Source organism: Podarcis gaigeae, assembly GCF_964106915.1.
Source record: "Podarcis gaigeae genome assembly, chromosome: 5".
Classification (NCBI taxonomy): domain Eukaryota; kingdom Metazoa; phylum Chordata; class Lepidosauria; order Squamata; family Lacertidae; genus Podarcis; species Podarcis gaigeae.
In genome coordinates this window covers 77,269,391-77,411,884 of record NC_139681.1, presented here as the reverse complement: position 1 = coordinate 77,411,884, position 142,494 = coordinate 77,269,391, and the positions used below count along the sequence as shown (strand labels likewise).

At 44.1% G+C, this 142,494-nt stretch overlaps 7 protein-coding genes across 14 annotated transcripts in view; 4 read left to right on the top strand and 3 right to left on the bottom strand.

The window, feature by feature from the left end:
* The window catches only part of MINDY4B (MINDY family member 4B), a 30,182-nt gene extending 19,501 nt beyond the window's left edge, over window positions 1-10,681 (top strand). Inside the window, exons 9-13 of the mRNA XM_083739732.1 lie at window positions 4,618-4,690; window positions 6,578-6,751; window positions 7,172-7,352; window positions 8,894-10,221; window positions 10,445-10,681. Coding sequence (XP_083595858.1) covers window positions 4,618-4,690; window positions 6,578-6,751; window positions 7,172-7,352; window positions 8,894-9,036 — 571 coding nt within the window. The 3' untranslated portion in view covers window positions 9,037-10,221; window positions 10,445-10,681. The remainder of the gene's footprint in view (window positions 1-4,617; window positions 4,691-6,577; window positions 6,752-7,171; window positions 7,353-8,893; window positions 10,222-10,444) is intronic.
* Window positions 10,682-23,492: 12,811 nt separating this feature from the next.
* Window positions 23,493-48,310, top strand: SIAH2 (siah E3 ubiquitin protein ligase 2). Its single transcript, XM_083739895.1, has 2 exons — window positions 23,493-24,702; window positions 46,324-48,310. Exons 1-2 carry the CDS (start codon window positions 24,280-24,282, stop codon window positions 46,879-46,881), a joined length of 981 nt encoding a protein of 326 aa, XP_083596021.1. The 5' UTR covers window positions 23,493-24,279; the 3' UTR covers window positions 46,882-48,310.
* A 2,523-nt stretch (window positions 48,311-50,833) lies between these two features.
* On the top strand, window positions 50,834-89,390 carry ERICH6 (glutamate rich 6). 6 transcript variants are annotated; one of them, XM_083739456.1, is made up of 18 exons: window positions 50,834-51,134; window positions 56,807-56,861; window positions 60,038-60,126; window positions 62,563-62,617; window positions 65,430-65,551; window positions 66,757-66,826; window positions 67,514-67,620; window positions 68,012-68,044; window positions 70,678-70,736; window positions 70,955-71,071; window positions 76,894-76,992; window positions 77,081-77,238; window positions 78,608-78,702; window positions 79,894-80,057; window positions 81,090-81,175; window positions 85,472-85,630; window positions 87,302-87,533; window positions 89,124-89,390. In XM_083739456.1, exons 1-18 carry the CDS (start codon window positions 50,906-50,908, stop codon window positions 89,382-89,384), a joined length of 2,190 nt encoding a protein of 729 aa, XP_083595582.1. In that variant the 5' UTR covers window positions 50,834-50,905; the 3' UTR covers window positions 89,385-89,390. The 6 variants fall into 6 exon arrangements, with proteins under 6 accessions (XP_083595582.1, XP_083595581.1, XP_083595584.1 ...); XM_083739455.1 differs by having other exon boundaries at window positions 66,754-66,826; XM_083739458.1 differs by lacking the exon at window positions 50,834-51,134 and adding an exon at window positions 54,352-54,515.
* A 12-nt stretch (window positions 89,391-89,402) lies between these two features.
* LOC310845011 (glucose-dependent insulinotropic receptor-like) lies at window positions 89,403-92,704 on the bottom strand. The gene has a single exon (XM_083739879.1). The coding sequence runs from the start codon at window positions 91,630-91,632 to the stop codon at window positions 90,598-90,600; it is 1,035 nt and encodes a 344-aa protein (XP_083596005.1). The 5' UTR covers window positions 91,633-92,704; the 3' UTR covers window positions 89,403-90,597.
* A 6,860-nt stretch (window positions 92,705-99,564) lies between these two features.
* On the bottom strand, window positions 99,565-110,699 carry SELENOT (selenoprotein T). Of its 2 annotated transcripts, none has more exons than XM_083739965.1 (6): window positions 110,320-110,699; window positions 104,465-104,575; window positions 103,567-103,693; window positions 101,843-101,930; window positions 101,088-101,240; window positions 99,565-100,476 (listed from the first exon to the last, which is right to left on the bottom strand). In XM_083739965.1, exons 1-5 carry the CDS (start codon window positions 110,454-110,456, stop codon window positions 101,116-101,118), a joined length of 588 nt encoding a protein of 195 aa, XP_083596091.1. In that variant the 5' UTR covers window positions 110,457-110,699; the 3' UTR covers window positions 99,565-100,476; window positions 101,088-101,115. The 2 variants fall into 2 exon arrangements, 1 of the variants encoding a protein (XP_083596091.1); XR_014564440.1 differs by having other exon boundaries at window positions 100,411-100,992; window positions 101,028-101,240; window positions 110,320-110,589.
* Window positions 110,700-117,944: 7,245 nt separating this feature from the next.
* On the bottom strand, window positions 117,945-137,180 carry EIF2A (eukaryotic translation initiation factor 2A). 2 transcript variants are annotated; one of them, XM_083739590.1, is made up of 14 exons: window positions 137,044-137,180; window positions 135,640-135,709; window positions 135,144-135,218; window positions 133,961-134,079; window positions 132,026-132,125; window positions 131,484-131,566; window positions 129,601-129,674; window positions 129,316-129,460; window positions 128,073-128,189; window positions 126,018-126,586; window positions 121,395-121,505; window positions 121,065-121,193; window positions 119,568-119,633; window positions 117,945-118,332 (listed from the first exon to the last, which is right to left on the bottom strand). In XM_083739590.1, the coding sequence occupies exons 1-14, from the start codon at window positions 137,069-137,071 to the stop codon at window positions 118,267-118,269; spliced, it is 1,752 nt and encodes a 583-aa protein (XP_083595716.1). In that variant the 5' UTR covers window positions 137,072-137,180; the 3' UTR covers window positions 117,945-118,266. The 2 variants fall into 2 exon arrangements, 1 of the variants encoding a protein (XP_083595716.1); XR_014564369.1 differs by lacking the exons at window positions 117,945-118,332; window positions 119,568-119,633 and adding an exon at window positions 119,730-120,462 and having other exon boundaries at window positions 120,845-121,193.
* A 339-nt stretch (window positions 137,181-137,519) lies between these two features.
* On the top strand, window positions 137,520-141,278 carry SERP1 (stress associated endoplasmic reticulum protein 1). Its single transcript, XM_083739997.1, has 3 exons — window positions 137,520-137,650; window positions 138,027-138,102; window positions 139,900-141,278. Exons 1-3 carry the CDS (start codon window positions 137,567-137,569, stop codon window positions 139,938-139,940), a joined length of 201 nt encoding a protein of 66 aa, XP_083596123.1. The 5' UTR covers window positions 137,520-137,566; the 3' UTR covers window positions 139,941-141,278.
* Window positions 141,279-142,494: the final 1,216 nt, after the last annotated feature.

Below are 142,494 nucleotides of genomic sequence, written 5' to 3'. Positions count from 1 at the left end.
GATCCCTTGTTGCTCTTCCATTGGGTGGTCTTTAAAAGAGCCTTTCAGATTCTCCTCCTGGCCGCAGTTGTCTTTGGTTAAACCTTCTGATTCCGGCCAGCTGATCAAATCCTCTGAGGAGGGTTTGCTTAAGCTATTTTAAATTCTCATTATTGGTGTCCTGTTGTTGTTGTTGTTGTGATGGCCGGTTGCTTTGTTGTTGTTGTTGTTTAGTCGTTTAGTCGTGTCCGACTCTTCGTGACCCCATGGACCAGAGAACGCCAGGCATTCTATTAGCTAGCTTTAGGGCTAGCTAATAATGGCGATATAGTCAAATTTTTAGAAACTCATGTTGGACAAACTCCCTTAGCAGTCAAGATGGGCTTGGCATGTTGTAACATTGTTGGGATTCTGGGACTCCTGAAAGATAGTAAAACTTTCTGTGTTTGTTTGGGGAAGATCAGGGACTCCACATTAACCAGGTCTATATAACCGGCTTGCTCTCCTAATAAAGACCTCATGTGTCTTTTAGCTGATCGAAATGTAGACCAAGGCAGGAATGTGTCTTTATAGGTGCATTTCATAAGGCTGACTTTGTTTGCTTGCAGTACTAAATGTTGCTGCTCTTTCATTTCACTGCCAGACTTCTGGCTTGAGTTCTCTCGAGGTTTGGGACTCATTTTTTGGTTTATCTCTTTAGCTCATGGGTAGTTAGATAGAATAGGTACATACCTTTGAAATCCTGTGACTTCTTGAGTCGGATCTCCCCGCTGAGTGTCCTCATGACCTTACCAATCAAAATAAATTCAGCGTTTGACAAATAAAATAAATTGTTTGGTGGCGCTGTGGGTTAAAGCCTCAGCGCCTAGGACTTGCCGATCGAAAGGTCGGCGGTTCGAATCCCTGCGGCGGGGTGCGCTCCCGCTGCTCAGTCCCAGCGCCTGCCAACCTAGCAGTTCGAAAGCACCTCCGGGTGCAAGTAGATAAATAGGGACCGCTTACCAGCGGGAAGGTAAACGGCGTTTCCGTGTGCGGCTCTGGCTCGCCAGAGCAGCGATGTCACGCTGGCCACGTGACCCGGAAGTGTCTCCGGACAGCGCTGGCCCCTGGCCTCTTAAGTGAGATGGGCGCACAACCCCAGAGTCTGTCAAGACTGGCCTGTACGGGCAGGGGTACCTTTACCTTTACCTATAATCAGCTCATCCAGGTTCTCTGGGCTCGTCTCACCCTTTTGGGGTTCTGAATTTGCCTCATTACAATTGCTGTTGGGCTCCCCAATAATGCTAATTGGATCTTCATGTACTTCAGCTTGTACCACAAAGCGGTTATGAAGGGGGGACTTGTGCAGACTGTTTAGCTGCTGGGGGTGAGTAGTCCTCAATTTCTCTAAAACGTTTGCTGGGCCCCATGAGGCTCCTTCCCACCAGTTAGTGCACCAGACTGGTATAACAGAGGGTGAGATTGATTGCTTGTGAAATGGGGACCACTTATAAATGCCATCTCCAACTCCTCAAAATATTTCATCAACAGTGTCTCCAAAAAAATTTACACATCACTTGGGAAGACAGGCAAAACTAATGCCAGTGTACTGGAAGAAGCAAAGATCACCAGTGTTGAAACAATGATTCTTCAACATTAACTTCGTTGGACTGGTCACGTTGTTTGGATGCCTGATTATCGTCTTCCAGAGCAATTACTCTATTCTGAACTTAAAAATGGAAAGCATAATGCTGGTGGTCAACAAAAGAGGTTTAAAGACTCTCTCAAGGCAAATCTTTAAAAATGTAGTATAAACGCCAACAACTGGGAAACACTGGCCTGCGAGCACTCCAATTGGAGAACAGCCTTTGCCAAAGTTGTCATGGACTTTGAAGACACGCGAAGTCAGGACAAAAAGGGAGAAGCACGCTAAGAGGAAGGAACACTTGGCAAACCCTCACCATGATCAACTCCCGCCCGAAAACCTATGTCTCCACTGTGGAAGGATGTGTAGACCCAGAATTGCCTCCACAGTCACAGACTCACTGTTAAAACCGTGTTTATGGGAGACAACCTTACTCGGCTGTGAGTGATCGAAGAAGAAGAAGAAGAAGGAGGAGGAGGAGGAGGAGGAGGAGGAGGAGGAGAAGGAGGAGGAGGAGAAGAAGAAGAAGAAGAAGAAGAAGAAGAAGAAGAGAGGGTGACTGGAAATTACAGAGCAGCCAGCTTAATAAAGCATAGGGTTACTCTTGCAACATTATTGTTGTGTTTGAGTGGGCTGAACATCCTGCAATGTCTTATCAGCATTAGTAGTTGAAGAGCTGGGGTGTGTTTTGACTACAGTCGGCTTTATCGTCAAAGAATGCTGAATAAATTCCTTTTGACAGCCAAGGCCAGGGAGGCCTAAACTTTGGACAACTGTAAGTCTGAGTATAGACTGAGTGTAAGCTCCCCCCTCTGGATTATTCTGCAGTTACCATCTTCAGTTCAACTAATTATTAGCTTATTTAGCTTATGTAGGTAGCAACTTAAAATTTTAAAGATGTTTTCTCACCGCTGCTGTATTGCAGTCGCCATCTTTGTAGTGTTACTTCAAAAAAAAAAATTTGTCACCAGCGGCAGGGCAGCTGGACCCTTACAATGCTGGACTGGATGAATCCCAAGCAGGAATTAAGATTGCTGGAAGAAATATCAACAACCTCAGATATGCTGATGACACAACCTTGATGGCAGAAAGTGAGGATGAATTAAAGAACCTTTTAATGAGGGTGAAAGAGGAGAGCGCAAAATATGGTCTGAAGCTCAACATCAAAAAAAACGAAGATCATGGCCACTGGTCCCATCACCTCCTGGCAAATAGAAGGGGGAGAAATGGAGGCAGTGAGAGATTTTACTTTCTTGGGCTCCATGATCACTGCAGCTGGTGGCACCAGTCACAAAATTAAAAGACGCCTGCTTCTTGGGAGAAAAGCAATGACAAACCTAGACAGCATCTTAAAAAGTAGAGACATCACCTTGCCGACAAAGGTCCGTATAGTTAAAGCTATGGTTTTCCCAGTAGTGATGTATGGAAGTGAGAGCTGGACCATAAAGAAGGCTGATCGCCGAAGAATTGATGCTTTTGAATTATGGTGCTGCAGGAGACTCTTGAGAGTCCCATAGACTGCAAGAAGAGCAAACCTATCCATTCTGAAGGAAATCAACCCTGAGTGCTCACTGGAAGGACAGATCGTGAAGCTGAGGCTCCAATACTTTGGCCACCTCATGAGAAGAGAAGACTCCCTGGAAAAGACCCTGATGTTGGGAAAGATGGAGGACACAAGGAGATTGGGATGACAGAGAACGAGACGGTTGGACAGTGTTCTCAAAGCAACCAGCATGAGTTTGACCAAACTGCGGGAGGCAGTGAAAGACAGGAGTGCCTGGCGTGCTCTGGTCCATGGGGTCACGAAGAGTCAGACACGACTAAACAACAACAACCATAGCATAAAGTTTTAGAACGAAGTTGGTATAAGGCTCAAAACCTAAGGAGAACCACGGGGTGTTCAAAGCAACAAAGTGAACATTTTTTACAAAGCCTTATTTCTGGAGGAGATATTAGAAGTTAATAGGATTGGGACACAATGGAGGGAAGACTGACGGAACTGAGAGATATAAGCTCATTCATTTTGTGACCAGGCATGTTCGATCTACTGCAGGGAGTTGGGTTTGATGACTCTTTGCTTCCCTTCCAACTCTACAATTCTCCAATTGATATTTCTGTGCAACTCGCAAGCATTGGATCTGTCATTCTTACTGTGCAGCATACTCATGCAGTCTTTCATTTGGCAGTGGTTTTGGGGGGACCGCGTGTAAAATCATGCCTACTCAAGAGGATCTGCTTTAATAGTACTGGATATCATGTTGACCACAACTCTTGGTAAAGCAAAGTGTGCCTGCATGTCTTCTTTCTTGTTTTCTTCTGTCAGGCAGGTTGGAGACTAGCAAACAGACGGGCTGGTGCTGCCCACACCATTTAATTGAAGGTCCAAATTGGCCTATGGGCCCTGAAAAATATTTGTGGCCTCTGCTCTAACCACTACACCACACTGATTGTCAAACCCATCCTGTGCTGTGGGAACACTATGAGAACATCATCCATTGCTTCCCTGCCCTCCCACAACAGCTGGGTATAGCATATTCAAATGCATCCCTGTAGTCATCCTGGGATAGTTCAGTTGGTAGAGCATGAGGCTCTTAATCGCTGGATTGTGGGCTCGTGCTCCATGTTGGGTGAAAGATTCCTGCATTGCAGGGGGTTGGACTACATGACCCCTTGTAGCCCCATCCAACTCTACAATTCTATCATTCTATGATCCCTGCTCTTCCATCCCTGAGACTGTAAGGTTGTGTCCAAAGTTGTCCAAGCGGGTGGAAAGCTCATGCAGGATTCTCCCCCACCCGCACCTCAAAAAAGCCTCTCCAGATTTTCAGGGGAACCTACAAAACTTTTGGGCTGGTGTCTTACGGGGCTGCGGCAGGAGAGGGGAGTCCACCTGAAATCAGAGTCTGGCGTTCTGTTAGCAAAACTCTGGCAAGCAGGTTGACAGTGAAGAGTGACTCACAGCACCGAGCAACAATAGGGAACGCTAATTTTGTCTTTGTGCTTTGGTTGGGTAGGCTGCAAAAAGACCTTGACTGTACCACAACTCATCTGTTGCAATGCAGGCTTGGAAGCTTCATCTGCAGACAAGTAGGTGTATCGGGGAGGGGGCAGCTGTGGCTCGTGGGGGTGTGTGGGTGTGAGCTGCCGTGTTCTCCCAGCAGTGGCATTGTGCTCGTTGGGATGGAGATGGGCTCAGAGGGAGGCTGTGGTGGGGCAGTCAGGGTGGCAGCGGTCCTGCGAGGCTGCCACTGCTGCTAACCCAGGGCTCTGCCTTTTTTGTGTTGTTTTTTTAGAAAATCTTTATTAATTTTCACATAGACAAATATACACAAGTTACATAACATATAAAACAGAAAATGATACAAATGAATAGAAACGATGAAATAAGAAAAGATAAAGAAACAAACATAAACAAATACGATATACTACACTTACATGACAGATTAAAATGTATCACTTCCAATAATTCTCATTATACTACTTATATTATCTGTATTCCTTGCACAGATTCATATTATTATTATTATTATTATTTGTGTGTGTGTGTGTGTGTGTGTGTGTGTATATATATATATATATATATATATATATATATATATATATAATCCACTATTATATTTCATGTAATTCTTGGTTAACAGTATCACATTTCTGCAAGTATCTTATTGTTCGTACAATACGTTTTCTAAAATTATTTGAATATTTTCCATTCCCTATAAACCTTCTGGTTTGACACTCCTCTAATTTTTCCAGTCACCTTTGCTAGTTGCAGGTATTCTATCATAAGAATTTCCCACTCTGTAATCGTTGGTAAGATTTCGTTCTTCCAATTTCTTGCCACTATTATTCAGGCCCTGCTAACCTTGCCACTGTCACTGTGGGAACGCCACGGGCTGCATCTCCCTGCACGAGGCATCACTACTGGGCTTTATTTTCTTTAAGTAATGTTGTGAAGGCTGCGTGCCACCCCCAGTCTCTGCCTAGCAGCAGAGGTGGAGCTAGCTGCTCTGGCACCCAGAGCAGCGTGACCTGGGGGCGGGGCTAGTGTCCCAGGGGGTGGGGCAAGCATCCCAGGGGTGTGCCGCCCACGGCGAGCGTCCCAGGGGGCGGCTGCAATGTCACCCCCCCCCCCAAGGATGACACCCGGGGCAGACTGCATCCACCGCACCCACTTTGCTCTGCCTCTGTCTATCAGTAGCAATATTCCAGGGGGTTCCAGGCACTTACCCAGGGTTCTGTTTCTGTTGGGGAAATCAAAGCACAATGGAAGCTAGTGTCCTTAAGACAGGCATCCCCAGCCTGCGGCCCTCCAGATGTTTTGGCCTACAACTCCCATGATCCCTAGCTAACAGGACCAGTGGTCAGGGATGATGGGAACTGTAGTCCAAAACATCTGGAGGGCTGAAGGCTGGGGGTGCCTGCTTTAAGATATATGGTTTATTGTATACGTGCTTACACCTTCAATGGAGGGAGTGCAGAACATTCCGACTAAACATCGGGAACAACTTTCCAACAGTAAGAGCTGTTCCACAGTGGAACCGTCTCCTTTGGGAGTTTGTGGGCTCTCCTTGTGGGTTTTTAAGCAGAGGTTGGATGGCCACCTGTCATGGATGCTTTAGCTGAGATTTCTGAAATGCAGGGAGTTCGGCTAGAAGACCATTTGGGGGGGGGGTCCCCTTCCAGCTCTGCCATTCTATGTTTCTATTATTATATCCCAAGAGTGTCTCCCATTGCCTCTCCTTCCCAGAATGGCTCAGTTGGTAGAGCATGAGATTCTTAACCTTAGGGTCACGGGTTCGAATCCCACGTTAGGCAAAACGTTTCCTGCATGGCAGGAGGTTGGACCAGATGACCCTCATGGTCCCTTCCAACTCTGCAATTCTATGATTGCTGAACACTGAGGAACAAGCCGCTCTTGAGGTCAGCTTCGGATTCCCCACCTGAAAGCATGATCTGGGTCGTTTTCTCCTTTAGGCCATTCTGAACATCATCTTAACAGGCAGAGCTTGTCCACATGTGTTTAATGGGTTCCAGAAACTTGAGGCCGAAGGCAATGTGCAGAAGCAGCTGCATGGCGTCTTGTCCCGCAGTGAGGTGGGCTATTTACACTGGAGCAAGGAGGAAGTGGAACATTACAGATTCCCACAGGTAAGGTAAACATGCAAATCAGTGCATAGGTCTTTTCAGTGCAGGTAAGCATTTGAGCTACAGGGCCAAACTACACGTAACATTAGCAATGTGTTTGAAGGAGCATGCTTTACCTGGGCTCCTTTGGGAGGAAGGGAGGGCTATAACACATAAGGATATGTTTGGGTCCCAGTGTGGTGTAGTGGTTAGAGAGTCAAGCTAGGACCTGGTATGTAGGGTTTTTGTGTGTCGCAAATTCCTAGCAGCCAGTCGTTTTCAGTTATCAGCTGGACCATGCTCTTATTTTTATTTGATGCTTACATGGGAGGAAGTTTTTTGAAACAGATGAAGATGTTGGTTTTGTTTGGGGGCTCTGTGTTTTCTTTTTAATGCCTTACCGCACCATGAGACTGTGAATGAACTATGCCCTCCCCTCCCTAGGTTGGCAGCATGCTGAAAACTCCTAAATTGCCTGTTTGGTTGTGCAACATCAGTGGAACATACAGCGTCCTTTTCAGCACTAACAGGCTGCTCTTGTCCGACTGGAAAATGGAACACCTCTTTGATTTGTATTTTTATAATGGACAGCCCTCGCAGAAGACAACAGTGCATCTAACAGTAGGTGGGCACTTACCTTTACTGAAAGAGAACTTTTCAAATGAACACTCCTGACATCTCTTCAATTTTATATGTCCATCAATGCCTTTCCCCCCCACAAGTGATACTTAAATCCATTTTGGTGTGTTTTGCATGGATCAAATATATATCTATCTTTAACAAAAAAAAAGTTATGTGGCCTTGCCTGCACCTTCTGAGTTTTAAACTGGCATACATTTGCATCCTGTGCTACATTAACAATATATTCGAAACTAACATGTGCTTTAGATAAGCCAACCTTATGAAAACACCCATACAAGCAACAGTAAACAGCACAATAAGAGAGAGGGGGCAACTCTGAGAGCAGATCTGAAAGGAGACTCCAGCAATTAGGAAAGAGGAGAAGTACAGTCCCTGGGGGAAATTCTGAAAGCATTCTCAGTAGGGGAGAAAATACCCCCAATCGTTTTTTTAAGCTGTATAATCCATTAAGAGCCCAGTTCTTCTTCTTCTTCTTCTTTTTACTAAGCACTCAGTGACCATTGAATGTCAAGAAAGCCTCTATGTTTTTAAGATGTTTTATCACTTGTGGTTTGCCACCCTGGGCTCCTTTGGGAGGAAGGGAGGGCTATAACACATAAGGATATGTTTTGAGTCCCAGTGTGGTGTAGTGGTTAGAGAGTCAAGCGAGGACCTGGTATGTAGGGTTTTTGTGTGTTTTTTTAAGCTGCAGGCCCTGATCCAGATTGGGTCTGTGGAACAGGGAAAGTGGGGTATAACCCTTTCCTCCTGCATCATTTCCCCCCACAAAAGCCCCCTCCCCAAAGCCATCTTTGGGCAATTTGCCCTTATTTTGAGGCTGTGTTTTTAACACCATTGTGTCCTAGAAAGAAAGATACAGGAGCATATGGGGCCTGATCCACAGGACGCTGCCATATATCAGTAATGTCTACACTGGAACGCAGGTGGCGCTGTGGTCTAAACCACAGAGCCTAGGGCTTGCCGATCAGAAGGTCGGCGGTGTGAATCCCTGCCACGGGGTGAGCTCCCGTTGCTCGGTCCCTGCTCCTGCCCACCTAGCAGTTCAAAAGCACGTCAAAGTGCAAGTAAATAAATAGGTACCATTCCAGCTGGAAGGTAAACAGCGTTTCCGTACACTGCTCTGGTTCACCAGAAGTGGCTTAGTCATGCTGGCCACATGACCTGGAAAAACTGTCTGCGGACAAATGTCGGCTCCCTCAGCCAGTAAAGCGAGATGAACACTGCAATCCCAGAGTCGTTTGCGACTGGACTCAACTGTCAGGGGTCCTTTAACTTTTTTAATGTCTACACTGACTGGCAGTGGGTCTCAGGGTTTCAGGCAGGAGTCTTTTCCAGTCCTGTGTGGAAACTCCGGGAATTGCATTTGGGGGCTTTTGAATGCAATGCATGTCCTCGGCTAACTGACCTAAAGGCAGACAGCTGAAGCACAGGAGAGGCTGAGAGGCGTGAGAAACACCAATGCCAGAAGCTTCCATTTTGCACGAAACAGCACACACACAAGCTTCTTTTCTTTTTTCCTTTCAGACACCCATTCTCATCACTGGGAGGAAAATCACCGTGAGGAGGACGGCGATGCAGAAAAGCGATTCCCTTCTGTAGAGATGGCCATCCGAACAAAGTGGGAGGGTGCTGCTATCAATTGGAACGGCGTGGTCCCCTTCTTCTGAAGATTACGGGTGCGGGCACAGAGCTGGTCCCCAGGCTCTCTTGCACGGATCCTGCTGCCCAGGCCTGGAGGAGAAAGAAAGGAAACTGCTACCAATGGACAGCTCAATGGGCCTGCCAGTTTGGACGTCCAATCTGCATTCGGTGAATAAATTAGCTGTGCTTATGGGATAAGCAAAAGACCAACTGTGCAACATGTGGACACACAGAGAGAGAACGCTGCAAGCTAAACACAAAACTGAGATAAAATCGGAGTATAGCAAGACAGTTTTACACACACACACACACACACACACACACACACACACACACTGCTGTGAACTTTTGCTTCTCCCACCAGCCGGGCCTCATGGAAGGGTGCTGCCTGTCATGGAAATATAATTGGTGTGAAATGACTGAGGACCTAAAGTCAATTAGGAATGTTGGAAGCGACAGAATGAAGTCATGACCCCACCGTTTCATATCTTCACGATGATTTCTCCCTGTTGTTGAAAATTATTACTGTTTCTGTTGTTGAATTTTTCCGCTGCCAGGATGCACAGTCTGTAGCGTACAGAAGTCCCAGCCCAGAGTTCTTTGAGTCAGAATGTCTGCAGTCCATTCCTAAGAAGCATATACATTTGGAATTCAATTTAATTAAGTGGCAATTACTGTGGCTGAGCATGGGTGAAAGGGCACTTTAAACATGACAAATATGTGAATCGACATAGAGAGAGTGATGAGGTTTAACAGATTATGTGAGTCTAGCAGTTCAACATGTGCTTTGAAAGGGGGGGAAATTACTTTTTTTAAACTTTTGGAGGAAAGGGAGGTGATTCAGTGGGTTGGACACGGGAGGAAAAATGGATAGGATAATTTAGGCAAAAAAGATAGAGGTGTCCTTTTTCCTACATCAAATAAAATCTAAGTAGCTAAAAGCTTGGATACAAATGTTTTTTTAAAAAAGAAAAAGGTTTGTGAGAAACTTGCAAGAGAAACATAATACAAATTAAGGGTGTGTCTAAGCAGTATTTAAAACAATTTGCACACATGGAGGAAAAACTGGATAGCAAACCTTTTAAAGAAGTAAAAAGAACTTAAATTGTTTTGTAAACTAGGGCAGAAAATCAGTAGTGGCTTTGAAAATCGCTAGATATGTTTTTCCCCTTTTGACCTCAATATATAACAAAGGCACTGTAAAAATAAATGTTGAAATATTTTTTTAAAAAATATAAAAATGTCCAGTAGCACCTTAGAGACTAACTATGTTTGTTCTTGGTATAAGCTTTTGTGTGTGCATGTACACAAAAGCTTATACCAAGAACAAACTTAGTTAGTCTCTAAGGTGCTACTGGACAATTCTTTTTATTTTTTAATATATTTTGACAGTGTCAGGCCAACATGGCTATCTAACTGAATGTAAAAATAAAGTATTGGTAATCTACTATCAGGAAATAATAATGGAAAATTTGGCATTACTGGGTGCCTAAGAAAATTAACTGAAAAGACCGAGATGGCTTTTGTAATTTGCTTGATCACGGCAGCTGAAATAAATGTAACCTAACTCTAGACAAAGTTGTATGCAACTAAAGCATGATTAATTAATAAGTATGTAAAACTTGATGACTTACGGATGTGTAAGAAACGGTAGATAACCTAATTTGTTGAAAATTGGTCATTCTTTATAGCACATAATTATATCATTGCCAAGCTTTTGGTTTGCTGCTGCTTCTTTTTCCAACTTAGTTGTATTGATAAAATAATGTTGAATATGGCTCTGCTTGAAACAGAGGGAAAGATGCAATATATAATCCTGCCACCCAGTTGCATTCCTCTCCTCCCTGCATCAGTCTATGAAATCTACACCGCCACAACCGGAGAGCAGGCGCGCCCCACTGAGTTGCTTGCAAGGCAAATACGATTCAAGCAAGCTACGTAATGTATGGTGTTACACAGAGGCAAGTCACCCACAAGGTGGCGCTCAGAACTGCAAATTTTTATCATTCAAGTCAACAACAGCAAACAAACCAAGGGCGCTCAGATGTTGTTGATTCTGCTTAATCCATACAGCGAGCTATCCACTCCCAACTGTTTTTGGTGTGGCATTGTTTCTGGGAGCACAGCATGGTTTTATTATTATTATTATTATTATTATTATTATTATTATTTATATTTATATTTATATTTATACCCTGCCCTCCCCAGCCAGAGCTGGGCTCGGGGCGGCTAACACCAATAAAATTTCAGTAAAAACATAATAAGGAAAAAAAAAACAATTTAAAATACAGGTAAAATTCAATTTAAAATGCAGCCTCATTTTAAAAGTCAAAACCATAAGAAAAGGGAAACATAATGGACAGACTGAGTCCAAACCAAAGGCCAGGCGGAACAGCTCTGTCTTGCAGGCCCTGCGGAAAGATGTCAAGTCCCGCAGGGCTCTAGTCTCTTGTGACAGAGCGTTCCACCAAGTCGGGGCCAGTACTGAAAAGGCCCTGGCCCTAGTTGAGACCAACCTAACCACCTTGCGACTTGGAACCTCCAAAATGTTGTTATTTGTGGACCTTAAGGTCCTCCGCAGGGCATATCAGGAGAGGCGGTCCCGTAGGTACATGGGTCCTAGGCCACATAGAGCTTTAAAGATCAAAACCAGCACCTTAAACCTGACCCTGTACTCCACCGGGAGCCAGTGCAGTTGGTAAAGCACTGGATGAATGTGATCCCACGGCAAGGACCCCATAAGGAGCCTCGCCACAGCATTCTGCACCCTCTGGAGTTTCTGGGTCAGCTTCAAGGGCAGCCCCACGTAGAGCGAGTTATAATAATCAAGCCTGGAGGTGACCATCGCATGGATCACTGTGGCCAAATCAGGGCGAGAAAGGTAAGGGACCAACTGCTTAATATGGCAGAGATGGGAAAATGCCATATGCTGTGTTCAAGCAAATCAGGAGGAAAGCTCAGTCTGGATGGTGAATATTAGAAGCATAGAACTGTAGAGTTGGAAGAGACCCTGAGGATTGAGTCCAACCTCCTGCAATGCTGGAATATACAGCTGTCCTTTATGGGGTTTGAACCTGCAACCTTGGCATTATTATCAGCACCATGTTGTAACCCACTGAGCTATAACTTATACCCCGGGAGGCACATTCCCTCGAGACAGATGTCAACAACAATTTATCCATCTAAACCAATATTGTCCATTCTGACCAGCAGAGGTTCTCCAGGGTCTCAGATAATGGGCTTTCTTGTCAGCACCTACTCAATAATTGTAGCTGGAGATGTCAGGCCCTGAATGTGGGATGTTCTGTGTAGGAAGCATCTATGACACATACACCCTCCCCCCAAAAATCATAAGGATTGTGGGCTATGGGATTGTTATGGTAATTTAGATGTAGTAAAGATAACAGAGGGACCCGGGTGGTGCTGTGGGATAAACCACAGAGACTAGGGCTTGATGATCAGAAGGTCGGCAGTTCGAATCCCCGCGACGGGGTGAGCTCCCGTTGCTCGGTCCCTGCTCCTGCCAACCTAGCAGTTTGAAAGCACATCAAAGTGCAAGTACATAAATAGGTAAACGGGAAGGTAAACGGTGTTTCCATGCGCTGCTCTGGTTCGCCAGAAGTGGCTTAGTCATGCTGGCCACATGACCCGGAAGCTGTACACTGGCTCCCTCAGCCAGTAAAGCGAGATGAGCGCTGCAACCCCAGAGTCGTCCACGACTGGACCTAATGGTCAGGGCATTATCTTTACCTTTAAAGATAACAGAGCAAACTTTAATAGACAAAAGCAAGAATATTACAAAGCTGCAGCATCCTCCAAACTTATTTATTGTGAAGTGTTTGGTGGGGGTGTCACGTTAACTATGTGGCCAAATGGAACACTTTCCAGCAACATCTTCCCTTTCTTTTTCATGCAAGCTTTGAAAATGTTCTGCGGATCATTCAAGTCACAGTTTGACAGCTGTGCGTTTTTGCCCACATGTGAATTCCCAGGTGGCATTTCGAAAGGCACTCTGTATTCCCCGAAGACCACGGTGTGGCAAGAAGAGATAAACAGAAGCAGGTGCAGATTTTGCAAGTTGCCACTTTTCCATTACTGGATCCTGTATATGCGATAATACAATTAGCTACACAGGGTCCTCCTACCTTATACTGAACCAGACCTTTGGTCGATGTAGCTCAATCTCCTCTTCACTAACATAGCAGCTGCCCAAAGTTTCAGGCAGGAGTCCATCCCAGCTCTTCCTGGAAACGTCATGGATTGTATCTCAGGCCTTCTGCATGCAAAGCAAGTGATCTGCCAGTGAATCATAAAATCAACCACAGTAACATAGACTTGGAAGGGACGCGGGTGGCACTGTGGGTTAAACCACAGAGCCTAAGACTTGCCGATCAGAAGGTCGGCGGTTCGAATCCCTGTGACGGGGTGAGCTCCTGTTGCTTGGTCCCTGCTTCTGCCAACCTAGCAGTTTGAAAGCATGTCAAAGTGCAAGTAGATAAATAGGTACCGCTCCGGCGGGAAGGTAAACAGTGTTTCCGTGCACTGCTCTGGTTCGCCAGAAGCGGCTTAGTCATGCTGGCCACATGACCTGGAAGCTGTAAGCCGGCTCCCTCAGCCAATAAAGCGAGATGAGCACCGCAACCCCAGAGTCGGCCACGACTGGACCTAATGGTCAGGGGTCCCTTTACCTTTACCTTTAACATAGACTTGGAAGGGACCACGAGGATGATTTAGTCCAACCCCCTGCAATGCAGGAATATTTCACCCAACGTGGGACTCGAACCCATGGCCCTGAGATTAAGAATTGCATGCTCTACCCACTGAGCTATCTCTGAGGTACAGTCCTTCCCTGATTCATCTTCTACAGCAAGGGTAGGGAACCTTTTTGGCTTAGCAGGACAGATTTGTGTCTGCCTCCATGCCATAGGCCAATTTTGACAGGTAAAGAGGACCACCCGCCTGTCTATCACCTGATGGCATTATGATGTCAGATGATGGACAGGTGAGTGGTCCCACCCACCTGTCCAATGTAGCCTGTAGGGGTGGGATGATAGTGACCAAGCAGGAATAAACTCCCTGGGCATAGGCTGATACACAGGGAGTTGAATCCTGCTTTCTGCAGGGTTCAGGTGTGCTAGCGGGTCTCCCATGAGGAACCAGCTCGTACGTCCAGTCGAAGCAGTGCAGGGAACGCACTCAGGCACCTGAACCAAGCTGGAGTGAACTCCCCACCCACTAACTGACATGTGGGGAGCTCAGTCCTGCTTTCCAGCCCAATAATTCAGCTGTGTCTCTACTTAATCTCATGATTGTGGGTTCACTCCCCACACTGGGCAAGAGATTTCTGCATTGCAGGGGGTTGGACTATTCAGTCCTTGTGGTCCCTTCCAACTCTACAATTCTATGTTGCTGTGATATCGCTTTGTGGAAAGGGCTTCACAGGACAAATGCAGAGGCCTGATTTGGCCCACAAACTGCAAGTTCCCCACCCTGGTTATATAGAATCCGTTTTCTTTTCTGTTTGTTATGCAAATGCTCCATGAGAATTACAGGCCGTTGTAATCGCCGTGAGACTTCTGCGCTCCCGACAGATCACCTCCACTGTGCAACTAGTCATCTCTGTTCAGAATGTACAATTCTTCAATAATTTTTAGGAAAAGAAAAGGGCATTCCTCCCCACGCTCTAAGCTTCCAGAATTCTCCTATCTGCAGAGGGGGCAGGTGAGGGTATCAACACATTCCTAAATCCTGCCACTTATGACATCATCTATATTTACATTGGCTCAAAGGGGCAGGAGAAGCTGCAGCAGAAAATGAGTTGGCATCACACTACACCCTCCAGCTGAGAGGACAGAATAATGTGCTGGGGAGAGGGAGAGCAGGGATTTACTGCAATAATAGGCAGTGAATCCCTGCTTTCTCTCTAAAGCCTCTTCTACATACTTCTCTACACTGCAAAACTCTGAATAAATATATGCAATATTAATAGTTTCACTATGTGCCAAGGTAGCTGATACATACCAAATGTACACATTAGGTTAATTTAAATCTGCATGATGTACTTGCATGGACAAAAGGCTGTCTGCACAACCGGATAACACAGCTTTGCTAGTGAGCATAATGAATGCTAAAGTTCTGAAAGCGTTCACATTACGTAACCATACAAGGCTGCAATCCTATACCAGGCCTGCCTTATTGATTTCATTGCAGTACAATGTTTCACAGATTATCTGGTCAGATGACGACTGCTTTGGACATTTCTGAAGCTAATAAAAAGGCTGCCTTTTCTCATGATCCTGCTATAGTCAGAGGCTACTGAATTTACCCAAGAAACTCTATCAACCCTGGCAGACATAGAAATGGCAAAACTTTAAGAAGTGGTTCCCCAAATGCATGCAGGGGCTAAAAGTGCATCTCTGGGTCTGAAAAGGTGAAGACTGCTGCTTTAGATTGGGGGTGGGCACACCTATGCTTTGAATGCTAGGGCCCACCCACCAGAGCCACATGCAAAAATCCTGGCACAGAACATATGTGGCTTGGGCACAGAATTAAGGAAAAACTTATTTTCAGCACCAGAACTGAGCTCACAGCCCTCCCACACAAAAACCCCCACTCATGGTTTCACTCTCTAGCCTTCTTCAGCAGAACAACCTCTCTTCCATAAAACTGTCCACATTTCTTTTAAAGCCATCCAAGTTGGGATCGAATTCTGCCCTTTATATTCTGTGTGGAAAAGTATTTTATTTTACCTGCCCTCAGTTATTTTTAATGCTGTGCAGTGTTTATGAAAAGCTGCCTTGCACATCTCATATGAAAATAAATTATTTTTTTAAAAAAAACATTTTTTTTTAAAAAAATAAACAAGTTGTTTTACATCGCTATTCTACTGACTAGAAGGTGCTTTGGGCACAACATGTCAGAGATGGCAGCATGAAACCTTTTAAGTAAAGAGGGGGGAAATGATGCTTTTGAATGCAACATGATATTCTAGAGAACCTTCCTGGAAGAGAATCTTTCTGGTTCCAGACTAAGAATCTGCCACAAGGGAGTCAGATTAAAAATGCCTTTTCCTCCCTACATGTCCCAAGGGGCTATGGTAGAGCTCAAGGAAAGGAACAGCCCATTTGTTCTTAAGTGTGTACTGCACAATGTAAAATGGCAAAACAATGGGGTGGTGCTCTAGGAAATGCCCCACGTAGCCTTAGCAGCTGCACATGAAGGCATGCTTCTTTCACAAGTGCAATGCTGAAGCCATAAAGGAAGATGCCATAAAATCTGCTTTCATGTCAGAAACAATTATGCTGCCTTTCTCCTCCCCTCCCTTTCTAAACCACACTGGCGCTGATTTCCCGGCCCCAGTTACATCCGCAGTGTGGATTAGATCTAATTTAAGATGCAAACACCATCTCTAAATTGCTCTTCTTTAATAAGGGTCCCCAGGGAATTGCACACCGATAAATGTAAGCCGACTTTTCAAACTATTGACTCTTAACACCATTTCCTTCTCAAGCTGCTCTCGGTTTTGCAGTGTGCAGATCCTGTCTGACGACTGATACATTAGCCCATTAATCTTTATCAATTAGAGACAGCACACCTGAGCAACAAAACCTCTTAAAACCCCTTCTGATTTAACGCCTGGGCATGATTGAAAGCTGACATGCTAACTACACAAGGCGCCCTTTTATTTTACGGAATGGTTCCTATTCTCAGCCGGTCTGTTGAGCTGTTAAGGTGCTAAGGCTCCCCTCTAGCTCCTGTTTTCAGCTAGAGACCTATGTTCACTCATCGGAGGAAATTCAGATGCAGGAGCTGACTCCATACTTAAGCCTCAGACTTCATTTTCACAGCACCAGAGCTTATTTCCTATGCATGGCAACTTTCCTTTAGCAACTCAGATTGAAGGCACATTGCCTGGGTGCAGAAGGAAAGGCAACATGAATGACACGCAGCGCAATTCTAGACACAACTGCTGCCGCTGAGTTCACTGGGGCTCATTACTTTTGATCCTAGGGTTAGCAGTTATATGGGTTGCAAGCCAGACTGCCTAAACACTGGAGGTGTAACATTTGAAAAGGGGACATGCAGAAACCCTGAATATGATAAGAACTTGAAAATCCTCCCCTTATTTTTCTAATATTGCATTGGTTACCAACTGTGGCAATCACACAGGGTCCCCAGACGTTTCACCGTCTATTGATCCCTGTGCCACCAATTTCTTTCTCGCTGCCACCACCCAGGCCCTACCTGGTACAATACTGAGTCCAGTCAGGGTTAAATTGGAGCATAAACTTCTGTTTATTTATTGCAGTTTAACAAGCGCGTGGTTTCATAAACAGTATTGGTCAATTACAATCATGGGGTGCCTATCCAGACCTATAACTTCCGCTATCTGCTCTCACTCACTAAACCACCTCTCAGTTATTTGCTTGTCTTCCTAGCTCCTAACTGTTCCTGACTCAAGTTTATTTCGCTACACTAACTCAACCTACCCACAGACTCTATCCCAATTCACTCCCACTCCAACCAACCTCCCAACGAACTCCTCCCAGAGCTGGTTTTATAGTCCCTCTGACTCCCCCCTCCCCCGGGTTCTGATTGGGTAACTTGTTTAACTATTTCACCTCCAGCACTATCATATGTTAACGTCACACCAACCCCCCCCCCCCCAAGATATGCAAGTCAGGCATTGTCAGGGACTGGATTGAGGAGGAATGGTGGGGACCGCCCTCCCTCCTGCACCTTCTCGAGGAGGACAGTGTAGATTTAGAACAGTGGTTTGCAGAAGGTCATAGCTCAGAGGCTGCAGAGGGGAGAAACTGAGAAATATTGGGAGAGGAGCAAGAGGAAGAGGAAGCACCAGGAGAGAGACGATTGACAGACTCAGTGTCCTTGGAAAGCATTCCTGACTCCCTCTCCCAGGACCAGGCGTGCATTGAGAATAGGAGAACAGAAAGCTCAGAGGCAGAAAGCACAGATCAGCTGACGGAGGGATGACATATAATAGGAGAGACGGAAAAGGTGCGACTTTACTCAGAGCAACGCCATTATCTAAGAGAGATAGCATTTTGACGTCTATCTCTGTGAATATTGAATAAAAGACTTGGCAAGAACTCTTCTTGGTTATCTATTTCTTGGCTGCCACCGTGGGCAGGATCGGATTCCTTGGAGCCTGACAGGCATACTTTCCCATATCTTTCCTCCAGATCATGTAGAAGCCCCAGACCCTCTAAGAGTCCCTGTTTTCCAGGGACAGTCCGGGATTTAAAGGATCCATCTCAGTTGACGGCGTGTGGCCCCAGGCCCCCTCAATCGCAAGGGAAGGCTTAGAAACTTGTGGAGTGCCCTGAGATCAATGGATGCAGGGCAGTATACAAATTTAATAAAAAAAATTAAAAAATGAATAATAAAGTTGAGGTCATTCAAATCTGTTTCAGTTTTTTTTAACTTTCATATGTAGGGCTGTAAGTAATTTTCTTGATTTTACTGCCCGTTTGTTCTTACAGTCAAGTTATGTATGAATTTTATGGCATAAAATAATAAATAAATAAATCAGTCCTTATGGGACCCAAGTGAACAAACCTTAACTTAGGCTACCAGGTTTGCATAATTCAACCCTCAGATCCGTATTGCGTCAGGTTGTTCTTGCATGGAAAAGCCAATCCACTCACTTACCTTACTGCAGCTTTCGCCAACCTAGTGCCCTCCAGATGTTTCCAACAGGCCAGCACTGAAGGGAGTTGTAGCCCAAAACATCTGGATGGCAACAGGCAGGCAAAGGCTGGCTTATTTGTGATCAGCGCTGAATTTCAAGGTTGAGTAAGGTCGTGACTGTTCTCACCTAAGACTGCTCCTGGCAAATTCCATGCAGGGGGTGCAAAACACAATCAAATACCCAATAAATAATAATATAAAAAACTGGCTCTTGGATAGAATCACAGGTGAGTCATACAGTCACATGTGACAAGGAAGCATTGCTAAATTGGCCAGTGTGTTGCAGGTGGAGTAGCAGTACCTGAAGAAGGGTGAAGCAGGTTTCTTGCTATAGCTTCATTTATTTTGACATACATAAATTTAATAACTATCTCTTTTCAATTTACTCCCCCTGGCTGGATGAAGAGCTGAGTACAGTTTCCCTGTCTCTAAAACCAATTAATTGTGATGACCTTGGAAGGCAGTTCCTGGTTATAGTACTTCTTGATGACTAACTGGCATTTCTGCTGTTATGCTGATTGTAGTGATTTCGACATCAGTCAGAGGAAATAGTTCAGTGTTTCCAGCCTCTGAAATTTAATATTGAAATATTAGATTTGCACAAGACACAGCATTAGTCATAACTGAATGACACTTCCCCCCAAATCTGTGCATGTCTGCTCAGAAATAAGTCCTATTCAGTTCAATGGGACTTACTCCCAGGCAATCCTTACAGGCGCTTTTGCTACATGGTGATTCATGAATAAAAGAATAGCCAAAACAGACAGCCAACTGAAAACAGGTGCATGAACAAATAACACATTTTCCTTATACTGTTGAAGTTTTCCTCTTCTGGGGGGGGGGGAGGGTGGCAATAGAATATATGTGCTTTTCACATCAATACATTCACTGTTTTAACTTTTGCCATTTGTCACACTCTTCCTGCAAATTGTCATTTTACAGTTTGATGTTCAAATCCACATTCATTCATTCATTCATTCAAGAAATTCGTATCTGCTGTTCTGCTTCACAAGGGAGTTGCTTAAAGTACAGTAGCTTACATATCACAATCACAAAAGCAACAAATTAAACGTTGTAGCACAAATTATCAAACAAAAACAGCAGCACAAAGCACATGATACAGCTCCCTACCTCAGAAATGGGGTATCTGTGTGTCCCGTGCCCCATGCCCCACCCCCCGGTACTAGTTGGATTCCAACTCCAAACAGCCTAGATTCAAATTGCAGGGCTAGGCATGCTCTCTAGCCAAGATTGTTATTACACCTAGATGAGGTTTTGTTATATGGAGGAAGCAGAGGTTGCCTGGGAGCAAAAATATCAGTTAGCTAAGCTCTCATTAGAGGAATATGTAGCAAAACCTCTTCCTTAGAATAAGGCTTCTCCGGCCCCATTACTTGCATTTGTTGTTATTTAGTCATTTAGTCGTGTCCGACTCTTCATGACCCCATGGACCAGAGCACGCCAGGCACTCCTGTCTTCCACTGCCTCCCGCACTTTGGTCAAACTCATGTTAGTAGCTTTGAGAACACTGTCCAACTATCTCGTCCTCTGTCATCCCCTTCTCCTTGTGCCCTCCATCTTTCCCAACATCAGGGTCTTTTCCAGGGAGTCTTCTCTTCTTATGAGGTGGCCAAAGTATTGGAGCCTCAGCTTCAGGATCGGTCCTTCCAGTGAGCACTCAGGGCTGGTTCCTTCAGAATGGATAGGTTTGATATCCTTGCAGTCCATGGGACTCTCAAGAGTCTCCTCCAGCACCATAATTCAAAAGCATCAATTCTTCGGCGATCAGCCTTCTTTACTTGCATACTCACAATGTAAAAGACCCAGGCTATCCATGTAAGATATCTTAATGTAAGATACAGTGGTACTTCGGGTTACATACGCTTCAGGTTACAGACGCTTCAGCTTACAGACTCCACTAACCCAGAAATAGTACCTCAGGTTAAGAACTTTGCTACAGGATGAGAACAGAAATCGTGTGCTGGCTCCGCAGCAGCAGCAGGGAGGCCCCATTACCTAAAGTGGTACCTCAGGTTAAGAACAGTTTCATGTTAAGAACGGATCTCCAGAACGAATTAAGTTCTTAACCTGAGGTACCACTGTATCTTTGAAGCACCTCTTCCTCCTTTTGCTGAGACACAGGAGTACTGCATAGATTTCTGGACTAAATTTGGCAATAAAGTTTTGGATGTCGTAACGGAAGCACTGCAGGTCTGTGCTCGTGTAATAACCATATTAAAACTGCCGAGTGTCCTTTGATCGAGATGTTCTTCTAAGCGTTTCTTATCAGTTTCATATCAGTTAAAAACGCCCAGCCAAAACAGCTGCTCTTTCCGCTCCTGTCCTCCAATTAAAATATATGGTTTTTAAGCCCATATAGAAATAAAACAAACAAAACAGGTATGCTCCTTGCCTGTATGGAGTAATTAAAGTTAACTGCTGAGCCAACTGCCTTTGCAATTTAAAAACTATTCAAGTTGTGGGGTTTTGTGTGTGTGTGTGTGTGTTTTTAATGAAAACTAGAACATACTATGGACACGGGTGGCGCTGTGGGTTAAACCACAGAGCCTAGGACTTGCCGATCAGAAGGTCGCGGTTCGAATCCCCGTGACGGGGTGAGCTCCCATTGCACGTCAAAGTGCACGTAGATAAATAGGTCTGACGGGAAGGTAAACGGTGTTTCCGTGTGCTGCTCTGGTTCGCCAGAAGCAGCTTGGTCATGCTGGCCACATGACCCGGAAGCTGTACGCCGGCTCCCTCGGCCAGTAAAGCGAGATGAGCGCCACAACCCCAGAGTTGTCCACGACTGGACCTAATGGTCAGGGGTCCCTTTACCTTTACCTTTTTAGAACAGACCACGGAACTCAAGGACAAGAAGCCATACTTGTCGCCATCGTCACCCAGAAGTCCAATGCAAACCCCTTACGACCTGTTACAGCCACTGTGGTGTAGTGGTTAAGAGCGGTAGTCTCGTAATCTGGGGAACCGGGTTCGCGTCTCCGCTCCTCCACATGCAGCTGCTGGGTGACCTTGGGCCAGTCACACTTCTGTGAAGTCTCTCAGCCCCACTCACCTCACAGAGTGTTTGTTGTAGGGGAAGAAGGGAAAGGAGAATGTTAGCCGCTTTGAGACTCCTTAAAGGGAGTGAAAGGCGGGATATCAAATCCAAACTCTTCTCTTCTTCTGCTAAAATGAAGGCTTTCCCCTCCATTTTAGTTGGGGGCTGAATGTAAACTGAATCGCGCCCCACTGAGCAAACCTGCCGCCTTGGCTGTGTTTACCAGTTCTGCCAATGCAGAACTGATTCCTTCCTCTTGCTCCAAGCTGGGACGCAGGAGTGTCTGTGTGTGATATCCTGTACTCTGCATAGGAAAATCTGGTATATATTTATTAGTTAACATGCATGTTTCATTGGCACAATATTGTGCCAGCAAGAATGAATCTGGCCCACTGACAGGACCTCTGCAAACGATATAGTTGCTTATAGATTTGTTGGACTTGATTCTTGAAACATTAGAAAGGCTTTTTTTTTTTTAAGTCCCTGTTTTCCCCCTGCCACTGGAAATTCTTATATCTTAAAACAGCTTGAACAGGTAGATTAAAATGTCCAGAATGAACTGGACATTCTGACATTCTCAGTGGGGCGGGATTCAGTTTAATTCCTTTAATTAAGCTGTTGGCTAATTAAACAATCAATGGCCTTTTAAATGTGCTTGTAGGGTGGGTTATTGGGGTTTATGTATTTTGTGTTCCCATTTTGCATTTTTATGCTGTAAACCACCCTTTGATCTTGAGATGACTTGCAGAATATAAATTTAATAAATAAATAAATAAATAGGTAAATATTTACTTTATTGTTGTTGTTGTTTAGTCGTTTAGTCATGTCCGACTCTTCGTGACCCCATGGACCAGAGCACGCCAGGCACTTCTGTCTTCCACTGCCTCCCGCAGTTTGGTCAGACTCATGTTTGTAGCTTCGAAGACACTATCCAACCATCTCATCCTCTGTCGTCCCCTTCTCCTTGTGCCCTCCATCTTTCCCAACATCAGGGTCTTTTCCAGGGAGTCTTCTCTTCTCATGAGGTGGCCAAAGTATTGGAGTCTCAGCTTCAGGATCTGTCCTTCCAGTGAGCACTCAGGGCTGATTTCCTTAAGAATGGATAGGTTTGTTCTTCTTGCAGTCCATGGGACTCTCAAGAGTCTCCTCCAGCACCATAATTCAAAAGCATCAATTATTCGGCGATCAGCCTTCTTTATGGTCCAGCTCTCACTTCCATACATCACTACTGGGAAAACCATAGCTTTTACTATACGGACCTTTGTTGGCAAGGTGATGTCTCTACTTTTTAAGATGCTACTTTATAGACTTTATAGACTGCTATAGACTTACTTTATAGACTGCTACTAATGTCTGTGCTGTGGAAGAGACAGCCAAGTCCCCAACTGCTGGGTAAGATCAATAGAAACAGCAGGTCCAGTGCAGCGATCCTATGTGCATATTATCTTGAAAGTAAATGCCATTGTGTCCAGTGGGGATGCTGCACGGATCCGTGCGCTCCTTATCACAACATTTTCTTTGGAAAGCCTCCTTCAGAACACAAGAATAATTGCCCTGCTGGTCAGGCCGGCGGCCCACCTAATCCAGCGAGGTTTCCCAGCAACTGGTATTCAGAAGCATTGCTTCCTCCAGCTTCTTGGAGGTACAACACAGCGATGGGTTCTCTCTAAAGAGAAGCAGCGCGCTCTGTTGTGGACCTATTATTGGCTCGGGCGAAGAAGTGAGTTCCATGCCCAGCAGATGGCGGGCCGGAGCGCCTATCCTGGCTCTGGTACGCCATTGAACAATAGAGTGAAGAAGCTTCCATGTGCGCGCGTGCCCATCTCCACTCCCCCTTTTTTCTCTCGCCTTCAGCGGCCGCTGTTTTTTTTTTTAATTTAAATTTTAGAGTTGGGGGGGTGCCTCCGCGAGAATCTCCAGGAGCAGATTGTGGCGGGGAAAAGGAGAGAGAGGGCACCGATTTCCTCCTTCTTTCTTCGCTCCCGCCCATTCTCTCTCTCTTTCTATCTATCTCCCCCCCCCCCCCCCGAAGTCTCCGCCTTGCCATCAGCAAAGACCAAGGGCATGCTCAGTAGGAACCAGCATCGGCTTCGGGAGCAGGCTGCGACTCTACACCACCCCCTGCCTCTCTTTCTTGCGTCAGATTAATGTTCCGGGGAGGGACGGCGTGCGTGGGGGGGGCGGTTTGAGAAGGAACCACGCGCGCTTTGCCCGGGGGAGGAGCGGAAGGGCCGCCGGGGGCGGAGGAGCGGCTTAGAACGCTGAGCTGGCCCGGTGGAACGTCGGGGCTTCTATTTTGGAACGCTCGCACACACTTTGGAACGCTCGCGCTCTCCCGCGGCGCGGAGGCGAGGCCCGGCCGGGCTCTCCGAGGAGCAGCAGCAGCAGCAGCTCCAGGGAAACGGGCGCTGTTGTTTTGAGTCTCGCTGGCGGGGGCCTGCGGGGTTTCGGTGAGCGAATCAGCTCGGTGCCCGCCGTTCGATGGTTTGTCCCGACCGAGATGAGCCGCCCGTCCTCCGCCGGACCCAGCGCTAGCAAACCCTGCGGCAAGCAGCAGCAGCACACCCCGTCGCCGGCTGCTGCCCCTGCCGCCGCCAACGCCGCCGTCGCCACCATCTCCGCCGCCGGGGCCGGTTCCTCCGCGGTCTCCGCCGCGGCCGCTGTGATCTCGAGCCCTGGAGGAGGCGAAGGCAGCGGCGGGCCGGTCTCGCCTCAGCACCACGAGCTGACCTCGCTTTTCGAGTGCCCGGTTTGCTTCGACTATGTGCTGCCCCCGATCCTGCAGTGCCAGGCCGGGCACCTGGTGTGCAACCAATGCCGGCAGAAGCTGAGCTGCTGCCCCACGTGCCGGGGATCCTTGACCCCCAGCATCAGGAACCTGGCCATGGAAAAAGTGGCCTCGGCCGTCCTCTTCCCTTGCAAGGTAAGGAAGGGCAGGTCGCAGGCAGCAACCGGCACAGCCGTCGGAAAGGTGGGCGGGGAGAGGGGGCTGGGTCGAGGGAAGCAGCGGGGCTCAGCGCCTGCCCTTGAAGTTGTGGTGATCCAGGTGTTATTTTAAAAGCTAGCTCTGAAATTCTCCATATTCTACTGGGAAGTATTGGGCGAACCCCGTGAGCACACCCCCGCCTCCCACTAACTCCTCATGAGAAACATACAAAGTGCCCTTTTTTCTGGAGACTGATTCTCAGAGACTGCTTTCATTTTAATGTAAGATGCACCTGCGTCTGTAATTCTGCCTCCTCCACCTTCCAAACCACTATTCCAAGCAGCCTTTAGACATAACCCCATTACTCTTCAAGCTACAGAAGAAGTGTGGGGTCTTGCACACATCCATAACAGTAAACAGTGCCCATGGTCCTCTCAAGAATGCAGATCTTTGCTTAGTTGTTATATGTTCTGGTGCATTCTTGTCAAGAGACTGGGGCCAGAGAGCTACTGGTTTTTGCACCTGACCTGTTCCAAGCTAGTATTTCTCAGTTTTGCTCCCTAATATCTTGCAATATGGAGTATTATCCTACTTTAGTTGTAAGGATCCCTGATATAAATGTATGTGAAGAGCTTGGAGCACTTGAAAGAACACACAGACTTTAAAATCTATTATTATTATTATTATTATTATTATTATTATTATTATTATTGGCTCATGTCATAGTTATACCTCATCCCTGCTTACACTTGACATTGTTACACCGGAGAGTTAATGTATAATTCAAAAATAGTGGCCACTGAGGAGTTGAGCTCTAAGGGAGCATAAAAGTTTGGAAATGATTTGGAAACTCTTTAGCAGTACCTGCATTAGTAAAACAGGAGGGTTTTTTTAACGGGGAGGCCAGAGATGGATAGCTCAGTCAGTCAATAGATTCTTGACTCCCATGTAGGGAGCCTTGCCAAGTGTCTCAGTTAATTGAAACACATTGGTGCTAATGCACTCCCTGTTAGTCTGCGCTGTGCGCTAAGGGAATTGGGGCATTGGTCTAAACACGGCAGAGATGTGTGCAAAGGCCCATGAAATGTGGTACCTTTCCCTCCTCCTCCTTTCACACTTCTGACTCAACCTTAAAGGTAGAACTTGACAGAGCGAGAGACAAGTTGGGTTCTGGTGTGTTAGTTGGCAGGGATATGTGCAGGGGAGAAGGGGCAGGCCAAGGGGATGTGGGGAGGGGTGATTCCCCCCATCAACAAGTTTTTCCACCTTTTTTTATCCTGCATGATTCGGTTGCAGGCAGCTGGGGAATGGAAGTGTGTGGAAAGGAGAATTGGTTGGGTGCAGAAAGGTGTACACACCTGATTCTCCTTTACAATCCAACTTCGCACGTTACCTCTGCAGAGACATCCCCCCCCCCCCGACATACTTTTGCTGATGAAACATGTTGGCATCCTCTAAAATATTGAGCCGGGAGCTCAGGAACTTCCCATATTGGTATGTCCAAAGCCACAGAGCTCCTCTGCATTCAGTCAGAGGCTGGGGGTTCTATTGATGACGTCTTTTGCTGTTGTGGAAGGGGGCAGGAGCTTAAGGGCACCTGCAACCTATACTGGGACGGCGCTGATCCTTGTGCTTTGTGCTTATTATTAGCAAAAATGGTTGCAGCATATCCCTACCCTCCAAGAGGAATGCTCCTGTTCAGTATGGGATGACCCCGTTTCACTCCTAAACCGTGAGCCCTTGACCACCCAAGTTCACGATTGGAATGAGTCTAGCTAATTGCTAGTCCATATGGACTTAGAAAAATGAGCGTGGGTTGCACAAAGAAGGAACAGCATCGACATCCCACCTCTGGTGGTGGTACCATTTACAACCTTTTTCTTTTAAATGCTCCCACCCCTTTTTCTCAATCAGTGCGAGTTTTTAGGGGGGGAGAGGCTGTTTGGAAGCAACCTAACTAAGATAAAAACCGAGGTGGCAGCTGGCAGATAGAAGAGCTGTTTCCACCCAAGCTTTCTATCAGTGCCAATCTTTAGGCGCTGGTCTCCCTTAAACTAGATATACCGGTGTCGGTTTCGCTCCCAAGGCGCAGGTTTAGGCTGATCAATGTGCACTCTAAACCATTCTAAAATGACATTGACACAGATCTTAAGGTCGTGTTGATGACAGGCAAGGCTGGAAGCGACCATGTCGCCCACGTTAACAGTCTCCATCGGAAGGGCTCCAGTTGCAAAAGCAAAAATTAAACTTGCGGAAATAGAGAGTTGCTGCATTGAACCACTGATACTGTCATAGAGAGTTGGAGGGGACCCCAAGGGTCATCTAGTCCAACCCCTTACAATGCAGAAATCTCAACTAAAGCATCCATGACAGATGGCCATCCAATCACTGCTTAAAAGCCTGCAAGGAAGGAGAGTCCACCACCTCCTGGGGGAATCGGTTCCACCATAATTCAACCAGGGGTGGTTGGGTTTTTTTAGGGGAAGGGGGTGTTTAGGGAAGACAACTCCTTTCTTACACTGTTTTGGGAATGGTGCTGCATAGGTGGAGATTAATTGATGATTTACTAGATGACCGAAAAATTGTGGAAAAAACAAAAAAGGCTTTTGACTGATTACAGTGGTACCTCGGGTTAAGTACTTAATTCATTCCGGAGGCCCATTCTTAACCTGAAACTGTTCTTAACCTGAAGCACCACTTTAGCTAACGGGGGCTCCTGCTACCGCCGCACGATTTCTGTTCTCATCCTGAAGCAAAGTTCTTAACCTGAGGTATTATTTCTGGGTTAAAGGAGTCTGTAACCTGAAGCGTATGTAACCTAAAGCGTATGTAACCCGAGGTACTACTGTATTTTTGAAATAAACAGTCAAGGACAGACAAAATTACAGATGGTCTGGGACGCAAGTAAGGCGGTAATGAGGGGACTCTATACAACAAAACTCATATAAAAGGAAACTGAAAGAGAAAAAGAAAAAGGAGATTTTAGATGAGATTACAGAAAAGAAGAAACAATTGTCAAACAAAGCCAATAAAGAGGCAGTGAAACAGGCAATCAAAACTTTACAAACTCAATACTCAATGATAGTTAATGAGGAAATCAGCTGGAAAATAAAGAGATTAAAACAAAAATATTTTGAGCATGCAAACAAACCAGGGAAATTCCTAGCTTGGCAGTTAAGGAAAAGTGAACAGAGGAACTCCATAAATAAAACAAAATAAAAAAATTCCTTCCAGTAGAACCTTAAAGACCAGCTAAGTTAGTTCTTGGTATGAGCTTTCGTGTGCGTGCACACTTCTTCAGATACACTGAAACAGAAGTCACCAGACCCTTCTATATAGTGAGAAGGTGGGGAGGGGTATTACTCAGAAGGGTGGTGGGAATGGGTGATTGGCAGATAGCTGTGATGAGCCTGTTGACGACTCTTAACGACTGCAATAGGTCTTCATCCATATCTTCATCCTTATCTTCATCCATAAATAAAATTAGTCTAAATGGAAAGATCACAGATAAGTTGAAAGAAATAAGGGAATGGTGCTGCAAAAGAGCACCTAGTTCTTAGATTTGAGGGACGCTGTCATAGAGTGTGCTTACAGAAGGCACCAGGTTCCAGTCCTGGGATTTCAGGTAGCAGCAGGGCTGGGATAAAACCCACCCTGGAGACTTGCCGCCAGTCAGGAGAAGTCCGTCCTGGACAAAGAGGGGCCAAATGGTCTGACGGAGTAGCTGACAGCGTGGCCTGAACATCGCAGGATGCCAACTTGATACCAAGTCAGACCGTTGGTTCATTAGTTCGACACATCGGCCTTCCTCATCGTGGGGTGCTCCAGGTGTTGTACTACGACTTTCATCATCCCTGAATGTTTGTCATCCTGACTGGGGCTGATGGGAGTTGTAATAGGAAGCATCGTGGGGGGGATACAGCTTGTGGGAGGCTGGTGACAGTGTAGAGCTAGGTGTAACAAGGATGGGAGATGGGGTAAAGCAATGCGGAGGTTGGTACATATAAAGTAGTGTCCTATTGTGTTAGGTTGGTCTGCACTGTGTGGCTGTGGCATTCCAGTTTTCAGAAGAAGAAGAGTTTGGATTTGATATCCTGCCTTTCACTCCCCTTCAGGAGTCTCAAATCGGCTAACATTCTCCTTTCCCTTCCTCCCCCACAACAAACACTCTGTGAGGTGAGTGGGGCTGAGAGACTTCAGAGAAGTGTGACTGGCCCAAGGTCACCCAGCAACTGCATGTGGAGGAGCGGAGACACGAACCCGGTTCCCCAGATTACGAGACTACCGCTCTTAACCACTACACCACACTGGCTCTCTTTTCAACAGGGGACTTCCACTCGCCCTGTCCAGAAATGACAGATATCTTGAACCTCAGATTTTTCCCACATTAAGCATGTCCTCTGCCACTGAATTTGGGGCCTTCCTCATTAGCGTGTGACCTACCAAGCCAAACATATCCCATCGGGCATCTGATGTGACCTTCCAAGTGTCCCAACAACTCTGCTGCTTTGCAGTAACAGGCCAGCGGCAAAATCCGGAGGTTTATTGCGTTCCTATTGGACCACCATTCATGTCTTGTAGGCTACGTTTGGTATAGCGGATCTCAAGTTGCTCAGAACAAGTGCTCGCAGTTCAGAGTTTTGAATCCACACAGAGAAACAAATGGTAATCACGAAACTGTAGTTGAAGACCAGTATTAGATTAAGACATGGTAGGCTTCCCTGTGGAAGTCACTAAAACCTGCAGGTTTGAAATGTGCTTTCTTCAGAATCAACATATTGCATGGAGAATCTCCACATCATCGTAAGCCACCTATGCTTTGTGACTGCAATGAAGCCATGCTATATACATAATGATTCCCAAATATTACATAAATAGAATGTAAAATTCCCAGAAAGTTTGAAAGAGAAAAACTTCTTTTTCTGGAGGCAGGGGAATGGAAATGAAAAGCTATGCAATACTTATTTTCTTTTCTAACCCAAACCTTTTACAGTTTTGGCAGCATTAAATGCATAGTTCACAAATAGTTAGCATGTAGAATTGGTGTGTTATTGAAATTTACAGAGCAGTGCTATGTGTTTACATGGAAGTGACACCTGCTCTATTTAGAGAAGTTTACTGCCTGGTAAGCACACATATAAATGCTGCCTTAGTTTGGGTAGGATTGCCTTAGTTTGGGTAGGAGAGTGTGTATGTCACAGTTGTTTCAAGGGCAAGGTTGGCCACAAAAGTGGGGTCAGCTCATAAGGGCAGCAGGTGCATGAATCCTTTTTTTCTTTTTTCATTTCCAAAACTTAGATCAAAGGTCACCAGGAGAGGATCCGTTGTAGCAGTAGAAATGTATGCAGTACATAGTGGAACCTTGACATCTGGGAGTTAGAGCCTGGAGCTATAGTCCTGTGCCCACTTACCTAGGAGTAAGCCCCATGGGACACAACAAGACTTACTTCTGAGTCAAAATGCATAGGGCTGCACTGAAAGTTAGGTGTCATACAGGGTCGATTGGCATAACCTGGGGACACTTCATACATTGTGTAGTTGATTTGCGCACCTTACAAATGCAGCATTGTGAGACATGCTAGAGTACATAGTTTGTTTTATCTCTACTTTGTTGAAGGGAGCAATCCAAGACCACGGTCCACCAGAGGTGAGGAGTGTTAGGAATAGGCAGGTCTCAGGCTGAGCCTGGGCTCAGTAGGAACTAAGTCTCACATCCTGGCTCGGCTGAAGATATGCCATCAAAAAGGGGGGGGGGGATAGAATAAAAATCAAAGCACTACCATTCTACCTTATCTTGGGGCTCAGTCATAGCCGTCTGAGCTGAGGCTGGGCTAAGCCCTGAAAAGGGGCCATTCTGGAGGTTTGGGGGGTGGGCATGATGGGGCAGGGGAGAATTCTGTTCCAAACATGACCTAGCAACCCATCAGAAGTTAAAACTGGCCAAAAGGGTGGTGAAAGTCAAACTGTTTTAAAGGCTTGTTTTCCCTCTGCCAGACTCTGGCCAGCTCAACTGGCAGCAGAGGCAGCTTTAGGGTAGCATGACCGGTGCCACACTGCAGAAAGTACCACAACAATTATGCAGAACGGAGCGTGAGAGGCAGGCGGGGTGTTTGTGTCAGATTTTAGCATTGCACAGGATGCTGCTCAAATTTTAGAGCCCAAAGTCTGCCGCTGCTGGTGATCAAAGATTGGAATAGGGGTATGTTAAAAGGTAAAGGGACCCCTGACCATTAGGTCCAGTCATGACCGACTCAGGGGTTGCACGCTCATCTCGCTCTATAGGCCGAGGGAGCCTGCATTTGTCCGCAGACAGCTTCCGGGTCATGTGGCCAGCATGACTAAGCTGCTTCTGGTGAACCAAAGCAGCACACGGAAATGCCGTTTACCTTCCCGCCAGAGCAGTACCTATTTATCTACTTGCACTTTGACGTGCTTTCAAACTGCTAGGTTGACAGGAGCAGGGACCGAACAATGGGAGCTCACCCCGTCACAGGGATTCGAACTGCCAGCCTTCTGATCGGCAAGTCCTAGGCTCTATGGTTTAACCTACAGTGCCATCTGTGTCCCTTAGGAGTATGTTACACCAGCATAATTTACCTCAGCATCCATTATTCCAGCTTCCTTTAGTTCAGATCATTCTGCCTTTCCATCAGTGGTTTCAGGATGGTTTTTAAACACTAAATAAGTAAAACAATGGCACGTGCATACAAAGCAACCAGCGGACAAGAGCATGCTTGAAGTCAGAGAGTAAGACAGTAAAAATGTTCTTAAATGTCTGACTTAATGAAGAAGTGTTTGTGTGATGCCTTTAGCGACAGTGAAGTTGGCAAGGTATTTCATAGGTGCCAAAAAAGGTTTGTCCTTCGCTTCGCACCAGAACAGCCTTGGTTGCCCCGAGTGACGACTTCTATCTGGGAAGAGATGAGAGAAGTACAACCTTGTTGGTTTTGCTTTCATTGGCTTTTGAGAACGTTGACCGTGGAGTTCTTCTGCAGTGACCCAGGGAGTTGGTAGTTGAAGGTATTGTGTTTCAGTGGTTGCACTGCTACTGGCAAGGTTGCATCCAGAAAGCAGTACAAGGAGATGGCTGCTCAGCAACGTGGCTGTGGGGGTCCCAGAAAAGGTCTGGTCTGTCTCCTGGGCTGTTTGGCATCTATCTGAAATTCATGGGATCTTGGGATTTGGAGCATGGTGCCATCTGAGTCAGGAGAAACTCTGAAGGTGTCTGGAGGCAGTGAAGGGCTGGGTGGGAGCTAATAAACTCAGGATGAATTCTGATAAGATGTAAGTACTATGGGTGGGTGGGGGGAAGGTGCTTCCCATGTCTGGGAATTATGTGTAGAACCTGTTTTGGGAGGGGTTCCACTCCCTCTGAAGGAACAAGTTCATAGTCTGGGTGTACTCCTGGATTCCAGCCTCAAATGGCTTCTGTGGCTGGAAGTGTTTATGTCCAACTTCAGCGAATTCACTAGCTATGGCCATTCCTAGATTGGGATAGCCTGGTCTCAGTTGTCCACGCCCCCATCACCTTCTGCCTAGAATACTGTCATGCACTGTATGTGGGGCTGTGTGGAAATTGTCAGACTGTACAGCAGGTTAAATGGAAGTGATAAGAAAGAAGGAAATAGAATAAAAATCAAGGCACTAAAGTCATGTCAACATCGTCCAGGTCTAGCAAGTCAACAACCGTCAAACAGAAAAAAAGTATCTTAGCACATGACTAGTCAGTGGCCTGACCTTTCTAGCCGGTTGCTGTTAAAGGTCAACAGAAGTACATTTAATGCAGGCTTTTCCTGTTCTAGGAGAATTACCATGGAAACTATAGGTGACCGGGAAGTATTGTAATGTGGGTTGTCATCTGATGACGAAATTGTGTTTAATCATCTAGTCTGGAGATGGGCAGTTTCAGGACTTTGGGCCAATGTGGCCCTCCAGGCTTTTATGGGTTCTCTGTCTGGCCCTTGGGGGCCTTCACAGGCCACACACACACCCCGAGCCGCCCCAGCCCTGCTCTGCATCCTCCTTTGCCTGCCAGGAATGTGCCGTTGAACTCTGAGAATGCCTTTTGCCTGGAAGACTGAGATGTTAGGTATTCCCATGAGGGCAAGGGCACAGCACTTTGCAAGACCCAGTGGCCTGTGGGCCAGATTGCCCATGACTGGTCTACACTACAGGATTTTAGACACAGGCAGGCAATGCTACATAGAGATGCTGTCTGGAAAGGACACGTTCTCTCACTGAGCTGTGCTCCATATGCACCAGAAACATTTCCTTAGGAAATGGAGCATCTAGCTATACAGTTTCAGATCCATAGGAAGCTCTGGCTGTTTGTCCTTGTGGGCTGGCTGGCATTGTCTACTCGTGACTGGCAGTAGCTGTCCAAGGTAGCAGTTGGGGATCCTTCCTGGTCTTCTTAACAGACAATGATAGGTACCAAACCTGGGACAGTTATCATGTATAGCATGTGCAATGTCACTCAGCTGTGGTTCCTCCCCACTTTTTCAGCAGACAGTGGCTTTTTGAGAGAGTCAAAGCTGGCATGGGATAGAAGCTTCCTTCCTTGCATCTTACACTCTTACCGAGATCACTGCCATCTGCTGGAAGGTTTGCAAAAAATAATAATAAACAAATGCTTGGGTTTTTTGCATCTTTTGCAAAACCTGTTTGGCCAGAGATGGCAGTGGGAGGAAATAAACAAGAACATTCATAGTGGTGTCTTCATTGTTGCCATCTTCAGCTGTCTGAGTGTATTGTCTGCCTTCAGCTTACCTGAGCACAAGGACAGGGTATGGGCCCATCTCTGTTTAGCATAGTAATTAGGATTTAGCATGCTATGGGAGCCACCCATCTTCAAGATAAGCATCCTCTCTTACTCCATCTCCTGCCTGGGCCTGCTCTATAGAAGTGCAGTCCCAGGAATCAACACCACCACAAAGGGTGGGGGAAGAAACTTTAAAACAATTAAAGATACCAATCAATTGATTTTCAGGATGCTACCTTAATTGTGTTTGAACTCTACTGTAAGGGTTGCCTTTGCAATTTAATTGTCATTGCTCCTATGATAGGGGAATATTATCATCTGTGATTATGGGGAGGCTTTGCTAATCTAAAACAAGCAACCACAGGTTTGTTTGGCAGCTGGAAGGGGAAATTGCTTAATGGATTTCTCTTTCCCCCACCCCTCCAACATGTAAACAAATGGGCACAGTCCATTTCCCACTGAAATCGATGGCAAAGCTGCTATTGATTTTAATGGGCTGTACAGTAGTGTCTTGGTTTTGTTCCAAGAATGGGTGGCATGAGTGATAGCTAGGGGGAGAGGGAGGAATAGAGGGCATGAAAAAGAAAAGTTTTCTGATGACAGTTCAAGTGTTACTCAGAAGTAAGCCCTGGTGACTTCAGTGGGGCTTACTCCCAGGTAGAGTGGGTTAGGGTGGCAGCCTAAGTAACTTCGTGGAAGTGCAAAACTAACCTGCTTGACCAGGGGTGGGCAACCTAAGGCCCGGGAGCCAGATCCGGCCCAATCGCCTTCTTAATCAGCATGTTTTTACATGAGTAGAATGTGTCCTTTTAAATGCATCTCTGGGTTATTTGTGGGGCATGCCTAGTGTTTTTACATGAGTAGAATGTGTGCTTTTATTTAAAACGCGGTGCATAGGAATTCGTTCTCCCCCCCCAAAAAAAAAAATAGTCCAGCCCCCCACATGGTCTGAGGGACGGTGGACCGGCCCATGGCTGAAAAAGGTTGCTGACCCCTATGCTTGACTAATCCTCTTTTCACACAAACAGTGCCTTTGCTGGATTATGTCCCCCCCCCCCCCCCCGTGTCTAAGATTTCTGCAGAGTTGATTGCACAGTGCTGAGAAGAGGGCAGTTATTAGATTATTCATTCATCGAAGATCTGGGTTAGCGACTGGATTGGCCAGAATTGTTACCCGCCCTGTTCCTCTGACCTAGAGGAATGTGCAGAATTGGTATAGCCAGTGTTATTTGACTTCTGGCTAAGTTAGGGATGGAATTAGCCACTTTGCTTTCTCTCCCATGCTTTTCAATTTGTCCCACTCCTCACCTTTTCCGCTCCTGCTACAGTGGTACCTCTACTTACGGACACGTTCTATTCCGGGGTGCCGTTCGCACCACGTAAAGTCCGTAAGTAGTGCGCCGCTTCTGCACATGTCCGTGACGCAATAGAGCGCTCCTGCGCAAAGCGCATAGAACGCTTCTGTGCACACAGCAAAACCCGGAAGTATACACTTCTGGGTTTGCCGCATTTGCAGCCCGAAAATCCGCAACATGAACCTAACGCAACTAGAGGTATGACTGTACTCGGGCAAAAGTGGGCTCCTTTCTTCCTTCCTAGAGTGACAGCTTTCATGTTGACAGAGAGTATGGAACAGAAGGCTTTGATTATCCTTTCTGCAAATTCCTTCATATTGTGGCAAACCACTGAGGTCTGGTACTTAGTGGTATTGTCTGTAAAATGGGTATATTATTGCTCTTTACGAGTGTGATAGTGTCTCATACTAAGCTTCCTGACAGTTAGTTGGTCGGTATTAACATTTCTCTGTAATCTCCAAATTCTGCTATTGGAGAATAGGAAGGGAAGGGGAAAGATGTCAACTTCTCTTAAGAACTGGTTCAAAGGTGACTGGCCTGGGGACAACTACTCAATGTATTAGGCAGCTTTAGATATTTAGAGAAGACATTTGCATGGTTTATGGCAAGTAGACATTTACTAGCGTGTGGCTGTTGTCTTGTTAGGAGCTGAGGTCATAAGAGACCTGATGGTGGCCAATTCTTTAAATAGCAGAAATGCACATGCTGTGTGTGCTTTTAATCCCAGTCACTAGTAGCCTCGCTTCATTAATTTTTTCCCTTTCTCCGAGCATACTATTTTACTTTGTTGGTCTCAGTGATGCAAAGCTAGTTCACCTTTTGTTCCTCTCAAAATAATATCAAAATGAATCAATAGCTTGCTGCTTCCCTGCCTCTGACTAGCCATTGTCTGACTGCATTAATAGATGCTTGCGCCTGTTTTATAATGATCAAATAAGACTTAAAAGGTATGATAAGAGGCAGGATCAAGGTTTGTTTTCTAGAATCGCTGATGACAAATATGATGGGGAGGGACGGGAACCAGTTCTATTTTTAGTTCTTGGATTGATTTTAATGAATGAGTTGGGAACAAGCCTGGGGCTGTTAATTACAAGGCTGAGGTTTGGGTTCTTTAGAATGGAGTTTGCTAGGTAGGATTTGGAGCGAGACCCCGGATTGCAGCAGACCATGTTGGTAAGGAATTGCACTGCTTCTGCATGAATCAGGTGGTGTTGCTTAAGAGCAGCAGAGAATACAAATGAAATAGTAAGGTAAAGGTACCCCTGATCATTAGGTCCAGTCGTGGCCAACTCTGGGGTTGCAGCGCTCATCTCGCTTTATTGGCCGAGGGAGCCGGCGTACAGCTTCCGTGTCATGTGGCCAGCATGACTAAGCCGCTTCTGGCGAACCAGAGCAGCACACAGAAACGCTGTTTACCTTCCCGCCAGAGCGGTACCTATTTATCTACTTGCACTTTGACGTCCTTTCGAACTGCTAGGTTGGCAGGAGCTGGGACCGAGCAAGGGGAGCTCACACCATCACAGGGATTCGAACCGCCGACCTTCTGATCGGCAAGTCCTAGGCTCTGTGGTTTAACCCAAAGCGCCAGTAGTCGGCACTGATTGTCCCAGCTAGGGCTGGGTGATATCAGCTTTTCAACATTGCGGTGTGTTGCCAGCCAAACATCACAGTTTGGTGATGTACCATGACGTTGAAAAAGCAAGCTGCATTGGCCTCTGCCCGTGAGGCACCTGGTGAAACTTCCCCAGCTCTCATCTCAGGAACTGAGGCCATTTCACCCAGGCGGACGCAGGCTGGGACAACGCAGATTGTTTGGCTCCTCCTCCCCAGCTGAGACAACCCCAGCACTCCCTCTGCTCACAGGCAAGCAGGCAGAGCATCGCTGCTGGCTGTGGGAGCGCCAGCCACGCTCCCCTCAGTTGAGCAGTTTCACGGAGCCCCCAGCCCACTGCTGGCTTGCAGAAGCCAGTGCCGGGCTGGGGGCTCCTTTAACTGCTCAACTGAGGTAAGGGCAGCTGCATACAGTGGTACCTTGGGTTACATATGCTTTAGGTTACAGACTCCACTAACCCAGAAATAGTACCTTGGGTTAAGAACTTTGCTTCAGGATGAGAACAGAAATCGCGTGGTGGCCGCATGGCAGCAGTTGTTGGCCCCATAAGCTAAAGTGGTACCTCAAGTTAAGAACGGACCTCCAGAACGAATTAAGTACATAACCAGAGGTACCACTGTACTCAGTCGAGCAGTTTAAAGATGCAGAAGGAGGAACAAGTTGTACAGTGGTACCTCGGGTTACATATGCTTCAGGTTACAGGCGCTTCAGGTTACAGACTCCGCTAACCCAGAAATAGTACCTCGGGTTAAGAACTTTGCTTCAGGATGAGAACAGAAATCGTGCAGCGGCAGCAGGGGGCCCCATTAGCTAAAGTGGTACGTCAGGTTAAGAACAATCTCAGGTTAAGAACGGACCTCCAGAACGAATTAAGTTCTTAACCTGAGGTACGTCTGTATTGGCGCCCAGGTTGTTCTCCCTCTGCATCAATGAGGGCAGAGTGTGATGGTGGTTTCACTCAGGGATATGTCGCTGGTGAGACTGCCACCGCTCCCGAGTCCCTCTGCTAACAGCGCCACTGGAGGAAGGAACTCTAGCGGATGCTGCTAGCAGAGGGACCCGGGAGCGGTGGCGGGTTCACCAGCGATATACCGCTGAGTGAAGCTGACACTACGGTCTGCTCCTCATACTGGTGCTGGGTGATATATTGATATAACCCCCAGGCCTAGTCCCAGCATGTGCTGACTGCAGCGACTCCTGGAAAGCCAAAATGACTCATTCTTCGTCTTCATCTGGGGTTGGGGGGCTTTGTTGTTAGTCCTTTTGTGTACTTGGCTTGGAGGGGGGATGCCACCACCTTGCAGTGTCTGGTGTCAGGCTAGGACTGAGGAGACCCGTGGTCGGATCCCACGAAGCCCACTGTGCGACCTTGAGTCAGTCACCATTTCTGTGCCTAACCTACCTTACAGGGAGGGTTGTTGTGACGACAAAATGTGGGAGAATTTACGCTAGCAAAAAACACCTCGGAGGAAAGATGGGATTGCAATCACACCAACTTTTTTCTTTTTCCCCACAATCCATATAAATTATATTTGCCTATATATCTAGACTTCTGCTTTAGTTCAGATTTGCTTTCCTGATCTTGGGTGATGATCTTCATAGTTCAGTGAACAGAGTCTTTATAAAGCTACAGTTGTTGTTGTTGTTAAAATTTGCATACCATCCTATACCCATAGATCTCAGGGCGGTTCACTACATAAAATCACAGTATAAAAAACAGAACATACATAATAAAAACAACCCAATAATCCCCTTTCACAACACATTTTTAAAGGGCATTGATGTCAATTAGCCAAAGAGGTATTTATTATTTACAGTTCTACACTAATAAATATTATTTATTAGTATTTACAGTTGTGTCCCTGCACAACTCTGAAGCCACTGGCTCTTTTATCCTAATCTGCCACACAATGTGGGTGCCTCTTAGGAACAAGACTGGAATACAGTATAGCAGATCATAGTAGAAATACCTGAATTTCCACTGTTCAAGCAAACGCAGCTGTCATTTATCTACACCTGGCCTTCATGCGAGAGAATTGCATGGAGCACCCATGTCATAGATGACGTTATCAGCAAGGTGGAGGGAGGAGCAGAGAGTGCTCTGCAAAACCCAAGACTCTTGTTGATGGTAAATGAGTGTTCAGATTGGACTACAGACACTCCCATTGTCCAGGTGCAACCTGAATACTTACTCCCCTTATGCATATGGAAGCTGCAGTTAGGTATGGAGGCATCAGCTCATGTCATCTTTACGTGTTTGTTTCGTTTCCATATTAATGGGCATATTTCTTTTTTTAAAATTGGAAAAAAGTACTTAGGAGGTGGTTTGGGGGCTGCCTATTAATATATACTGTATTTTTTCATGTATAAGACTAGGGGTTTTTTTAACCAAAAAATTAGGTTTACAATTGGGGCTCATCTTATACACAGTTAGTGCTGAGGGATGTTTTCTTAATTTGGAATCTCCCAAAATAGGGGGCGTCTTATACATGGGGGGGGCGTCTTATAGATGGTAAAATACGGTATTTTTATATTGTTTTACAGGTAATAACTACTCCGAACAGCTGGAAATTTTGCTGCTGGCGTTCAAAATGGGATGGGATGAAACAACATTCCTCCTAGGAATATTGTATATAGGAAAACAAGATTGCTGACCCCCCCCCCCCCCATAGCATCCTCACAGAGATATCGTGAAGGATGTGTTGCAACCACCTTTTTCTGTATAGTCTTCATGGCGCATTTCTGGCCCTGTTTTGAATGCGCATAGCACCCACTGCAGCCGCTACCAGGCTTTTTAGCTGCTTGAAAAAGATACAGTGGTCATAGCCTTCCTGTGCTTATGCTATTCCATTTTGGCTTTGGCTGCAATTGATTTTGGTCTTCCTTTTTATTGTTGGCCACTGCTTCTTCCTGATGCTGCCTTTGATCTGACATTTGCCCATCTACTTCTTATCACTTCCTCTGCGGCTGGAGTTTACCATGTGGCTTGAATACTGTACCTTAGGTTAGCCAGTTTAGTGCTCTCCCATAATTCCTGGCCATTGGCCAAGCTGGGTAAGGCTGATGGGAGTTAGGAGTCCAAGAATATATGGAGGGTACCCATTGCACTTGGGGCCCCAGTCTATGACTCCTCCATTGGATCTTTGCTTAGATTGTTGATGGCTGTGCAGGACCTTCTCCTTAGTTTTGATTCTGAACTTGCCACTGACTCTTGAGTCCTGATACTCTAACCCCTCCTCTTCGATCTTTTCTGTTCTTCGTCCACTCGGTCTCGTAGCGGCTTGGGCATGCCCAGATCTGCTGATTATTGCTATTGTTCGCCAGGTGCAGATTGTTCCAATCTATTGTTAGCTTTAACTGAAAATTCTCTTCAGTGAGAGGGGGAACTACCTAGAAGATTATGAATGGCTGGGACTTGTTTCTTTAGTGTGTGTTTTTTCCTCCTTTCCTTTTAAAAAATAACTTACTTTTAAACTGCAATGCAAAATACAAAACCACAGTATTGTAACATGGTGTAAGGTGGAAAAAGCAGAAACTTAGAAAAGCCTAGCAGCGATCGTGCTTAATTTCCCACCAACCAAAATGAAGCATCTTAAAAATTAAAATCAGATTGCATTGCTCAGAGAAACCCTTTTAATAATTTCAATGGAAACGTTTATGTGATGTTAGTTGTATCTGCTCCGAAAATAGTGTTTCTTTTTTCTTTTTAAGGAAATGGTACCTTGGCTTGATTGCAAATTCCAATGCTACAAACACAATTTGGAGAATCAGGCGTCCCCATTATTTCTCACAAATGCAGATTCCCTCATCCAATTCCGGACATGTTCTCAATCAGCTTTCCTGAACCTGGTTCCTTCCAGATGTTCTGGACTGCTGCTCCTTTTAGCCCCACCAAAGACAGCTCTGTGAAGGGCACCAGGTTGGGGAAGGCTGTTCTAAACATACTTTGCCTTCAGTTCCAAATTCATGCAAACTTTGGTTAGTGCTGACCAGGAGTTAACTACAAACTATAGTTTGCAGTCCGTCTTCAAAGCAGCTCCCTGTTAACCTTACTAGGTAAAGGTAAAGGACCCCTGACAGTTAAGTCCAGTCACGAACGACTCTGGGGTTGCGGTGCTCATCTCGCTTTACTGCCTGAGGGAGCCGACGTTTGTCCGCAGACAGTTTTTCTGGGTCATGTGGCCAGCATGACTAAGCCGCTTCTGGCGAAACCAGAGCAGTGCACGGAAACGCCGTTGGCAGGAGCTGGGACCGAGCAACGGGAGCTCACCCTGTTGTGGGGATTCAAACCGCCGAGCTTCCGATCAGCAAGCCCTAGGCTTAGTGGTGTAGACCACAGCGCCACCCGCGTCCCTTAACCTTAATAGACTTGCTCAAAAAGCGTATATACATGTGCTCACTTTGCACGGTTCTGCTTGCAGCAGTTCAGTTTTCCTCTGGTTTCCGAAATTTCTCCAGCCATTTTTGCTGACACTTAGTAAGCGTCTGGCCCTTTGTAGCTGTGATGGGAACCTGGAAATTCTCTTTGGTCGAAATGCTCACGGTAACTGGATTCTGCAAATGGAAAATCTTTGCTTGCAGGGTGCAGTCCTGCCGTGTGCTGAGACCTAAGTGAGTTAACTGCCGAAGACAACTTCTGCATTTTAGAACCGGTAGCAAAACCGTAGTGTAAGGGAACAGTATTTCACAAATGCAAAACTAAGAATATAAGCAAGCAATTAGCTATGTGCCCAACTCAGCATGTGCTGACCTATACAGCTGCTGAGACTGCAGTTAATGGTGATTGCCGGGGGTGGCGCGGCGCAGCTTACGATGCATCTCGGAGGGAAACTTGGAATAATTGAAAAGAGCCAAGTTGGTGAAATAGATCATCAATGTTAACAGGATCTAAAGCTTTCCACCTTCAACTTTGGGGGGCTTCGGAGCTAGTTTCGGTAACAAGGTTTTTGTATCCAGCTGCCAGCAGGCCAGGGATTCATGTGAGATGCAAGGTCCTGCCTTGTACTTATTACCCCCCTTGGCATTTTCCATTGAGATCTGGGCTAGGTCAAGGCATTTGCCCACCTCCAAACGATTTTGCCTTGCAATCCAAGAGCTGCACCCCAGAATAGTTAGTGGTATCAGGGGGTGGGATGCGTCCTCAGGGACACTGACAGTGATTAAGGGGCCTCACTTATGCCCCCTAAAACACTGTATCTCTAAATGTGGGCTCCTGCGTTGCTTGTGCAAATAGGCCAGTTGTGGGTGATATAATCACAATCTTCCCACTCTTCTATGCCCAGAAAAAAACACTGGTAATGTTTACGTGTTATGATATAAGGTAGTTCAAAGTAAAGTTTCCAGCGCATAGCTTTTTAGAGATGTGTTGTGGACGTACCCAAAAGAAACGAGAGACTTCCACAATAAAAGATTGGCTGTTATGCATATTTTAGAGGCAGCCAGGCATAAATGGGGCAAGAATGAACATGTCCCTGGGTACCATCGAACTAATGTGCTGGGTTCTTGGTTTCTGCCGCTCGAATGCTCCCCACCTTTGTGTAAGAGGCTTGGCACCATTTCAAATGCTGCTTGCTTTGCTGTAAATGTAAATGTGCCCTCAGAGGCAACTCTTGTCCATGTCCCAAGCACACGGACCTGTGTACATCTGTGTACAGATGAACTGTGTACAGATGTACTTCGTATTTCTCCCGCCCTCCTCCCCCCAAGTTATATGGAGATGCTGTGATTCTCTTCTCTCATCACCCTGACACCAGTGTCTCCCAAGAAAACCACAGCCCACAAACTCTTAATGGGCCCTTTGGTTTGTCTAACCTAAAAGGTCTTTTCTCCTGGGCTGAGCTGTCTAGACATCTTTATCTAGATCAAGCCTTCTATGCAGATGAGTCACGTCACAATCCCTGCCACAATTACCCGCTGCAATAATGAATTGATAAAGGGTGTGACATCAAAGCAGGTCGTTTCAGTTGTGTGTTATTAGCAATAGCACATTGCTGCAATACAGAAGGTTCCTCTCTGTGGTACGATCTGGCCGGCCAGGCAGGCTGCTGCAGTTTGCTGTGCTTTCATTTTTGCACATATATCGTATGTGATACCCGCCAGGTTCTCTGCAGCAGCATGTGCCTCCCTCTCTCTGCAGGGGGACTTTACAGTGTGTGCTTCCAAAGCTCACTGACCAGGTTGTAAAAGAATCTCTTAAAACTGTTGATAAATGGGGTAGGATAAGATTTGTAATCTAGGCTCTGTGTGTGTGTGTCTTGGGCCAAAAGAATTGTATTCCACGGAAATTGAAACGTTATGCCCACAATACATTATTCACAAGTGGATATTCTTAAAACACTTAATTTGCATCGTTCGGATTTCCCCCTGTCACTTTACCATTTAGAAATAATGAAACTAGGGCGGAGGGGAAATCTATAAAAGAGCTGGGTGGGAAAGAGAATAGGTCGAAAGCGTCTGGAGGTGGGAAAGCCTGTTTCTCATCTGTCATCTAAATGCTAAATAATTTTTTCCTTTGCAACCACGTGGTCTAGAAACTTGAAAAGTTATCTATCTTGGCAATGATAATTTGGCCCCATAGGAGTTCCCCCGAAAGAATTCCCCAAGTCTAGTGGTTCACACAAGTCTTCTGTTTCCGTGCTTTTAACCTTTTGTACCTTGTGTAATGGGACGCGGGTGGCGCTGTGGGTTAAACCACAGAGCCTAGGACTTGCCGATCAGAAGGTCAGTAGTTCAAATCCCCGCAATGGGGTGAGCTTCCATTGTTCGGTCCCTGCTCCCGCCAACCTAAAAGTTCGAAAGCACATCAAAGTGCAAGTAGATAAATAGGTACCACTCCAGCAGGAAGGTAAATGGCGTTTCCGTGCGCTGCTCTGGTTCGCCAGAAGTGGCTTAGTCATGCTGGCCACATGACCTGGAAGCTGTACGCCGGCTCCCTCAGCCAATAAAGTGAGATGAGCGCCACAACCCCAGAGTCGGCCACGACTGGACCTAATGGTCAGGGGTCCCTTTACCTTTTACCTTGTGTAATATTTTTATACATTAACAAGCTTGCCACAACTTCTTATGGGTCTGTGTGTGCCTTTGAAGCTGTTGAGTTTGGGGGATTTTCTGTGCAGCAAGCAAACACTACACAAGAGCTGAGTGACATGTTCTCACCTACTGGCCGGTCCTTTCCGTGCTTTGCCATGGAGTTTGCAGGATCAAAAAATCCCATCTGCGCACCTTGTTCCAAACTGAGATGTAGCATGTTGTACACACAGGAGTGGACATCTCAGGAAATTGTCAAGAAACAAATTAATAATAATAATAATGCCTCTCACCTTTTTGTTAACATAGGTTAGTGTTGAGCTTCGTAATATTATCCTTAGCAGCATCAGCAAAGCTAATGTGATTTTCATATATGGCACAATTACTAATGCTGCTTAGCTGACAAAACTCAGTGGGAAATGCTGGGGTGCAATTATGGTGCATCTGAATGTGGGGTGGAATGAGAACTACTAGGTTAGAAAGAACTGGACATAATATAACATGGTATAGGAATGATAACAACAACAGTAATGAGTTTATTTAAGGTGCTCAAACCACTGCACACAAACACACAAAGAGTCATCTTTACAACAACCCTGTAAGATAGGTCAGCATTATCATCCCCATATTGCAGGTGAATGCCTAGGTAAGAAAACTGACTTCCTTCAAATTCAGAACTAAAAACAGTTAACACAGATTACAGTCACAAGAATAGGCTGGGCCCTGAAAACACACATCTCAAGTGTCAGAGACCAGCGTATAGAAGTGCACCTTCAGCACTTACCAAAAGCCAGGCTTACATCTGAGGAGAGGGAATTTGGGGGCTACCACAAAGAATGCCCTCTTCTGGGCCACCCCCAATGCACTGAGCTTCTGAGGAAGGTGGAACTACCCAGAGGGCCACCCTCTGCTGATCTCGACACTCTGGATGATCTGCAGGGAAGGATGCAACCTTCCACATATTTAGGGCCTAAGTTGTTTAGGGTTTTAAATGCTAGCATGAGCATCAAAGTGTTGGTGTTGACCTTTAAAGCCCTAAACGGCCTCGGCACAGTATACCTGAAGGAGTGTCTCCAGCCCCATCGTTCTGCCTGGATACTGAGGTCCAGCGCCGAGCGCCTTCTGGCTGTTCCCTCACTGCGAGAAGCAAAGCTACAGGGAACCAGGCAGAGGGCCTTCTCGGTAGTGGGCCTGCCCTGTGGAACGCACTCCCATCAGATGTCAAAGAGATAAACCTGACATTTAGAAGACATCTGAAGGCAGCTCTGTTTAGGGAAATTTTTAATGTGTGACATTTTAATGCATTTTTAATCTTTGTTGGAAGCCGCCCAGAGTGGCTGGGGAATCCCAGCCAGATGGGCTGGGTACAAATAAATTGTTGTTGTTGTTGTTGTTGTCGTCGTCGTCTTAAATTGGGCCTGGAAGCGGGTTGGTAGCCAATCCTGGGAACTGTAATTTGTTAAGGATGTGGAGAGTTGTTAGGAAGCCTTTAATCCCCTCGCAGAGCTACAATTCCCAGAGTTTTATGGGAAGAGGGATTGATGGTTAAACCACTCTGGGCATTATAGCTCTGGGAGGGGAATGGAGGTCTCCTAACAACTCTCAGACCACCAAGTTCAGTAACAGACACCATCACTGACCTTTCCTTAATATATCTATATTTGAGAGTGATTTATGTATCATGCCATTCAGCAAGTGAGGCTTTTAAATCTGAATTTAGGCCAAATGTGGTTTTTATTTTTGAAAAGTTGACTATTGGGTGCTGTGTGCTGGACCTTGTGAAACATTTCAGAGTAGTTGTTAAAAATTAATTGCGCTCTGCGGCGCTTGTGTGAAGTTGATGGCTGCGACAGGAGTCGCTAGAGGAGCTAAATTTTTGGCAGTTGCTTTTGCCTGAGAAATCGGTCGAGTCTGTTGCTCTGTTAAACGTTTGCCATAAAAACAAATGGAGTCTTTAAACTGCCACTTACTTTGAATTAAAAACGGTTGTAATTTCATGTAATCGCACACCCACCGATATTGCAACCTTCGTTAGCAAGCAGTCTCTGCTCGTGAATTAAAATCCTAAAGTCATTCATGGCACGAGGCTCCTGCCCCCCAAACCAGCAAGCCTTGTGTGGCATTCCCTGCCTCTGTCACACGCTCTTAGACTTGTGAAGGGTACCACAGATTGAGGTCAAAGCACATACATTGGAGACAGAAGGCCACAAGTTGAACCTCTAGCATATCTAGTGAAAAAGGATCAGAGGGTAGGTGGTGGGGAAATTCAAAAGGTCAGGAGAAAGCAATGCGGTTGAAATAATAATTCACAGCCTTTGTTACAAGTCTTCAACATGGCATCCAGAAATAATAATAATAATAATAATAATAATAATAATAATAATAATAATAATAATAATAATAATAATAATAATAATTTATTATTTATACCCCGCCCATCTGGCTGAGTTTCCTCAACCACTCTGGGCGGCTCCCAATCAAGTGTTAAAAACAATACAGCATTAAATATTAAAAACTTCCCTAAACAGGGCTGCCTTCAGATGCCTTTTAAAGATAAGATAGCTGCTTATTTCCTTCACATCTGAAGGGAGGGTGTTCCACAGGGTGGGCGCCACTACCGAGAAGGCCCTCTGTCTGGTTCCCTGTAATCTTGGCATTTGGTGGTGGGTAGCCATGGTTTAGACCAGCTATTACATTCAAAAAGCGTAAATGTTTGGTTTGTGCATTATAAGGCAAGATCTAGTTTCAGGGTATTTCAGTCCAATCGATTTCATCCCTGAAAACCAAAATCAAGCAGCAAGCTGCTGATTCTGCTTTATAGCCATGCTTCCCACCCTTGATTTTATTTTTTTGTCTCCTTCCAGTACGCCACGACAGGCTGCTCCCTGACACTCCACCATACAGAAAAACCGGAGCATGAAGACATTTGTGAATACCGCCCTTACTCCTGCCCATGCCCCGGCGCCTCGTGTAAGTGGCAGGGCTCGCTGGAAGCCGTCATGTCGCACCTCATGCACGCCCACAAGAGCATCACCACCCTACAAGGGGAGGACATCGTCTTCCTCGCCACGGACATTAACTTGCCGGGGGCCGTGGACTGGGTGATGATGCAGTCCTGCTTTGGCCACCACTTCATGCTGGTTCTGGAAAAGCAGGAGAAGTACGAGGGCCACCAGCAGTTCTTTGCCATCGTCCTGCTCATCGGCACCCGCAAACAGGCAGAGAACTTTGCGTACAGACTCGAACTGAACGGCAACCGGCGGAGGCTGACTTGGGAGGCGACCCCTCGCTCCATCCACGACGGGGTGGCGGCGGCCATTATGAACTGCGACTGCCTTGTTTTCGACACTGCCATAGCACACCTTTTTGCAGACAATGGGAACCTCGGGATCAATGTGACTATTTCTACGTGTTGTCCGTGATATTTCTATGTAATTATTGAGACCATGTTGTTGTCTTTCGTTTCACTGACTGTTTTTATTTTTATGGTGTTCCACTGTAGCCCTCTTCAGGTGTTCCCTCACACCCTATTAACAATCGCATGAGGGGAGAACAGGGCCCCAGCCCCCTGGCACACACATACCCTGGTCATCGCGGCACCACCATCCACATATTCGTGCCAGGGAGGCAACTCCACATGCGCAGGCTCCCCGATGATGTGGGACCTGTGTAATTGTTAATCGTGTGAGCGGGGGATGCCCAAAGGGGACTTTAGGGTTCTTTCTTAACCGGCCGTTTTCTACCCTCATTCTCTCCTTCACTGCCGCCGCCACCTGTCTGTACCGCGGAGTTTTTAAAGCACAGTTAACAGGACAGTTAAGATGATTTTATCCTGTTAATCTGAAAGGAAGGGAGGAGATTTGTTTATTAAAGAAATAGCATTATTTAAGGTTTTAAAAGGTGAAGGCAAATTCCTTTTCTTGACAAGCAAAACCTTTTTTAAATATAATGGAATCGGAAGAGAAGCAGCGGAATGGACTTAAAGAGGCAGTTTGCACATGCAGAATGTGGAAGGTGGACGCCTTAGGTGTTTGAGTGCATTGTGCTCCTTCAGACGGCAAGAGGGGCACTTAAAAACAACAACCCTTATAACTTCCTGTTCTAGCACAGCATCTCCCTGTTATAGTAGTGTTCTCATTTGCCAGGACTTTTTAACGTCTGAGTGTGGGACCTTTTAGAAACGTGGTTTATCACCTGCAACCTGAAATTTTACTAGCTTATTCTGTTGCATTTGTATGTGTAGCCGCACGAATCTGCTTCTCTTGATGATCTCAGTGATTGGCCTTCTAAAAGAACAAGAGAGAGAAATTGGAGTACGGTAGTATCACTTTTTAGCGATGCAGGAAGTTGCTGAAGCCTTGGTGGTACACAACATGTCTCAGGCATGTTCTTTTGCACACAGCAGTTTCACATACTTAACAGGTGGTACCACTGTCATCTGGTTGGTCTTGCTGTTGCTGTTTTGTCCTTTTTCTTCCCAACAGAGTTTATTCCCCCCCCCACCCTCCAAAAAAGAAGAAAGAAAGAGTTTCCATACACCTGCAAAATGTTTGACCCTCTTCATCCATCCAGTTCAGCAAGAGCTGAAGAGGCTCAACATTTTGTGGAAGCTGCTAACTTAACATGGTGGCAAAAAACAAGATGTGTTTTGAGCAGTTTTAAAAATAGGTCCCACCTATAAATATACCCAGGATGTTTGGCGTACTTGACATTAACATTGTAAAAGCTGTTTTCAAATAACACAAGGAAAAGCGATGTGCCGATTCGTCTTGTTTATGTTCTTTGCTATCTAAGTTTCCTGTTGTTGCCATATTTACTCTAGTTTTTTAAATAAATATTTTGCAAAAATAATGTCCATGGGCTGTCTGGAAAAGCATTTGCGCATCCTTCATACCTTCTTCAGCGATCCCTCGTAGCCAAGTAAGATTGTCTTCCATAAACACGGTTTTAACACTGAGTGTGTGAGTGACTGTGGAGGACGATTCTGGATCCACACATCCTTCCACAGTGGGAACATAGGTTTCCGGGTGGGAGTTGATCACGGTGTGGATTTGCCAAGTGTGCCTTCCTCTTAGCACGTTTCTCCCTTTCGTCCTGAGTTCGAGTGTCTTCAAAGCCCATGGCACCTTTGGTAAAGACTGTTCTCCAACTGGAGCGCTCGCAGGCCAGTGTTTCCCAGTTGTCGGTGTTTATACTACATTTTTAAAGATTTGCCTTGAGAGAGTCTTTAAACCTCTTTTGTTGACCACCAGCATTACGCTTTCCATTTTTAAGTTTGGAATAGAGTAGTTGCTTTGGAAGACGATCATCAGGTATGCACACAACATGACCACTCCAACAAAGTTGATGTTGAAGCATCATTGCTTCAACACTGGTGATCTTCTTCCAATACACTGGCATTAGTTCTCCTGTCTTCCCAAGTGATTTGAAAAAAATTCCGGAGACACTTTGACTTACGGGCAGAGCACACACTCCACATTCATATGAGCCTGGGTTTATCCCTGGTATCTCCAGTTTTCAAAGACGTATGATTAGCAGAGTTGGGGGGAATCCTCCTTTCGGCCTTGCAGAGCTGCTATCCGGGAAAGTACACAATACTGATTTAAATTAGGCAGTATTCTGACTCTAAGTCAGCACCGTATTTTCAGTATATTTCTGACCTTTCATACTACAGGGAATGCATATTAACTAACTTGCACTAGACCCAGTACTGAACTTGTGCCTGTGTTGTAAACTTAAAGAGTTGTATGGCTTCTCAGAACAGCACATAGGTGTTGGGCAGCGCACTGTTCCACCTCCCATGGGTGCCTGCGAGTTTTCATCCCCTCCCCCAGCACTAATTGAGTTTCCTCTAATAACCTAGGGCCCTGTACCTTTTCTGCTTTCCACAATAACTGTTGTCACTAGATGCACTGAGTGCCGTAGTACCTGCAAATGTTTGTAGGCACTTCTTGCTCAGAGATGCAGGCTGACAAGCAGAGGAAGCAAGGAATTTCTGATGTTTTGGCCTGAGCCTTGAATGAATTGCTCAGCAGTTGCTTGAGATTTCCAGCTTTATAGGAACAAATTTTGTTCTGACTTTCCTTGATGGGCAAAGTGTGGATAACAATTCCTATGTAGCCCAGACCATCAGTGTGTGTCTACTGAAAATACAGTGCTGCCTTAGAGTCAGAATACTGGCTAATTTAAATCAGTATTGTGTACTTTCCCAGATAGCAGCTCTCCAAGGCCGAAAGGAGAATTTTCTCCAACTCTGCTACTCATACGTCTTTGAAAACTGGAGATACAAGGGTTGAACCCAGGTTCATATGAATGTGGGGTGTGTGCTCTGCCCGAGCTACGGTGTCTCCAAAAAATGCTTCAAATCACTAGTATGCAACCGTTTTGGTACATCATTGGTGGAGCAGAAAGCTTTGGGAGAAGTACTCTGTTATGAAAGGGATGCGGGTGGCGCTGTGGGCTAAACCACAGAGCCTAGGACTTTCCAATCAGAAGGTCGGCGGTTCAAATCCCCGTGACGGTGTGAGCTCCCGTTGCTCTGTCCCAGCTCCTGCCCACCTAGCAGTTCGAAAGCACGTCAAAGTGCAAGTAGATAAATAGGTACCACTCCAGCAGGAAGGTAAATGGCGTTTCCGTGCGCTGCTCTGGTTCGCCAGAAGTGGCTTAGTCATGCTGGCCACATGACCCGGAAGCTGTATGCCGGCTCCCTCGGCCAACAAAGCGAAATGAGCGCCGCAACCCCAGAGTCAGCCATGACTGGACCTAATGGTCAGGGTTCCCTTTACCTTTACCTTTGCTCTGTTATGAAAGGGCTTTAAGGACATGGTGTGACAATGCCTTTCCTCTGCTTCTTGGGATCTACACGTTTGTCCATCTCTGCTCTGACCATCAGCCTCGATACAATTTCTAAACCTGTCCTCATTGCATTAGCATTCACCAACCAAGTTCAGACCGTGTCTCGAGACTATTGGCTCCATCAACCAAAGCCTAATTTTGCACTAAAATGTAAGGGGGTCGTCTGCAGAGCATTTGGTAAGTGGCCGTATTGAGCATCTGCTCTGCCCGGCAGCGGAATGTCTATACTTAACAAACTTAGAGAGGTGGTTTGCACTTGTGAACTGTTGAGAATGTTCACGCCATTCAAAGATTAAATGGCAGTGTTGATGCCCATGCTGGGTGTGAAGGTGGGGGTAACAGACCTTTTAGGGCCTGCATTTTAATATACCACTCTCTGTGCCCGAGAGGAAGAGATTTCCCAAGAGGAGAGTTACTGGATCGCTGGCATTGCAAGACCTTGATTCCTAGAACTTTGTTGGCACGGGAACCTTTAAATTATGACACAAGTGTCCCTAGAATAGCTACTGTACATTCCGAAAGTGATCTCACCAGGATATTGAAAGCAGACTCTTGCTAGCACAGCAATGGTTCCAGCTGTCACTTCCTAGGATGGTGTTTTTGTATTTCTCTCTGCTCAGGGGTCCAGAGGGACGAACATGGAGGTGTCTGTGGATTATATCGCCTTCTGGACATACCCATGTAGAGTTCCTCACTTACATATCTGAGCACATCCTACGGCATGAGAAAAGAACGCCAATAACTTCCTGGGCAGTGTCCACAGACCAGGACTGTCTGAGCAAGCAGGGAAGTTGGCAGATCGTACTGAGAACAGGAAATGGTATTATGAGCAAAGCTGACGGACTGACTGAGGAAGGGGGTCGCCCCATCATTAACAAACACATTGCCAAAAAAATTCTTTACATACAAACTGAATTTGAACGTATGTTATTGCTGACTTCTTAATGCCGAATCCTGGAAATGACTAATGCTGTATCAGGCTAAAGCTTTGCGTGCGATATCTCAATCCTAGCACCGTTCAGAGGCAACAAAGAAAGAATCAAGTGAATGTATTGATATGATTACATAAATATTGAGAATGCAAAATGTTTCTTTTAAAAGGCAGGAAAAGCTCTCTCTCTTCCTTGAGAATCACTATACTTTATAAAATACTGATTTTTTTTAAGAAGTGTATAAACGCAATTGCAAAGAGCCCCCCAATTTAGCCCCCCTACCCCAGGCAGTCTATTAAGTTTTGCCAACTTTGTGAATATAAGATAATTTTTATTGATAATTTTTATGCTGACGCATAATAAAATGTTGGGAGAGATGTTGCAGCAAATTGTTGGCCAAACAAAGGCTGGGGCTACAGATGATGTTGGACTCCAATTCCCATCAGTCCCAGCCAAAATGGCCAAGTCAGGAGGAAAAACAAGTTCCAGGCCCCTTCCCCCCCCCCCAAAAAAACGATGGACATTCATTGCCATTCAAATGGTGTGCATGTACCGTGCAATTATGCGGGGTGGGGCTTACCTGACCCCCCCCCCCATATTTTATTCAAGTTGGTATTACTGCTCTGTTCATGGTCAGCATTTTCTAGGAGAATATAAAAACCTTTGCAATAGGCCTCTCGTTTTCTAGGTCACGCTAGCCTTTTCCACATCATCTCCAAAGAAACCTGAGCATGTGCATCTTACCCATTCAGCCAAGCCTTCTCAATGGAAGTTGCTAACCTGAATTTATTTATTTCTAATTGCAACCACCTAATTTATTCCGTTGTGACTCCTTGGGTGTGTGCTGAATTCAGTAGGAGAAGTATATTGACACCATTCATTCTGCAATAATAATAATAATAATAATAATAATAATAATAATAATACTATGTTTTGCCTTCAATCTTCCTATCTTTATTCACATGCTTAATCTTGTTACTATGAGTACACTCTCTTCTTTGTATAGCAAAAACAAAAAACTTTGCAGCTTAGTAAAGACGGATTGGAAACTTTAGAAATGTTTCCAAGTCGAACAGCCTCTAATTAGCAGGAAAATGTCGGTCTACTGAATAGAACAGAAACTGATTTTTCCATTCAGGTGGTGAAGTTTCTGCGGTTTGGTAGCTAACATGCATGCACATTTTGAAAACAACTTGTTAAAGCGTCTGGCAGGTTCTGTAACATGGTCTCCCTCCCCCCCCCCCCCCCCGCTTTGATGAATTATATAGTTGTGGTTTATCTGGGAGTTGGACAGGGGGACAGTGCGCCCCTGTTGGTTCTGCAGGACCTCTCAGTGGCTTTCAACACAATCGGCCATGGTATCCTGAATCACCTTGCTGGGATGGGATTAAGAGGTGCTGTTTGACAGTGGCTCTGTTCCTTCCTGGAGGGGAGCAATGACTTTCCCATTGGCCTGCCGGGTACCTTAGGGTTCTGTTCTGTCCCCCAAGGCCCACGCTATTTAACATTTACATAAAACAGGTGGGAGTTTTGGTGTGTGCCAGTGTCATGCAGATCACACCCAGCTCTATTTCTCCTTTCCACACAAATCCAAGGAAAATGTCTCTGTTCTAAACTGGTGTTTGTCATCACTAATAGTCTGGACAAGGGTGAACAAACTGAAACTTAATCAGGACAAGAAAGTATTTTTTTCCCTAAAATTGTGCCAGTTGGGGGAGGGGCTTTTCAAAAGCCTAGGCTTGTGAGGGGGGTGATTTCCCTATGTCACTGTATTTGACAATGATGCTGGCAGTGGCACTGAAGGGGAGAAAATGGTTTTTAAGAAACGAGTGACGGGCATGCTTTGATTTGCAGAACAAAAAGTTAAGTAATCTATTGAGAGCTCCAGATATTTTCAAGTGCTCTGTGGGGAAAGAAAAGTTTGAGAACTAACTGCTAAAGATAGATCCTTCGCGGAATTCTTTCTGCTCTAACTTGGTGTGTGGGAAGAGACAAGGGAAAAAATGGAGATATATATGTCCTTGCATCCCCTGAGGGTGCCATGGTGCAATGAAAGATGTAGTCTGCTGGCAGTGATTACTCTATCCTTATGTAAAAAAAAAAGGGGGGGGAAGAGGAGCCAACAGAATTGAAGTAGATGGGAAAACACCCACTACCATTCCGTGATGTGTTTACCACAATCATCTTCTTTGGCGATCACTCGTAGCCGAGTAAGATTGTCTTTCATAAACACGGTTTTAACAATGAGTCCGTAAGTGACTGTGGAGGCCAATTCTGGATCCATACGTCCTTCCACAATGGGGACATTGGTTTCCGGGTAGGAGTTGATCACAATACTATAACCCTCAGTGTGTGGGGGGGGGGGGGCTGTGGTGTTGGCCTAGGAGTTGGAAGACATGAGGTCAGATCCTCTCTGCCTGGTAGTTCACAGGGCTAATCTAGGTAAGGTAAAGGATCCCTGGATGGTTAAGTCCAATCAAAGGCGACTGTGGCGTTAAGGCGCTCATCTCGCTTTCAGGCCGAGGGAGCCAGCGTTTGTCCACAGAGTTTTCTGGGTCATGACTAAACCACTATTGGCGCACAGAGGACCGTGACGAGTGCTAGAGCGCACAGAAACGCCGTTTACCTTCCTACTGCAGCGGTACCTATTTATCTACTTGCACTGGTGTGCTTTCAAACTGCTAGGTTGGCAGGAACTGGGACAGAGCAACAATAACTCACCCCCTTGCACAGATATGAACCGCCGACCTTCTGATCAGCAAGCCCAAGAGGCTCAGTGGTTTAGTCTTATCTATCTCTTAGGGTTGTTGTGATGATCACATGGGGAAGGGGAAAACCATGCGCTCCTTGTAGGAAAAGTGAGGTGCAAATGTAATCATAATAAAGCCAAATAGTGGGTTTTTTGTGTCTGAAAAGTGTTTGTCCCAAGACTTGGAAATGAAATAGATGCGGGTGTAGAGAACGGCGAGCTAAACACAAACACAACTTGAACGTGGCTGCAAAGAGAGGGGGGATATTCTGCACAGACGTGAGAATGAGACGCAGATCCCGCCCCCTTTGATGTCCCGCCGGAGTCCCCCTGGCAACTGGAACGCAAAACACTGCGCGTCACAGAGGGCGAAGAACGCCGCTTCTCCCTGGAGCCTTAAAGGGGCCGCGGCCCCGGCGCCGTTGCGGTTGCAAAGGAAGCGATTGGGTTGCACTTTGCATGATGGACGGGGCTTCTGGGAAGTCGGAGAAGGATGGCGAGGAAGCCCGAGAAGATCCAGGTGCTTGCTCGAGAGAGGCAGTGCTCTGGAACGTAGATGCCATGGGAGGGGGCAAAAAATAAAAAGGATGGGGCGGGGGAAAGAGTTGGATGATAGAAAGATCGATGCCCCCAACCCGCAGAGGCTTGGGCTAAAGAGGGGAGGTGGTGTGGAGCAAAGGAGACGTCCGTGGAGTCCGGGGTGCAGGACCTGGACCACGCTGAAGTAGCAGCTCCCAAACGCACCTCTTTTCAAAAGATGCTCTCTTGGGCCGGTAGGCAGCGGAACTACTTGCCACTAGTTCTGCCACGTTTTAAAGCGACGGTTGTGTCTCCCAGCAAGGCAGCGCCCCAACCTCGTGCTGCCTTCTTGTGCCTCAATCCTAACAGGTGGGAAAGGTTGGCACAGTGCCCCTTCTTTCATCTGGATCAATGGCAAAAGTGCCAACTTTAACGCTGTATTGGAGGAGGGCATCACATGATGCGGGGCACAGGCACAACTGGAATAGTGATGTGCATCCATTGAGGGGGGGCGGCCCCAAATATTTGGGGGGGGGCAAAGACCCCTTGGCCCCTAGGAGTTGGCTGCTATGATCAAAGGAGCTTCTGCAAAGATGGAGCTGAGACAAATTTCATGAGTGAAGCACAGACACAAACAAACAAGCACCACAAGTTTGTACATTGGTTATATTTATAGACCTCTCCCATCAAATAGACTCAAGGCATTTTGCATCAGTGTCCTTAAAGTTCCTTATGTTACTTTGCTTGTGCAGTATTCCAGTACCCACAGAGGCATAGGGTTGTAGTCAGTTAAGTTTTTCTCAGAGCAGGACCATTGAAATTAATGGCCATAGCTGATTTGGCCCATTCATTTGAGTGGATGTGCTCTGAGTAAAAGTTTTGAATGCAACCCATAATATGGTTTAGGGAACCAGGTGGCATCAAGTGTAAGTACATACGGAAGGAGAGAATGTGAAAGGAAACTCACTGAGTCAGTTCCTCACCATGTCAGAACCCTTCCTCAAGTCTGCCACATGGAACACGGATTCCTGCTTTTCCAGCAGAAAGAAAAAGTCTCTGCCTTGTAGCTTTTAAAACAATACAGTTGTTTCTTGTACTGTTTTTAAAACTGCTTTTAGCTGTTTTTATGGCGTGTTTGTAAATCAAATAAATAATAATTATATAATAGGAGGGGAAGAAGAGTTAGTAGCATATTATCTTTGTATTTTAAAAAAATATTGAAATGTTGTTTACTTTAAGTCATTTTAAAATAGGGAGCGGTAAGGACAGTATGAACACTGGAAACTGCCTTATACAGTCATACCTTGGGTTAAATATGCTTCAGGTTGAGCATTTTCAGGTTACGCTCTGCAGTGACCCGGAAGTAACAGAACGCGTTACTTCCAGGTTTCGCCACTCGCACATGCGCAGGCGCTCAAAATGATGTCACGTGCATGCGCGGAAGCAGCGAATTGAGACACACGCAGACGCGTGTTGCGTTTGCTTCAGGATGCGAACGGGGCTCCAGAACGGATCCCGTTCACAACCAGAGGTACCACTGTACTGAGTCTGACCATTGGTTCATTTTGCTCAGGGTTGCCTGACTTGCTGCCAGTCATTATGTTGATTGACAGCAATCCTGCAGGATTTCAGACAGGTGTTTTTCCCAGTTGCACCTGGAGATGCCAGTGGTTGAACCTGGAACCTTCTGCAGGCAAAGCAGATGCTGTATCACTATGCTACAGCCGTTCCCATATGTGCCGGCAGGTTGTTATAATTTTTAAAAAGAAACAACCACCACTACTAAACCTTATTGAAAAATTGGTAGAATGGTTAAGATAGTGCCTCTACCTTCCCAACGAACATACAGCAACTGTTGTGGAGGCCTGCAGAAATGAGATAGAGCTAATATTTATAGCTTCTATGCATTATTAAAATATTGTTCCCACTAATGTCGTTTTCATTTACTATGGAAATGTTCAATAAAAGGAAATACTTCCAGATTCAACCAGACTGTCATGATTAAAGCTGCAGTCCTTAAACCTAAACACCCTTGCATGGAAGTAAGTGGTGCTTATTTCTGAGTAGATATGTATTTGATTGCACTCTAAATCCAATCAAAAATGATAACTGATCCTTTGCAGATTTATTTGTAATTAATTACTACTGAATTCAATTGGAGTGGTAAGCCATGACCTGGAATGGGGTCCATTTTCTGCAAAACTGTTGACCTTAAACATCCATGTACTGGAAACTGTCATTAGGATTATATTGCATACCAACAATTCACCTATATATGTTTATGTTAAACAGACAGCAAAGACATTGGAAGAGAACAGCTGCCCCCAGAAGCTGCTCAATCAGGGAGGTAAGTAAGTTAAAAGATTGATACGAACGCATGGAAAACGGGACTGTCGACAGAAAATTTGCTGAAGCAGCTAAAAACAAAGCGTGGCAGTAAGGAGGGCGACTTTATACATATGTGGTGGTCATGTGAGACACTTAAAAAAATTTGGGAATCTATCTATAATGAATTTAAAAAAGTCCTCAAGTACACCTTTAGCAAAAAACCTGAAGCTTTCCTCCTGGGGATAATTGGCGAAGAAATCAAAAAGGAAGATAAAACATTTTTTCAATACGCAACAGTGGCTGCCAGAACCCTCATAGCACAGTATTGGAAAACGTCTAAAATCCCAACGATAATAGAGTGGCAATCTAAACTATTTGACTATTTAGAACTGGCAAAATTGACACAGAAAATAAGAAATCAAAAAAGTACAAAATTTAATAATGAATGGGATAAATTTAAGTTATATATGGAAACAGAAATAAAAGGAAAATAAAAATGTTGATAAAAAACAAATATATATTTGAAAAATTCACAGTAGGTATGAGATAACGCTTACTACGTAAAAATTGCTTGAAAAATGAGACACTGCGGATAAAAAATATGATAACTTTATTCCGAAATCGAGATAAAGGGAAGTCGATGAGTGTTTGTCAATGTAAGTTGAGTTGTCTATGTTTTTATGTATTACATGTTTCGTTTTTTTCCCTTTTTTCCTTTTTTCTTGGCTGTGTAAGTATGTTTGTGATATGTATGATATGTAAGTATGTTAAAAAGCAATAAAAAATATTTAATAAAAATAAAAATAAAAATGAAGCGTGGCAACACTCTGGTTATCACAAAATTCTAGAGTGAGGAAAAAAGAATAGTTATCCATGCTAGAATTGAGTGACTGTGGCCTTCAGCCTAATTTTAGTGCCCCTCTGCAAGCAATCAGTTTAGACTACCCCTCGTGAGAATAAACTGTCCCTCTGCCAACACCCCATAGGGTGAGGGTGGGGAGAAAGATGGTGTGGCTCCACCTACTGTCAATAGGCAGCCTCTGACAGATTGTCCCCCCAAAGCAACACAGTCCTCAGCTGAAAAAAAAGGTGGCCGATCCCAGACCTATAGCACGCCCGCCTCCATTGTCAAAAATTCCAGAGCGGTAGTCTCTTGGAGCGAAAAGAGCCTTGTGGAACCTGAAAGACTTAGCAAACTTATCATAGCTCCCTCCCATACCCACATGTGGAAGGGAACATAACGCTTCATTCAACTGATGAAGTAGACTGAAAGCTTATGGCATATCCTGCTTATGGCATCTTCCCAGAGTTGTCTAGCTATATGAACGTAAAGATCTCCAATAAGGCAGTTATGTATTGGGGAGCTAAACATTTCAGGCAGCGATGCAAGAGTCTCGCTTATTTTTGAGCCATTTTCTCTCTTCTCTCCTGAATTCTGGAACATGGGAAGTGGCACTTTGCTAAATTACAACTTGCAAAGTGGTATTGCCTTTTGTCAAGCAAATTGTTTGGTAATAGCTAAGGGCCTGTCCTTTGTGGGAGATGTACAGAGAGCCTTGCTGGAATGCTTAGAATGTGACGGCCATGCATTTGAAAAGGTGACACACAGGCACACACAATTTGGGGTGGAGCTGATAGAAGGGTGTGTGTGTGTGTGTGTGTTAACAATAGAGTTGGTTTGAGTAAGTCAGAGGACCTGATGCTGGTTAGACAGGGGTCAGCAAACTTTTTCAGCAAGGGGCCGGTCCACTATCCCTCAGACCTTGTGGGGGGCCGGACTATAGTTTGGGGGGTGGGGAATGAACAAATTCCTATGCCCCACGAATAAACCAGAGAAGCATTATAAATAAAAGCACACATTCTACTCATGTAAAAACATGCTGATTCCTGGACCGTCCGCGGGCCAGATTTAGAAGGCGATTGGGCCAGATCCGGAACCCGGGCCTTAGTTTGCCTACCCATGGTTTAGCATGTGTGCTGGTCCTTCTAGGACTGGCTACAGATTGCTTCAGCCTGCTTTCTGCTGCAGAGAAGCCCATTATTTGAAAAAAGGTTGTAAGTCTTCAGCAATCTTTCCTCCATAAGGAAGGCAACCCTTGTTAAGTGCTGCCTGTGGAATTTCACACTGACAAAATGTAAGGGCAGGATGGAGTCATGTATGCATTGTGGGATTAGATTATCCTCAGGCTGTCTGCCTGAAACTTTCATAACTTGTCTGTTGTCACAGACAGAGGTTGAGGTTTTCCACCACATGCTTCCCTGTATTTCTTGACAGAGTTTTATAAATAAACAATAGTGATGCATTTCAAGTAACGCCCTGAAAGGGAAACCTGCGGACAGGAAGCTACAGGCACCATGAAAAGTTGATTTGTTGTATGAATTCACAGGGCATTCAGCCTTAATAATATTGCTGTAGGTATTTTCCCTTCCAGAAATGCTTTTGATGGTATCAAAGGTTGAGCAAACAATATCGGATCCTGAATGGAGGATAATTATGTATTGTTAATTTAAATAATGGCTTTATTGTATTTGATACAAAGTATTTAACTGTCAGGGGTCCTTTACCTTTATTGCATCCATAGTTGTGCTGTATGCTTTTTGAAACATTTATAAATACAAAATTAAATACAGTGGTACCTTGGTTCTTGAACGTAATCTGTTCCGGAAGTCCATTTGACTTCCATTTGACTTCCATAACCAAGGCATGGTTTCCAATTGGCTCAGGCGCCCCAGAAACAATAGCCAACAGCTGCATCAGACGTTCGGCTTCTGAAAAAGGTTCGAAAACCGGAACACTTCTGGGTTTTTGGCGTTTGGGAGCCGATTTGTTCGTCAACTAAGCCGTTCAAGAACCAAGATTCTACTGTAGCACATGAAGAGGTCAACCTTGATTCCCTAAAAGGTTTGCTGCCATTTAACTTTTAAGTCCATTATTATTCAGAAGTCTGGACTACAGCTCCCATTATCCTTGGCCATTGGTCACGCTGGCTGGGGCTGGGGAGAGTTGGAGTCCAACCTGAAGCCCGGAGGGCCACTGAAGAGCCTGTGAAGGTTGTTACTTTTCTTTTGGAATAAAAAGTATATTAAATGGCTCTCAATTTCAAATAAAATTACTTTACTGTGTGCATCGGTCCTTAGTGTTGCAGAGGCAATCTTTTCTTCATGAGCTAAATGTGCGATTTATTTTTAACATAGGGCATCTGAAATTGTTGTGACAGTTTCAGAGTTTTACAACAGTGAGATGGAGCCAGAGGAGACCATAGAGAGGAGAGAGATAGGCACAGGTATTGTATTGTTGCTGCTGTGGAGTGGTTTAAGAAAGCATATCATCTGGAGTAGGCAGAGGGAAGGAAGTCACTACATTGCAGCTCACAAACTTGCTGCAGGGTTGCCATCAAACACCAAAACATACACATCAGCCAGTTACTGTTCGCTTGCTTTCCTAGTGCTATTGCTCATCCAACTAGAGCTGTCTCCAGGTGTTTTCCAAAGCATGCAGGGGTTAAAAGAGGGCAAGGGGTGCACACACAAGACCCACCTTTGTTGTTCTCACATGCCTGGCATTCCCTTGCATGTTGAGCGAGAAGGTCTAACTGCATTCACCTGAAAGGGACTAGACACCACCTGAAGATTGGGAATCCAAGACTGGGAACCTTCCCAATGTGAACCCACCTGGACCCTTAAATCTTCTTCTGAGGCCCTTCTCCAGGTCCCTCCTCTGAGGAAGGCTCAGAGGGTGGTGGCAAGGGCAAGGGCCTTTTCAGTTATGGCTTTCCATCGGTGGAATGCTCTCCTCAGTGAGGCCCACCTAACGCCGTTTTTGACATCTTTCCGGTGCCAGATAAAGACTTAGCTTCGCTCCCTGTGCAGCTTTTGATGGACCAAGATGATGTTTTGTTACTAGTGTGCTGCCAAAGCTTCCCGTGGTTGTTATGGGACTTGTTTTGTTTTTAATTTGTTTTCTTTGTTTTCATGTTTGTAGTTGTATCTTGAGTCTCTTCAGGACATTAATGTGACCAGTGGCTTAATCACCATCAACATCATCCCTGATTATGCAGTTCCAAATCACGTGGTGGCTTCTAACTACATTCAGCTGAATGCAGTTAGACGTCTCCTTAACACCTGTGTGCCAAACAAGTAACGGTTGAGTGGATAAGGGATATTCCTAGTGTACCACGGCTACTGAGGCCACTGGGTTTTAGGGTATCACTACCAGTGCAGGCAACAGAGCCTAGGACTTGCCAATCAGAAGGTCGGTGTTTTGAATCCCCACGACAGGGTGAGCTCCCGTTGCTCGGTCCCAGTTCCTGCCAAACCTAGCAGTTCGAAAGCACGTCAAAGTGCAAGTAGATAAATAGGTACCACTCTGGCGGGAAGGTAAATGGCGTTTCCGTGCGCTGCTCAGGTTCGCCAGAAGCGGCTTAGTCATGCTGGCCACATGACCCGGAAGCTGTACGCCGGCTCCCTCGGCCAATAAAGCGAGATGAGCGCCACAACCCCAGAGTCGGTCGCGACTGGACCTAATGGTCAGGGGTCCCTTTACCTTTACCTTACCAGTGCAGGCACCTGTGGGCGCCATGCTGCAGAAGGTACCACACCAATGCTTTAGAGTGGAGCATGAGACACAGAGTGGGGGTGCCAAATTTTAGCATCAGGCGCCACTCAAATTTGATACCCCAAAGTCTGCCAAGGTTCCCATCACTGGCGGAGGAAGAGGAGTGCGGGGGGAGCGCACTGCCCCCGGCAGCACAATCCCAGTGGGGTGCCATGGCGGCTGCCCTCCTGCCCGTGTTGGGCACCACGCCCCCGCAGGTGGCATGCCCCGCCCCCAGGATGCATGCCATGCCCCTGGGACACGCGCCAGCCCCAGCCCCACCTGCTCTCCGCCCCTCTGGTGCCGGAGCATGAAGCTTTGCCACTGGTTCCCATCAACCCCAACCAGCATGGCTGGTGATCAGGACGATGGAATTTGTAGTCCAACAACACCTATAGTCCAGCATCACCTGAAGGGCCACAGCATCCTTGCTATGCTGGTTGAGCAGGTATGAGACAGATGCAGAAGGAAGTGCTCAGACAGTTCCAGGCTGGCAGCAATTCCGGATCAGCCTCTTCAAATCCAGATCAACTCTTTGCATACCAGAAGCAGCCTCTCAGATCAGGAACAACTGGTTTTAGCCTTGGAGGTGGATATGAGCCCAGATGCTTGGAACAAGGGATTTTTTTGCCTCAGCTGGTTGCCCAGTAGGGACTGTTCTGCACACATCATTGCCTTGACTGTACAAAGGCCTACAGAGCTTACACCTCCCCTTTCTGTCACAGAACAATACACACACAGGGAACGCTAGAAAAGTCTTGTTCATTTGGTATTGCAGCAAAAGCCCTGCCCTCTATAAATTCTACCTTACACCCTGTGCTGTGCTATTTAGTGCATAGGAATGGTGGCTGGGCAAAATTTTTAGATCAGTGTGTAATTTTTCACACGCTAGAAAACAGTTGACTTAAATTCTCATTACAGAAGAAATGTGCCCTCCTCCCCAGTAAATCCCTTGATATTATGGTACTATTTTCAGCATAAGGCAAACTGATGTATTTTTAGTGTGGATTCATTTAAAAGATGCCTATATTAAGAATAACATTTGGTTTCCCAGAAAAGCTCAGGATAGATGTTTTGTGTTTCTCTAAGTATGTAAGTGCCATCATAATGCTGTTTATATGAACAGGTCCTGAAGATCATGCAGGAAGAGATAAAAGTGGACCATCCACTTCTCCAGCTAGGTAACAACAACAACAGCAAGTTCTTGCATTAGTCAAAATGGTTATTAATGGGATGTACCTTATTACAAGCGGGTGGTGGAATGAAATTTCTGCTCACTCTTCCGACATCATTTATGAGCTTTCCCTCTAACTTATTGCATCTTGTTCAAACTGGTCCGCGATGTGTCATGGAAGGTGGACTACAGATTTCCAGACTGTAGAAGACACCACAGCTAGATTTCTGGGTCTCATGGGAAAGCCTGCTTTACCTTTTAGAAATAAAAATGTAGCAATTTTTATTTTTTTATTTTTAATATAATTTTATATAATATAATTTTTTTTAAAGGGCTAGAATTAAGTTTAAACTCCTGACGGATGCGAGAGAGAGGGGAGGCTTCGCAGTCCCAGATCTAAGGCTTTACTACGATGCTGCCTGCCTTTGCTGGGTAAAGGACTGGGCGACCTTAAAAAACCCAGATCTACTGGATCTTGAAGGTTTCGACGCCAGGTTTGGCTGGCATGCCTACTTATGGCAGGAGAAAGGAAAAGCCCATAAAAGCTTCTCAAGTCATATTTTTAGAGGTCCCCTACTTGAAGCCTGGAACAGGAATAAAAAAGTGATTGAAAGCAGTACGCCCTGGTGGCTTTCCCCAATTGATATTATAACAATTAAAAAAACAAATCAAGAAGGGGGAAGATGGACTTATGAAGATCTTTTAGTTAAACGGGAAGGAGGCTGGAGGGTCAGACCCTATGATGAGTTAAAAGGAAAACTAATTAGCTGGCTTCAATATCATCAGATTAATGCGTTGTGGCTTGAACATAAAAAAACTGGGATGAGTGAAAAAAAATCGAAATTCCAGGTAGAAATATTGGAATCTAACTCCTCTCTAAAATGTATAAGCAACTGTTAATCTGGGAAACTAAGGACGAGGTAGTCAAAGGGGTTATGGTTAAATGGGCCAGAGATTTGGGACATAATTTGGAACAGGAGAAGTGGCAGAAATTATGGAAGAATGGAATGAAGTTCACGGCATGTGCTGCTCTCCGAGAAAATTTAGAGAAGATGATGTATCGCTGGTACATCACCCCGGCAAGGCTGGGGAAGATGTACAAAACCGGAGACAGCACCTGTTGGAGATGTAAGAACAAGGTGGGAAACTTCTTCCATATGTGGTGGACCTGTGAGGTGGTGAAAGGATTCTGGGATCAAATCTATGATGAATTAAAGAAAATATTAAAATATAACTTCCCTAAGATACCGGAGGCGTTCCTTTTAGGAATGGTAGGAAATGAGATTAGAAAAGAAGATGAAAACCTCTTTCAATATGCTATGGCTGCGGCCAGGATCTCACTGGCGCAGAATTGGAAAACGCCTAACACCCCCACAATTAAAGAGTGGCAGCTGAAACTATTCCAATACATAGAACTAGCGAGATTGACACAAAGAATCAGGCACCAAAATAACACCAAATTAAAAAACGATTGGAGTAAATTCTTAGGTTATGTCGAAGCAATCTTCGGAGTGAAGAACGTCTCAGCGGATGGAATCTAACACCTGCAATGTTTGAATAATTTTATTGGTAACGTAACTAGCGAGTAAGCTATAAGGATTTTGTAACCCAAACCGGGATGGTTGGAAGTCACTATGTTTGTAATACTTTTTTTTTTCTTCTTTTTTTCTTTTTTTTTCTCTTTCTGCTCTTCTTGTTCTTCCTTTCTTCTTTTCTTTTTTTCATGTATGTTATGTTACTGTTTTAGATGACTGTTTGGTGATTTGTATAAAACTCAATAAACAGATTAATAAAATAATAATAATAATAATTTTTATTAGTTTTTTTAACATAGCATTTTCAACAGTAATTAAACATACTTTTACATTTTATTCAAATTTTTGACTTCCATCAATCCTGTCTGAAAATTTTCCAATCTAATCTCTCAGTATGCATTTCTTATCTTCCCTATTACATTTTAAACTCATAACCAATATCTCTATTTTTTTCTACTTTGTAACACTTCGTATATTTCTCCTTAGAAAACTTCTTATAGTCCTACTAGCATAATTTGTTGATTACAGTTGCTCTTCAAATAATTAATATACTTCTTCCAATCTTCTGTAAATCTCTGGTCCCGCAGGTTTCAAATCCTTCCTGTCATTTTGTCCAATTCTGCATAGTCTATTAATTTTGTCTGCCATTCTTCTTTCATCGGAATTTCTTCATGTTTCCATTTCTGGGCTAACAATACTCTTGCCGCAGTTGTTACATATAAAAACAATTTAACATCTTGTCTATTAATGTCCTGACCTATAATACCAAGTAAAAATGCTTCTGGTTTTTTAAAAAATGTAGCATTTTTAAATTTTAAATTATTATTGTTTTAGTGCTCCTTAGGTGTTTGTTTGAAAGATGTAGATATTTTGCACTTCCACCACCTTCGGGGCTACCCCATGAATGCTGATCTCTCCTCCTTCCCCCCGACCCCGGCTCCGTGGCCCAAGTTTCGCTCCAGTCCTGTTGACACTTGTAGTCACCGCTCGAGTTTGCTCTTAGAAGGAGCGGCATGCATCGCAACTGCATGGAAAACATGTTTATTTCTGGCAGGCTGTGCTGTGGTCAGAATCAGAATTCCTCAGGAACTGGCAGTAGTAATTACCGACGTACTGTTGGTGCCGTGGATAGAAAGCTCCGGGGCTTGCCTGTGTTGTTATGGGGCTCAACGATGTACGTGTCTGTGTTTGCGCAGATGCTGACATAAAAAGTGTGGGGCTTCCTCTAATTCAATTGCTTGCCCTTTCCCTCAAGCACTAATACATCGTTTTTCATCTTCCAAGGTCAGAAAGCCCAGAGGGAAGTGCTGACATCAGTCAAAAGCCAGGATTAGGTTTTGCCCCCTTTGAAAAATCAGCAGAATTCTCCTCCCCAGAAACCACTGACTCCTTATCCTCAAGCAAAGGTACTGTGTTCTAACTTCTGCATGCGCCAAGAGAGAAGGACTGTAACTTGGGGGGGGGGGCGTGATTCCCAGCTCCACCTGGACATGCTGAAATTGAACCCTGTGTGTGGAATGCTCTCCCCAGGGAGACTCGCCTGGTGCCTTCATTACATATCTTTTAAGACCCCAGGTGAAAACATTCTTCTTCAACCAGGCCTTTGGCTGATTAAGCAATCTATGGCCTTTTAAATGTGTCTGTTGAGGTGGGCATTTTTGTCTGGTTTTCTGCTGTTATGCTAGGTGTTTTGTGTTTTTTATGTTGTAAACTGCCCTGTGATCTTTGGCTGAAGGGTGGTATATAAATTTAATAAATAATAGTAGTAACCTAGGACCTTCTCTCACACTCAGCTATGGCCCTTTCCAAATCGGTGCTCCAACCTTCCTTTGCACGTTAAAGTGGAACATAGGAAGCTGCCTTATACCAAGGCAGGCCATTGGTCCACCTAGTTCAGAATTGTCTGCACTGATTGGCTCTCCAGTATTTCAAGCAGCAAACCTTCCGAACCTGGATTGAACCTGGGAGCTTCTTACTGCAAGGCTGCAGCAATGTTTTCCCGGGGGGGGGGGCTTTTTATGAGGGGACAGCTTAAGCGAGAGAGAGGAAATGTGGAGCCAAACACACTTACAGTTTAAGTGCTTGAACAAGAAGAGGGAAATTACAAAAAATATTATAACAATAGTGCTTTCAATCACTTCATATGCATCATCTAGTCATAATCATTGCAACAGCCCTGCAAGGTAAGATCTCCCGTTAATGCAATTTGAGGAACAGAGGCTGAGAGACAGTGGGTTGCCTAAGGTCACCTCATGAATTCATACACTCCTGCCAATGTATTTGCACCACCTTGCATCTTCCAGTAAGCAACAGTGACCCACCTTGGTGGCTCTGCCTCACCTGACAAGCGACTTCTGCTTGTCTCTGCATTCCTTGCCAAATCAATGTCACCCGCAAGTGTCTGCCCCACTCCCTGTCCTGGAAAGGAACTAGAGATCTGGTTCTGAGGGAGATATCTGGGGGTGTAGGTGTTTTGGGGTCATCAGAGTGGCCCCAAGACTGAGGTGTCCCATTCATGAAGGACAGATTATTAATCTTGATGGTCTGTAGCTCGTACGCAATGGAGATTTGGTCAACCGTATACATACTTAGTTCGGCTTGTGCTCAGCAGGATTCAAGGGTCACCCTGCAATACTGGGAGGAATCAGAAGAGAGAGCTCTGCTGGGTACCACTTACGGAGGTGAGCAATTGAAGTGTGTTGCTTTTCCATGTTTCCATGTTGAGTTTGATCATGTCGCTGTTGAGTAACAACAGCCAAAACCCCGAGCAGTGTGCTTTTCTTCCAGATGATCGTGAAGACGACAAGAAGAAATCACGCTTCCTCCTTTTATTCTTCAGCTTTAAATTAAAGTTTGGTTTAAAGTTTAGGTATAAGAGGGTGTGAATTGCAGAGGTGCCATGAAACAAGGACTGAAGGGCAGGGCAGTCTTCTGTATTTTAAGCCAAATCGCCTTCACAATATTATGCTCAAGGCTGAAGTTCCTTTTGTTGTGGTTTTGCTTTGGGGGTAGAGCTGTTTCCCTTTTTCTCTCTTTCCTTAAGGTTGCTTAAATGCATTTGTTCTCTTTTCCGGGGCTAGCATAACAACAAATGGATGGATTTTGTAGTCAGTTCAAAGATTAGGGCAATAATATGTTTGCACGGGTGGCATCATGAGTGGGATTTGTATAATGGGTCTAAACCACAATTCTCTGTATTGGCCGCTGGTCCATTCCTTCTGCCATTTTGCTTTTCCGCTACTTAGAAGCTGCGAGTGACAAAGATAACTCTTGTGCCTCAAAGACAACAAAGGAGCTTGGAGTTTGCTTTGAGACATAAATTAATTATTCAGCTTGCTTACGCGTCTTATGTTGTGTCTACTGAAAAGGGAGGCGTTGGATGCAGTTGCTGTTGATCAATCCGAAAAACTTTTGGGAAGATCAGTCTCAATGCAGACAGATAAGAGCTGGCTTTATGACTGCTACAAGAAAAGGCGTAAGTAACAGGCTTCTTGTGCTGACTGTCTATCTATCTCTGACACACGTACACAGACACACACAAAATAGCAGCAAAAAAATCTCCACTGTAATCTCCATGCATAGAATTAACCATTTAGCTGCATAAGAAACCGCCCCAAGCCTGATCTGATTATTTGCCCGTGTAAACCTAGGTTGTCTGCTCTAACTGGCAGTGCCTCTCCAGGGTCTCAGAAAGGGGTCTTTCCCTCATCTCCTTTAAATCAGAGATTTTAGGGATTGAAAGCAGAGCCTTTTGCTTGCAAAACATGTGATTATTCTGCTGCAATGTGTTATAGGTTGGGTTGCGTTTGGCAAAGGCTGTTCTATAGTTAGGCCGGATGTTATGGTTTTTTTTGTTTTCTTTGCAGATCCAAAGGAAGACAAGCTTCATCCTGAGAATGGTAAATTGGTCCTCAGCACATCAATTTCTCCTTCATTTTGAGCCCTGCCTTTTCTTTTCTTTTTAGTCTTGTGCGACTCCACGGAGGGGATTGGGTGTGAAATCTAGGCAGTATAACCCCAGCTCAGCCGTAAACTCGAGAGAATGTGGGCACCTTGCTATTCCTCAGTCTTAAATCATGGTCTGTAAAATGGGAATGTTAACAACCTGCTTTACATTGCAAGGTGATGATCAATGAAATGTGTATTGTGACACACTGAAGGTGGAGGCGGACTTGTGTGCAATCCTACTGTTGCCTATGGCGAACAGGTTTTGCAGGCTTTTTATTGCTTCGAAAGCTTGCAAAACTGATCCGAAGAGTGGTGGCGGGTCAAAAAAGGAAAGAAAGAAAAATTTACATCACAGGAAATGATGCTACTCTCACTGTCTGTCTCCAGCCTCAGGCTGGATTTATGTCAGCACTTCTTGTCCTGTTTCTTCAGCATCTCGTTGTTCCAAGATATTCTTTGGTTGCTTTTTGTGTGTGTGTGAATTTGTGCTTTTCCCTTGTGAATATCAGCACACAAATACTTGCAGCAGCTACTCTGGCCTGCGCTCTGAGGCATCTGTTTCCAAGTTTCCCATTTTAAATGGCAAGCTGTAGCCTTGACAGGTAGACAACCCAATCGATGGTTTAAACTGGCAAGCTCTTCTTCTTTTAACCTCTAGCAATGCTCCATTGCTGCTTATTTGCTGGGTAGAATCCAGATGCGCACATTCCCCACCCTGCCCAATTTTCCACAGTTTACTATTCCACTCTTCCTTCAGCAATGGAAGCGCATGGGCAGGCACTGGCTGTTCCTTTGAGCCTCCCTCCCCTCACCACGTTGTGGCTTTTATTCTATTCTGACCACTATATTTTTAACGCTGTGAGGCTGAGTGCTCCCCCACTGCACTCCTAAGGCACAGGGGCATTCTGCCTCAAAACAAAATCAGGCTTGTCTTTGGGCAGCCCACAGTAAGCAGACAAAAGCAATAACGGCATTGCAGCAGGCTGGTCTAGATAACGCATGCAAATCCATGGAAGTAACTAAGGCAAGGCTTTTTGGGGGGAGCTCAAAAAGCACCTGAATGGCCATGCAAAGAGGCCTACACCAGGCTTGATAGCTCAGTATGTCTCCTTGAAACTAAGAGCCACTGAGCTCATGGGAATATCTGTTGATAACCAGTCTTAAGACAGTTCTTTGCCAGCTTGAGGCAAAATCATGTCAATTTTATTTATCTCTCCCCCCCCCCCCCAATTTTTAAAAATTGATTTTCCAAATTTAAAACAAACAGACAAAAAGAAAAGACATTACAATATTAGAAATAGAAACAAACATATAAACACCTAACTGTTAAAGGCCCAATTTAATTTACATTGTTAAGTGACTTCCTCAAATCTCTCCTAACTGAATTTCAATAAATCTCATTGTAACAGTTTTCCAATATCTACTTTTCAATAAAATTTACTTATTCAAATTTCTATCTTCCTTCCTTTTCATAACATTTTCAGCCCATAATGTTATGGAATTCAACATATTTTAATCCTAGGCCAATTTGGTACTTACAAGTGATTCTACTTATGTGATATTCGAATATCTAGCTAAATAGTCCTTAAATTTCTTCCACTCTTCTTGATGTTCCTCTTCTTTTTGATCACGGATTCTTCCAGTCAGGTCAGCCAGCTCCAAAAAGTCTAACATCTTCACCTGCCATTCTTCCACTGTTGGTATTTCTAAAATCATGCCAATTTTAAGTGACGCCTTGCAGTCTCTGCAAGATCTGGCATGATTTCAGGCAAGAATTCACCCAAATGGAGACGCTCTTGCCCAAATCGGTGCTGCTGGCAGAGGCAGTGGTGCAAGCGGGACACCCATGGGCCTGAAGCAGCATCCTCACCTTGCCTAACAACTGGACTGGCTTTGCTTGCCAGTGTACATTCACCAACATGTGGAACTGGAGGACCAGTCTTCCTAAGGGCACTTCCAAGAGAGATTGTTTGGGTGTTGATGGTCTAGTGCAGTGTTCCCCAACCTTGGGTCTCCAGCTGCTGTTGGACTACAGTTCCCATCATCCCTGACCATTGGTCTTGCTAGCAAGGGATGATGGGAGTTGTAGTCCAAAAACAGCTGGAGACCCAAGGTTGGGAAACACTGGTCTAGTGACATCATGCACAAACACAATGGAACATGTGCAATGTCTCTGGGAAAGGGGTATTCCCCCCACTCCAGAACATCTTGAGCTGCACAGCTGGCCCTGCCATCAGCCCATGTCCACTGGGCATATGGATGGGCACAAGCTGCGGCACCCTGCTCTTTGTGTACTGGGAAGGATTTGCACACGCCAGGGGTAGCCAGCATGGTGTCCTCCAGATGCTTTGAACTGCAACTCCCATCATCCCTCACCATTGGCCACACTGGCTGGGTATGATGGGAGCTGTAGTCTGAATCATGTTCAAGGTATCGCAAGTGGGTGCCACAATTGGCTGTCGCTGGCCTGTTGCTACTTCAGCATCCCCAGTCCTAAATAAGCAATGTGGGTGTGTCCTTTGATTCAGACCTTAAAAGCAAGAACGGACCAATTTCCTAACCCATTCTCCTTGTGTATGTTTAGATATCTACGCCGTCTGGTACGAGGACCTCAGCTGCTTAGACATTTTGTGCGACACGGAGGTATTGGTCACTCATGGCCTCTGCACATTTTGGTCAAAGCATCCTCCCAACTCAACGTCCCCACCGCCATCGCTTTCCCTTTCAGCCAAATCAAGGCTGATGCCATTCATCTTTGGGTGATCCTATGGGAACATTCTGGGCAGTGGGGTTTGAGATTTGAAATGGAATTAATCTCTTGCATTGTACATTGTATTGTGTGTTTTTCTTTTTCTTTTAAGTTTCAAGAAGACTTCTTAAAGCTGTTTCAGGAATCTCTACGCACCCTTTCCAGCGTTGGTCCACCAACTATACTTGCCTATAGGCCAGAATCATCAAGAGAAGACATTCATTTTGAGGTGGTGTCTCTATCCATTCTGTGGTTTGTGCATGTAGGATAACCAGGGAGATGCGTGTGTAAAATAACACACAGGGAAATGTGTGATGCATTGCACACTTTTGTGCAAACCTACAATGTAGTGCTTTTGAAGTGTCACCACTTAAGAATGCATGTGTTTGTGTGACTGAATGTCCCATTTCCTCTAAACACACACACACTTCTCTCTGATGTACTAACTTTCTGTAGGTAAAGGGACCCCTGACCATTAGGTCCAGTCGTGACCGACTGAGGTTGCGGCGCTCATCTCGTTTTATTGGCCAAGGGAGCCGGCGTACAGCTTCCGAGGTCATGTGGCCAGCATGACTAAGCCGCTTCTGGCGAACCAGAGCAGTGCATGGAAATGCCGTTTACCTTCCCACCGGAGCGGTACCTATTTATCTATTTGCACTCTGACGTGCTTTCGAACTGCTAGGTTGGCAGGAGCTCGGACCGAGTAACGGGAGCTCACCCTGTCGCTGGGATTCGAACTGCCGACCTTCTGATCAGCAAGTCCTAGGCTCTGTGGTTTAACCCACAGCGCCACCTGCGTCCCTTTCTGTATGCATATTTTCTATATACTTTCTGTATGCATACTTCTGTATACTTCTGTATACTTTCTGTATGCATATTTCAATATGTAACCCCAAACCCCTGCCACCAGCACCTGCATCTCAGAAGGGGCTATACCACATACTTTTAAAAACATACTGATTTGCTTAGGTAAGTAGCCTAAGAAGAACGCCGCATAAAGACAAAATAAAATGGTAAGGAGCATTCAGAAGTGGAAGAGTTGAAACTATTTGGTGTCTAGAGCAGTGTTTCCCAACCGGTGTTCCGCGGCACACTAGTGTGCCGCGAGACGCTGCCTGGTGTGCCGTGGGAGGGAGGCGGGCGAGTCGGGCGGCGAGAGGCCGGGCGGCGGCGAGCACACGCGGGGCGGCGAGCTCCCTCCCCCCCACATCCCATCGCCGCTCGCTTCGGCAGGCTGCCTCGTGCTCCGCGCTTGTGTCAGCTGCCCCGTGCTCCCCCCGAGAGCGCAAGGCTTGCGGGCGGCAGCTGGCAGCGCGGAGCACGGGGCGCCCTTCGGAGGACGCCACGTGTTCCGCGCTGGTGTCGGCCAGCCTTGCGCACCCGGGGGATCTCCCCCCAGGAGCGCAAGGCTTGCGGGCGGCAGCCGGCAGCACGGAGCAGGGGTGCCCTTCGGAGGCCGCCCCGTGCTCCTCGCTGGTATTGGCCAGCCTTGCACACCCGGGGGATCTCCCCCCTGGAGCGCAAGGCTTGCGGGCGGCAGCTGGCAGCACGGAGCACGGGGCGCCCTTCGGAGGACGCCCCATGCTCCGCGCTGGTATTGGCCAGCCTTGCACACCCGGGGGATCTCCCCCCAGGAGCGCAAGGCTTGCGGGCGGCAGCTGGCAGCACGGAGCACGGGGCGCCCTTCGGAGGACGCCCCATGCTCCGCGCTGGTGTTGGCCAGCCTTGCGCACCTGGGGGGCGCGTGGGGCGCCCTGAAACAGAGGGTTCCCCATGCTGCGGACTGTAGCCTGCCGCCCGACGCGCGGGGCGCCCTGAAGCAGAGCGCCCCTCGCGCCAGGCAGACATGGGCCAGCCCCACAAGCTCGGGGGACAGCGGGGAGGCGCAGCACCGCCATCCCACTGTTCCCCGACCTGGTTTTTTTTTGGGGGGGGGAAATAAAGGAAAAATACGGTACTTACTATTTCATAATAAAGTAATTATAAAATACTTTCTTTGTGTTTATTTGATGCCTATTAACGAGAGTTACTTTATATATAGTCAATATAGGCACAGAGTTAATTTTTTAAACATTTTCTAATGGTGGTGTGCCTCGAGATTTTTTTCATGAAACAAGTGTGCCTTTGCCCAAAAAAGGTTGGGAAACACTGGTCTAGAGGCAGGTGTACTCCAGAAACATATGTGGGGAAGCCTCATCCTGTGTCTAGATTGCCGATTGTCACGCTTTCCAGGAAACAGATGGCTCTAAGATCCTTAAAGAAATTGGATCATTTACAGTTGCCTGTAATCCCTTGAGAAAGGGAAAGGGAAACAAGACTCTCCAAGCCATCCTTGATGTTAATCAAGATTAACAAATCTGGATTTGGGAGAGGAGAGCAGGAAAGGAACAACATGTCATATAGTTCAGTGGTCTTGGTGTGTTACTGTTTGACACCACCTGTTTCAGTAAAAAATGAGAGCTGCAGGCAAGTTGAAGAGGTGTATGGGTCTTTTTTTAGAAATTCTGCAAGGAGTTGAGGAAGCAAGCTCTGTTGAACTGATAGCGGAAATTAGATTATTGGATTGGGAAAAGGCACCCATTCTTTAAACCTTACGTTACTTTCCCTCTCTCCATTCAGCATTTTGCTAGCCAAATTTTACATTAGTCATTTTTTAATTTATTTTTAAAAGAGCATCCACATGAATTGCCTGAATACTGTAGTAAATTCTGATGAAAATCCATTACAGAAAAATCGCCATTTCCAATTTACAGGGTGTGGGATGGGTAGGGAGAATAATAGTATTATTGCAAAAGCCAAAATCTACCAGGGTTGAATGACCTCCTTGCATCACCTCTTCTAAGGTGATCAATTGAGAATTCATTTAAGAAAAGCAATATTCTGAAATCCAAGGGTTTGAGATTTTCCCCAGGAGCGGGAAAATTATAATCATTTAGTGTTTTCATTACTTACTTTGTTGGAGAGATGAATTAGTCATAATTATCTGTAAGAAAGAAGCAGCTATGTTATTTCTGTATGCGGAATTGACTGATTCTGGCATTTTGTTTGCATAAAGTTTGTTCCACAGGTTCTTATTAAAAGGGCACAGTGCCTTATTGTCTAATGATGTACACAAGTTGCTGGTATGTACCGAATTTTGAAGTAATACTGACGGAACCTGCCAAGTTCCAGCTCTGCTTAATTTAGGCACACAGAGTTCTGCCTGACTTCAGTCAGGAGATGAATCTCACAACCTTGATATTGTATACAGGAATCTCAACTCTCTTTTTGCATTTTGCAGAGTGAGATGTTGCATGTTATGGACATTTAGGACGCAGTCCTGTGAAAGCTAAATACTTATAAATCTCACTGATTTCCGTGAGAGTGAGCTAAGCACAGATTTCAACTCTCCCTTCAAAGTAATGGGAATTTTAGGAGTTATTAATGGTCATGCCAAGCTGCTCGCTAAAATAATATCTGCCAGCTAAATGCAAAAAATGTAGCCTCTGGGTTGTAGCCAAAATATGTATTTGCAATATTTTATTTAAATGCCTTAAAAGGAAGCATTGTGGGAATAACAGGAAGGGGCATTCTTTTAAAGCCATCAGAGTTTGTCAGCTGTAGCCTGAGAATTTGCATGTTCAGCATTCATCCTGTTTCTGCATTTGAACTTGAGGGTGGCTGTGGTCAAAATGACTTGCTCTCCACTGTCAAAAAAAATTGAATATACTTCAGGGCCAAGGGAAGATATTCCCACCTGCTCTGCAGTCTTTTCACAGCACCTGAATGAAACTTGCAGACAGCAGTTTGAGAACCTCTGCATTATGGGGATAGAGATCTGAGAAAAAGCTGGGAAGTAGGGATCATTTGCATCAACCCTATCATTTTAAATAAACTTTTTCATAATGCTTTTTTCCGCTTCAGAAACTTTTCACGATTCTGGGGACAAGCAACCGAAACAGGAGAGGACTGCACCCCAGTTCCCACCCATGCCTAGCCCTGCAAGCCCTTCCTTAGTTCAGTTTCCTTTCCCTGCTCCTTTGTTCAGTAGATGCAGCCCTCAGTGCTGGTCACTTCGTGTTATGAGCAATTGCAATGCAGTAATTCTAATTTTCGATTTGGATTCATGGCCTCTATTTTATTAGGGATGGCATTCCCGACAACTTTAACATTGCCCCCTGCTGGTCGTTCGCTGTAGCGCTGCATTGAATTATTTCTGCTGCTGTTTATTCTTTACTTGGAGCTTTGGAAAGCCAAGGCAGTGGCGTAGCGTGGGGGGTGCAGGGGGGGCCAGCCGCACAGGGCACAACATCTGGGGGGTTAGGGTTAGGGGGCACAAATCCATGGGTTAGGGGGAACAAATTACTTGCCTTGCCCCGGGGTGCTGACAACCCACGCTACGCCACTGAGCCAAGGAGCTGCTTGTTTTCTTATGCTGTTTACAGAAGGAGGCTTAAAATAAGCCTGTTCAGATTGCTTGTTGTGGCCTTTTAGCATGCCTTTGGGGACAATTCATGCCCAGGTAATACAAAAAAAAACAACCCTCTGCAGTCCTTAACACAGGACCCTCCCCTCCATTTTCCTCATCTACTTAGTTTTGGATGAAAGTGAATGCTGTCAGGTGACTTGGAGGGCTTCAGTTTCACTTATTTACACTCTGAGAGGTTTAAAAAATACTTAATTCTGACCGAGAGCAGAGTCTTGCACATTGTTGTTGCTGTTATTCCATTTTCAGTACTTGCTTGCACCTTTAAAACACATTTGAAGCACATCCTTTCCCTCAAAAAATTCTAGGCACTGTAGTTACCGGGAATTGGAACTCTGGGAGGGAATAAGCTACACGTATTTATTTTGCTTTAGCTTTTGTGTTAAGAAGATACAGGGGCAGGATTTGTGTTTTACCAGATGCACTGCGATTTGTGCATCTGAGGCTTGACTGTGACAAAATCATAGGTTTGTAATGACCAGCACCAGCATACCTCACTCGCCTCAAAGTTGGCAAAATGGCTAAAAACAGTTGCAAAAGAATCTGTTGTAAATGTAAACATTACATGTCATGAGCTGGATCCAGAGCCGGTGCACCAACTCCTAGGAGTGGGGTGAATTCAGCCCCCTCAAAATCTGCTGGCACAGGGCTGGGCTCTGCGCTTGGCCTCCTCCCGATGATGCGATGTTGCATGTGCATTGCGGGCATGATGTCACACGTGTGTGACACATGCTGGGCCCATGACATCACATGTGAACACTGTGCACCAGGAACCACCTCCATCCCACCCCCCCAATATTCAGTGCAAGATTGCGCCTCTGATCCAGAGTTACTCTCAGCAGAGTTCTGCTTGCTCTGGAGGAAGGAGATAGGATTGTTGATTGTTCCTTCCCCGCCCCCGCCCCCCCCTGCTTGCCCCTCATGCTGCTTGGGGTGGGGACATGACCTTCAACCCTTTGGAGCAGCTTGCTAGGTAGCACAGGGGGCTGCACAGGGAAAGAGAAATTGGCTAAAACAGCTCCCCCATCCCTTCTCCAGTGGGGAAGTTTTTAATGTTTGATGTTTTATAGTGTTTTTAATATTCTGTTGGGAGCTGCCCAGAGTGGCTGGGGAAACCCAGCCAGATGGGTGGGGTATAAATAATAAATTTATTATTATTGTTATTAATTACCTCCACAGGATCTCGGTGCCTTAAATGAATGGAAAGAGCCCTTTTGTCCATGGAATGACCATGGATCAGACCCAATAAAACAGACAACAGGAATGAAATAGCTGCAAAATAAGATTACAAGAATGGGAGCATTTCTCCATTAAGCAAATCTAAAATGGGGACATTTGGGGTGACATCATTCCCCCCCACCAAAAAAAAAACATTGGAAAGAGCTTGGAGACATTTCAGCCGCCTTTACCATGGGCTAGAGCACTTTTCAGCTTTCTTTATTAACATAGGCTAGATCCCTTTTCAGCCTAGCTACTTTTCAGGCCTAAAAAGGATTAAAAAATTACAATCCTAATATTGAACTTTCCCGCAAGGTGATTGTTTGTCATCACTAACATCTTCAAAATGTTCCATTTCCTCTCTGCAGTTGGAAAAACACTATGGAGAAATTTGTGAGTTCTGTGGCAGCCCACTGAGGAATTATCCGTCATTTGAAAGTCTAGAACAAATAGCAGAATATGGAAACGTAAGTAATGGGGAAATCATCCTAAAGGCATCGCTACAAAGTCAAGGGCGATGTGGCCGCGAGATAACTGTAGGATCTTGCCTTCCAGCTTTTCTGTTGCCAGCAGTGCAGAGATCTTCACGAGTTCATTGTCAATGAGAAAAAGCGCTATGCGAAGGAAGGAGTTCAGCTGATTGATATCACCACTAAGCAGGTCGAAGGAACTGCGGAAGAGAGGAAAAAAGCCAGAGAAAGAGCTCGCCAAAGGTATTGTCAGCTGGCTGGTGTACTTTCAGGAACAATTTTGGTATCATTTGGGGGCAAGCCAGCATTTCTGAAGTGTTTTGCAAGAAAGAGCAGGGTAATGATTACAGTGGTACCTTGGTTCTCGAACGGCTTGGCTCCCAAACAAATTGGCTGCCGAACACCGCAAACCCGGAAGTAAGTTTGCGAACATTTTTCAGAAGCCGAATGTCCGACATGGCTTCCGCGGCTTCCGATTGAGTGCAGCCTTGAGCTGCACCTTGGTTTTTGAACGGTTTTGGGAGTCGAACGGACTCCCAGAATGGATTAAGTTCAAGAACCAAGTGTCAGGACTGCCGCTAGGTCCCAGCTCACAGAGGACCAACGCCCAGTGGATGTTATATACAAAAGTCTTTATTAAAGTTTAGTTTCCATTTCCAAGCTCTGGGCGCGCAGACCCATGTCTCGACGCTAGACCGGCTAAGTCCCCTCTGACTCACTGCTCCACCCACACCAGTTTAAGATTCTAGCCCGGCTCCACCTCCTATGCTGTTCTTTCCTTCGCTGGGTCCTTCTGCCCTCTGGGGTTCCCTCCTTCCTGGACTCCTCTGACGCTGAGCCTCCTGAGTCTTGCCCCTCCCTCCGGCGGGCTTTAGGACCTGGCTCCCTTCCCGGGCTCCCCGCTGTGCCGCGCTCCTGTACATTTGAACTTGGCGTGCGCGCCCAGCCGGTGACTTTCCTTCTGACCGTTTCCCCGCTTCCTGATGTGGGCGTTGCCAAACCTGACTCCTCTCCTCCCTCTGGTGGTGAGGACACTGGTCCCGACTCCTGGGACTCCCCCTCCCCACTGCGCTTTGGTGGAGACGCTGGTCCTGATCTCCAACTGCTGCTCAGGGACTCCCCGCTGGCCCCTTCCTCCTGGGCCTTCCCCCCTGGAGCCCCCTTCGCTCTGGCCACCGGCGCTCCCTTCTGTGAGTCCTCCGATTCGCTAGAGAGGCTTGTGGAATAACTCTGGCCACTGTCACTGCCTGCGCCCCCCTCGTACTCCTCCTCCTCACTCTCCATTTGCTCCCCCTCCTGTGTCTCTCCTTCTGAACCCCTGACACCAAGGTACCACTGTATATTTGAATTTTGAGCTTTCCTGCTATTTCAGGAGGTCTGGCCCTGATTCATAGGCTTTAGCCAATTGTTACGCACAAACATGTGCAGCCAAACTCTCTGTTATAGAAAAAGACATCACTGAGCAAGGCCAGGGTAATCTGCAGCAGAGGAGAATCTCTTCTGTTTCGGTGGCTAAAAGATCAGCTAGTCACCTTGCCAGCCCTCCAAGAGCATCTGGAATTTAACGTTTAAGAAATTTGGGGTTCATGCCATGTATGTTTTGATTTTGCAGGTTGAAGGAGAAACAAATGGCCCAACTGGCTGTCCACCTCCCGAGAGAGAAAGCAGAGAGAGAAAAGGACGTCTCTCCAACTCATGTCTTTGACTGTGAGTTCTATTTTTTCTGCAAATTATTATGGACAGTACTCATTAGTGGGTGAAACCGTGAGAATGGCTCTTATATAGCAGAGATTGAAAACTGGCACATATTCACTCTTACACTAGAATCTTGCCTTGTCCCCAGTCAGATGATGCCATTTGTAGTTCAACAACATCTGGAGGGTCAGAGTTACCCATCCCTGGATTAAATGGTCTCTTGGGTCAGATCTAGCATGTTCCTACCAATAATAATAATAATAATAATAATAATAATAATAATAATAATTATTATTATTATTATTATTATTATTATTATTATTATTATTATTTATACCACGCCCATCTGGCTGGGTTTCCCCAGCCACTCTGGGAAGCTTCCAACGAAACACTAAAATACAATAACCTGTTAAACATTAAATGCTTCCCTAAACAGGGCTGCCTTCAGATGTCTTCTAAAAGTTTGGTAGTTATTTTTCTCTTTGACACCTGGTGGGAGGGCGTTCCACAGGGCGCGTGCCACTACCGAGAAGGCCCTCTGCCTGGTTCCCTGTAACTTGGCTTCTCGCAGCGAGGGAACCGCCAGAAGGCCTTTGGCACTGGACCTCAGTGTCCAGGCAGAACAATGGAGGTGGAGACGCTCCTTCAGGTATACTGGACTGAGGCAGTTTAGGGCTTTAAAGGTCAGCACCAACACTATGAATTGTGCTCGGAAATGTACTGGGAGCCAGTGTAGGTCTTTCAAGACCAATGTTATATGGTCTCGGCGGCCGTTCCCAGTCACCAGTCTAGCTGCCGCATTCTGGATTAGTTGTAGTTTCCGGGTCACCAACACACCTAGATAAGAGATGTGCATTGTATTTTTTTTTAACTCTCTGTTTTATTGTTTCAGGTTAGTAAACAGGTTCATTTAAGACTCTTAATATAAACATATGTTGTAATTTTTACCTTGGCTGCTAATCCAATTTGTGTTGCTGCTGTGTTTTGCTATAATTTCTTTATTCGTTTTTAACTCCATTATAGTGGTTTTTAATTTCATATTGGGAGCCACGCTAATAATTTGTATTGAAGAGCAAGCTATTAAAAACCCAAATGAAACAAAATAAATCTGAACTAAATTGAAATTGGTTTTTGTTCTACTTAGTTCAAGTTTATTAAATAACCTTTATTGAACAATATTCTGTGCTGCTTCATGTTCCCTAGATACTCGGCAACTCAGCACCATTTCCTACTGCCTGTCCCAATACAGACCTTCTATAACAGGCTGGACAAAGATGCCTCTCCAGGGAATTAAATTCCGAAGCACCATGAGCCAAGATCTCAGCTACAGCATCTCTAGCTGTGATTTCACTATTGCAGGTGGAAAGGTAAACACCTGGATTTTCCTGCGCTGGAACCCCATTAATGGACCTGCTTCTTCTTCCAGGATAAAAACATTCATAGGACAGAGTATTCTGCATTTGACTATGGCAACAGCTGCACCACACATTTAAAGCACCATAATACCACTTTTTTTAGGGATGCGGGTGGCACTGTGGGTTAAACCACTGAGCCTAGGACTTGCAGATCAGAAGGTCAGCGGTTCGAATCCCTGCGACGGGGTGAGCTCCCGTTGCTCGGTCCCTGCTCCTGCCAACCTAGCAGTTTGAAAGGATGTCAAAGTGCAAGTAGATAAATAGCTACCGCTCCAGTGGGAAGGTAAACGGCGTTTCCGTGCACTGCTCTGGTTCGCGGCTTTAATACCACTTTAAAAGTCATGGCTCCCCACCCCCACACCCTGGAGACTGTCGTTTGTTAAGGATGATGAGAGTTCTTAGGAGACCTCTGTTTCCCTCCCAGACCGACAATTCCCAGAGTGATTTAACCACCAGTCCCTCTTCCTATGGAACTCTGGGATTTGTAGTGCTATCAGGGATGCTGGAGCAGCAGACTTCCTGTATTTGCAGAGGGTTGGGTTTGAAGCCACTTTCCAGCTGTAGGTTTCCAGCTTTTGTATGGGCAGGGATTGGTTTTGGAATGGACTTTAGCTGCTGGCAGAATGCAGGCTTGAATGTTTGCCTATGTAACATCCAACCTGGTTGTCGCGGAGGACAGGCCTGTGACAGCTTGACTGAGATCTTGCACTCTGGTGCCTCCATTCCCAGAACTGTCAACTAATAACCGTCACTTGGCTACAGGATCACAGAGCTGGGAGGCAGCAGGTCTGACTAGAAACTCATCAACTCGTAGAAGGAGAAAACTGGGAAGGGATAATTCAGTCAGGCAGCGTAGCTTTTTGTTACCTAATTCCACCACCCTTTTTGCATAGTGACCTTTTTCTTCTTGCCTTTTGTATACCAATTCTCCTGAAAACAAAATATCGTTTTAAAGTACGTGTCTTGTTTTCCTTTTGTGTGCAGTTGCTGAAAAACCAGTTCTTCCAGCAATACTACAAAAATGGTGTGAAGTTTCTTACCATGTTTCCAGATGGTAGTGCACAAATATTGTATCCTTTTTGTGGGGTTTTGGTTTTTTTGACTTGTGGCGATATCTGAGGCACATCTTTACAGTATTGAGGGTATAATTCAGCCAAAGCTAAACATATTTTAAGTCCCATCAATTTCATTGGGAAAAGGTTAAGAACTCAACTCAAATTCAACTATGCGTGTAACTTTACCTCACCTTTTAATCACCCTGTCATGGTCACAGTTAATATTGTGGTAAAGAGGATGGTTTTTTCCTATTTCTATCTATGCTTATACGTGAGGAGCAGATTCCAGTCCTCCTTAGTAATATTGTGAATGTTGGACTAAGGAATTAGTGCTTTACAAAGCTATAAGGAAGTGATCTTTCTGCCTGCAAATGTCAGGGCTGCTATACGGCTTTGTTTCCCATCAGTGCATGTCCCATAACTTCCCCCTGAAATCCTGTAACTTTTTATACCACAACTGTTACGGGGTGCTTTTGTCCCGCTTTGCTTGGGCTGTAGTGCGAGAGTAACGCCCCCACTGATGGAAGTAATGCAATACCGTTGGAGAAATATTACAAAACTAATAAAACAGAATATGTGGATGTTCCAGTATAAATCCACCGCTATTACTGTATCAGTGACGCGTTGCAGAATGCACCTGCGAAAAATCACCGGTCTGGAGGGGTCCCAAGTGTTCACATGCTGGGACTTCGAAAAGAGCAGCTATTACAGGTTATTAGTAAGCTATTAACTATGCAATCCTAAAGCCATCAAGGGCAGTGGTTCTCAAAGGGTGTGGTGCACCCCTGGCACTAGTGTGGCAGGAAGATTCAAGGACAATCAAATAAACATTTAAATATTTCAGTGCAGTGCAGTATACTATAGTATCAAAATAATGTTTTTATTTCCAGAATATGGATAGATATTCAAGAGCACTGCTTATTCTTCTACAGTTCTCCAGAATCTATTGTCAACAAGGATTTTCAACTAATATGAAAGATCGGAAAAGAGAAAGACTTCGTGTTGATGAGATGAGAGTTTGTTTGTCTGTCTGAGATTAGGCCTAAGAAGCAAGCTCATACTTCTCACTGAGTTTGTATACCTACTTAATGTAAAAGGCTTGCTTATAATTATATTTGGGGAACGACCCATGTTCTTATGTAGCTGCATCCTTTTATACTTTCTGGATGTCCCATGATCATATTATAAAGAAGTTGTGTTCTGTGTTATAAATCAGCCACAAAGAGTCGGGGGTTTTGTTGTTATGCAATGTATTTCTTATCAGTTAGAAAGGAGCGAGCAAATTTTTATTCTGAAAGTGTTGCCCAGAGAAAAAAGTTGGAGAACTCTGCACTAGGAGTAAGCCACACCGAATTCAGTGGAATATAACTTCTCTTTTTTTTTTATAATAATCTTTATTAAATTTTTCAAAAGGTTACAAATAACAGAACAGAAAAAGAGAAAAAAGAAAAAAGAGAAAAATAAAAAAGACCAAAGAAAAAAGAAAAGAGGAAAGACAAAAAACAGCAAAGAAGGTTTCCACCTTTAAGCTCATTTTCTATAACTTCTTTTCAAGACTTCCCCACGCCTCCCCTTATTGTATTCCATCTTCAATTGTTTAATCAAGCAAGTTTTCCACTTAATATCCTAAGACATAGTTTGTTTAAAATCACTTAACCCTAGTTTAATTAAGATAATTTTCTATAATAGAATTAAACTTTAATTCGTTGTTGTACCTTAGCCATCTATTAAAATATATACCTTAGCCCTGTGTATAGAAAAGAAGAAGGAAAAAGAAAAGACAAAAGACAAAATAATATACCCTTCCTAAGGTTGCCACTATTTCCCCTCCACCGATTCCCCATTTTTATAATAATATTAATAATAAAACAGAACAAAAAAAGAAACCCCTAATTTTTATACTCCTAAAGCGAAAAAAGAAAAAAAGAGCAGACCCCCTTCGGACTGTTAAGTCCCACCCTTCCCTCCCCGGTTTCCATCCCTATCCAAAGTCCATTTGGTCCATCTTTTTAGCCTGGTGATCTTACGTCCAAAGCACGCAAGTCTCTTTCAGTCCCTTTCAGCCGGTTTCTTCGGAAATCTCTCTTGCTTAACACCCAGGGTCGAAGATACTTTTTCTCGGTGCTGACCATGATTGTTCCAATAAATCCTACTTGTTTACACGTGGTGCTCCAACACTGTTTCCAGGATCTATATGTCCCCATTAGTCCGACTTTCACCTTGGTCAATTTAAGATTCTTCTTAACAAATCTCCAATTCTCTTTTCTCTTCTGTAGCATCTCAGCCGTCCCTTCTTTCAGCTCCTCCTGCTTGGCAGATATCTCCTCCTCCTCAATCTTTTGTGCTTTTTCCTGTCCAGCTGCCTGTGTTTTGAGCAACGAGTCTTTTTCCAATTCAATTGGTGTGTCTTCAGATAACTTCAGGTTTAAGGGGCTCGTAGACAAAACAAAACCTTTCTCATTCATCTCTAGCAACTTTCCCACGAGAGAGTTCAGCTCTTTCAAGTCAGCACATATTTCCTGTATTCCCTGTTTTAGTTCCATTCTTGTAATGTCCAAGGATCCCCTCTAGAGGGATTCTGGTTACTTAGTGTTCTTTTCCCCTCCGACCCAAAAGTCAGATTTAGTTGTAACAATCTTTCTTTGTTTTCAATATTTTGTAGCGATATAACCGGTTAAAGTTTCAACTTTCGATTCTTCCAACTTTGACAGCTAGTTTGACAGCTGTCAAAGGTTTCTATAAATCCTCAGCAGACTCTTGACTCGGGTTACTCCCGGGCTTGAGAAGAATGGTATTTAATTCAAATAAAATAGACTCCAATCCTCCAGCACATTAGCTTAGTCCTTTTAAATCCTTTTAAATCCGTGGAATTTGTATCTTTATCCAATCCCAGCAACTCTTCCCGCGGCCTTAGTTGACAGGTCCTTGCTTTGAGCTGTTTACAATAGGGGGGAGACGGACTTCCTCTTTTTTTCAGCTCCCCCGCTCGTGCTGAATCCAAAACCAAATATATTGTAATCCAATTTTCAAATTACTCACGGGTAGTTGTTCTTGCTTTTAAGTCCGAATTTGGTGGGAAGAAGTCAGCGCTGACCGGAGAATGGCTTGCGGCTTCGCTCAGCAGGGGAAGCGGAGGACTCACAGCACCACGCCACTCCCTGGCACCCGATCCGTAGCCTTTAAAAAGGCTCCTTCACGAGTCGGGAGGGCGCTTATGGTGCCCGCCGAGTCACCATGTCCATGGGCTCCGTACCCGTGGTTTTTAAGGGTCCCCGTGTCGCCGGCACGGCAAGACCCAATCCCCTGCTAAGCCGATTCCCTCCGGAGCTCGGAGGGAATCCGCCATTAGCCAGTCACGCCAACCCGGAAGTCCTCTCAGTGGAATATAACTTCTCAGTAGGTGTGTATAGTGTTGCACTGCAAAGGCTTTAAAGGCTATTAATGGCTCATAACTGAGTCTGGAGGGAAATGGCTGACCATGCTACTAGATAAAGGTAAAGATGGAACTAGATAAAAAGTAGCATGTTCCAACTCCAAGCCTGGCAACTGCATTTTGGACCAGTTGAAGGATTTTCCTAGGAGCTACTATTTCACTTTATCTATTGAAGGCGGTGGGTTTTTGCTGCAATCTTAGCCACTCTGTTTTGCTATCACACAACCCTGGAAGGGGTAGTAACAGTGTTTGTTTGGGGTTGTTTGCTTGTTTTTATTGAATATTTTATTGGGTTACAGAAGTACACATAGTGTTTCTGGTGTTTGTTGTGATATGGGTGCAAAAGCATAACAGAAAGTAGGACTGAATCGTTCAGAAGTGGTTCCAAAATTAAGGAATGTTAGAAGGATGCTGGAATGAAGTTATGTGGTTTTAGCAGCAATGTTACAAAGGAGTATGTAAAAATGGATTGTTAACAGGTGAGAATGTAAAGTTACAATATATTAAGATAAATTATTAAGATAAAAACAAAGATGGAAAGGATTTGCTGAATTAACTAACTGAACTAGAACACAAAAAGGGAGGTGTGAGGAGGTCAAGGAAACAAGCAAATGAAAGATAAGATATGGAAAAACTGATTTGTTTTTAATTGTTTTTATTTTTCTGTATTTTGTATTTTTTGTTTTATTTTCTTTTATTTTTGTAATTTTGTTGAAACTTCAATAAATATTATTTTTTTAAAAAACCAAACAGAAGTGGTATCCAAGAACACACACGCACACAAAGAACTAATCAGTTGAAGCCATGCACACACCTTGATAACGCGACAACGTTCCTAAGCATGTTAATGGGCCCATTGGAACCTTATCTACATACAGCTACCCCTCTGGAAATCTGGCGATTATCATTGTACGAAGGAGTGAGGGCACAGGCTACATTGCCATAGTACAAGACGACAAGCCTGAGAATGCAGAAATCCAAGCAGTGTTCGATTCCTGTGGCAATGGGACTTGCTATCATTCAAATAGAAATGTGTGGTACGTTCAGTTCAATCAGTTTGGTCTTGTTTTACATTTAGGTTGTAAAATGTATACCAGTGTTTTGTACTTGCAATTTGAAGGGTGGTCAGGACCTCATTTTCTAATTCAAAAACATATGCAGTGTCCTTTGTTAACCAAATGGCAAATATAGAATACTGGAGGTTACTGGTGAACGTAAAAATTCCAACTGAAGTTTAAAAATGGATTTCCCGCCGAGAAAACCACAAGAATTGGAAATTTGAGAGCCATTTCGAAAGGTTCTCGTTTGTTCCCAGAATAGTCACGTGTTTCAGCCCTGCTGTGAGAAAGGGAAGTTATAAGACAGAATGGCGTTTTAGCTGCTGGGCCGTGGCTTCCTTTCAGCAGAGGCAGGCTGGCAGAATTAGAAGCAAGAGGAAGAGGTTAGCGTCTGAGCAAGGGACCATGGCTGAATGCCAGTCAGGGACAGAGCAGTAACCTGGGTGCAAGAACAGCCTGACAGGAAGATGTTCATTACATGAGGTTTGTCCCATCACAACAACACTGCGCTGGGAGAAACGGCATCCTCTGAACTTGCTGAGCTCCTGGGTATTAAAAACCCCAGAAGCCAAATTTGTAGTTCTGCCTCCTGATGAAAGAAGTGCTAGGTGAGAAATTGTATGGGTTTTAATCAATCAGTCAGCTCATTAAATACATTTACATTTTCTTGTAAGTAAAATCAACCAGTGCCAGTGTGGTGTAGCGGTTAAGAGTGGTAGTCTCGTAATCTGGGGAACCGGGTTCGCGTCTCCGCTCCTCCACATGCAGCTGCTGGGTGACCTTGGGCCAGTCACACTTCTCTGAAGTCTCTCAGCCCCACTCACCTCACAGAGTGTTTGTTGTGGGGGAGGAAGGGAAAGGAGAATGTTAGCCGCTTTGAGACTCCTTCGGGTAGTGATAAAGCGGGATATCAAATCCAAACTCCTCCTCTTCTTCTTCAACCTTTTTTAAAAAAGAAAACACGTTCCGTGTTTTCACATTGACGAATGCCTATGCCACAGCAGCTATATTAGAAAAGGTACCCCCCTCCTATGTCAAAAGAGAAGGAACAACTCTTCTGGGATGGTGTCTGTGTCAAATTAATTGGGGGCAGCTTGTTAGCCAGTGAAAAGGTTTTTAATGGAATACTTAGTTAAACACTATCCTATTTATGTAGCAATGGAGACGATGATCCTAAGAGTTGGGTGGGGTAACTGTTAGCAGGCAGGCTGATTTTTGATGAGGCAAGTGACCCCGGTGTGGAGGCAAGCCAGTATTCAGTTTTTGTTGATCTGAACTTGGAGCTTGCCCTTGTACCTTCTCCATTTCCCCCCTATTTGATTTGGCAGTACAGTGGTACCTTGGGTTACAGACGCTTCAGGTTACAGACTCCGCTAACCCAGAAATAGTACCTCAGGTTAAGAACTTTGCTTCAGGATGAGAACAGAAATTGCGCAGCGGCAGCAGGAGGCCCCATTAGCTAAAGTGGTACCTCAGGTTAAGAACAGTTTCAGGTTAAGAACGGACCTCCAGAACGAATTAAGTTCTTAACCTGAGGTACCACTGTATCTGGATGTGAAGATATTTTCAGACAAGGGCTTGGGCTGTACAGCCAGGTTTTCCCCCCTTCCCTTTCGGAGGTCCTCTCAAGTTGTTATTTTCCACATTTAGGATAAATGTTACGATTCGAGGAGGACATTATTCGGACGAAGCTGGCAACAAAGTGAAAACGTGGATCTGGCCCAACAATTTGCAGAAGTGTGTCTCGAGAGCACCGTTTAAGCCAGTCTTTCTATCCTTGAACCAGAACGTTGGTGTCAGGATAGTTGAGCAAGACAAAGTAGCCATTTCTTTCCTTGCAAGGGGCAAGCAGGCAAAAATCAACATAGGAGCAAAAGTAAAGGTACTTTATTTCAGAGTTAATATGGGGGAGAGTAGATGAGTTTACATGTTCTTAACAAGAGAGGGTGGGATTGTTTTGGGGGTAAATATAGAAAACGTTTTCGAAAAAAGGAATGGAGCAGTTTGCTTCGAACTTACAGGGCTATTTGAAAAACGAAGTTAAATTGGCCAAAGACTGACACATAGTTTATCTGGTTTGTACAAGACAATGCCTATAGTTCAGCATCCCTTGACCAAATAAACCAAAATGTCAGTCAGATGGAAGTTGGGGTTCCCCCCCTCTAGTGAACAAAAAGAGGGAAACAAATTATAATTTCAAAAAGATTTATGAAAGCATTTACTTGTATGAATTTGTATAACCAAGAATTCAGGTTGAGACTCAAATGATGTGGCTTATAGGATAAGTTAAGAAAAAAGCAGACTGAGAACAGGCCAAGGAAGAATATTATATAAAACTTTAAAATTAAAAATCTAGTGGGTAGAACACTCTTCAGCCATGAAGTTTAAGAATTGCTTATGTAATTCTTGCTTATGTAAGAATTGCTTATGTAAACACACTGATCCATGCAGATTATCAGTGTGCCCATAACTGTTCTTGAACTTCTCTCAAGCACACATTGCTTAGCGATATAGTTCCATACATTAAATTTCAGCATATTTGAAAATGAGAGCAGGAACGGCATGCTTTTTTTTTTTTTTTTAACAGGGAGTGCAAGGAATAGCAGTTTTAGAGAATAAAAGGACATTGGGATGGATCCATCTAAGTTCTATTCAGAATAGATCCATTGAAATTAATGGACCTAAGTTAGCCATTCCCATTAATTTCAATGGGTCTACTGTGAGTAGGAATAATATTGGACATATTAGCAAATGTTAGAGAATCCAGCCCTTCTTGAGGTTTCAGCAAATGTGGTGCCCATGTGCATGCGAAGAGGGAAGTTTCTGAAATACTCATGTGACCTGAGTTGGTTTTTTGCTATTTCTGCAGTTTTAATGAGGTTGAATAAAAATAGGGTTGGTGTTTTGTTTTTTGAAAGCAACTTTTTAAAGGCTTTGGGAAGGGAAAACTGAAGGTGGCTCATCCACTTAATCCCATGTTCTCAAGAGGGTAGATATTAGTGCTCTTTGAACCCCTCATTCCTTTTCCAATTTGTTTTTGGCTTGTTTTTTTGTTTTGTTTTTTACATTATTTCCCCTCCTACTGGGAAGCATGAGAGGGAAATTAAAGTGAACCAACAATGCCAAATTCAGGGCTGGCGTAGTTAACCCCTGGTCTGAGGGCATGCCAAGGAATGGGGATGTTCTCCAAACCACCCTCTTTTTAACCTTGCCAACATCAACAAGGTCTGACCATCAGTAAATTCCAGGTAAGAAGAGGGAATCTGGTCCTTGCCTCTCTTCACACTCAGAGAGAAATAAGACAGCAACGTTGGTCAGTCTCACAGTAACACTGATTTAATTTTCCTTGATTTAAAACAATACTCACTGTTAGGTTTCCTTCCCTGTGTGACCTTTCTGACTTTGTGCAAGCAAGAACTGCCATGTGACTGGGGAACTACATTAACTCCTTGCTTTTTTGCTTCCTTAAAAGCCGCTCGCTGAGCATCACCCATGGCCGAAGTTTGTGTCTGAAGATGACCTCTTCCTGTTTGCCTGCCGGATAAAGATTCTCCGCATCTTTGCTAAACTGCAAGGGTGTTTAGATTTTCCTAACAACGACTGGTGGGCTAAACTCCAGCTGCCTTCGTTTCTTTTCACTAAGGCTTTGAAGTTAATGAACCTTTGTAAGGAATGTGAAGTAAGTTCTGCTCTGGACACCTTAATCATGGAAACATTAAATTCACCAGCCTGATCATGATTATGTTGTATGAAGATACTTGTTTCGTTGTTCAAAGGAATATTTACTGTTATGTTGAATTCTAGAGGTATCGGAAATCAGATCTCAGGATTCATTTAATAACAGTTCCATTTATGCTGGTCACATAACACGCAGTACCTTCTTATGTTATACAGCAGAAAAAGGGGACACTGAGCCTACTTTAGGCAGGAAGTTAAATTAGATTGGCATTTTAGTACCACCCAACTATGATTTTGGTGCTGTTATGGTGCTGTTATAGAGTCCAGACTCTAATTGAGGAATTGAGCTTAGACAGGTGGACTCATCCATTGTCACCTGAGACAGACAGATGCAACTGTAATGGTCCTGGCAGCATGGCTTGGATCTTTGTGAGGTTTACAACTCACAAAGGAGCCCAAACTTCCTCACATCTGATCTGCAGCATGAGTCGATTCCTGTCATATATGACTTTGTACTGTGGCATTTCACAAGCGATTGAAGGGTGTAACAATACTAGAAACCAATTGCTTATGTGCCATGCCTGTCCAGTTTCCCTGAATAGCCCTGCATGGCCACTAATTTCTGTTCTCCGTCTTGTTAGAAAACAAGCAGCAAGTCAATGGAAGCAACAGCTGTATGGGACGTCCTCCCAAGAACAGGGCGGGGGGGGGCGGGGCGGTTAAGTTTAACAATTTAATAAATAACTATATAATACAGCAATAAGGGTAGGAGAAGAACATAAAGGCTGGAGATAGATTTGGGTTTTTATTTAAGTTTGTTTATTGATGCTTGGATTAAATTAACTGCATAGAAATTGTTACTTAAACTAGACCCAACACATTTCCCCTTCTAGCTTGTTTATCTAGCCACATGTGGAACCAGATAACCAGGCAAAGAGGAACATATATCTTACAAAGGGAAGGTAGACTGGATAACACCACGTACAAAATTCTGTGTTAGGATAAAATTATTTGCACACTTATTCCTAAAAGGCACTTATTAAAAAGAACACTAAGAGGGGAAATATATGCAGCACTGTTTTCTTAGCTCACTGTTGATCTCTGCGTCACCAAATTATGGTTAACTGCCCAGTAGTGGAATAGATAGAATAGGAAGAAAACTTGGGTGCGCATTTGGACTTTTTCTGCATTACCTTTTTTTACTGGTGATCGGTGCACAATAAGCTTCCCATCTGCTTTATGGTGGGTTTCCTCTCTTCTGCCTTGAATCAAGAAATGGTGAGTACCCCTCTGACACTGTTGAAGGGAGGAGATTTAGGCAGTTGATCCCCAGATGAATTTCCTCCGCAGGGTAAGTCACTTTGGTTTATGATGTTGAAATGGTTCACTGCCAACCTGTTAGACCTGTGGGGTTTTATTTGTCCCTTTCCCTTACACTTCAACATTTTGACCAACTGGGTTCTTATATCCTTGCTGTATAGCGAATAGATAAAAGGATTTATCAGAGAATTGGCTTCTCCTAAAATGTATAACAAATCCTTCAGCTGTGAGCTCAGGATGCAGGAGGTACAAGTAGCTTTCACAATGGCAGCTACATAATAAGGGCTCCAGAAGAGGACAAAACAGATAATCACAATGAGGACTGTCCTCAGAGCTTTGAAATGGCGGAGAGGAGCAGTAGGGATATCTGGGTGCAAGCAGACACGCTGGATCTGCTTCTGATGAAGATAAGCAATCCTCCCCACCGAGATATGTAAACAGACCAAGGTCAGCAAGGCAGGGATATAGATGCCAAAGCAGATTATGTACAGGTAGTCACCCTTGGCTGCTGCCAGGACCCCACAGCTACCTGAGAGTTCACTTTGTTGAAGTTGTGAGAAAATAAGGGGCATGTGTCCTACCAAGAAGGAAACCGTCCACAGGACAACAAGAGAGAAGACTATAGGTTTCTTGCTCATCAGTGTAGGGTAATGAAGAGGCAGCTTCACTGCCACGTACCTGTCCAGCGAAACCAAAAGCAAGGTGAGAATGGACCCAATGCAAGGAGTGATGCTCATGCAGATCCGCAAGAGACAAATAAACAGATTTCGGTCAAATAGTGCATCTGTTGCATCATCCAAAGCTTCCCCAATGCACATCACACCAACCAGTAGATCAGCAGCTGCCAAGTTAAGGATGAAGACATAGTTTCTGCTTGGTTTCTTCTTTCTCAGCTGACAGATGACTATGATCACCAAGAGGTTGGATGATGGGATGAAGACGCTTAAGAAGGCATGTAGCACTGTACACAAGGTATCCGGCATCTTTGGGAAGCAGCAGTGGAAACTACTGGGTTTAACATATGCGTTGCATATGCAACTTACATTCAATCCACAAGAGGCGACATCAGGCTTGGAGGAAACATACTACCATTGAGAAACTGGTAGAAGTAACAGCAGCAAGAAGTGATGATCCAGTGTCTAGAATCCATTGGCTCTGCTCTGCTGGTCAGATGGTTCCTTTCAAACTTCTGGGCAATGTTTGCCATTGAGAGAGATTGCCAGCATCACTGTAGCTTCCGAGTTCTTTTCCCTGTGTGAATATAGGTTTTTCTTTTTCACCTGGCAGAGGTGTGTCTGAAGATGCATGAAGGCTTCAGGCACAGTGAACTCGTTGGCTTGAGGAGGAGGGGGAAAACACCTGGGGCGGGCAGTGCAGCCTTGTTCAATCAGTTCCTGAAACTGTCTTTGACGCAGAAAGATAAGGAAGGCATTTGACAAACAGAGTGGAGAAACATTGTGAGCTCCCCCCCACCATTAGGCAGCTGAAATGAGCTCGTGCAGTTTAAAAAGCATGCTCCGTATGCATGCAGGAAAATATTCCTGTGTGTTTATGCTATTAATGTCAATGGAGTCAAATTATTTGATCTGGGGTAGAAAACATACTTCAGTTACTACGGCCAGAAAAAGGTCATTGTTTCCAGTTTAGTGGATATTGGATGTAAATACAAGGCTAGGATGTGAACTGGTAAAAGCTCACCAGAATCCATGCTTTCCAATACTGGTTAACTGTGTTAAAGTAAAATGGGGGCTTAGTACTTCCTACATTTTATTTAGGAATGCAGTCTTGGTGTATTTCCTTACTTGGATTATTAAGTCCCATTGAACTCAAATCTCTAATAAGACAAGAATAAGATCACACTGTTAACTTGATTAAACACTTTTTAAAAATCAATTGTTCCGCATCCTCTAGCTGTCTTTCAGAGCAGGGAAGGCTTGGAGGTATATCACCTGCACTGCCTGAAACAAGTTCTAAATTCAATCCCAGACAACTCCATGTATGGCTAAGAGAGCCCTCTCCTTGAAAACGCTTGCCAGTCAGTGTAGAAAAAATGCTGAACTAGCTGGATTAATACAGTGGTAAAAAGGTAAAGGTAAAGGTACCCCTGCCCATACGGGCCAGTCTTGACAGACTCTGGGGTTGTGCGCCCATCTCACTCAAGAGGCCAGGGGCCAGCGCTGTCCGGAGACACTTCCGGGTCACGTGGCCAGCGTGACATCGCTGCTCTGGCGAGCCAGAGCCGCACACGGAAACGCTGTTTACCTTCCCGCTGGTAAGCGGTCCCTATTTATCTACTTGCACCCGGAGGTGCTTTCGAACTGCTAGGTTGGCAGGCGCTGGGACCGAGCAGCGGGAGCGCACCCCGCCGCAGGGATTCGAACCGCCGACCTTTCGATCGGCAAGTCCTAGGCGCTGAGGCTTTAACCCACAGCGCCACCTGCGTCCCCAATACAGTGGTACCTCAGGTTAAGTACTTAATTCGTTCCGGAGGTCTGTACTTAACCTGAAACTGTTCTTAACCTGAAGCACCACTTTAGCTAATGGGGCCTCCCGCTGCTGCCACGCCGCCGGAGCAAGATTTCTGTTCTCATCCTGAAGCAAAGTTCTTAACCTGAAGCACTATTTCTGGGTTACCGGAGTGTGTAACCCATAACTGTCAAGCGTCCCTTATTTGGCGGGACAGTCCCTTATTCCAGCGCCATGTCCCGCTGCTGTCCCTTATTGATGTCTCTTAAATAAGCTACTGAAGGTAATGGGGCCCTTTCTATGTCCAGCTTGCTTTGTCAACAAATTGTTGCTTTTTTTGTGTGTTGAAGATATGCTATATGGTAATTTATGGACCTAATAGGTATCTAAAGCCATTTGCACGCAACAAAATAGGTATTTTATAAAAGTAATTGTTGATCCCTTATTTTGGCTGTTGATCCCTTATTTTTGAGGCTGCTGGTCCCTTATTTTCAAATCTGTAAGTTGACAGCTATGGTGTAACCTGAAGCATATGTAACCTGAGGTACCACTGTATTCTGACTCTGTGTAAGGGAGCTTCCTAACACTTGCATGTTTTAGGTTGCCAAGAAATCTTGCATTTTCCTTCTAAGTTCAAGGGTATGCGTTTGAGAGTTGTGATTTAGGACGGGTAAAAAAAGAATGTGGTGTCTTTGAGGCATTTTGGTCTGTAACTCCTGTCAGCCCCAGACAGCATGGTCAAGGTTGACTGACAGTTCAACAGCATCTGTTCTACACAGAACACTCGCAGGTTTCCATCCTCCAGAAATCAATGTTTTGCAATGACACTGCAATATAAAAATGACAGTAGAGGACAAAGAGTAAGAGGAGGGGTGGTACAAGAAGGGGCAGAACAAATTAGTAAATCTCCTCCATTATCCCCCAAAGCCAAACCCAGCTTCCGGGCAGTTATAGAAACTAAGTCTGTTGCTTATATTTCTGAGAGTAACCAGAGCAGGGACCCAAATAGAGAGGGACAAGAACAGATAAATTATGGAAAATTGGGTGCTGGAAAGAATAAGCAGTCCATAAATAGTTGCAACAAATAGAACTGTGCTCTCTGTTAAGGTTTGTGAGGAAAGAGAATTTTATAGTGTACGGACAAAGGTATACCCAACTGTGCTATATTTAGACAACTGCAAGGAACTGGTTCAACTCAGGACTCTAATATGTTGTCAATTTATCCTCTGTCCAAACAGTATTTTCATTAAGTTCACATTTACTGCACTTTCCAGTTTTATTGTCAACCATTCCAAGATAGGCATCACTAGCGACTACTTGTTAGTGGCCACCAGAAGAGTTTCAGTAATAGCTCTGCAAACACTGCTTTGGAGAGATTGTACCTTGTGGCTGTTCCTAAGCAATTCACACAGAACATCTGCCAAGCTTTTAGGGCCTGCAAGCTTCTAATCCTAGGTCTTTAAAACAGCGGCTAGTTACAGCTATGAGAAATAGGGACCCAACAGGATACAGCTCATAGGACCATCCTGCAGAATTGATGATGTACTGCCTATTGATATTGTCCTCCAAGAAGTTTCGACTGGAAAAAATAAAAAGAAAAGGGGTGGGGTGGGGTGGGGAGAGGAGAGGAGAGAGACAGAAATAATCTCTTTTCAAAGGTATTACCTGAAGTATTTTTGTATGGTTTCAAAACTGCAGCACCTTGAAAACAGGAAAAGCAAGGCAACAGAATTTAAGGTCCTATGAAGTGGGAAACAATCCATTTCATAATGGAGCACCAAAGTATTATTTAATCACTTTGATTAGAAGCCCAAAAGAATATTGAGAAAAAACAAGTATATGGCTTTGGGTGCTCAATAAAATTGTAAGTGAATTCACAATTGTGTGTGATTTCAGTGGGACTTTACTTTTTCCAGGGCCAAACCCTTTGGTGTTCTCAGTCAAAAGATTTGTGAGAGTCACGTACTTTTGGCTTACTGAAGACCAGTTATGAAGGATTAAACAAGTGACGTGTCCCATATTGCAAGGGTAGGAAGTCTTCAGCCTTCCAGATTTATTTTTAGTTCAACTTTATCAGCGCCAGCTAGCACAGCTAATTGTCAGGAATGTGTAGTCCAGCAATAATTGGAGGGCCACAGGGCGTCACACACCCACACAGAACATGTATACAGACAGTATACAGAACATTATTTCTTGTTTAAACTCTCATTTTGTTGTTTTAAAAATACTGTCAGTCAGGGGTGGCTAACCTGTGGCCTTTCAAGTTTTGAACTACAATTCTAATTAGTCCCAGCCAGCTTGGCCAGAGGTCAGACAATGGACAATATTTGGAAGGTCTCTCGTTAGCCACCCATGTTGCAGATCAGAAGTAAAGAACCTGATCTGGCCAGCAGGCTATTCTTCTAGTTCCTACCCCTTGTGGGCTGAATTTGGTGGGCAAGGTTAACCACCAGAAAATTGCCTGATGTCACAGTGATGTCACCAGGCTTGCAAAGAACTCTGTGTGGTGTTTTGAACAAATGCTGATCAGCAGATTTGAAGTCATGCCCTATGAGCTGATGGGCAGTGACTTCAACCATACCTTTTGCAAGGATTGGCCACACAAGTGCAGTCTCCAAGGGCAACCAGATCTTTATGGAGTCATGACTCTTTGCCCCATGCCTGACATCAGGTGTGGGAGAGGTGGGCATTGTTTCAGGTAAACAGTCTCGCAGGCCCAACTTGGACCTCTGGCACAGGTCCCCCACCCCCACCCTCCATTGTAAATAACTGAAATTAAAAGTAACTCTGTTATTAAAATGTTTGAATTATGGTGCTGGAGGAGACTCTTGAGAGTTCCATGGAGTGCAAGATCAAACCTATCCATTCTTAAGGAAATCAGCCCTGAGTGCTCACTGGAAGGACAGGTCGTGAAGCTGAGGCTCCAATACTTTGGCCACCTCATGAGAAGAGAAGACTCCCTGGAAAAGACCCTGATGTTGGGAAAGATGGAGGGCACAAGGAGAAGGGGGTGACAGAGGACAAGATGGTTGGACAGTGTTCTCGAAGCTACTGCGGGAGGCAGTGGAAGACAGGAGTGCCTGGTGTGCTCTGGTCCATGGGGTCACGAACATTCGGACACAACTAAACGACTAAACAACAACAACAGTTATTAAAATAAACGAATGCTACAAGTAAAAGGGCTTTGGAATGATCTAGTATAAATTACGGGAACAAGCATAAATTACGCTGGTGCTAGAATGTGAAGAACGGAGGCAATCACAAGATTTGTATCCATAACAAAGAAAAGTTTCCCTTTTGTTTACTTGAATACAAACACTGCTTCCAAGACATCATACCAAACATGTTAAGAAGGGTAGGAACAAGCAGCTATTAACCTTGTAGCAGGTTAATGCCTGGGAGTGGAAGGCTTGACATGAATGTGGACAGAAGGCAGCCTGGGAGGAACCTGGCTGCATGTAGCAAAATAAAATTATGAAGGAGAGGCTAAAGGACCACAACCACCAGTCAGTCTCTGTCTCAAATGCAACTCGTCCCTGGTTTCAGGATTCTTCTCTTGAACACCCCTTACTCAGTGCCGGATTTACGTATAAGCTAAACAAGCTATAGGTTAGGTCACATGGGTAGGCAAACTAAGGCCTGGGGGCCGGATCCGGCCCAATCGCCTTCTCAATCCGGCCCATAAATCAGCGTGTTTTTACATAAGTAGAATGTGTCCTTTTATTTAAAATGCATCTCTGGATTATTTGTGGGGCCTGCCTGGTGTTTTTACAGAAGTAGAACGTGTGCTTTTATTTAAAGTGCATCTCTGGGTTATTTGTGGGGCATAGGAATCTGTTCATCCCCCCCAAAAAAATAGTCCAGCCCCCCACAAGGTCTGTGGGACAGTGGACCAGCCCCCTGCTGAAAAAGTTTGCTGACCCCTGGCTTAGGACTTTCTTGGGGGCCCCCAAAAAATTTAGAGGGAAAAAAACCTGGATGTACATTTCCAAAATATAAGTTCAACATATACTTTGATAAAATACATATTTTGTTATATGCAAATGGCTTTAGATACCCATTAGGTCCATAAATTACCACATAGCATATATTCAACACACAAAAACAGCGACAATTTGCTGTTGACAAAGGACAGCTGGACATATAAAGGGCCCCATTATCTTCAGTAGCTTAGGGCCTCATCAAACCTAAATCTGGCCCTTCTCCTACATGAGTGTTAAATTCCAAGTTGATTAAAATTCTGGTTCATTCTCAGAGTAACTACCTCAGTGACTAGTACATCAATAAGTCCTCATCTCTGTTCTACCCCAGATTTCCAAGTGGGGCAACAGTGGGCTCACTGCATGGCCAGAAGCTACAAGAAACCAACTTCCTGTTGTGCTTTTTACACAGCCCTGTTGTAATGCCATGAAGCTAGTTTTAAAACCATGCACTCTCAAAGCAGGAAGGTTCAAAAAGTGTCGATGTTCTGTACGGCTACAGTTTATGGAAATTAACAACCTAGCAACACACCTGAGCAACCACAAACACAGGTGCCACTCTGCTTGCTTGATACTAAAACTGTTTGTTCACATGGAGGTACATTTATTCATGGGAAAAGAAAATCCTTCCTTCACAAGACACATTCAGGGTGAGGGGAGGAATATACTGAATGCTGAGAGTTGGGGTGCATTTCACTGGTTATTCAAAAGGCTCAGGAGCTGATCAGCAGATTTGTCAGTAACATTTGATGGTCTGTAATTTACAACTCAAGCTGTGTTAAAGCCAACATGCACATGTAACTCATATCCATCAAGTATCTGTTTCACTCACATACAAACTGAAAACTTCAAAGACAAATCACGTCACAAGATACTCAAATTAGAAACAAACAGGTGAATGAGCATTAAAAGCTCGTATTAATGTTAGCTACATATGGATGAAAATTGCAGGCGTTTTAGTTACTAAATAGCTTTTCATTCCCTAACTCACTAGATCAACAGTGATAAAATAATAATAATAATTTACTTGTACCCCACCCATCTGGCTGGGTTTCCCCAGCCACTCTGGGCGGCTTCCAACAAAGATTAAAAATACATTAAAATCTCAGACATTTAAAACTTCCCTAAACATAACCCTAAACTTCCCTAAAAATATACAGCTTTTCCAACAACATAGTGGCATAAAACCACTTACTTAGATGAAAATGCAATACACTACAGAATAAATTTACTGCAGTTCCTGTTGAAAAGTACAATGTGTGCTACAGGTGACAAATCACTTATTTGACTACTCCTGCAAAGGTTTCCTGCATGTGGAGACTTCTTACTCATTCTGATTATTGGTGCCCAAGTTCCATCTTTCAGTTAGTGCGTCACAATAATGATTGTTTGCATATGCTTGCCAAATGCTGAGGAAAAGATGCTGTACATCAAATGCTTTCTCGTGAGCATCAACATTTTATGAACTTCAGACTTGGATAGTGCTAGCAATCTACTTGCAGAAAACATTTTAGGTATTTGTTTCTTTTTAAAATGAAACCTATGACCTTTCTACAATTTGGCTACAACAGACACAAGAAACCAATTTTTAAAAAATACATTAGAAAAACTGAGCTCTCCTCTGCATTTACCTGGGGTTCCTAGTCTGGCTATGGAAGAGGACAAGCCACTGTTCATTTGTGTATACATATGTATGCCTGTATGTAATTCAAGGCTTCAAAATGTTACCTTGTTTCAGTTTAATTCTTCACAGATATATCATTAAACATGTGATATAGAAACACAGTGTGTGTGTCCCAAATTAGATTCTATTTTTGTTTTGCTCATTCTAATTTTTTTTTTACCCAGCATTCAAGTCTAAACAAAAGGATGAGTTATGTTTCCGCCACCTCCAGCTGCTTCCAAGTAAGTTACTGTGTTGGAACTGAGAGTGCAGTTTTGGTCACAGAACACTCTCACAAATGGAGGCAAAAGGTAGGTGGTGTCCCCCCCCCCCAATTCTCCTTGCAATCACAGAAAAGCGCCATGAGTTGCTGTATAAGGAATTTGCAAAATACACTTGAGCTTGTGGAATCCTCTAGTGGTTTACAATCCCTTCTGTAAATAGAACAGCTGCACTGGATCCAACCAAACAGTCTTTTCTGCATGGCTTAAATATAAATAGTTGTGGTTTCTCACAGACTTCCAACACATTCTTCCAGCTCAGTAATTAGAATGTTTAATTTCCTTTCTATCTAAGAAGCAAGAGGAGAGGAAATGGCTGTTACTAGGCTAAAAGTATTTTATCACAGGCAATGTATTTGGTACTTTCCAAACGTAAGTCTGTAACTGTAACTTGATGTGTTGTGAATTGCAGAAGTTGAAGTTTCAAACAAGAAAGTCACCATAAACATTAAACATTGTCTTGTGTTTTTCTTCTTCTTCAAGCACAGTCGCCAGACAGACAAATTCATAAAATGATTCAAGGTCTTTCACACAGTAGATGAAATTTCTTTATTTAAATTAGTTTGCTTAGCTCATATTTAGGACAGAATAAAGGCCAAGCTATTTGATCATTTAGAGTGGCCCAGAAACAGACTTCAAAATTGCTGAGGGAATTCAAACAGCACTTGGTCTTCTTTGAAGTCATGACACTTAGGTACTTACTCTGCATATAGTTTTGTTTCTATAATTTATTATACAATGCACCATTCACTCAGCAATATACTCTGAAAATATACAAAACTTACATAACCAAATCTGCAATGTTTGACAGCCACCAATTTTTATCCAGACCAGTTTAAAGGATAACCAGTACTCCTAAGAGATCAATTTTAACTACAAATGGAACATAAATTTCACACACAGTAGATCAGACTTTTCCAATGAAAAAAATAAGGTTATTAAAGCATTTTGTCATCTTCTTAGAAATGAAAATAAAAGTGTTGGATCTAGGCTATGGGTTGTATCCAACACTGGTCATACTTGGAGCAGACCCAGTAAATAATGAACTGTTCTGTTAATTTCAGTGGGTCTAGTTCAAGTAGAACTTAGCTGGTCTAGCCCTAAGTTAAATGCACTTAAACTAACATTGATTTCAATTGGAACTAAGTGCAATTAACTATGGATCCATCCCAAAACAATGTTATTGGTTAATGTCTGCATTGTCTAGCACTAGAGTGGTTGAATTAACTTTAAAAAAACAACTATATAGTGTTATTGCACTCTTTGAATGTGCAGTACTTTGAAATATACCAGCACTGAAAGGGGTCTTGCATTAAGATATCCAGGAACAACATGAAAACGAGGAGAGCATCCAGTCTGTACCAACAAGTATTCTGTCTTCAGTACAGGCCGTCATTTATTTCGTTCATGTTGTCTTTTGAAAGTGTCGCTTAATGTCTGAAAAACACAGCAATCACATAGCAGGTTGTATCACAAAAATAGATCAAATAAATATACCCAAAGCCATTCTATATCCAATGTCGCCATGGAAAACCTACTATATTCAGTTAGAACAACACACTAGAAGCTCGGCAAACAGAAATAATGATATTTAATATACATGCCACCAGGCTACTACTACATGAGACAACATGTGTAGAAGATATCTAGCAAAGGAACTGACAGTCACCAACTTCCAGAATTTCTATGTTAAGCATATGCTGAACATGTGTATGAAACATTAATTGCATGAAAGTTAGTTGCGATATTTTTTTGCTAGCCTGCAAAGAGGCCAATAGTCTTTTTTTCCAAAGGAAGAGAAGCTCCTTCTTCCACAGCCAGCACAGAAAAACAACAGTCTGGAAAGTAGGGATGGAATTATCTGTCCCTGATCCACCAGCCCACTTACTTGCCTGTATAAAATCCTTTGTCAGCCAAAAGCTATCAGGCGAGTTATTAAATACAAGGATTATTCATTACCATTTTATCTTGCTTTTTTTTTTATATAATATTACCATTTTATCTTGCAAATCAAATATCTAACGGAGTAATCTTCAAAACAAACTTACAAGAAGTTTTCAGTACTGATGGATGGGGCTATGATCTATGGTGTGGCATTTGCTCCATGTGCACGTTGAGTTTCATTTCATTATCGAGGATTTGAACAAGTTGCTGCATGGAAGGAAGGTGCCCAGACTGTAGCTTAGACCACACTGGAACATCTAAATAAGTGTAGGAGGTAAAGAACATGATTAGCATATTAAACTACTTTTTGTACAGTGTAGGAACTGCCACTTGCTGCTCTTATTTTATGCTTGCCAGGATATCCAGAGAAAAACAACTGATACAAGCTTTTGAATACAGTATAGGTTCACTCTCACTCCCGTCTCCATCCCACAAATACCATTTGTACATGCAATTAAGTATTACCAAGCTTCTGAAGAAACTAGATTAACACACACACACACACAGACACACAGACACACACACCTGTTTACAAGGTTTGCATGAAGAATCTGTGTGCAAAGTTCTTTCTTGACAAACAGATTACTCTGTCAATGTTCAATCAACTTACACTGGAGAGGTCTTTTAAATGGCACATTACTTAAGAACTGTTAATACTATAGCTTTAGTTATTTGTGAAAGTTTAGGGATCACTCACACTAGTCACAACTTTGACATAGGGTCATCTTAAATAGACCCTTTATTTCGGTCTTCTGAACCAAATGCAGCTGGTAGCTTCATAAATACTTAACAATGGGTACAATTAACACAAAATCCCTCTTAAGCTAACAAGAATACACAAAAGCTGTTCAGAACTCACCATTTAAAGTTATTTCAAATGCACCTGTTGACATACAAATGTTCTCAGTCATGCTGCTCAGGAAGAAAACCATCATACAAGCATAGACCTAAAAAATAAACACATTAATCTAAATGCTAGTCTTTAAATGATGATGATGATGATGATGATAATAATAATAATAATAATAAATTTTATTTATATCCCGCCCTCCCCAGCCGAAGCAATCAACAATCAAAATAATCCAACATTCTAAAAACATTCATTATAAAATTAATTAAAATCAAATTAAAATCAAATTGATGGCATCCAATTAAGCAAAATTCTGTGCAGATTGCCAGAGGAGGGGGTCAGGCTGCGCCTTGACCAAAGGCCTGGTGGAACAGCTCTGTCTTGCAGGCCCTGCGGAAAGATGTCAGGTCCCGCAGGGCCCTAGTCTCTTGAGACAGAGCGTTCCACCAGATTGGAGCTGTGGCCGAGAAAGCCCTGGCTCTAGTTGAGGCCAGCCTAACCTCTCTGTGGCCTGGGATCTTCAGGATATTTTTATTTGCAGACCCTAAATTTCTTTGTGGGACATACCAGGAGAGGCGGTCCCGTAGGTACGAGGGTGCAACATATTTATCAGTTCAGCTCTATATTCAGCTGATACTAATATTTGGTGAAAGTAATCTCCTTTCTTTGTGACTCTAAATTAAAATTTGTTCATTTTCCTTCCCTGTCTTGAACTCAGAGGGTTCATTTATAACACTTAAGTAAGATAAATACCAAGTGATAACCAGTATGACACACTGATTGCTGGAATAAAATCAGGACGGTTATTATTTCTAAAATAAAACCCCTTTTTATAAAGCAAGTAAGCAAATACACATATGCTCTACATAAGTTGTCTTACTACTATTCTGTTTCAAACCCTAGAGGCATCGTTCCCTTTACTCCAGAATGTTAAATGTGCTTTTGGCGCTATACCCAAAGGATAAAATGATGCAATCTTCAGCAACAGGGCATAAAAAGACCTCATAGTGAAAGATTTATGTTTCAGCTCATATTAAGATTGCAGCTTCTTATACATGGATTAATTATCTAAGATCATGTGGTTATACATTTAACCCATTCCTTCATAAGTTTAGTTATTTTTCAGAATTTCTAATACTAAAGATACTACTTAGACCAGAATCCTTGCCTCATCTGAAAAGTAGTACTGCTGTTTTCTGCTCTTCTAGGTCTTCTGCACCAGCCACCAAAGAATAAACCATAACTAATGGTGACATATTCTTATTTGCAGCTCAAAAAGCTGATTATAACCAGTAGAAAATTATTTTTTCCAGTCCTCTTAAAGACATACAATCGTACCGTGGAAGTCGAATGGAATTCATTCCAGAAGTCTGTTCAACTTCCAAAACTGAATCAAAGCTTCAGATTGGCTGCAGGAAGCTCCTGCAGCCAATCAGAAGCTACAGAAGCCCCGTCAGATGTTCGGGTTCCAAAAGAACGTTCGCAAACCAGAACAATCACTTCCAGGTTTGCAGCGTTCGGGAGCCAAAACATACGAGTTCCAGGGCGTTCAACAACCAAGGTATGAATGGGGGGGGGGAGGGGAGAGGTTGTGTGTGTTCTGAAGCAATTTCCCCTTCAAGCTATTATCAAAGTGCATGTTTGTGGGAGCATTTGGTTGTGTGAACACCAGGAAACCAATCTCCACTCCATGAAAAAAGTGATGTTGTAAGAGGAAAAAGTAGTCTCTTTACCTTATTTTCTTGGCCCCACTGCCAGACGCTTGGAGCTTGCATGCCAAAGAAAGCAAAAGGATCCTTGCCAACAATAATGAAGCCTATTAACACTAGTTTGAAGACTGACAGGAAAGATGCTATATGTCTGGGAGAAGAAAGAGAGATGTTAGTCGCTAAAGGCTATTCCTAAACTTATCAAAAACGACAAAGATTACGCCATACCCAGCTGCATGTCACTATTCCAGTAACTAGTGATATTTCATCTTATCAATATTACATGTTTGAAAACGTTGCATTTAAAATGCAGGACTACATGTAACTCCCCACATGTGTGTTCAACTTGTGCATGGTGCTGGGAAAGAAATAAGTCGATTTAAACTGCAAAAAGGTGTGGAAAGAGCAGGGAAACAGCAGTCCCATGAGCCTTTGCAACGCCCTTTGAGGCCTGTGGACAGTTGGAATTTGGAGAGCAATATCACCAGCAGCAAAAGAATCTGACCCACAGCCAAGCACCTTGGGGTACCAGTCTACCCAACCTGTCACTGTTTCCACATCCTCCTCCAGTGATGAGGAAGACTGAGAGCCACTACTGCCACCATTCATGCCAGTCTGGTAAGTGCTGCTGGTTTTTCAAGGGTTTCCAGAGGTTTAAAAGGGTGTTTACAGGCTTTTTAGATGTGTGTTCCCCACTATATGTGATTTCAAGTATACATGCAGTACCCAGGAGCATAAGCTCCCTTGTAACTGGGGAGTCGCCTGTATTCCAATTAATGAATGCAAGTCTGGGCTGAGATCTTAGTTCTTCAGGTTGTCATAATACAAAAAACTCGTGCCATAGGTACCAAATTAGATAAACAAGAGGAATAATAGGTCTAAACTCATGTCTCTGTCATATTTTAATTCATAATAAACTTACCTATAAAGAGGCTGAGGGAGATAATTTTCCCCTTCAATACGGATGTCTGGGTACCGCTGGCTAATAACCTGCATGTACTCCTCAAACACCCGTCTGTATCCTCAGGAAACACTGAAAAGAAATATTTTATTATGATTAGTTTGTGTGTAGTTAAGCATAAACATTTTGCTAAGATTATTTATTTGTAGGTAATCAACTGGAATTAGCATGCTTCCGGATTTCCCTAAAAACAATTTACTCCCTCAACTTCACCATCCTCATCTGTTCAAATGTTTCTTGGTCTCCATCATAACTCCCACCGACTTTCCCCCCTCTGAACAGAGGTGACAACTCTATCCCCCCCCCCTTAAAGTCTTTCCTCAAAAGCTACATTTTAATGCACTGCGAATTACTTTGAACACAATTCTGTAAATGCAAAAGTATCATGTAAATTAATATTTAATCTAGTCTTTATGTGGCATTTTGGATTACCCCTCAAATAACCAACTTTGAAATGCAGGCAACTGCATTTTTACATATTAAGCTCTAAACATTGTCTATTTCAAACAGCAAGTTCCCTAAGGAATAGGGCCTGTTTAGTTTTACCTATATGGTATGGTGCTACAAACACTGATGTATAAACACTTTCACAGGTAGCTTTCGGGACATTTTATCCCAAGCATAAAAGCTGGCTTTAAGTCCACCTCTGTCAGTGCTAGAAATTAGCCAAGTGCATTTTGCGACTAGCATGGGTCCAATTGCAACCATGTGGAGATCTCTGGATGCCAGATTGTAGACTAGGGAAGGCAAAATGTCACTTAAAGAAGGATCTGACATATTTCCCTTGAAGCTTGGATTTGTTTTATTCTGGATTGTTTTGATATTTTAATGTGTTATAAACTGCTTTGAGATTTGTTCTTTAAAATATAAAGTGGTACAGAAATGAAATGAAATGAATAATAATAATAATAATAATAATAATAATAATAAATACCATAAAAGGTGCCTAGATATTCCATTGTGGCAAGTGCAACCTAGGTTTAAGGTGCCATTTGTAGATTAGATTACATATCTGAATTTCTAACACTGATTTCAGTGTGTTTGTCCCATTTCCCCTACCTCTGGTTCTGGGGAATCAACTAAATGTTTTATCTAAAGTCATGCAATAGCTAGGATGGCAGCAAGAGCCTTCAGTATGATATGGAAATATTAACCAAGCCAGCTAAAAAAGAAATCCAAACTGTATGAAAGCTTCCAAAACATTTCTGTAGGTAATAATTAATTCCAATGCTGAAACTTAATGAGTCAACGGTTTGTTTTCCTTGAACATATCTGCAAAAAAACATTAAGAAAATGGAATGCAGCTGAGCCCTCTCCAAGAAGAAAATGACAGAAAATTAAAACACACTTTCTCCTCATGTCACAATACCACCTGGAAACTTGATTGTTTTATCAAAACTCTTTACATTTTTGGTGTTCCTACTCCAACTCTGGATATTATCTCTTCTGCTCCACATCATACATTCCTAAAGAGCCCAAGGACTTTAGTAATTGACTTCTCTTGTGTAGCTCACTGTACAGCTATGTCTTAGTAAAAACTATTACATTAAGCAATCACTACTAAAATCACTAGTAATGGCCCTCTAAAGAAAACTGGGTTTTTAAATTAAAGACCTCTTAGTTTACAAAAAGACGTGCATTGTCTCTTTTTTCAAGTTGTGCTTTCTACAGATCAGTTTCATTTGTTGTGAGACTGTGAGACATTAGTGTTGCATGCAATATTAGGTTGAGAAGAAAAGGGGGGGAGATGGGGAGGGGTGGTGAGGTAATGCTTCTATTCTTCTACTGAGTGTATATGTGGGGTTTTGTGTCAGCGTCACTTGTATGGGCTCTTACTACTCGCTTGCTATATTTCCTTGATGATGTGAGGGGTTGGGGGTGGCCTAGGGTGTGGTTGGTTGTTTTTGGTTGGCTGTAGTGAGATTTATGTGCGTGAGTGTGTGGAGGGGTGGATTTTTGGATCATGTTAGCCATATTGATTCGTAGGCTGTTGGTGGACTCTTGTTGTCTTGTTGGGCTATATATGTGATAAAGGAGAATCGTACTGAGGTGAAGGCATCTTCTATTTGTCCCTGTTAGTTTCAGCTGATTGGTTAGTTTTTCTAGTAAGGCTGTTTCCCATATTATTTAATAGCACTGGTCCATGTTTACTCCCGAATGGTCTCTCCAATGTCTGGCTGAGGTTTTTGGCTGCTAAGAGTAGGTGGGTTATGAGCTCTTTACAATATTAGTGGGCATTATTATCTTGGAAGATGTTCGGTAGGGTCAGTTCTGGGGTGACATCTAATACTTGCTTAGTTATTTTGCGCATTTCTTGTATGACTGATGTCCAGAAGAGTTGGATTTTGAGGCATTCCCACCACATGTGAAGGTATGTGCCCATGGAGGTGCAGCTTCTCCAGCATTTTGGTGAGGCTCCTGGGCATATCAGCACTAGTTTCCATGGTGTTAGGTACAATCTGTGTGTTTCAGGGTGAGTTCTTTTCTTTTAAACAACATTGATTTAAAGGGAAGTTTAGACCACATTCTAGTCCATTGTGTGGGGTTAACCTCATAGACTATGTTATCCTCTCATTGTTTTTTGCCTATGTTGAGGGGGTTTGTGGGATTTTGGAGCAGTGTTTCGTATATTGTGGATTCCATCCCCTTGCCGTGTCAATTTGTTGTTAGGAGGAGGTTTTTAAGAAAACTGTTTTGAAGCAAACTAGTCTCTAAAATATTTCGAACACTAGCACAAATAATCCACAATTTCCTTCCATGAAATTTATGCATAATGGTGATCAGGTCATAGGGATACTGTACACCAGAAGAACAAAATTTACAGATGTTTATGATTCTAGCCTTGAGTTTCCTTTACTTGCCTCCCAGTTTGATTCTCTTCTGAGTTTTATTTTGAGCGCCACAGTTCTGCCTTATGGTTGTCCTCTTCAAAGACAAGGGAGATTTATTTTAGGTTTGTTTGTTTTTTAAAGAAAAAGAAAATTGGGATTTTCACATTTATAACAGGGCTTCTTGATTAAAAAAAAGCTAAAAAGCTACTGAGGAATCCACACAATTCACAAATATTTCTCAAAACATTCAGTAATAGAACTGGGAACATAGAAGACTAATGTGAAATGTTTTTTAAATGACTCTGCTTTTCTTTCCCTTTGGTCCCAACTGTGATGCGTTGCTATGCTGATGTAACACTGCTAACACAAGGAGTAACAATGCCTGAAAAAATTGCAATAAATAGATGGTGAAACTTTAAAAATGAAGAATGTTTCCAACACAAGAATGAACAGTGCTGAAGCTGATAAAGAAAGCCTGAAGAAAGACCATGTTACAGAAAGAAAACTGGATTGCTAGATATGGGCAAATGCTGAAAAACTGCTTGAAATTCAGAATTCTAACCATTACTCCATTAAATAGTTATTTTTAGAGAAAAGTACTGACATTTTTGTTCCACACTTTAATTGACTTTCCTATTTTTGCTAATTCCAAATCCATTATTCATATTCAGACTGAAGTCTCATATCCAAATAGCAGTTTGCATATAAATATATTATTAGCAACTTTGTCAATACTGTAAAATGTTGTTTGTGACTTGTTGTTTTCCAATTTTAGCTACAAAATGCCTTACTGAATCCCATCACTAACTACAACTTGCTGTTTAGAAGTTCATTTATATAAAACGTTGTGCAATTCTAAGCATGTTTGCTCAGATATGAGCCTCAGCAACTTCATTAGGACAGTCTTTTATCCAGTATAAGCTTACTCTGGATTGGAACCCAAAGCATCAATCCAATGTACACAGATCTAGGACTTCAGTTCAATGAACATGGTGGGACTGACTTTTGGGTAACCATGCACAGCATTTGTGTTGCATGTGTTTGGCTTTCATCAATATAAATACAAAAGTACAGACTATTCCCCTTAATGGATCACAAACCTTATGACAGACATGAGTATCCAAAGGAAAAGAGCACTATTTAGACAAGTACCATTTGGCAACTCCACTTTTGACAGGTCAACACATTATGTATACCTTTAGGTCCTAAACAAGAACTAAGGTTCCTTTCATGTTATAAACTGCTTCCCTCAGTATAGAATCCTCACACATACTGGCGTGTGGACAACCATGTCCTCCCAGCGTTAGAAACTCAGATATATAAGCTAGGCACCAAATGGCTCCTTAAACCAGGTTTACAGTCGCCAAAATAATGTCTAGTTGTCATTGTGAGGCAAGACGGCTCTAAAGTCTTATTTTTCAATGATAGACTGACTGTGATTGATTCTCAGTTAAACATCTGGCTAGTTCAGATGACAACCTTGAGTTGGGTTAAGAGCTTTGAGAACTTAAAGAAGAAAAGCCACTTGATCCAGGGACAGTCGACACATATATTGTCCTGTTCCAACCTCTTTTTCTTAATGGTGACTGCTCCTGCTCAGCCTGCACAGAAAAAGCATTTTGGTTCCAGAAATTCATTCCTATTGCACAGATAAAATATAACTGATAGAATTCTACAGGATGGGGTGTTAATGTATGAAAACAGACCAGATCCAATGATCCCAAGGCATGCACTTCTAGATGATAGAGGTGTCAGGTGCCATCCTGGTGCCTAGGCCTCTTCCCTTGGTTGCAAGTGGTTGCAAAATGTGCCTGGCACCTGGCTAATTTCAAACTCTGCCTCACCTGCAGCGTCCAAGTACCTATACTGCCCCCTCGACTTCTTGCAGTGGTTCTTCCACCTCCGCGCATCGTTTCTGAAAGCCCTTACATAAACACATTTTTTTATCACCAGGCACCCCCAACTCCCCCCCCCCACTAGTCAACATAGTTCCACCAATCCGCCCTGCTACTCAGACCACTTCTCATCCTCAAATCCCAAACACCAACTTGTCCTCAATCTATTAATCGCTCAGGGCCTCCTGGTCTTTCCCCATCCTATTGAACACCTATCCACCTCAAGCCCTATATTTCACAATATTCAAGGTGAGCTCAGCGCTCTACACAGCACCGAAAGGACAGCATTGCCCAACCCTCCCTCCTCTCATTTCATGCCTCCTGCCTATCAGAAAGCCAACATTATTGTAGCAACCCTAATGTCTTCCATCAAGGGCCACAGCATCCTAAGCCAGTCGTCTTCAACTGGTGGGCCATGGCCAGATCCGAGGTGGGCCAAAACAGCTGCACTACCGCCATATAGATATTTGGGGTAGATGTGGGGGGGGGGGGGAGAGAGAGATGATAATAAGAAATGGGATCCCCAGATGCATGTTTATTTGAGGTTAAAGGTGAGTCTAAAGGCTAAAGCGATTGAAATCGGGGGGGGGGGGGAGAGAGAGAGAGAGAGAGAAGAGAGATAGATAAGAACCGCCCTGAGACCTCCGGGTATAGGGCGGTATATAAATTCAATAAATAAATTCAATAAGTAAGAGACAGAGACGTTTCCTGCCCTGGGAAAACAACTCTTATCTGAATTCCGACGTAGCCTGTCCTCTACTTTCCCCGAGGACTGAAGGGGCTTCTCCACACCTTCATGTGCGGACCTGCCGCCCTTCGCCCCCGCAATACCTCCCCAGGGGCTCCCCTAATTCCCCCCCCCCCCGATGCCTCGCGTTGTCAGCCTTTCCCTTCGCCCCCTCCTCGCTCGCCCTTCGCCTCCCTTCCCTTTCCGGCCTCCGCAGGGCGAGGCTTCGGCGGGGAAGGGAGGCCAGAGCGACGGCGCGCTGTCGGTTCTGGGCTTCGCCCTCCCACCCCCGCCGGAGGAAGGTCTGAGGAGGAGGAGAAGGAAGGAGCAGGAGGCCTCCCCCCCCCCCCCCGCCGGGCTCACCAGATCTGGAACTTGAGCAACGGCCCCGTCGCGTAGGCCATGCGCAGCTTCTTCCCGGGCGGCAACCCGTCCGGCTGAGCGCCAGAGCCGCCCAGCCCCGCCGCCAGCAGGAACAGCAACGCCAGCGCCGGCCTCATCTCGTCTTCTTCTTCTTCTCCTCCTCCTCCGCGCGACCACGGCCGGCTTTATAAACGCTCCTCGCTCCGTTTCCCTCTACCCCCCTCCCACCTCCGCACGCACACCGCCTCGCGCTCTGCCGCTAGCGGGCGAGGGTCACGTGAGAGAGGGCGCCCGCAGCGCGCCTGCGCCAGGTTCCACCTATCCCCGGCCGCGGAAAGAATGGCACCCGCCACCCCCCACCAGTCGGCGAGTTTGCCTCACGGGTGTTGTACATACGGGCTACTCGCGCCCGGCTGAATGGCAGGGGGGCTTCCGTTGCTGTGCCAAAATGGGAGACCCTAACCCTCCCCAGAGTGGCTTACGTGCGGCATTAAAAGCAGTTGAAACAAAGCTGTCTCTCCCTACAGGCTTACATTCTAATAAAATCATCATCATCAGGTTTTTTTTAAAAAATGTTTAAGGGTATTCTCACTTTCCTACTCATATTGAAATACCACCCCTCAATGAGACCAAACTTAGATTCACAAAATGTTTAGGGGTACGCGTCCCCTCAGAAAAAAAGAAGAAGAAGAAGAAGAAGAGTTTGGATTTGATATCCCGCCTTTCACTCCCCTTCAGGAGTCTCAAAGCGGCTAACATTCTCCTTTCCCTTCCTCCCCCACAACAAACACTCTGTGAGGTGAGTGGGGCTGAGAGACTTCAAAGAAGTGTGACTGGCCCAAGGTCACCCAGCAGCTGCATGTGGAGGAGCGGGGAAGCGAACCTGGTTCACCAGATTACAAGACTACCGCTCTTAACCACTACACCACACTGATAATAATAAAGCAAGATTGCTTCAGGGTGCTCAGGGTCATAAAGTTGTGGAGTTGTTGGCAAGGGATCTTGCGGGTCATCTAGTCCAACCCCCTGCAATGGGGGAATCTCCACTAAAGCATCCATGACAGATGGCCGTTCAGCCTCTGCTTAAAAACCAGTCCACAACCTCCCAAGGGAGACCGTTCCACTGTCAAATAGCTCTTACCACCATAAAGTTTTTCCTGGTGTTTAGTCGGAAGCTCCTTCCTTGTAACTTGAAGCCATTGCCTTGAGTCCTAGCCTGCAGAGCAGGCGTAAACAAGCTTGCTCCCTCCTCAATGTGACAGCCCTTTAGATATTGGAACATGGCTATCCTATCTCCTCTCAATCTCCTCTTTTCCAGGCTAAACATACTCAGCTTCTTCAACCAGTCTTCATAATGCTTTGTTTCCAGTCTCTTGAACATCTTCACCTCTGCACACATTCCAGCTTGTCAATATCCTTGTTCACCCACCTCTGCACATGTTCCAACTTGTCAATATCTTTTCTAAATTGTGCTGCCCAAAACTAGACACAGGTGTTCCAGGTGTGGTCTGACCAAGGCAGAACAGAGCAGGAATATTACTTCCCCTGACTGGGACACTATACTTCTGGAATAGCATTGGCTTTTTTTGATGCTGCATCACACTGCTGACTTACGTTAAAGCTTGTGGTCTCCTAAGGCCCCAAGATCCTTTTCACATGGACTATTGGTAAGCCAGATGTCCCCCATCTTATATTTGTGCAGCTGGTTCTTCCTTCTTAAGTGCGGAACCTAACATTTGTCCCTATTGAAATTCATTTATTGGCTTGATCTGAAGTCAGTGCAGAATGCTGCAGCGTGATTCCTGACAGGTCTGAGCTCTTGCCAGAGAACAGCACTGGTTGCTATTAGTATACAAAGCGCTTAAGAACCTAGGAGCAGTTTACTTACGAGATCACCTTACCCCCCACATGTGCATACCCAACCACTTTAGTTGGCGGAATTTGACACTACTCCAGGTTCCACATAAAACCTGTTCTGCTTTTGCATGAACCCGACGGTTAGTGTGGCAGCACCTGCATTTTGGAACTCTCTTGACAGTTGAGATCAAGCCTTCAGACTCAGGCACTATTGTAAACCACTTAGATACATTTTTGTGGTACAGCAGTTTGAGACCCATTGGCAACTCTCACTTGGTTTAGTTTAAGATTAAATTTTCCAGTAATTTGCAGATGCGGCCACATTCTACATACGCATGTTTTCTCCAGAAATGGCATTCATGCATGGTGGTGATGGTGGTGGTTTTAAAGATCCTGAGCACTATGAAGATCAAAGACAATGTCTGCAAATGTGTGGAAAGTTAATCTACTTAGAATCATAGGACTGTAGAGTTGGAAGGAATCCACAGGGTCTCAAGAGTCCAACCTGTTGCATTGCAGGAATCTAAGCTAAGGAATCCCTGACAGATGTCCATCCAACCTGTGTTTGTAAACTTCCCTCTCACAGAAGTCAATGACATTTAATCAGCCTAATCACATACAGAATTGCTGCTCAAGTCCAAAAGGACAGCTCACAAACAATATTGATGCGCCGTGATAGCACAGCTTGTAGGGGAAGGGTTGCCCTTGGCTATAGATCAGCAAAACTATGCAGTAATGATTATGTACCTCAGAGCAACAATGAGCTATTATTCACTTTAGTAACACAAAACTCAATTAAAGCCAATGGAAGTCACCCAACCAACAACTGAAAATGTTATGTCCTCACGGTTGAGGAAAAACTTTCAGAAAGGTTATCATTTTTTGAGGGAGGGTTGGTGGTGAAATATTTAGTGGAGGGGTTGAGACAGGGAAAAAACACCACCTGAATACTTCCTGTCAAGCTCCCCCACCCCACCCCAGGTGTGGATGGCCCAAAAGAAATAGCACAGAAAATGATGCCTGAGAAATTAGGAGTGTGTGGCACCTGTGGCTGTTTTGTGTGAAGTTCGACACACTGTAAAAGGCCATAGAGATGAGTCCTCGCACACAGATGTCCCCCATCAGAGCAGGCCATGTTAAAATAGGGGAGACCCTCTAAGCTCTTGGGAGTAAATAACAACTAACAAGAATAGAAACTGATTGGGGGGGGGAACTCTTCTGCTGGGAAGGACATTGACCCATCAGAAACGGCATGATTCTTCACCTTTCATGCTGATGATAGCACAACCAATTCAGGACTGAAGCTATTGAGATGCTTTGTGGGGTGAATGTCACCTTCTGCAATCAGCTGATGTGGACAAGGTGCTGGCAGCAATGCATCTGATGGGGACTGACTGGTTGGGTCCAGATTGTGGTTAATGCTTCACTGTGTGAGGGGGTGGTCCTTGCTGCATTGAAAGAAACAGTGGTGCGACCTTTCTTAAAGAAATCGGCTCTGGATCACTTGGATTTGAACAGCAACTGGCCAGTTGCAAGAAAAAACACCAACCCTTTTTAAGGAAGGTGGCGGAAAGGACTTTGGTGGGGGCCCTGCAGGCATTCTTGGAGGACACAATTTATTTAGATCCATTCTGATCTGGATTTAGGCCTGGCCATGGGATGGAGTCAGCCTCAGCTGATCCTTGTAGAGAGCAGGACGGGGGAGTATGACCTTGTGCCTACTTGATCTCTCATTGGCATTTGAAAGCATTGACCATGGTGTCCTCCTGGACTAGCTCTGAGGAATGGGGATTGGGGGCACTTTATTACAGTGGTTCCAATCTGACCTTCAGGACCGTGTCTAGAGAGGAGTGCCTTCTGGCCACTTGGCAGCTATGCTATGGAAGCTACCTTATCTCCAGCACGATTTAATATCTACATGAAACTGCTGGGAGTGGTCATTAGGCGTTTCCGGGCGAGGTGCTATCAATAGGTTGATGATACTCAACTCTATTTCTCCATCATCTCTGAATCAGGAGAGGCTGTCCAGTCCCCTGGGGCATTGCCTGGGTACAGTTGTAAAATGGATGAGGAAAAACAAACTGAGCTTGAATCCTTGCAAGAGAGAGGCACCGTGGGTGAGTAGCTCCTTCTTTCTGAGAAATTGCTCAGTTGCCTAGTCTGGATGGGGTTGTGCTGCCTCATCAAGTTCACAGCTTTGGGGTGCTTCTAGATCCAGCTCTGTCCCTGGAAGCTCAGGTAACCTCAGCGGCTAGAAGCTGTGTTTGCCAACTGCAGCTGGTTCGACTGCTACAACTGTTCCTAGACCCAGAAAGCCTTTCCACAGTAGTTAATACGCTGGTTACTTCATGACTTGATTACTGCAACGCACAAGGGTGGGGCTTCCCTTGTGTTTGATCCAGAAACAGCAGTTAGGGCAGAATGCTGTGGCATAATTGCTGACAGGTAATATCTGAGGGAGAAAAGTAATGACAAACCTAGAGAGCATCTTAAAAAGTAGAGACATCACCTTGCCAACAAAGGTCCGTATAGTAAAAACTATGGTTTTCCCAGTAGTGATGTATGGAAGTGAGAGCTGGACCATAAAGAAGGCTGATTGCTGAAGAATTGATGCTTTTGAATTATGGTGCTGGGGGAGACTCTTGAGAGTCCCATGGATTGCAAGAAGAACAAACCTATCCATTCTTAAGGAAATCAGCTCTGAGTGCTCACTGGAAGGACAGATCGTGAAGCTGAGGCTCCAATACTTTGGCCACCTCATGAGAAGAGAAGACTCCCTGGAAAAGACCCTGATGCTGGGTAAGATGGAGGACACAAGGAGAAGGGGACAACAGAGGACGTGATGGTTGGATAGTGTTCTTGAAGCTACCAGCATGAGTTTGACCAAACTGCGGGAGGCAGTGGAAGACAGAAGTGCCTGGCGTGCTCTGGTCCATGGGGTCACGAAGAGTTGGACACGACTAAATGACTAAACAACAACATCATCTGAGGGACACGGGTGGCGCTGTGGGTTAAACCACAGAGCCTAGGACATGCCGATCAGAAGGTCAGCGGTTCGAATCCGCGATGGGATGGGGTGAGCTCCTGTTGCTCGGTCCCTGCTTCTGCCAACCTAGCAGTTTGAAAGCACATCAAAGTGCAAGTAGATAAATAGGTACTGCTCCGGCGGGAAGGTCAAAGGCGTTTCCGTGCACTGCTCTGGTTCACCAGAAGCAGCTTAGTCATGCTGGCCACATGACCCGGAAGCTGTACACCAGCTCCCTTGGCCAATAAAGCGAGATGAGCACTGCAACCCCAGAGTCGTCCACGACTGGACCTAATGATCAGGGGTCCTTTTACTATTTATAGGGGAACCTTTAATATCTGTTCTGGATTTGTAAGAATGAGATTGTTTAGTCTGGCAGCACCTGCACTTTAGAACTCCTTGCCTGTGAGATCAAGCAAGCCCCTTCGCTGCAGAAAAGTGCCTGCTGAAAATATTCTTGTTTAGACAAGCCACCTCAGGTGCCTAGAAAGTTGAGGTAATTTTAGTGCTGATATTCCAAGGGAGCAGAAAAGACTTCTTATGTACGAGACGACAGCCAAATGGATGCTACTAGCCCAGAGATGGAAAGAAGATGAAGTCCCTACCAGAGAAAAAAGGCAAATTAAACTGTTGGACTATGCCATAATGGCAAAACTGGCCGGAAAGCTCAGGAATCAAGAAGACCAAAACTTTAACAAAGAATGGAGAAAAAATATAATTTATCTTGGAGACCACTGTGAGATGAAATTAGCATGATTGCAATAACACTTGTAACGTAGCAAATATTATGGAGAAAATTGAGTGATATAAAATATGGACTATTGAAAAATACGCAGTAGAAAAGGTTAACAATAGGACCCATGGAGGAGAAGGTGGGAAGTCCAGAGATTCAAAGGAATCTTTAAATGTGTATGGTTGTATTGTTATATCTTTATACTTGTGAAATCGAATAAAAATTATATCAAAAAAATGAAAGGAAGTTGAGGTAATTTTAATCTGTTTTAGTATTTTAACTTTTGTATGCGGGGATGTGATTTTTTCCCTAGATTTTACAGTCTTACCTTTTTGTAAACTGCTATGATGTGGTTTTTTTAAAAAAACACACCAATCAATCAGTGTATAAATTATATGAAATAACTAAATACATAATGGTGGGTGTGGGTCTCCGTCCCCCCGCATCCTAGAAACTAATATACTGTTATATTTTTTGTGGGATACCTTGACTCCTATTCTAATTATGGGTTGCCAGACATTGAAATTAGCATGTTAAAATATAAGCCATGTTAAAAAAACAGAGATGGGCTGGCTTCCTGATGAAGCAATTGCCTTGAGAGATGGACCATTAAAAGACCACAAAGAAATGGGCGATGACCATTAACAGAGACACTGTGGGCCAACAGCAAATGGGGAAAGCCCCTCCTGAGGTGTGGGATAGTTAGCAAACACAAAAAAACCAGAGTTTCAGGAGTGAGGAACAGAATTGCAGTGTGCAGTGGTAGAGTAAGAAACATTTTTCCTCACTGTGAAAAAATGAAACTGCCCACCTGACCAGAGGCAGCGCGGAATGGCTCTTTTCCCCGGAAAAGGAGGCAAAAGATTTGGAAGACCCTGCCTGCCCAGTCCAGTGCAAGGAGTAAACTTATTCACTGAATGTCTTCCACTCCAGTTTGGACACTTTAAAACACGGAGGACTAACCTGTGGCCCCTCCAGATGTTGATGATTACAGCTCACACAATTGTTGCCCATATTCCATGCTGGCTAAGTCTGATGGGGGATCTCAACAACATTTGGAGGGTCACGGGCCAACCATTTCTGCTTTGTACACTTAGACATCAATTTCTTTCGAAACGATGCAGACATTGCATGGCTATTCCACTAGAGGGCATCTCAGGCATTCATTTGGACACTCTTGTGTCCCGACCTAGGAAGAAAATTCCATGTGACATAAGTACACAAGGGTTTTTTCTATCTCTAGGTCGACTTGGTTACTTTGAAAGTTTCTTTCAGCTGCATTTAAAATGACTGCATCATGGACCACACAGAAAGGGAGTTGAGGTAGAAGGAGCCAGCCACTTTTTAACAGTTCACTCATGTGATTCTATTGGTGTTTCTGGTGTTGCCTGCCATCTTCAGTTTCCATTGTGGAAGAATGGGAGAATATGTTGATTTAATAGCAACACAGAATCATAGAATTGTACTGTTGGAAGGCACTTCCAAGGGTCATCTATTCCAACCCCCTTGAATGCATAGTCATATGGGCAGGGAAGGAGCTATTCTGAAAAGGCTATTTTCCATATCATTCCCACCCACACCCCATTTAATCTACACTATGACACTTTCTAATTTAGACACCAGTTAAGTGTGTAACGGATGGATCCCCTTGTGAATATTGACCAGTTACCTAATATTCCTCCTTTCACTTCTAGCACACCATGAAAACACGAATAAGTTCAGACATTTACTTCTAATTGATTTGGAACTGCGGTTTCCAGGAAGGCAAAACTTATTCCCTTTTCATCAGGGAGTTCATGAATCCCTCCTGTCTCCATTTCAGAGGAGGGACATGTCCTTTCTCCTTTATACTCAATCCCTTTTCTCAGTTGTGACTTTCTTGTACACACAGAGAGAGAAAGCGAAATCCCAGTATCTAGGAAAATGTATCTCAATCCACAAAAAGTCACACTGAAGCAGAAATACAGCAGGTTAGAAACATGCAAGACCTATAAAGAAAACACAAAAATCTTTATTAAATGGAAAATGCTTTTTATTATATTCTACAGTCTTCTTATTGCATAAGGGTCACTTCTATTGTATCTGGCCAAAGAGTAAATAGAGGGACCCACTGTACTTTATTTTGTTCAGTAATACCATTTTGGAATCACAGCAAGTTATTTGCCTCGTTTTGATTTACAATACTTCTGCTCAAAATTTTTACATGTATCCATATATTAGGGTCAAGAAAAAAATATGTAGCTGTGTATAGTGTTTTTAAATGAGCATTTCCAGTCTTTTTATTATTAAATGATTCTATAGAACGAGTTTGTGAGTTTCATCTGTCTTCTTTCTAAACACCCAGCTCCAACTCTTCCAGCTCCTTTAGGAGGGCAGCCTCTTTCTGAATTTTCTCCAGCTAGGACACATACACAGAAGACACCATCAGATACTACTTAGCACAGGCAAAGGAAAAATTAAACTTGAGTACACAGAACAGTCATATCCAACAAAAGCTATCTACTTCTGAAAACCATTTCTTAACATAAATCCAGATGGGAGATTCTTGGTGGGTATCAGTGGCTCTGAGTCACAGCAGCCAAATGGAACGTCCATGTTTAGATGCTTTAGGACTCCACAGGAACTGGGTCAGAATACGTACTTTCATGAACTGCCAATGGGCTTCCTGGAAGCATCTCTCTGGCCACTAATTAAAAAGAGGCTGTTGGGCTAGAACAGGTTTGAGGCCTCTTGGGCCCTCTAACCACAACTGACATCATCCCTGGCCCCTGACCATGCTTGCTGGCGCTGATGGAAATTGTTGTTGTTGCTATTTATTAAATTTGTATACCGCCCTATACCTGTGGGTTTCAGGGCAGATCACAACATAAAGGTACAACATGAAAAGCAAAAATACGTAATGAAAATAATTTAAACAATTAACTATACTAATATATACAAGCTAAGAAAAAAATGCACTCCCCAACAAAGGTCCCTAACCATTACCCCAGCCCACAAATGCAAAATACAAATTAACATATAACATTTAAAAACAATTTTAAACCACCCCACCCAACCAAATAAAACAGCACCCACTCAAGTTAAAAACCCCATCCCCGTTAGAACAGTAATTATAGCACAAGGGGGCTGGCCCACCCCCTCGTTCCACCCCCAAAGGGATGGCCCCCTTTGGTTTCTCCCCTTCGGTGGTGGCCCCAAGTTGTAGTTCAGCAACATCTGGAGGGCCTGAGGGCTCCCATACATGGGCTAGATGGAGCTTTGGTCCAATCCAGCAGGGCTCATCTGATGTGCTTACAAACACTATTCATTTCAAGGCGTCTGCCTGCCATGTGTGGGAAGGAGAGTCCCGTGAATTCAAGAGGTTCTAGGTCATGACTTCTGTCTTTAGTCCCACACTGCAACTTTAACAGGAGCACATTCAAATAAGTTCAAATTCAAATAAGTTCAGAGCCTTTGTTTCGATTGCAAGAAAAAACAGAAATCGAATCTCGGTTCTGGCAACTTTTTATTGTTTTCATTAGAAAACAGAATAGTGCTTTTTTACATTTACAATGTACTAATAGTACATTTTAGTACTTTTAATGTGCTGTACAAGCCATCCCTAATAACAGAATAATATATGAATAGGCATACCTGGTTTTTCTCTAGCTGTTTGCCTGTAGCAGCCTGATCCTTCAGCTGTTCAATTGCTTTTAGTTTCTGTGGTGGTGAAAAAAAGAACACGTTTTAAGACATTTGAATATTTATGCTGTAGGAATTTTTTTTTGGGGGGGGGAGAGGAAGTGCCCTTTACTGTTCCCTAAGCATTATCCTCAAGGTCATGGATGCCTCCACGCTCCTTTGAAATATATATTTTCCCTGCGGAAAAGTGTAAACAGCACAGAGAGAGCCTGAGCTGTGCAGCCCAAACCACAGATTGGCAAGCGGGCAGATGAGTGATTAAAATGCACACTGATTTCTGGCTTTCCTAAAGGAGATATGGTAGGTTCAAGCACTCTGTTGAGAGCAACAGCCGTCATATAAATTGCTGCTCTGCACCCTGGAGTGGTGGCTGCTGAATGTAAAGGATTTTGTGCCACATTAGTTTATTGCAGGCATAGGCAAACTCGGCCCTCCAGATGTTTTGAGACTACAACTCCCATCATCCCTAGCTAACAGGATCAGTGGTCAGGGATGGTGGGAGCTGTAATCCCAAAACATCTGGAGGGTCGAGTTTGCCTATGCCTGGTTTATTGCAAGATCAGAGAGTATATCTAGATAATTGTGCCTATCCCCACTTAAAATTGCTCTTCCAGATGCTTCACATCCTTTTCTGCTCTAGAAAGAAGAAGAGCTGGCGGACCATTTTGATTTTTTGGGGGGCGGCAGCAAGGAAGAGCTGATCACCCCTCTGCACCACTGCTCTCAATTTTACAGGTTCCCATCCTTTTCTAAAATAATAATAATAATAATTGCATATGTGTCTGCTGCATTTTCCCTACTTTTGGCACTCACAGGACTTCTCATCTAGCCTGTCTAGCAGCTGCCACTGGACGCGAGTGGCGCTGTGGGTAAAACCTCAGTGCCTAGGACTTGCCAATCGCATGGTCGGCGGTTCGAATCCCCGCGGCGGGGTGAGCTCCCGTCTTTTGGTCCCAGCTCCTGCCCACCTAGCAGTTAAAAAGCCTCCTTAAGTGCAAGTAGATAAATAGGTACCGCTTTATAGAGGGAAGGTAAACGGCGTGTCCGTGTGCTGCGCTGGTGCTGGCTCACCAGAGCAACTTCGTCACGCTGGCCACGTGACCTGGAAGTGTCTTCGGACAGCGCTGGCCCCCGGCCTCTTAAGTGAGATGGGCGCACAACCCTAGAGTCGGACATGACTGGCCCGTAGGGGCAGGGGTACCTTTACCTTTACCTTTAGCAGCTGCCACGCTATTTCTGATACAACAGGGAAGAGACTGGAGGACTTTGGGGAACATTGGCTCTGTACCTAATAGCCCTTATTGTGCACCTATGCATTAAACTAACATAATAATAATAAAAAAAGTTAGATGGTGAGAGAAGTAGCAGCTGTCAGGTACTAGGGTGTGGAGTTGGAGAGAAGACCTTTTGCCAGAACAGACAAGCTTCTTCATTAGAAAAGCTCCTCACCTTCCTCAGGTTCTTTATCTTCTTATCAACCTCAGGATCTCCTGATGTTATGGAGGGAGCCGCATTCTGCGATGCATTCTGTACTGGTGAGGCCGGAGTAACTTCCTGGCTCCCTTCAGCTCTGGCCTCCTGTAAAAACAACAACAAATTCAATCAACATCTGGAACAATGTCTTTCGTATACAACCCCGTGGGACATTTACACGAATGGTATACATGTTAAGCTCCCCAGAATGTTGGAATTCATCACATTTTGGCTCTGTTCAGGTAAGCAGGTTTAGAAAATGTGAATGCAACCGTTTGCTCAAGAGAACTGAAGCAGCAGCTATACCTGTTTGGCAACTTTCTTTGCCTCGTGCTTCCTTTGATTTTTGAGTGCTGTTTTAGATAAAGGTTTATCGCCATTTTTTGATCTCATGTTCTGCGGTGGTTCATCCTCATGCTAAGAGACAGCAAAGGGGGGAGGAAAAAAATTACTGTAAGAAAACCAACACATAATTATCTGTTGCCTGATAAAAGGAGCTTGAGTTGTTGTTGTTTTTTATGTTCACTTACGCCACATGTCTTATAGCAATGCCACAACTACACAACCCCTACACTAGGGATGGGAAACCAGTGGCCCTACCAGATGTGGTCAAGCTCCAACTCCCATCAGCCATAGCCAACGTCACCAATTATGATGGGAGTTGTAGTCCAACATCATGTTCAGGGTCTCACGTTCTCCATCTCAGCCCTACAAAAGAGGACTCACTTCCATGTTAAGAAATTGTGTGAAACCCATGTAGATTGTCACTTATTACACTGTGTGTCCGTGTGCATTACTCAATTATGATTATATCTGTTTCAGGGTTCACAAATTCTATCCACTATAAAGCTGTTAAGGGGCTGGTGGTGAGCTTATGTCACAGAAAGCATCTTTTGTGGATGAGAATGACATGTTATAGAGACAACACTGAAATGTGAAATGTCTGTCATTCTATCTGTTTCCTCTCTCTCTCTCTCTCTCTCTCTCTCTCTCTCTCTCTCTCTCAGACACACACAAACACATTTTGAAAGCAATTATTCCTTATATGTCCATTTTTTTAAAATTCCATCTTGATTAAAAAGTTGGTTGACTTGCCAAGGGACAGATCAATCCTTTTATGGGCCACCCGTGGCCTATAGACAACCAGCTGGTCATTCTCAATCTATATTATGCACAAGGATTCCACAGAATTTATTGCGCAAGTGTTGCTTCTGCGCATGGGAAGTGAAAACATTTGAAGCATCCGTTTCAATAAAGACAGCCGGCAGGGGAGGGGAAGAACAGTTCTCTTCTTCTATTTTGCTTTTGTGTTTCAGGGGATGCTTGTTTCAGTTCCACTACTGCAACCTTATTACTAACCATCCAAACATTTTTACCAGTCATCTTTGGCTTGCAAGAGACAACCATCTTATAAGTAAAAAAAAAACAAACAAAAAAAACACACAAAAAAAACACAGGCTGGTATAAAAATCTGCGGTCAGTAAGTGCAGTAATTTCAGGAGGGAGAAAGAGGATGCCAAATCTCTTCTTCACCAGCCTGCTGTTTCCATGCTGCCCTTCAAGGAAAGGGCTTCATTACTTTCACACCCAGTACAGAATCCAAGCGGCTGGCAAAAGCGAAAGAGAGGGCTCGGTTTCTCCTTCACAAGCCTGCTTGCTCACCTAGAGGGAATTCCAGACTTGCCTGTGGTAACCAAATGAGGGATTAAAGACTGCACTACGGGTATTTCAGGTACACCTTTAAACCTTCATAAAATAATAAAGAGAAGAGCTTTCCCCCTCTTCATTGTGCTGCTTAATTTTTAATATATCATGTAGGTTAAATCCCCTAACGTTACTTGATTCCTAGCCTGCAGTCCCCCAAGTAACACCCACTTCACTATGGGAAGACCCCCCAATGAACTTAATGGAACTTAATTCTGTGTGGACATGTATTACCAGGGACGTCCAACTCCCAATGTACTGCAATCTACTCACAGTATAAAAAAAAGGCAGTGATCTACCCATTGTCGTTGGGAAGGGGGAGAAGGGGATCACTGAGGGGCCAGAGATCTACCGGGATCTACCAGGAAGACCCCACGATCTACCAGTAGATCGTAATCTACCTGTTGGACATGTCTGTATTAGACTGTACTATGAGCAACTTAATTTTAACACACTACACACCTTAAAAAATTCAAAGAAGCTTAATATGCTTCTCAATGACCAGTTTTGTTCCTCTATCACATGCGATTAGGATTACATCAGGCTTCTTTCGTAACAAACCTCTTATTAACTGTGCTTATGGAGTTAGTAAGAAATAAGTCACTTGCAATGACCAGCAGTGTGGGAGAAACCAACACTCCTTTCAGTGCTGGTAGTCTCAGGTTACGCTCTTTCAAAAAGAAAATAAGAAAGAGGAAGTAAAGAGCTATGTTCTCAAACCTGTTTTGAATACTGAAAAAGGAAAATAGGAGATTAATGACTCTCTACATAAAAGGCAAATGCAGATGTAATATAGGTTTCCCATTCCTTATAGCTAGGAGATGAAGAACTACGGCACTACCTTCCTGGAACAAATTCTCCTATCTGAACTGCGGTTAAGGAATGCATTGGCACCTCACATGAAAAATAAGGAAGGAAAAAAATACCCAAGGGTCATTTTGTGCAAATAAATGTAGGAGGGAAAAACCTGTAATGCCTGGGCAGGAAAAGCGACAAGACCTTACATTTGAGATGAAGGCATAGTAGTGACTCTGTATGTGAACTGACACAGGAAGCGTTAAATTCGTAAATCACAGAATCATAGAATTGAAGAGCTGGATGAGGCCACAAGGGCAATCTAGTCCAACCCTCTGAAATGTAGGAATCTTTTGCCCAACATTGGGCTTGATCCCACGACCCTCATGCTCTAACAGCTGAGCTTCAGCCCTATAACTGAGGATGCAGCTGGGCTAGAGAGATAAGAGCTATCAGCAGTAGCCAAACAGATAATAAAAAGAAAAGCACAGCATATTATTATTTAGACGGCTACTGCGATTCAGTTACTGCAACTCAGATTCTGCTTGAAATGTATCGTGCCTTCGAGTCTGTGTTCTTGCATGACATCCGCAAGCATTATAGTTTCCCATTTATACTAGGAAACACCAGCTCCATGGTATCTTTGACGTCGTAACCTAGGGTTCTCATATTCTGGTAGGTTATCAGTGCCTTAAACATCTTCCAGAGAGGCAAGGATCCAACAAATGAATGAAGGACTCTGGAGTCAAAGCCAGAACTCTGCATGCTGGCAGCACTGCAGGCTGTATACATGGTACCCATTTGCATGTGTGTCCCAAACAAGTTTTGAGAGGTTATTATGTTAGGAAGAAAATGATATTTCAGTGAATAGTACTGCTCTTGTATGATATTTTTAGTGACTGCTAACAAGCAGGCTCGCAGCTGTTCAGAAGTAAGCCCTGAGGAATTAATTCTTCGTACTACTATAAAAGGATAAAACCTAATTTGCCATCAAGCTTAGTTACTGCCACTTTTCTTTAACTTTCCTTTCGCTCTGTCACCTCAAGTCTTTAAAATGTTGTTGGGAGGTGCTTTCTCCTTCTCCACTATTGAGATGTGAGCAATCCACAGGATGCTTGCTTAATAAACCCCCATTAGTGTCAGAACCCATCAGGGATATGGTCATAACGGTTTAATCCTCATGGGAAAGAGAGGCCAATTACCAGAATCTCCTTGTGCAAATGGCATCTCCTGTGAGCCCCTTTTTCCCTGCGACACAACAGGGATACTGCTTGATCATGGAACAGGCTCCCATGATGCAGCAATAGGGAGAACGAATGATGGAGCAAGCTTGTTTTCTTCCGCTCCGGAGGGTAGGACACGAACCAATGGCTTCAAGTTACAAGAAAAGAAATTCTGACCAAAGATCAGGAAGACCTTTCTGATGGTAAGAGCTGATCAACAATGGAAGGGACTCCCTCGGGAGATTGTGGACTCTGCTTCATTGCAGGTTTTTAAGCACAGCATGGGTGGCCACCTGTCAGGGATGCTTTAGCTGAGATTCCTATATTGCAGGGGATTCAACTAGATGACCTTTGAGGTCCCTTCCAACTCTTACAATTCTATGATTACAGGGATGAGGAACTGGTAAAGAAGAAGTCAGAGGAAGTGCTGCAGATAATGTACCAACAAATTCAAAGCATCTGGTAATGAATTTGGGGGGTTAAATCCCAACCATATTCATTCTTTTAAAAATAAAAAGGGCTACATGGTTTGAAAGTTCCTCTGCCATTGTTGAGCTAAACCAAGTGTCTATCCTGGTGATGTGCCAGCAAGGCCTCCTACAATAGTAGTTGGTTTACTTTATGAAGGTTTACAACCTGATTTGCCCAAAAGAGCCAACATTTCTTCAAAAACAGGAGCATTTTCACAGAAATATATTTATTTGTTTTGGAAATATGAACTATATGTTAAAATTATAACAGTTTAATGTGCCACTTTTTTAGGTGACTGAAGGCCTTTATATTAAAAATAAAGTTGGGGGAAGAAGTTACTGTACTTCTATTGCACAGCCTGTTTGAAAAGAAATGAGTATTTAAGATTACCCTGCCTTTACTCCCACAGACTGAAAAAACAACAACCATGTACTGACTGATCTGACAGCAGAAAAACACTTGTGCAAACCAGTGCTTACATATACCTTTCCTATATTATGTGTACCTCAGCGGCTTTTATAAACGATACATGATTATAGTTAGGTGGGGCAAGTGGGTAGGGGAATCCAATTTTGGCATTTGCAAAGTCCTAGTTAAATGGCCTTCAATAGTGTTAATTACTAGTTGAAGCGGAAGAACAAAGGACTGGATTTAATATCGTGCCCCCTACCCTTTCCCAGAGCTGGGAAGACATTTTTCAGCAAGACATTTTACAACAGAGGCAGCAGTTACTTACAAGTTTAGAGCTAGTCACAGGTTTGTTTCTCAGAGCTGGGGGCCTGTATGCTTGGGCAGCCTTGGGCTCGTCGTTCGGCGCTTTGCTCGGAACAGCATATGTTACCGCCTTTGCTGGAAAGACGCCATCCAAAAAGGGTTGCCAGGCAACTTGCCAAAGTTCTGCGTTCTGCTGGACTTCATACTTGTATAGGACAGGGCCTGTGTAATGCCAGATCTTGTACCCATTCCCAACCCGCAGCCTTGGAGAACATGTAGCTGTTACTATATGTTCCCCATCAGGGCACCAGGCAAAGTACGTGGAATCCGAGGCCTGTGGTTTGGAAATGAGTTTGTAGTTTTTAACGTCCCAAACGTCCAGTTGCCCATTGAGATTCCCAAATCCAGCTAAGACTAAGATGTGTCCTTGAGGGCTGTAGTAGGCAGCATTGTGTGGGCCGGTTCCAAAGTCAAACACGGGGTCGCATTTCAGATTGAAGATTGTAGCCTTGGCAGGCATAAAACCATAGACGACACAAAACTCTGTGGAATTGGGGCTCCAGGTTGCATCATAAATAGGACCATTTTTTGCTAGAGAAAAAGGAAACAGTTGAATTTTTTTAAACTGTTATCTACATGTGCCTGAAGAAGGAATTGATTTTGAAGAACAGTTACAAGTCATGTTAGTTTCTCTTAACAAGCATAGGTATAACGTTAGCCTCCTTAAAACTGCAAGATATTAGAACAGGCCACCACAACTTGTAACCTGTGAAGCTGAAAACAGCGTTATTGTTCCTTAGCAGAGTGATTCAATAATCTTTTTTTTGCTGCCTCTTTCGGATTGCAGGTGTGAGTGCACACACACACACTGAAGGTGTGTATTTGTGTGTGGATTGTCAAGCATCTAGACACCATACTGTATGCCTGCTGTGGTACAGTAGGCTTGGAAGTACATAAGTTACGCAGGCCTACATTAGACTGTCATTATTCTACCACAGCCGGATAACCGCATCTCTCCTGCCACTACTGAGGAGCAGCAGCCAGCGAGTAGCCTGGCCACGTGATGAGAGAAACACCTCCTTATTCAGTGGCTAGAACACTGCCCAAGTTTCTTTCAGCAGGATTAGCCCTGAAAGGCTATTCCACAAGGGCCACACATTTTTCTTTGTTTAGTTAATTCATTGCAATTAAAAACCTTAATCGGTTAAAACGGTCTACATGTTTTACAGATTTAAAGAGTAGTCTCATTAGTAGTAAACACTCTGGATATCAGGGCATTTGAAAGTATTACATTTGAATTTGAAAGCTTTGTAATATATACATTTGTTGAATTATAATAAGTGCGACTGATTAAAAGCAATTCAACAATTGGGGGTTGGGGCTTTAAAACTGATTTGGAGTCCTATGACGAGAACCTGCTCGCCATCAGTAAGAATCAGTCTCACACAGAGATGGGTTGAAGAAATCTGGCTGCCTCAGAGCTGCTGCAGCACAGCCTTTATTGTGTAAAGTCAGAAAGATACAAAATACAAGGAAAGCAACTTTTTCTAAGCCAGCAGATAAGGACAGTGCCATGCCATCACACCAGGCCACGTAGCCGATCAGGCTATGCTTACATGGGCCAATCATTAGGACGGCATGAGCTGTCCACGCGTTGATCATGCTCCAAGGATGCTTTTAGCTATGAAAGCACCCTGCAATAATAAGAACTTTGCTCATGCTCTTATGTACAAGCAACCATTTTCCCACAGTCCTAGTTATAACCACTTTCTTTTCCCAATTCAAGAATCAGGGGCTCCTTAACGGAATTAGGTGCTCCATCCTGTCCCCATCTCCTGTCTATGGTCCGCACTTTCGAGCTCAACTCTTATACTACCTCACTTCTTCTGAATTAATAGAACTTCAGATAGCAAAAGTCCAAACAAAAACATTCCAAAGGAATTTAATCTGTACAAGGTTGGTCATTAGAGCAAACACAGGAGACTGAAGTTTATTCCCAAAGAACATTACAGATCTTTTAGCATATATGGAGGACGATTTTTCAGTTCATTATATAATTACTAGGAGAGTCACTTACGTAGTTGTACGACAGCACTTTCTCCATTCGTTGCGATGTAATGCAGATTTTGTTCCCCGTAATACGAAGCGCCCGTTTTATCAACTTCTGTACTAGCGATTACAAGCACAGCAGTAGCTATTTGGATATAAAAACAACAGTAATTAAATGTTTTCAGAAAGCAAACTACCCAATGATATTAATTTAGGGTTCAATAGAAGAATCATCATTTAGCAAGATAAATCCAACTTACAAATCTGTCTAATTTGTTTTTGAAATAGAGCTCATGTGCCATGGTGCACAGATCAGCCATCAGAGTTGTATTCGCACCGAGTTTATATAAACATCCCAAAGACTGTTTATGGCCACTGTGCTTGCTATAGTAATGCCACAACCCACCTCCACCCAACGTGTTTGCTTCCTGACCAGTATACAGTGGTACCTTGGGTTAAGTACTTAATTCGTTCCGGAGGTCTGTTCTTAACTTGAAACTGTTCTTAACCTGAAGCACCACTTTAGCTAATGGGGCCTCCTGCTGCCGCTGCTGCACGATTTCTGTTCTTATCCTGAAGCTGAAGTTCTTAACCCGAGGTACTATTTCTGGGTTAGCGGAGTCTTTAACCTGAAGCGTATGTAACCCGAGGTAAAATTGTACTATATACAACTCACTGAAATACCAGCAACCCTAGCGTGCAAGGACTGGAGTTAACTGACAGAAACAAAGCATGAGATTCCTTTGCATGTGCAAAAGGCACTCTGCACATTAATGTGATACTGTTGGAGAACTATAAAATGTGCCATGAAGTTGTATTTTATTGGCAAAGCTTCGAAGACTGCATTACCGGTCAAAGAATTACAAACATCCATTTATTACAGTATCCCTTGAGACATTTTTAAAGATAGGCAATACATTTGGAACCTGTATAGCAGAAGCTCCGTTTAGAATGAATGGAAGATTTGCACAATTCATGTTGTTTGTCAGTTTAGTCTGTCTCAATGGCTTTTGAGTAGTGCCTGTTACTCAAAAGCAAGTCTGATTGCACTCCCAATGAAGCGTGCCTATGACTGCTGCATGCTGGGAGTTACAGGGAATGGCACTGGTCTGGAAGAATAGCTGCAAGTATAGTTTAAATGCCATAGAAGAAAATTGCAATTAGCACTTAGAATTACAAAACACTTGCACTAGTTACCTACACAGAAGAACACAGAGAATCAATACATTCACTTCTTGATAAAGACAGAGGAAATTTGAAATTTCTTATACCTTTACTATTCCACAGCATCGTCACCTTATCAGCTTTAAAGAAACTCTTGTTGGCCAATGCAGATTGCGGGCCTCCAAAGTTTGGGTACTGATAGAGCCTTACGAAAGATGGAGCTCCTTTGCTTCCAGGAACATAGACAGCAACCTGTGTCAATAACATTTAATCAGCTTGGTAATACAATTCTTAAGAGCAGCACAAAAGACAGAAGCAGAATAATTCATAAACCTTTTCAGGATTCCTACGAAATTAAAATGGTCGAAGAAATAAAAATCAAAAGGAGGCACCTTAGTTGGCTGATCCCCTGGCGATATCACAAAATCGGTGACTTTTTGCAAATGAAGTTTATTTGCAATTGTACCTGCAAAATCATAATTTTACTCAGGTTAATAAAAGTTACCTAAATAATTGTTAGATTGTGCTGCTTATGAGCCTATGCTAGTGGCAAGTAAAAAGCAAACACACACATAATGGTAAAGGCCTTCTTGACGTAGTAGAATAACCCCTTCAAAATTGGTTTACACTAAAGCTATATATTCTTACAGCATGATGCAAGTGTATCACATCTATCTATCTATCTATCTATCTATCTATCTATCTATCTATCTATCTATCTATCTATCTATCTATATCTATATTGGAGCAACAAACCACATTTTCTACAACTCTTAAAGCTTTTTCAGCTAATCTGTCTATATTTTAAGGGGTGCGTTCAAAAAGTAAGTTTATACATGCATTCAGGCACAGCTCAAAGCAGTTCTTCAGCTTAAGTGTGGTCCAACCTCTTCTCTTAGCTATGTTCTTGAGTAGAGGTGAGGAACCTTAGACCTAAGCAGGCCTCTGCCAGGCTCTCAGAAATCCCCCAACACCATACCCCTCACCAGACCTACTCTGCACCATCCTTGTATTGATGTAAAATACCATGAAATGTGTAATAATCTCCTGCTTGCCTGTATGGAGGATGCAGCAATGTGTGGGTGTGAGTAGAAACTTCTGACTTTTGCATGGCTGGAATGCAGCCTGTACAAAAGTATCACACACTTTTTGCCTCTGGCCCTTGCCCATCTCTGGTATGCATCCCTGCAAAAGGTTCCCCCTTCAGAGAGCTTGGTCCTTGGGCTTTTCTTGAGTAAGTTAGCTACTTTGCTTCAGGCTGTCTTCACACTGTTGAATCAAGTGCGCCTATCTCTTTTATATACCTTAGAGTCTGCCTCCAAACACCATAACATTTCCCAAAGGGCAAGCAGCTTCCTCCCTCAATTCTTAAACTAGACATTGCGCAGGAGTCCCTACTGCTGATGCCTTGGAAAATTCCTTTTTTTAAAAAACATAATATAAAATTTATTGTACAAATAAATAATAATAATAATAATAAATGTGAGTTCACAAGATTATTTGTGGCAGGAAAATCCCTGATACCCCCACTCATATATTTCTCATCAACAAGGTTTCAGGTTGCCCAATGCCTAGCTATATCCTTGGGAAGACTCATTTTATATATTAAATGCCTTGGAAAATTCCAAGCGTAAGGCACTGCTCATTATTTGTTAGAGCATCTGCAACAGATTCAGAAAAGTTACCTGTGCAAGACTGTCTACCTGGAGCCCAGGTTTGGCTGCGGCTTACCAGGACTCATTTGCCCTCAGTGTGAACGGGTGTGTCTGCACTGCCAGTGTGATGTTGTTGCATCACATATGGCAGATGGCTACTCTACCTCATATCTGCCTCTGTCACAGTTGCAACCATTGACACTTGCCTTGGAGAAAGTTCCATTGACCACAGGCGGAACTTACTTCCGAGTGAACTTATACACGGTTGCTCTCTTAAGAGTTTGTCTCTCATTATCTTCCATGAATCTCTGGCTGGACCACAGGAGTAATTAATTCACAGACCTACCTGGCATTGCTGCCCCCTCTGTAAGGACCACTCTCTAAAAACGTTTTTCAGAACTATTTCTGATTTTCATCCATTCAAGTATTTCTTAGGTATTAAGCCAATGTGGATTTTGTACTATAGAAGGGAGCTTCAAAACTGTATCAAGACGCTCAATAAACACTATGGTTCCCCAGAATCGGTCAACTGTGATAAATGCAGGCGCTCAAAACACAAGAGAAATAAAGGCAAACTAAAAGGGAAAGCTTATCTAGAGAACAAGAAAGGGCTTGCATACTGAAGTTGTTGTTTTCAAAGAAGTGCAGTTCATTGTTAACACTCCTGGCGCATATGCTTTCATCATCTGACCAGCAAGGACACCTAATGGTTAGAGAGGGGGGCAAGTGATTTAGAAACGTGGTTTGAAAATTATTAAATTAGAAAATGATTACTGGTGCTATTTTTCAATTATCACACTGCTTTCATCCTGGTCTGCTAAGACAGGCTGACATCCAATGACATCGCCTCACCAACAGAACAGATTTCCCTTGTGCAATGAAACACATACTTCCTCTCTTTACTCTGCAACCCCCTACATGCCCCAAAAATCTGCTCTGGGAGTTTAGGGGACCTTTCGAGCAGATTTGTGTTGGGGGAAGTCCTACTGCATGAGGAGAAGTTTTCTTCCGTGATGTCAAATATTGCTCACCATCTACAGGGTTGCTTGAAATGAAATATACCATGTTATGAACTGCAGAACAAAATCAGATACTGCAACTTCAAATACAAAAGTTTTCAAGTCGCTTTTGTGACTAATAAGTTATCCTGAATGCTACTTACCAGTTCTGCATCTTTTTCTGGATGAACGATTTTAAGAACTTTCCAGTATTCACATCAAAAAGTTGAAGGTTGGGCACTCCTGCTCCTCCATCTTTAGAAGCTACAACAAACAACATATATTGCAGTGGTGACCTTCAAAATAAGCACCAGATCTCCGTCCCTAATCTACAACATCCTGACCATGGGTTCTGTTGATGCGTTTTGTTAATGCCTTATAGGGAATGCTATACTAGAGGCTAGCACACAAGGACAAGAAAACAGGATGTTTCCTTTAGCATTTGCTTTCGCTGATCCCATATCTGTAAGTATGAAAAAATATTTTCCTTCTTAAACAAACCTAGACACAACAGTTTCCCCCCGAAATAAAAATTCTCAGTCCCTGCCACTCTTTAGAGATGCAATACGTAAGCTTATTTAAAAGCCTTTATAAACCTCTTAATAGTTCATAAATGGTTCAAAAGTAGTGTGCAGTCTTAAAAAAAGTAGTTAAAACTTTAAAACAAAAAGACAACCTAAAACCAGTAAAACAGCAATATAGAAACACATAAAAGTATGTAAAAAGTGATTACAGCAGATATTCAGAAGATTCAATCACATAAAATAGGGTCTAATCTTAGAGGGTCAACAAAAGCCTGGGCTTATCCTATCAGATAAATTTACCCTCTGATGTCAAAATCCTTTGTAGATGCATTTTTTTGGCAAGAGTCACTCTATTCTTTGCTTGAGTTCATCTGGAACTAGTTGTGCCAAACAGTAATACATTTACTCTCCATTTGCGGGCCAAACGAGATGCGACATGGGAGATTCAACTGCAGATCTGCTAATGCCATTTCCTTTTACCTAAGAGCAGCCACAGGGGAAATGGAATCAGGGCTGCTGCAGCGCTGGATGAATTTTTTTTAACCCATTCCCTGGTTTAGATGCTTGCTCTCTGCCTACCCGAACCCCTGTCACTAGAAACCACTGTCTGGGGTGGGTAGACAAGCAAGATCTCTCTCCCCCTACCTCACAGCTAACAGCAGTTTTAGGGGGACAATTTAAGCGGGAAAAACTGCAGGGTGTGTTTTAATCCATTCCCTGTGCTATGGCTCTGATCTAAACCCCTAACTCCCTCCCCAAACACATACAGACACAGACACACACTCACTCCTGCCTTTAGAAAATAGCATCACATCTAGAGAAAAGAAAATAGCATCACATCTAATTGAGTATGCACTGGTTTTAGTTGGGGGCATGATGTCTGGAAGGCCTTGAACTGTGTTGGATGATGAATCAGACATAATGACTTTTTGGTGCCTTACATCAGTATGATTCTTTCCATTATTATTATTAACTTACTATAGCCTTCCACAACCTGCTGCTCTAGGCTACAGCTCCCATCACCGTGCATAATGGTTTCATGTGTTTCAAAATTGAAGTGATTTTTATCTATTTTAAAATTGCATTTTTTTAATTGTAGTGATTCTTATCTATTTTATAACTGTACTTTCCACTTGTTGCAACCCGCCGCTGGTGAAAAGCAGGTAATAAATTTTACAAATATATAAGCCCTCATTGGCCATGCTGGCTACAACTAATGGAAGCTGGAGTCAAAAACATCTGATGGGCACAAGATTGGGGAAGGCTGGCTAACACTAACAACAGAGAATAAGCGGTGGGGGATCCTAAGGAAAAAATGCAAGTTCCTCTCCTGAAGAGCTTGCAGTCTATATTGAAGGGCATAGCAATGGGAAATTAGAAAAAGGAAAGGCAAGGGTAGCATACACAACTTATTACTATGACACTTCGGAAGGAAGCTTCTTTTTCTTCTGTATTCTTACAATACCTAGCGTACAAAAGGTTGCCGTATTTATGAACCTTCCAGTGTTTACAACATGCACGACTGCAGCCCTGTTTACACTGAAGGAAGCTGGAGCAGACACCTGAAGTACTCACTTGTGTAGGGCTGCCATGTTACCAGGACATTGCTCTTTGGAGAGAATTCAAGGCAAACTGTCTTCGGCTGATCAAAAGAACGCAGCACCTCATGGCTGGTGACATTCACGATGTTTACTCTGGAACCAAAAGAGGTAACTTCAACAAAGCTTGATTAGGGTGGTTAATTAATAGCAGGCTTTATTTGTTCAGTGCCAAATTTGCTTTCTTTTGAACCACCTAATAGAATATAGAAATACTTTTCCAATTACCATACTGTTCAATATTTCACTAATATAATATTTTTTTCCTATCAAGGTTGCATTCCTTTGGGGGGTAACCTAGCACTAGTATGACAGCAACAGGCAGATCCAAGGCCAAAGGTAGATAGGGAAACCCTTCTCTCTCTGTCACCTCTTTCCACCATTTTGTTCCCTCCCAGACAATCACATATTAGGCTGAGGGCTGCAGGTTGCCCACTGCTTAAGTTTCCTCAGTGTGTAACCACCAAACTCCCAACCTTCAAAGACTTGTGTGCACACGTTTCACTACCATGCCCTTGAGACTGAAGTCATGCAAGAGTCACATTGCAAATGACTGTGATAAGAGAACCTTTCTATTTTTGGCCTATTCACACACTACTTCGTCCCAACTGGCACAAAGTAAGATTGGGGAGCTGGCCTCAGGTTAAACAGTAACAGTCCCATCTGCTATATGTTAAGTGATATCTAAACTGCTGAGAATGGCACACATGTGCAATACAATACTCCAAGAATGACAAAACAGAACTAACATCTCTGGAAATGTACTAATTCAAAATGGAAAGGGGAGGATATTCAGTTTCAGAAACTACAATCCTACACATGCTTAGGTCAATGCATTTCAGTAAGCTAAGCCTGCCCAACTGCATGCATGATTCAAGCATTTTAGGCTGTCAATCCTACCAATCTAATTCTACCATCTGGAAAGCAATGCGTAAATTGGACAGAATTGTATGTGTCGGTAAAGCTTTAATCCTGTCCACTTTTCCTGGAAGTTCAATTGAGAACTGACTGAGGTTGGTTTTGAATGAACATACCTTCAAATACATGTATTTGTAGCAATTTTCCTTCCTCTAGCAATTTTTTTTAACACACTTTGCACAATTTAATATAGGCCCCCAAACTTCTTAACAAATGTTTAAAAAAGAAGGAGATATACTGACTGTTCTCCATTGCACCAAGCAAAAAGGGAACCATCCTTGCTGAAAGCAAAAACTTTGCTGTTTTTCCCAGACTCCCTGGAAAAACAAATACATTTCTATCACAATTAAAGTATATGACACAAAATGCATAGAAAAATATAAATAGACCGTGTTCGATAAATATCCCTAGCAGTATATAAGTATTGATTAACATCTGAATTTAATCAATTAGATATAGTTTTGATCATTTATGTGAAGCATTATCCATCAGTTGCCACCACCTCATAAAGAGATCTCCTTGACCAGGCTGTCCTTGACTCATAACATTGGATCCTATTATTACTGATTTTTTGTTGTTATACTGTTTCACTGTTTTCTATGTTGTATCTTTGTTTTTATGACACTGTTTTATTGTCTTTGTGTTATGCTTTTGCTTACAATGTTTTAGAAATTCTTTCAATAATTAAACAAAATTCCAATTCAAAATAGCACTTAACAATAGAGAAAAGTGAAGTACCTTTGAAATGCTGTATTCTCTGTGAAAAGAGGAGGCCCATTCACCATATAGAGTCCTTCAGATCCTCGCACTAGCAAAAAAAAAAAAAAAAGCATTTATTTCACACTAATAGAATTAGCACTTAATGTTTACATAACAAAAGCCTATTTTAATGATCATACCTCACATTAATAAGCTGAAATATTAATATTAGTAGGTGCCCCTTTGCTCCTCAATTTCCCACTTCATCTGAATCAACTTTATAGTTTGGCAGCTTCAGAACAAGCAACAGTCATAAACTCAACTTCAAACTGTGCTTTTTCTGAAGTTGGTAGCCAGTTTCCTAGTTTGGACAAAAGGGAAATGATGGTGAAATAAGAGGCTTCCTGATTTGATTATTCATGCTAGAAAGGAATAAGTGAAGTCACTGTGAGCATAGGGAAGTGTTTCACACATATCTAGGCCTATTAAGCAGAAAAATGACTATCTGAATGCAGTCAAAGTTTGAGGCTTGAATATTTGTATCTCTGCAGGGGAGTGGCCAAGTTTATACTGAGAATTAGAATTGTTGATTGAATATAAATAAATGGTTGTCACATATTCACTGGGATGGGCACCTATCAATAACCTTACTGTTGATTCTGGACCAGATGAAGTTTCCAGAGATTTTTCAGAGGCAGTCTCACATAAGCCTGGTTGACACAATACCAAGCCATGTTTTATTTAACAAACCACAAGTTCTCACACAGATGGCCCTCAGTCCCAGGTAAAACATCTAAGAGTGTGATCCTAGGAATACAGAGTAGGAGTAAGCCTCACTGGGTCCCTTGCCCTTTACCTATGAGTAAGGCGATACACTCATACACGCTTACATTTGAAGAAGCCCCAATAAGCTCTTTAGGTTTTTGCATCTAAGTAAATTAATAAGAATCTGCATTTAGACCAAGCCATGCCATTAGTCCATCAAGCTCAGTTACTGTCTTCAGTGATGAAGTCAGGGACTCTCGCGGCTCTGGACAACGATTTTAGGGGGGCGGGGGAGAGACACGGAAATTCCTTTAGCTGACAACGTGTCATGCTTAACTGTCGCCTTGGGAGGCTTGCGCGCTTTCTGCTTAGCTTAGGAGGGCCCCTAAGCCTTGCCCCGCCTGCCTATTCCATACGGAGCAGCCGCCGCCTGCTTGAGTATGAATGCGCTCCGCTACTGAGGAACGGCGCTTCCCCGGGAGACCTTTAGGATCGCCCTGCGCGACGCGCGGGACTTCGCTCGCGCAACTCCGGCACGAGGATTCAGCCGAAACGGAAACGGGGACAACACGCAGCGCCCCAGAGCAGCCGCCATAATGCACGCAGCGCTACATCGAAAAATAAAAAAAGATTTATTAAAAAAACAGGCAACGTATGGATGCGCCCGCCTCAACCCACCTGCCAGAAGCGGCGTGGGTGGCGCCATCTTGAGCCAGGCCCAACCTTTTCTCCTTCCGGGTCGCGGAGGTCACGGCTCAGGACAGTACACGTCTCTCCTCCGCCAGCTCAAGAGCGGACGCCTCTTTCCGGGGTGACGTGTAGCAACCTCTCGAGAAGGGCGGGGCGGGGAGTTTCTCACGTCACGCGGCCTCCGCCCATTTCTGCCGGCCACCTTTAGCGTTAGACGGCGAGACGAAGAAGAAAAAAACCTGAGGGGAGAGGCTGTCGCTTCCGGGTTGGCGGCGGCGGCTCCGCCTCCCCGCTTCCGGAGGGCGGGGCCTGCGCGAGGGGCAGTTTGCTGCTTACGCGGCGGCTCGGCCGGAGGGAGCGCGTCAGGCAGTTCAGTCTCTTCCCCCCTCCCTTCCCTTCACGCTGCCCTCCCCTCGCGCGCTTCATCCTCCTCCTCCTCCTCACACGAGCGGCGCGGCCACAGCTCAGTCGCGGCGTCTGTCAGGCAGCTTCGGCAGCGGCGGCGGCCAAGATGGTGGCGAAGCAGCGGATCCGGATGGCCAACGAGAAGCACAGCAAGAACATCACGCAGCGCGGGAACGTGGCCAAGACCTCGGTAGGGTCTCCTTCGCGGAGGAGGCCTCGGAAACCTCTTCTCCCCTTTCCCCTCAGCGCCCTCCTGCGACCGGGGAGGGCGGGGGTCCGTCTCCCCCTGCCGGTTTGCCCCTCGCGCGGGAAGCAGCCTCTGAAGGGGGAAACGCGCGAGGAAGATGGGAGGCTGTGTGGGAGGGGGGGCTTTGCCTTTAACCGGTTCCTGAGGGGCTGAGGAGGAAGAGGAGGATGGGGGGACTGCGGGGATCGTGGCCTTCCCCCCCCCCGGCCGCTGAGGAGCGGCTATCCCCGAAAGAAACCCCCTCCTCCTCCTCTTCCTTTTCTTCTTCCTCCTCTTCTTCCTCACCCGAGCCGTCCTGACACGCTGGCTCTTCCCACAGAGAAACGCCCCCGAGGAGAAGGCGTCGGTGGGGCCCTGGCTGCTGGCCTTGTTCATCTTCGTGGTGTGCGGATCGGGTAAGCGCTGGCAGCTGGGCGGGATTGGGCCCCTTGTCCAACATCTCCCTCAAGGGAACTGGGTTTTTTTTGGGGGGGTGGGGGTGGTTTTCAGGTGGGGAACCCCTTCCAGCCCGAAAGGTCTTGGGTTAGCGAAGGTAAACAAGCTGTGTTCATCTCAATAAGTTTTTTGGTTGGCGGTGACACTTGTTTGCTTCCCACAGATGTTCCCCTGTGCTTCTCTGGTGTCCCGTAGTTTGTGGTCCTCAAATTGTTGGTTATATTTGCCAAGATGTGATCGGGGAGAAGGAGGCGGTTCTCCTCTTAGAAGAGGCATTTTCTTTTTGAGTGGTGGAAGGTGTTTTCGCCTAAAAGGGGGGCAGCGCTGCTTCTCACAAGTGGTGGGATGGGGAGCAGGTGTAGAAACATCTGGAGAGGTGTAGTGGATTTGCTGGGCAAGGTGGACCCCTTATGGGCAACTCTGCCATATGGGCAACTCTACCATTGGACCTTATTCAGTTACCAGTTTAGCCCTTAGGTTCTCACATTGGTACTTTTTCATCATAGCTATGCTGGTTTCTTTAAAAAACAACCCCTGCTTAAAATTACTAGACATTATATTGGAATCCCTCTACACGTACACACACATTGCCTGACTTGATTGGGCTAGTTGTATTTGCCCACTTTTTATGAATACCCCCCCCCCCACACGCTGATCTTTATGTACATCTGTAGCAATGAGGACTTGCAAAAGATAAAGGCATCCTTAGAATTTTAGGTTCTCAATGCTGTCTTAAGCTTGTTTTCCCAGAAGTGACCCACAAATCCGTGTGGTATTGTCTGTCTAATATACCTGTGCTCAGGTTTGCACAGCAGACTAATATAGCTGGCCTTTTGGAAATTGCATTTGAGACTCACCCATTTAAATAGCCAAATTGCAAGTAATGTAATTTTTCCAGTACACCAGGTGGCTCAGGACAGAGCTTCACAAAAAGAAAGAAAGGGTATGCAAAACAGATTTCCTGAATGCCGTCAGGGAACACTGTTAATAATATGTGATGGTTCACCTAGTTTTATAAGCTTATCGGCTCCAATTTTTATATCTTTAGGAGTTGTGTTAATGGTTACAAATAAGACAAGGAGAGTAATAGTTACTACTTAAATGAGGGGCTTTATTCACATGAAGTTTGCCTACTTCACAAATGGAGGAGACTTGTATCTTATTGTGGGTTCATAGCTGTTTTTAATTGTCATGCTTATACCCCTTATTGTGGCTACTTAGTTGTTGACGTAGCAAGCAGTGATCTAAACTAATAGGTTACAAGTGTGCTGTCAATAGCAATTTTATACACTGCTGAAAACAGGAAGATTAACATTGGCAACCGTTGCTTTCTTTTAAAACAGCCTTCCTATCCACACTTACCTGAGAGTATGTTCTACTGTACATGGATCAGTTCACTTCTGAGTTACTATGTGTAGGACTGAGTGGGAAGTCATATTGCTGAAATCAAAACTGCTAATTAAAATTGGTTGATTTCAGCTGAGAAAACAGGTAAAATTTTGTGCCATATGGTATAGTTTCACACTTCACTTGGTCTTTCTAATGTGACTTTCTTGGAAGATATTTATATAAAATTGGGAGTAGTAAAATGATCTCTCTTACACAGCTTAGTAAAATCAAGTGGAACTTGTTCAAAGGTTTTCTGAAATCTGGTTTACTCGGTGTATATAACAATGCCAATGTACATAACTCTTTAAAATGGTGCATCATTTGATATATTCTAACAAAGCAACATCTAAACCTGTTTCCTTTTGCAGCTATCTTCCAGATTATTCAGAGTATCAGAATGGGCATGTGAAGGAGCTGATCCTTAAACAAGATTGTTATATTATCTCCTGTGAACTATGAACTCTCATTCCTGATGTTTGATAACTTGGAATTTAAATTAGCTGTCGTCTTGCTTCTGAAGAACTTTCCATGTTGACCATATGTCATTCCAGGTTCCTTCACAAGTCATTCCAAGTTTTTTAGTCCATGCCACAGTGCCTTGAAAAAGCACCACATGTATAAAGCAATAAAGAGTTATTGTTAACTTACAATCGTGGACCTACTTATTCTGTGAATCAAACCCATGCTTTATGTTAGTATATTAAAGTGTAAGCAGTGTAGATACTTAGTGACTGCATTATATGTAAACACCGATCTTTCTTATGTTTCTTCTGTATAAATGGAAGTTGTTTTATTTAAAATGGAGAAGTTAAGCTTATCAAACAGTGATTGTATGACTAGTTCAAAACACACTCAAGCAACTCGGTCAGTGGATGTGTGCTGTGGTTTTTGCTTATCTAAAAAGAACATCTGTATGTGGTAGCTTAGTTTGACCTTAGCATGTGGCAACTTAATAAGTCTCAAATTGTTCTGATAGAAGACCTTACCCTATGCTTCTTGGACTACTGTTTTAATAAAACAATGTAGTTAAAACCAATGGTTTAATTGACCATATACATAAATGAACAAACCTCTTCAGTCTTAAAAAGCACCAGAAGTTTTACAAAATGCTTAATTGTTGTTATGCCGTACTTGAGTGTCAATGTTTCTCATGTCATCATTCCTTTCTTTGGGGTGGTTAATCCTCTTGGGAGCAACTGAAACTTAAGTGTAAAACATCACATGGTGACTTGTTCCACGATACTATAATGTTCTTGATAGCCCACCCAAAGAGCACTAACATGCCTGCATCCTGAATAGTTCCCCAGTTCAGCTGAATAAGTTAACCAATCCAGAGTTTTATATTGCTGTGACTTAAATCTTTTTTTAAAAAAGAATCCTACAGCATTTTAATTTCATAGAAATCAAAACAATGTAAGAGTAAGTGGGTTGTATTTTCACAGGCTTGTAGACACAACTGAAGTATCCATCTTGTTGCAGAACATAGTGAGGTAAATATGAGGTTGGGCACTCTTCCAGGGAATGCCTTCACAAACAGGTAATTGGACCACAAATAAACTACTTAAAGGGCTACGTGAGGGGAAAGTTAACTAGGTAAATTACTCTGTAATTTTGCAGGGTTGCATTGCTGATGGGCAGGTGACTGGAAGGCTACATTTCTTACCATTAGCTGTCAGCACATTCTGTAAATGAGAAATGCTTGTTTGTAATCTAAGAACTATTTCCAATAAATTACTTTAAAATCTGAGGTGCGTTAATTTCTTTAAGTCCTTAACTTAAGTCTTTATTCAGGTAATAATAACCCTGCGATTCTTACGGGGAAATGGTTATATTAAGGGCACAGCACCGTGCTCAATTTATGATAACTTTTGAGCCCTCTAGGATTTTCTGCATAGCCCATGCTAGTGATATAATATCAGCATCAAGGTTTTGCTGATGTTGACTCAACATTGTTGGCACAGCTGTCAAAGGTGAGTGTCACTGGGGGAAGAGCCGGCTTAGTGTGAATCAAACAGGTCCCTCAGATTCTACCCTTGAGTACCAACAAGTTAAGTTACACCAACAAAAGAGACTGTAAATCAAAACATTCCTATTAGCGGAGAGTCAGAAAAGTCTTCCTGCCACTCTACTCACATCACTGCAATGAAGCATAGGATTCAGACTGGCCAATCACAGCATGCATAGAATAGTGTAGAAACCCTTAACACGGAGACCATTTCTCATATGCCAGCACATGTAGCTCCTTTCTCTGGTCTTAAGCCCTGCACACCAAAGGGAATGTTGATAACTGTGGAGAAATACTTAAGAATAAAACTTGTGAAGACCCTCAGGACACCCAGCAAGAACTTTTGTACCACTCCGCAGGTAAGTAGATGGGGGGGAGCTTGACTCGAGCTTTAAAGTATGGCTGCTACAGATATCTCCCATGTGTGTCTCCCACCTTCCACTCTCTGTCCATTTCAGTGTTCAGCAGTGTGTTGGCTAATCCTCGGCAGCTGGTGACACCATCAGATGGTTAGAAGGCACTGTGTAGAAGGAGAGGCATTGGGGCCTGTGAACCATCAAATTCAGGTAAGCTCTCTAGTGATTGAAGGGCACTCCTTTTAAACCATCCTTACTATTGACTAAGCTATCATAACACCTTTCGCTCTGCAGAATTGCAGCTCGGCCACGTGGAGGTCAGTCAGTCACTACACATCGCAGTTCCTTAGCTGAGAGTGTTCCTCTGAGGAGCATTTAGGTGGCAGCACTCTCACAAACGCATACTGGACATCTAGGTCCAAGAACTTCCTTTCAACTGCTGACCATTGATCTTTGCTGCCCTTTGGCCTCTTCCTGGGCAGCTTTCAGGCAGGTGCAACAAGCAACATAGCTCTTATTCCTGTTGCTGTGCAGTGAGCAGTAGTAACCAGTATGATTCCAGCTGGTCCTCTGTGGCGTTGCCAACTTGATATTCTAGCAGG

Bases quoted from the DNA above. Each gene is read 5' to 3' on its own strand.
- ERICH6 (XM_083739455.1), top strand. From the start codon at position 50,906: ATGGTGTTTTTGTATTTCTCTCTGCTCAGGGGTCCAGAGGGACGAACA. The intron at 68,045-70,677 runs GTAAATTGGTCC...GTGTATGTTTAG, and splicing joins CAAGCTTCATCCTGAGAATG to ATATCTACGCCGTCTGGTAC. The intron at 76,993-77,080 runs GTAAGTAATGGG...CTTGCCTTCCAG, and splicing joins AAATAGCAGAATATGGAAAC to CTTTTCTGTTGCCAGCAGTG.
- EIF2A (XM_083739590.1), bottom strand. From the start codon at position 137,071: ATGGCGCCACCCACGCCGCTTCTGGCAG. The intron at 135,219-135,639 runs GTACTTCACTTT...TTGTTTTTCCAG, and splicing joins GAGAATACAGCATTTCAAAG to GGAGTCTGGGAAAAACAGCA. The intron at 128,190-129,315 runs GTATAAGAAATT...ATATCCAAATAG, and splicing joins GATGCTGTGGAATAGTAAAG to CTACTGCTGTGCTTGTAATC.
- LOC310845011 (XM_083739879.1), bottom strand. From the start codon at position 91,632: ATGCCGGATACCTTGTGTACAGTGCTACATGCCTTCTTAAGCGTCTTC.
- SERP1 (XM_083739997.1), top strand. From the start codon at position 137,567: ATGGTGGCGAAGCAGCGGATCCGGATGGCCAACGAGAAGCACAGCAAG. The intron at 137,651-138,026 runs GTAGGGTCTCCT...CTCTTCCCACAG, and splicing joins GGAACGTGGCCAAGACCTCG to AGAAACGCCCCCGAGGAGAA. The intron at 138,103-139,899 runs GTAAGCGCTGGC...TTCCTTTTGCAG, and splicing joins CTTCGTGGTGTGCGGATCGG to CTATCTTCCAGATTATTCAG.
- SIAH2 (XM_083739895.1), top strand. From the start codon at position 24,280: ATGAGCCGCCCGTCCTCCGCCGGACCCAGCGCTAGCAAACCCTGCGGC. The intron at 24,703-46,323 runs GTAAGGAAGGGC...GTCTCCTTCCAG, and splicing joins CCGTCCTCTTCCCTTGCAAG to TACGCCACGACAGGCTGCTC.